Source organism: Eutrema salsugineum, unplaced genomic scaffold, assembly GCF_000478725.1.
Source record: "Eutrema salsugineum unplaced genomic scaffold, Eutsalg1_0 scaffold_8, whole genome shotgun sequence".
NCBI classification, from domain to species: Eukaryota; Viridiplantae; Streptophyta; class Magnoliopsida; order Brassicales; family Brassicaceae; genus Eutrema; species Eutrema salsugineum.
Genome location: NW_006256414.1, coordinates 1,013,662 through 1,144,624, shown reverse-complemented (window position 1 = coordinate 1,144,624; position 130,963 = coordinate 1,013,662). Strand labels below are relative to the sequence as shown.

At 35.3% G+C, this 130,963-nt stretch overlaps 18 protein-coding genes, 1 non-coding gene and 3 pseudogenes across 29 annotated transcripts; 6 read left to right on the top strand and 16 right to left on the bottom strand.

The window, feature by feature from the left end:
• Positions 1-5,596: 5,596 nt before the first annotated feature.
• On the bottom strand, positions 5,597-8,116 carry LOC112089952 (annotated as a pseudogene).
• A 10,787-nt stretch (positions 8,117-18,903) lies between these two features.
• LOC112082429 lies at positions 18,904-19,010 on the top strand. The gene has a single exon (XR_002897099.1). It is a non-coding gene; the product is annotated as a small nucleolar RNA R71 (small nucleolar RNA).
• Positions 19,011-22,790: 3,780 nt separating this feature from the next.
• Positions 22,791-24,046, bottom strand: LOC18010091 (annotated as a pseudogene).
• Positions 24,047-38,262: 14,216 nt separating this feature from the next.
• On the bottom strand, positions 38,263-39,692 carry LOC18010239. The gene is made up of 6 exons (XM_006391707.2): positions 39,678-39,692; positions 39,333-39,491; positions 39,094-39,246; positions 38,786-38,975; positions 38,466-38,504; positions 38,263-38,273 (listed from the first exon to the last, which is right to left on the bottom strand). The coding sequence occupies exons 1-6, from the start codon at positions 39,690-39,692 to the stop codon at positions 38,263-38,265; spliced, it is 567 nt and encodes a 188-aa protein (XP_006391769.2).
• Positions 39,693-43,067: 3,375 nt separating this feature from the next.
• Positions 43,068-44,400, bottom strand: LOC18010243. Of its 2 annotated transcripts, none has more exons than XM_006391705.2 (6): positions 44,270-44,400; positions 44,042-44,187; positions 43,803-43,949; positions 43,466-43,665; positions 43,331-43,377; positions 43,068-43,233 (listed from the first exon to the last, which is right to left on the bottom strand). In XM_006391705.2, the coding sequence occupies exons 1-5, from the start codon at positions 44,283-44,285 to the stop codon at positions 43,332-43,334; spliced, it is 555 nt and encodes a 184-aa protein (XP_006391767.1). In that variant the 5' UTR covers positions 44,286-44,400; the 3' UTR covers positions 43,068-43,233; position 43,331. The 2 variants fall into 2 exon arrangements, with proteins under 2 accessions (XP_006391767.1, XP_006391768.1); XM_006391706.2 differs by having other exon boundaries at positions 43,470-43,665.
• Positions 44,401-52,626: 8,226 nt separating this feature from the next.
• Positions 52,627-54,354, top strand: LOC18010233 (C2 domain-containing protein At1g63220). Its single transcript, XM_006391703.2, has 5 exons — positions 52,627-52,813; positions 53,366-53,431; positions 53,511-53,637; positions 53,731-53,845; positions 53,955-54,354. The coding sequence occupies exons 1-5, from the start codon at positions 52,747-52,749 to the stop codon at positions 54,021-54,023; spliced, it is 444 nt and encodes a 147-aa protein (XP_006391765.1). The 5' UTR covers positions 52,627-52,746; the 3' UTR covers positions 54,024-54,354.
• Positions 54,355-54,556: 202 nt separating this feature from the next.
• LOC18010237 lies at positions 54,557-57,361 on the bottom strand. The gene is made up of 7 exons (XM_006391702.2): positions 57,209-57,361; positions 56,622-56,741; positions 56,436-56,543; positions 56,247-56,363; positions 56,053-56,157; positions 55,898-55,964; positions 54,557-55,828 (listed from the first exon to the last, which is right to left on the bottom strand). Exons 1-7 carry the CDS (start codon positions 57,314-57,316, stop codon positions 54,795-54,797), a joined length of 1,659 nt encoding a protein of 552 aa, XP_006391764.1. The 5' UTR covers positions 57,317-57,361; the 3' UTR covers positions 54,557-54,794.
• Positions 57,362-58,634: 1,273 nt separating this feature from the next.
• On the bottom strand, positions 58,635-59,192 carry LOC18010187 (CLAVATA3/ESR (CLE)-related protein 14). The gene has a single exon (XM_006391701.2). The coding sequence runs from the start codon at positions 59,130-59,132 to the stop codon at positions 58,878-58,880; it is 255 nt and encodes an 84-aa protein (XP_006391763.1). The 5' UTR covers positions 59,133-59,192; the 3' UTR covers positions 58,635-58,877.
• Positions 59,193-61,113: 1,921 nt separating this feature from the next.
• Positions 61,114-64,054, bottom strand: LOC18010198 (probable N-acetyl-gamma-glutamyl-phosphate reductase, chloroplastic). 2 transcript variants are annotated; one of them, XM_024160092.1, is made up of 14 exons: positions 63,982-64,054; positions 63,732-63,802; positions 63,441-63,584; positions 62,984-63,091; positions 62,803-62,889; positions 62,674-62,724; positions 62,522-62,593; positions 62,314-62,433; positions 62,157-62,217; positions 61,984-62,064; positions 61,823-61,902; positions 61,658-61,747; positions 61,447-61,575; positions 61,114-61,357 (listed from the first exon to the last, which is right to left on the bottom strand). In XM_024160092.1, the coding sequence occupies exons 2-14, from the start codon at positions 63,786-63,788 to the stop codon at positions 61,250-61,252; spliced, it is 1,188 nt and encodes a 395-aa protein (XP_024015860.1). In that variant the 5' UTR covers positions 63,789-63,802; positions 63,982-64,054; the 3' UTR covers positions 61,114-61,249. The 2 variants fall into 2 exon arrangements, with proteins under 2 accessions (XP_024015860.1, XP_006391762.1); XM_006391700.2 differs by having other exon boundaries at positions 63,932-64,049.
• A 183-nt stretch (positions 64,055-64,237) lies between these two features.
• LOC18010200 (nucleolar protein NET1) lies at positions 64,238-68,917 on the bottom strand. The gene is given in 11 exon segments (XM_024160111.1): positions 64,238-64,608; positions 64,698-64,725; positions 64,809-65,369; positions 65,372-65,827; positions 65,996-66,307; positions 66,405-66,728; positions 66,825-67,136; positions 67,312-67,770; positions 67,880-68,381; positions 68,493-68,560; positions 68,703-68,917. Coding segments are annotated over 11 exon segments (3,273 nt in total). The 5' UTR covers positions 68,812-68,917; the 3' UTR covers positions 64,238-64,466.
• A 328-nt stretch (positions 68,918-69,245) lies between these two features.
• Positions 69,246-72,544, bottom strand: LOC18010186 (probable DEAD-box ATP-dependent RNA helicase 48). Of its 2 annotated transcripts, none has more exons than XM_024157512.1 (10): positions 71,505-72,544; positions 71,324-71,430; positions 71,168-71,226; positions 70,856-71,083; positions 70,559-70,765; positions 70,388-70,474; positions 70,209-70,304; positions 69,914-70,129; positions 69,645-69,827; positions 69,246-69,562 (listed from the first exon to the last, which is right to left on the bottom strand). In XM_024157512.1, exons 1-10 carry the CDS (start codon positions 72,491-72,493, stop codon positions 69,332-69,334), a joined length of 2,403 nt encoding a protein of 800 aa, XP_024013280.1. In that variant the 5' UTR covers positions 72,494-72,544; the 3' UTR covers positions 69,246-69,331. The 2 variants fall into 2 exon arrangements, with proteins under 2 accessions (XP_024013280.1, XP_006391759.1); XM_006391697.2 differs by having other exon boundaries at positions 71,168-71,223.
• A 6,488-nt stretch (positions 72,545-79,032) lies between these two features.
• On the bottom strand, positions 79,033-81,276 carry LOC18010180 (tetraspanin-10). 2 transcript variants are annotated; one of them, XR_002896503.1, is made up of 11 exons: positions 80,979-81,276; positions 80,575-80,687; positions 80,423-80,477; positions 80,286-80,341; positions 80,140-80,187; positions 80,014-80,062; positions 79,845-79,928; positions 79,702-79,769; positions 79,499-79,620; positions 79,326-79,401; positions 79,033-79,148 (listed from the first exon to the last, which is right to left on the bottom strand). XR_002896503.1 is itself a non-coding variant. In XM_006391696.2 (11 exons), the coding sequence occupies exons 1-11, from the start codon at positions 81,030-81,032 to the stop codon at positions 79,083-79,085; spliced, it is 795 nt and encodes a 264-aa protein (XP_006391758.1). In that variant the 5' UTR covers positions 81,033-81,276; the 3' UTR covers positions 79,033-79,082. The 2 variants fall into 2 exon arrangements, 1 of the variants encoding a protein (XP_006391758.1); XM_006391696.2 differs by having other exon boundaries at positions 79,495-79,620.
• Positions 81,277-81,625: 349 nt separating this feature from the next.
• LOC18010172 (ABC transporter I family member 1) lies at positions 81,626-82,960 on the bottom strand. Of its 3 annotated transcripts, none has more exons than XM_006391694.2 (2): positions 82,791-82,960; positions 81,626-82,395 (listed from the first exon to the last, which is right to left on the bottom strand). In XM_006391694.2, exon 2 carries the CDS (start codon positions 82,377-82,379, stop codon positions 81,690-81,692), a length of 690 nt encoding a protein of 229 aa, XP_006391756.1. In that variant the 5' UTR covers positions 82,380-82,395; positions 82,791-82,960; the 3' UTR covers positions 81,626-81,689. The 3 variants fall into 3 exon arrangements, with proteins under 3 accessions (XP_006391756.1, XP_024004176.1, XP_024004181.1); XM_024148408.1 differs by having other exon boundaries at positions 82,785-82,922; XM_024148413.1 differs by lacking the exon at positions 82,791-82,960 and adding an exon at positions 82,650-82,760.
• Positions 82,961-83,085: 125 nt separating this feature from the next.
• LOC18010174 (ribulose-phosphate 3-epimerase, cytoplasmic isoform) lies at positions 83,086-85,732 on the bottom strand. Its single transcript, XM_006391692.2, has 9 exons — positions 85,573-85,732; positions 84,739-84,900; positions 84,311-84,315; positions 84,151-84,213; positions 83,956-84,062; positions 83,771-83,868; positions 83,598-83,690; positions 83,462-83,503; positions 83,086-83,377 (listed from the first exon to the last, which is right to left on the bottom strand). Exons 2-9 carry the CDS (start codon positions 84,853-84,855, stop codon positions 83,222-83,224), a joined length of 681 nt encoding a protein of 226 aa, XP_006391754.1. The 5' UTR covers positions 84,856-84,900; positions 85,573-85,732; the 3' UTR covers positions 83,086-83,221.
• Positions 85,733-86,728: 996 nt separating this feature from the next.
• LOC18010175 (remorin) lies at positions 86,729-88,245 on the bottom strand. 2 transcript variants are annotated; one of them, XM_024149040.1, is made up of 5 exons: positions 88,205-88,245; positions 87,979-88,085; positions 87,793-87,880; positions 87,459-87,543; positions 86,729-87,030 (listed from the first exon to the last, which is right to left on the bottom strand). In XM_024149040.1, exons 2-5 carry the CDS (start codon positions 88,055-88,057, stop codon positions 86,827-86,829), a joined length of 456 nt encoding a protein of 151 aa, XP_024004808.1. In that variant the 5' UTR covers positions 88,058-88,085; positions 88,205-88,245; the 3' UTR covers positions 86,729-86,826. The 2 variants fall into 2 exon arrangements, with proteins under 2 accessions (XP_024004808.1, XP_006391752.1); XM_006391690.2 differs by having other exon boundaries at positions 87,459-87,540.
• A 1,854-nt stretch (positions 88,246-90,099) lies between these two features.
• On the top strand, positions 90,100-92,676 carry LOC112089948. Its single transcript, XM_024160820.1, has 3 exons — positions 90,100-90,396; positions 90,496-90,948; positions 91,039-92,676. The coding sequence occupies exons 1-3, from the start codon at positions 90,100-90,102 to the stop codon at positions 92,674-92,676; spliced, it is 2,388 nt and encodes a 795-aa protein (XP_024016588.1).
• On the bottom strand, positions 90,583-90,683 carry LOC112082396 (annotated as a pseudogene).
• Positions 92,677-104,026: 11,350 nt separating the features above from the next.
• Positions 104,027-108,530, top strand: LOC18010177 (myosin-11). Its single transcript, XM_006391689.2, has 8 exons — positions 104,027-104,290; positions 104,626-104,829; positions 104,947-105,069; positions 105,250-105,290; positions 105,404-105,512; positions 105,614-107,800; positions 107,882-108,013; positions 108,113-108,530. Exons 1-8 carry the CDS (start codon positions 104,213-104,215, stop codon positions 108,332-108,334), a joined length of 3,096 nt encoding a protein of 1,031 aa, XP_006391751.1. The 5' UTR covers positions 104,027-104,212; the 3' UTR covers positions 108,335-108,530.
• A 1,598-nt stretch (positions 108,531-110,128) lies between these two features.
• On the top strand, positions 110,129-111,865 carry LOC112081923 (pentatricopeptide repeat-containing protein At1g64100). Its single transcript, XM_024148984.1, is given in 3 exon segments — positions 110,129-110,326; positions 110,328-111,641; positions 111,842-111,865. Coding segments are annotated over 3 exon segments (1,536 nt in total).
• Positions 111,866-112,733: 868 nt separating this feature from the next.
• LOC18010142 lies at positions 112,734-113,442 on the bottom strand. Its single transcript, XM_006391688.2, has one exon. It carries the CDS (start codon positions 113,435-113,437, stop codon positions 112,898-112,900), a length of 540 nt encoding a protein of 179 aa, XP_006391750.2. The 5' UTR covers positions 113,438-113,442; the 3' UTR covers positions 112,734-112,897.
• A 7,541-nt stretch (positions 113,443-120,983) lies between these two features.
• On the top strand, positions 120,984-122,971 carry LOC18010139 (pentatricopeptide repeat-containing protein At1g63330). Of its 4 annotated transcripts, XM_024147974.1 has the most exons (3): positions 120,984-121,134; positions 121,186-121,556; positions 121,758-122,971. In XM_024147974.1, exons 1-3 carry the CDS (start codon positions 120,984-120,986, stop codon positions 122,889-122,891), a joined length of 1,656 nt encoding a protein of 551 aa, XP_024003742.1. In that variant the 3' UTR covers positions 122,892-122,971. The 4 variants fall into 4 exon arrangements, with proteins under 4 accessions (XP_024003742.1, XP_024003740.1, XP_006391749.1 ...); XM_024147972.1 differs by having other exon boundaries at positions 120,984-121,556; XM_024147975.1 differs by lacking the exons at positions 120,984-121,134; positions 121,186-121,556 and having other exon boundaries at positions 122,215-122,456; positions 122,538-122,971.
• A 545-nt stretch (positions 122,972-123,516) lies between these two features.
• Positions 123,517-124,713, bottom strand: LOC18010120 (protein LURP-one-related 4). Its single transcript, XM_006391686.1, has 3 exons — positions 124,489-124,713; positions 123,761-123,976; positions 123,517-123,651 (listed from the first exon to the last, which is right to left on the bottom strand). Exons 1-3 carry the CDS (start codon positions 124,711-124,713, stop codon positions 123,517-123,519), a joined length of 576 nt encoding a protein of 191 aa, XP_006391748.1.
• Positions 124,714-130,963: the final 6,250 nt, after the last annotated feature.

Here is a 130,963-nt window from a genome sequence, read left to right as displayed (position 1 = left end):
CGTATTCTTCATCGGTGAGTTATAGAAGGTTATTTTCTTGGCCCACTTCTTGATTCTTGGTTCTATATATATAATCAGCTTTACTTATAGTACTTCTGATTTCTGTTCACTGTATTCACCTAGTTCTGTCTTCTTCTTCATTGTTATCGATATCTGGTTCTCTCCATTTTGTAGATCTAGAGTAGTTAACTATTTTTATACGCATATCTAGTAAGTAGTAACTACATTGAATATCATCATTAGTAATCGTCTACTCTATTCGTCAAATGGATGCAATAAATAGCTACTCCATATTCAGTTAGTCTACATAACTACTATACACATATAACCAACTACTAATATAACTATCGATAGTTAACTACGTTACAACAATAATCAGTTTATAATAGCTAACTTTAGGATATTTTTCTTTGTAAGGATATGTGTTCTCTTCGACAATGTCAACCCACACCGTTCGCAAATAATATTCTGAACCAGATTCACGATGCACTCGTTGATGTCTTTGAAAGGGTTGCTAGAGAATCTGCAGAAGATGCTTGTTCATGTAAGGTTTTAAACCGAAAATTCAAGGAACCATCTGTCATCAAGGCGCTCAACCTATCTGCCTTCATTAAACGGCCCAGCTTAATGAAGCGCTACCCTGAAGTCTTTGAGTCAGAGAAACTAGACAACTACCAATAATCGACTTTGAGTAGTAGCTATCTAGTCGAAATAGACAATTATTAATTCTTACTTAAGTATTAGAATCAATTTTGAGTTGTATGGAGAAAATAGACAACTATTAATAATCGACTTTGAGTACTAGCTATTTAATCGAAATACATTACAAAGTAGTAAACGTCTCTGTGTCATTCAAACAAACCTTCATTTTAAACATAATCACCTACTAGTAGTCGTCTACTAGAAATATATGAACACAACAAACAAAAAATTTAGAATGAAAAGGACATCTATACTGAAGTGATAGATGACTAGTTGGTATATGTCTATTTATTTTCTACTTGGTGCAACTATAGAAAATATTTTCCATAATGTCTCATACTTTTGAAGTGAAAGGATGTTTGTCTCAGGGAGATGCAACTTTTTTATGAAAATAGTTGTCTACTATATAACCACATACTCTGAGAAAATGATTTTCTATGAAAATAGTTAACGATGGTCATATAATTACCATTGTGGCCCCTTCCAAGACACCTGCTGCAAAGTAGTCAACTAATTGCCGCATTCCTCACATTTTTCTGTGTCATTCAAACGAATTGGATCAACCACATTTCAACCACAAAGTAGTCAACTATGACTCATTATAAAAAAGGCTGACTATTTTACAAACACTACATAGTTGACTATGTTACCTTCATTTCTCCTCAGGATAAGATCTTTATTTTTTTTGGTTGACCATGTGGTCAGCGCATTAATGGGAGAAGTAGTTCTGAATTACCAGAACATACATGAGTAGGTATTAGGTGGAAAGGTGTTTCATAAAGGGATCTTCAAAAACTGGTTGTGCACCTCTCCCATAAGCTTCTAGTTTGCAATGTTGTTGTAAGAAGAAGTTGCTGATAACTTGTTATGTACTCCTCTTCTTTTTTTGTTGTAAACTTCATACTCATCGTGGTCGACAACAACCACCTACATTTTAAACATAGTCACCTATTAGTAGTTGTTTACTATAAATATATGAACACAACCAATAAAAGAATTAGAATTGAAAAGAACATCTATACTGAAGTGATAGTTGACTACTTGGTATATATCTATTTACCATCAACTTGGTGCAACCATAGAAAGTATCGTCCATAATGTCTCATAATTTTAGAATGAGAGGGTGTTCGTCTGAGGTGGATGCAATGTTTTTATGAAAATAGTCGTCTACTACATAACTGCATACTCTAAGTAAATATATTTTTTTTTATAAAAATAGTCAATTATGCCATAGAGTTACCTTAGATTTTAAATGATTTGAGAAAAAGGCACCGTGTATAAAAGAAGAGAGAAACAGAGAAGAAAATGATGAGAAGAATAACAGAGAGAAAGAGCAGAATAATGGAGAGAGAAAAGAAAAATTAACTTAGTCCTACATACACATTATAAAACGACAACAAATATTGATGTTGGTTAAAGTTCTCGCTGCTATTGTTCAAAGAAGCAAGTAAAGTCTCTCCGTCTTTCTAAGTTTTGTGGTCCCAAATCATGTCAGAAAAAGTTTTTTCCAGAATTAGAGAATAAGGGGTATTCAGTATTTTCCACCTACTTTTTGCTGTTGACTTGTGTTATGTAGTGAATTGACTGTTTTTTTATGGTAGACAATTAATTTGCTCACCAGAAACTATTATTGGTGCAAATCACCTTATAATATATACATCCAGAAACTATTATTGGTGCAAATCACCCTATAATAATATACATCAGTTATAGTTTATAAGAGTAAGTACGCTTATATGGTGTAAGCGAGAGAAACAAGCGTGTATGCACGCGTTAGAAAGCACACTACCGACCAGAATGACATATCCCTCTTCTTCTTTTTTGACGTCTTTGTATTTATGTTGAAGCTCAAAGGGCATATTACAAGTGGCCCAAATCATGGAGACAATACAAATTGAAATGAAGCCCAACAAAGTCTAGTAACACAAAAGGATAAGGATTACTATTCTAAAAACAGGTGTGCTACACACGGCAAGCAAAGACGGAGTCGAGGTTGATGGTGAGCAGATGCCGCCGATAACATCGGCGATACAAAGCTTCGCCGGAAAATCAAAGATTCGATGAAATCGAACCATTCCATCACGCCAAAGCTACTGCAGAACTTTGATTTGTCTCCACAGGTGCCAAAGAAAAGCTCTTTCTACAATGAAACCCTTGGTGGCTGAAATTCTTCTTGCCTCCATAAAATTTCTTCTGATCATCTCATACTCAAGACTTACCCTCAGCCTTTTAAAGCTCTTTAAGAGGGTATTAAGAGAGATCAACTCTCAGTCATGAAAGGATGATGCCAACTATGGAGTAGAATGCTTCACCACCTTCACCTATCCACCTCATAACAAGAGAAACTCAAATCTGTAGAAAAGAGCCAAAATCCGACAACAAAAAACCAATTGCTTGTCTTATAAAGCCAGTCATAACTAATTCTTCAATTAGGAAGAAATCTCTTGCTCCACTAAGGAGTAGCAAAGAAGTGTCTTCACTTAAAAGAAGAATATCGCAGATAGCAAAAGGAGATTCGAAGAACGAATAAATTTAATCTGGACATACCCGGAAGACAAGATCCGTTAAATGGAATTATTAGATCCGGACATCACCGGAAAATTTACAACAAAATGAGAGAAAAACTCTCTCTCTCAAAAATAGGGATGAGAGAAGAGAAAGAGGAAAAAAACTCTCGTTTACCCGTCGACGTATCCCTCTTTAACACATGAGAAATGCAAACAATTAGAATATCAGGTGTTTTTCTAATAAATAACATATCACTTACATAATATTAATGTAAATATCTGACAATAAACGATTTATTATTTTATTTATATATTTAACAAAAAAGTCATTGTCAATAACATTAAAGCACGACGAGTATCCATAATAACCTGACAAAAACCAACATATTATTTTATTTATATAAGACAAAAATTTCATTGTCAATAACACTAAAAGCACGACGACTATCCATAATAACTTGAGAAAAACAACCTAGTATTTAGTCATCTATGGATAAAGAAAGGAATCATTGGTTTGATGGTTTCCTGAGTGGAATCTTTTTTTTTAGGGCTTTAGAGCATGTTCAATAGGGTTTTTGGTTAATTAATTATACAATTTATGTTTTTTTTTTTTTTATACAATTTATGTTAAGAATTCTTGTTAAGAAACTTTTGTTTTCTTAGCTCCAATGATGGAACCCCATTAGGAGTTTAAAAAAAAAATCATAATTTTATTTATTGTAATTAAAGTTTATTTTTTTAATAAAACATACTTGACATAAAAATATTTTAAACACAACTTTCTAATATTCATATTATTTTTAATCAAATAGTTTATTATATTTAATTTTTAATATTAAATCTAATATTAATATATAATTTAAACATATACATAATGGAATTTGTTAAATAGATAATTTTATTTCATAAATTATGAAAAAGTAAAAAATAACAACATATAAATGATTTACTGACTTTATAAATCATGGGAGGTTTAAATAATTTTTTATCTTTCTCTCTATCCAATCAGAAATTGACACGTGGCTAATTGTTTTTGTTAAGAACCGAGTTTTAAGATACTTATTTAAAAACCGGTTCTTAATTATTTAGGTGATTTTAATTTTTTTAAATACAAAAGGTGCTAAGAACTCCTTTTTAGAACCCCCATTGAATATGTTCTTTTTCATTCAAAAAAACTGAGGGGGCTGGAACCAGAGGCAGGCCTACTAAGAAGAATGGGGGGGTCCAATGACACCCCTTAAATGCTTATATAAATATTTTGAATTGAAATATTGTTAAAATTCAGTAGCACAGCTGGTAAACAAGGATGTTTGAACCACTAAAACCTAGGTTCAATTTCTAAGACATGTTGATAAAAAAAACAATTTCATGCTAATAATTTGACACCCCTTAAAACATTTTCTGAGTCCGCCATTGGCTGGAACCAACTTACAAAAAATAAGAAATAACGACGAGAAATGGAAAGATACCAATAGGTATCCAAACAGGGGTTCGATATTGATTAGACTCATCTACCTTTTCAACTAGCATCCTGTTGATTTAAATGGTAAAATTAACTTGATGCATCACTTGTTCACTTTCTCTTTACCTCAATATATTCATGGAGCACTTGCTTCAGCTTAGAGCTTTCAAAATCCGACATATAACAATTTTCAGAAAAATAGATATCTGGCTTGTATAGTCCCTCAATGGATACCAAGAGAATGAAAAAAACAATGTGGTTTATGCTCTCGATAATCGTGATTATGGAGACTAGTGTTTATACTTAAGCTATTTTCGGCTATTCACATAGCAAATTATGTTATGGTGGAACAGATTATCCTCTTCATTGTTTATTAAATTTTTTATTTGAAACTTTAGTGCTATCTTCTCTCATGTAAGTTTTGGTATAGTAATGTTCTCATTGTGATTTTGTCAACAAAATATTAGCAAAAGCTAGATATTTGTATTACAGTCAGATTGATTCAGATAAAACCATTTTCCCAAACGGGTTTTGTATTACAGTTAACTGGTTTGGTCTTGATAAACATGCAACCTTTAGTTTTTGGAGTTGATATGTTTTTTCAAATAAATATACGGGTGGGTAATCTTTAAGAACATAGTTTCATAAAGATCATTCAAAGGTCTTGCTAAGATATTTGGTTTCAAAGCATTAGGAGATGACTAATGTAGATAAGTTAACCAAAAAAAACTCAAGAAGTGGTAGTTAATCTTCATCCACGTACATTTCGAAGAGCTATATTATATATATAGAAACAAACCGTAAATTTTTGAACATATAATATCTAAAACATAGACTATAAGGTGGATTGGAATATATTTACCTAGTTGGGGATACATAACATATTTAATCAAGGATGGTTAGTTGGGATACATAACATATATAATCAAGGATGGTTTTCATCACTGCTAATTTCTCGGATTATCTTTCCAAATCCATCATTTCCTCAATCAAGTCCAGCTGAGTTTAATTTGGATTTCTCAGTAGTATATTCCATTAAAGGTCTGTATACTATACACAAAAGCATATAATAGTCAAAATCTTCGTTATAATTCTTTATTATTACCTTGATAGATACTGTTCTGTTTCAAATACACCACACAAATATCATAAAAATCGGTGTCTTAACATTCCTTAACCACTTTGGTTAACAATAAACAAATGATTTATTGTTATCAATGATACACTTCGTTCTGGTTTGTCTTTCGGTGCTTTAACATTTGCATTATCAATCCATATTTTTGAGAATTTGCTTCCATTTTCTTATTTTTGCCCAGATTTCACCTTGTTTAATTTCTTTCTAATCCTAACTTTCTTACAGCCATTAGAAGTTTAAGACATGGGACCTAGACGAAAGCATGGAAAATATATAATGATGGATGTGGTAAGTTATTTGCATATCGAATGACAATAATCAAATAGTAGTTATAAGCAAAAAAATTATTACTAACACATAGTAGTTGTTTGCTGATACATAGGCACTCACGGATATACTATATATATATATATATACTTCTACGGAGCAATAATCAATGATTTACTTGCTATGTATACTACATATTTGACACATAAATCTCTAACTTTTTATTATTTTTTGAAGGATCTCCCTTCTGGGTATAAATATAATTTGGGGTGGAGAAAACCCAATAACAACAAAGATGTTTTGCTGGAGACTACTGATCCAGGAAATCAAGATGATATTTATTAATTTCTTACTTATCTAAAAATGATATAACCATCTTCAAAACTGCTTAAATAACACATTTTTATATGTAGGAAACTGTTGGACCATTGAATTCAACAGGCTTATCGCTGCTCATCTTTTTATCCACAAGAAAATTGGAGTACTTTTACCACTTTCTGCAAAGCACCTTTTTCCACATATTGATGAAAAAAATTCGAATGGATTTGAAAAACTACAAGGTGTGAAAAAATTACTGACAGAAGAGGGATTGGTTTTAGAAAAATAGTGTAAGTGTACTATAGGAAAAGATAAGAGCTCCACAAAAACTTGTGACAAAGTAAAGGTAAAATTATTTGCTTCGGTTAACAAGTTAATTTCTATATCATTTAATTATTAGTATATGTCATTGAATATTCAAGTTTTTTTTTTTGAAAAATTTCAGGATAAACACGTCATCGGGATCGTGAATTGGTCATTATAGAGGGAAATGAAGTTGATGAAAAAGAAATAATAGAACTGCTGAAAACAAAAGGTCTAATCGCAGCTCATATAAGATTAAGTCACAACTTCAAGTCTACTGATAAAGTGAGAAAATTTAAAATTCTGAACATAAAATAGGGTAAATTTTTTTTTTTTTAATATAATCATGTGTTTTTTTGGGTTTGAAACTAGGATGATATATACTTTGGACCGAATCTCACAGACGGAGTGGAAAACCACATAATTCTACTTACGGATATTGGATCAAAAAATGGAGTTCATTATTTTGACTGAGACATTTGTTGAGCAAGCGGATAAAATCTTCCTTAACCAGTTTAGTTAACATGATCTTTGATTTATCAGCAGTTTGTTTTTTCTTTTTTCATTTTACTTAACGGATCTAATCAGTTTTTTGTTTTTTTTTATATTTTTTATTTGATATTTATTACTCTACTAACCAAATTTATCTACTGATGTTTGCATCTTAGATTTATGTAGTGTGCATAAATTGTTCAGTTTTTTTTTAGATGCATTTAATTTCCATATCTAATCATGTAGTATGAAGTTTTTTCAACACCAAAATACATTACTTCATTTCAATGATATGAATAACATTCGTACAATAATCATTTGGATTCTGTTTTTATTTGTTAACAAAACTTTCTGTAAAAGTCAAGTATATAACATTTTCTCTCAAATAAGTAAAATAAATATTTTTAATACACTTACCCCTTTAAAATTTTCAAAGTCAACGTCTATGTCGATCAAGACAGCCACGGGTCCTTCATTAACCAATAGAATGAGCTGCTCTCCATCAACTTTGTTATTAAATCTTAGACTTTGAACGTACGTGTAAACTACAAAAAAAAAAAAAAAAGAATAGATTACTGTAAACATATTTTTGTAAAACAAGAAAAAAAAAAAGAAATTGTCGGTGCACAAAATGGGTTTTGACATCTTCCAAGTAGTGTTCTTTGCATTAGCTTCAGAAAATGGATCTTTACACTTGCAGTCTTCTTCCAAACGTATACCATTTGTCTTAAGAAACATTTTCAAATGCTCCAAGTTTTGAATTCCTCCTTTAGAATCTGTCTTATCGAAGAGACCTACCATGAGATGTAACACCGATAAAAGAAGAGGTGGATCGGCTGTATTTTCAATAAGAAGGCGAGCAGAAAGTTCTTTTCCACTAATTGTGGAACTATATTTCCTGCTATCCCTATTATTGCAGAAAAAGGTCATAGTCTAACTTAGTTTACAATCCTTTTGGTATGTGCAGGACAAATTGAAGCTAGAGTAGGCGAAGGAAGAAGTGGAAGACCTCATGTAGGAGATGGTTGAATTAAGGTATAATTTGACATATTGTTCACAAAGAATGAATGGACATGTGCCTACGATTTAAAGATTATATTAGTGCATCTCATGTTTCTTATATTAGTGGAATTTTGTAATCGAATTATAAATACATAGATTTTTTTTTAACCATTTTTATAATACATGGTTTTTTCCGTAATTTTCTTTCTTACCATTTCTTATAAATACATAGTTTATATCTGATATATATTAACGTACAATTTCATAAGATATTACTTACTATAGGCCCGGTCAATTGTAACGTTGTTAATTGTGGTTTAAAAGTAAGTTGACAATAATAATACTGACAAACAGAAATCAAAGCAGAAAAAAAAGAATAAAAAAAAATAGAAACGACAAACAGAAATGTTAAAAAAGAAAAAAGACAAACAGTAAGAAACTAAAGAATAATGAGAAACACACACTGGTGTGAAATATTGTTGGATCAATAACAAATAAATGAAAAGCACTGTGTAATTTTTAGATAAGTGATATTGTGGGGTCTTTACTCTTTTGGGCCAAACATTATTCTCGGATGATGAATCCGATTTCCAACCTCGTACTAGTCCCAAAGAATAGTGTTTTATTATTACCATTACCTACATGGTACTGGTCCCAGATATATAATAGTTAGTTGATAATTGCTCCAAAATAATTATTTTTACTTCAGTAATAAAATATTATATTATACAGAATACAGTAACCAAATTATATGGAATATCCGATCTGAAATTTATTTCATATCTTTCTGAATTTTATGCTCTTCGTTTCGTGACAGGTCATTCAAAAGATCTGTAGTAGTTAATAACTTAATACCAATGTAAGCGAGAAGTTGTTACTACTTACTACCCTAATCTTAAAACAATAAAAAGTGTTTATCCTACAATTATTGAGTATACCATCAAATCGGTAGACTGTGTAATAGTTTTCAGGCTAACATTCACAACAACAACAATTTTTTTTCTTTTTTTAGGAAAGTGTAACATCCTGATTTCTGGAATATACGAATCTTATAAAAATTGATTTGATTATCTATGTCATCAAAATGCACTTATTTTTTTGGGCAATAATTTCAGAATTAATAGTACTTAAGTTAGAGCAATTTCAGGATACGTTACTTATTATTGGGAAATAGTCTGTGGTACTATGTGAGTGAGGACAAAACACAGGAAAATATCACGTGGTGATTGCAGAGACAGTAGACAAGTCTTACGAGCCTCTGGAACTAACGCACCAGCCGTTGGAGAGTGATGGGCCCACAGGCCTAAAAAGACCAACCATCGGATAGTGGTGGACCAATAGACCTAAAAAGAAGGCGTTGGACTCGTTGGAAATGGCGGTTTGTGGGCCAACGGGCCTAAAGAGGATATGTTGGGCCTTAAAGTGAGAGCGTTGGACTCACTGGAAAAGACAATTGGAACGTGATGAATTGATACGACCAATCCATCTGATTCTCCAAAGGAAAGACGGATCGGAGTATCACACAACTGCTTTAATATGATGAACTGAGAGTAATAACTTAATAAATAAACGAACACCAAGTTATTCATAGTTACATTTATATATGAATACATGTAAAAAGAAAATATATACGCACATATTCATATAAAATATACCTATATATTAACTAAGGAAATAGATAAAAGAAAATCGTCTCTCCCTTTTTCCGATAAAAAACCCTAACTTTTTTTACGCTAGAAGCTTTACTTATGTGACACATCGTAAGCTTGGGATGTTACACATTGTTATAGCCTCTAGGCTATACTCTCTAGATATAGCTTAATCTCGTTACAAGTAACTAAGTGAGAATGAACGAGCATATCTACGAATACTTTTAGTCTTTTAGGAATAAAAAGCCTAAATCTCGTTTATGTTCGACATTAACTACACGCTGGATAAAATTTACCGTCCTTACAAGGTGGTGTTTTAGGAAACTTTTAAGATCGTGTTTAATGTCTCTGTTTATTCTACCTGATTTGCTATAGTTTTTAAGATTTAGACTTTGACCGTTACATTTTAGCCACTTAACTGATCGATTTGAACAAATCTCTGGTTTTGGCAGAGTTGAGTGACGATTTTGCATTTAATCCCTATTTAACTGTTGTTCGTTCATCTCGATAGGCTTTTGAGCTCGGTCCGATATCTCTTATGAGTCTTCTCTTTAGTTGATTTTGCTGAACTTTTTGACTATGCTAATTTTTGTCTCAGTAAATGAATTAAGCTCTATTTTAAATGGTGGGGTTGTTATTCCCACAATAAAATTTTGTTTTTGAGTTTTTTTTTTTCTCTAGAAAACGAGGATTATGATTGTAAATAGGGAGATTTGCTAGAATAATCCTTAATATAACTTTTATTACTAGAATAACCTACCACAGATTTAGGTTATTCTAGTAATTTTATTACCTAAATTACCTTTTTGAGCATATTGTAGGAAAAGCAATATTACAAAAATGCTATTATTAATTACTTTTCAGCTCAGCAAAAACGTCCATTTATTTACAAAAATGCCACTGTTTATGTCAATTTTGAATAAGTTTGTCATAATAAATCTGTCAGACTAATGATGGTAAAATTCTGGAAATTAAATAGATATAATTTTGTGTGGTAGACTTAATGCGAAACGGACTTAAATACATAAGTATGTCTTATGACTTCTGATATGCTCAAAGTTTAATCCCTAAGCTACTCTGCAAGAGCACAGATGTGCAGTTGTAGTATCTAGGGGTCGAACCACAGAGACAAGAAATCACTCAATAAACCTTGTGTAGATGGAGTTACGCTAAGCCGAAATATGCAGAACAAATATCTATGCGACAGAAATAAATAAAGCAGCGATGAAGACAGTTGTAAATTCGATGTGATAAAGGATATGTCTAGGGTGATTTTCAGGAGATCAATGAATGCAAATCAACTTAACAAGTCAGGGTTCAGTTATTAAGCACGGTTCTTGAACTCGAAACACAGAACTATAATTAACCAACTTCCGTTGTGAGAATTATCTAAGTTAAAATCCTAGAATCCCAAATTCTTTTGCAAATTCTACAGATTTAAACCAGCCTTAATTGCACAAGTTCGATATGTTCACAAAGCTCCTAAACCAAATTCCTTTGCGAATAGTTACTTTGCTCAACCTAGGTTCTTTCCAGTTATTCAATTACACTTCCGTGTCAATTAAGCAACCTAAGATCTAAGTTCTAGGTGACCAGTCCAGAATTAGCTTTAAGAACAACCTAAGGTGAAGAACAAATAGATATGAACCGTAACTAGCAAGTTAATCAAACATTCAAAGAAAACCCTAATTAACCCTAAACCTAACAGGTGATCTACTCAGACATGGTTATTGAAACAACAAACATGATGAATAGAAAGCAATAGAATAAATCGAAATAGATAAAAGGGTTCGAAATCTTCTCTCTAAACGAACAGAGTACAGACTTGTCTCCCCAAGCTCAGAAATCGCAAAAGCCGAAAACTCAGAGTATCTCTCTCTCAAAATCTAAGGTTCTCGTAAAAAGGGAATAAAAATCCTATATATATCTCTAAGACACGTCTTGGGCTTCCTTGAAAACGTTTGGGCCCAACTCCTTCTTCAAATAGGAAACAAAATCACCTTTTCCTTATTTCTCTGACAAGTGTCGAGCGTCACCCTTCATGGTGTCGAGCGTCACTAAAGCACAAAATCCATTCTTGACGAATTTGATCCTGATTAAGCTCCAAAGTGCTCCAAAGTCTCCAGTTAAGCTCCAAACGTACCTATGACCTGAAAAGACTCCAAAAGACTCGAAAGACACTAAAAAGACTCTATAAATAGGACTTATACCATGGTTAAAAACCATAAAAACCAATATCAACTCCCCCAGACTTAGCATTTGCTTGCCCTCAAGCAAACAGAACACCAAATAAGAGAAAGAAGTTTGAAAACACAGAGACTCAACCTTTCATTGGAACATAGCTTTGACCGATCACCCTGCAACTTAACTACTGCTTCATCATTCCAAATCGAACCACCATGTACTTCTCCGCAGACATTCACAGCTTTCCAGATTAAGTCCAAAATTTCACAACATTGTCCATAAACCCTCATCGCTGGATCTCACTGATGATTCCAATGCCCAGAACCTTCTAGATTCTTTCCCATTCTATACTCAAACAAATCAGCCATACAAACTTTGGTACTTTTTCTCTCCCCCAGACTTATTCTTTTCGCACATTCATCATCTCTTTTCTTCTCTTTTTCTTATGGCGCATACTTGATAAGGGTAAAGCTGCGAGTACTGATGGTGTTTGCCACCAAGTCCCCGAGTTGTCCCCTTACCTTGTATCAAAGGTTTTCAGCGAATAGTGGGGTCATGGGAAACATTCCTACCCCTCACTTCCTTCCTTTGTGTGATCATTCCAACTTAGAAGTGAAATAATGGGATCATTGGAAACATTCCTAGCCCTTCACTCCAAAGCGAAAATCATCTCAATCTTTTTGCCCTTTTTCTTTCTTTCTTAGCTCGTCACAAGGGAGAGAAATCACTTCATTAAATTTCACACAGGCTTTCATTGATCAAGTACGAATGAGGAATCAAGCTCTAAGGCATTAGTCACATCAGCGAGTTAAAAGTGAAGTTCAGTACTTAGCTCAGGTTAGTGGATTCTGTTGGAAACATGGACGCCTCTAGTCAACTGGTCAGCCTTTGGATTTTTCATTAGTCGGATCTAGACTGAATCTGCAGCGGTGGTCACTTAGGTGAAAGGTCAGCACAATAATTCCAGGAAAAACATCATAATCTCCAACAGGTTTTGACTCAAAAACGATTTGACACAACTGACTCTTAAGAAAAACAAACACAATGTCAGCAACTACCTCCCCCAGACTTGAATAGCACTGTCCCAGTGTTATCTAGTCCGAAGTTGGCGAAACAAAAGAAAGGAAACAGAGAAACGCAGGAAAAACAGAGAACTTACCTGGCTGCAATGATGGTGACGCGCGATACCAAAGATGGTGTCGCTCGACACCATAGTGCAGAGAGCAATCGTCGCGATCAGAGAGACATGAGTCCACCAAACAGGATAGAGAATCATCTATGTTAGCACTGTCAGATCACTCAGAGAAAAGTTAGTAGTAACAATACAACCCATAGATGCATAAATCCAACAAAGTCTCACAACAGGTGTAGCTGACACAACATACTCAAACAAACGAAAAGAAAAGATAAGAAAAACACAAGAAAAGAAAACAGAACCAGAATGACAAAGGAACTAGTCCTCATCTCTAGTAGTAGCATCATCAAAGGGCGTGGGTGAGCGAGATCGCGGGCGAGTAGGAAGGAGGAAAAAGGTGTGAGGGTGAGGGTTTTAAATAAACGTGGGAAAGAGAAAACTTACCTGTTTGTGAGTGACGGGCGACACCTAGGGTGGTGACGCGCGACACTTGCAAAGTGCGAATGGTATTTTCCTCGTGCCCGATCCGCTTCCGATTCCCCTCCGGTTCTGAAATTCCGGTTAAGCTAGGTCCTAATTTTTTTTTTTTTTTTCATAGAAAAACAAGTGACAAGCGACACCGAAGGTAGTGTCGCTCGACACCAGCCTCTGCTTCACCTAAAACACGAAAAGAAAAACGAAAATAACTGAAAGAAAAGACTTATTTACAGACTCACCAGTGGATTGCCTTCCACTAAGCGCTTGTTTAAAGTCATTAGCTTGACTTGATGGAGATTCAAGCAGGAGGTGCACCATCCAGAGGCACGATATGTCCATCCGGAATCTCAGCTTTGGCCCAGTAGTGCTTCACCCTTTGTCCATTGACTGTGAACTCTCTGCTACCATCTGGTGTGAGGAGGACGATGGCACCATAGGGGCGAAACTCTTTGACTATGAAAGGACCTGACCATCGAGAACGAAGTTTACCAGGAAACAATTGCAAACGAGAGTTATACAGAAGTACCTGATCATTCGGTTCGAATTGCCTGGAGAGGATTTTGGAATCGTGATACGCCTTGGTCCTCTCTTTGTATAACTTCGAATTCTCATAGGCATGGTACCTGATTTCGTCCAACTCATTCAGCTGTATCAGTCTCCTCTCTGCAGCAGACTTGATGTCGAAATTCATCAGCTTTATCGCCCAGGCTGCCTTGTGTTCGATCTCCACTGGAAGGTGACAGAGCTTTCCATAGAGCAGGTGGAAAGGTGTGGTGCCTAGAGGTGTTTTGAACGCTGTCCAGTACGCCCAGAGTGCATCGTCCAACTTCGCAGCCCAATCCTTTCGAGTTTTGCCCACTGTCTTCTCCAGAATCTCTTTGATCTGTCGATTCGAGACTTCGACCTGTCCACTCGTCTGAGGGTGATAAGGAGTGGCAACTCGATGATGAACTCCATGCTTCCTTAGGAGTTTTTCGAAAATCTTGTTAATAAAGTGAGAACCACCATCACTTATAACAATTCGAGGCACTCCAAATCGAGGAAAGATGATGGTCTTGAACATCTTAAGGACCACTGAAGAATTGTTGGTGGGACTGGTAATGGCTTCGACCCACTTTGAGACATAATCAACAGCAACCAGGATGTACTTGTTCCCATAAGAAGAGGGAAAAGGACCCATGAAATCGATACCCCAGCAGTCGAATACCTCAACCTCAAGGATGAAATTCTGTGGCATCTCATGTCTTTTGCTGATCTTTCCTCTCCTATGACAAACATCGCACTGCGAGATGAATGCATGTGCGTCGCGAAACATGGTAGGCCACCAAAAGCCTGCTTGAAGAACCTTAGACACTGTTTTGAATGTTGCAAAGTGTCCAGCATATTTGGATCCATGACAATGAAACATCACCTCTGGAACTTCTGACTCTGCAATGCATCTTCTGTAAATCCCATCAGAACAGTGCTTGTACAGATATGGCTCATCCCAGTGGTATCTTCGCAGCTCTCTCAGGAATTTTTTCTTTGCATAGCCCTTAAAGTTCTCAGGCTCAGCCTCTGCAGCGAGATAATTGGCAATATCAGCATACCAAGGACGTTGGGTAGCGGATACAGCAGCTGAACTGATCTCAGGAAGTCTGCTTCGAATTTGGGAGGTTTCTGTGTTCGCCTGAGCAAGGTGACGCGCGACACTAGTGGTGGTGTCGCTCGTCACTAACGTTCCTCCAATTCGAAAAACCTGCAATTCTTCGTCAAAACTGCTCTGGAACTTGGTTTCCACATAATACACATTCTCTTCTGGCAGGAAATCGTCTATGGGTACGTCGTCTTCAACCCTGATGCGTGAGAGATGATCTGCCACACCATTCTCAACCTCCTTCTTGTCCTTGACCTCAATATCGAATTCCTGAAGGAGTAATACCCATCGCAGCAACCTAGGCTTTGCATCCTTCTTCTGCATCAAGTATTTGACTGCAGAATGGTCTGTGTGCACAATCACCTTCGATCCCACAAGATAGGCCGAAATTTCTCAAAAGCAAAGACCACAGCCAACAGCTCTTTCTCAGTAGTAGCATAATTCCTTTGAGCATCATCTAGAGTTCGACTGGCATAGTAGATTGCATGAAGCTTTTTATCCTTCTTCTATCCTAGAACAGCACCAACAGCAAAATCACTAGCATCACACATCACCTCAAAAGGCAAATTCCAGTCAGGAGGCTGCACGATAGGGGCGCTTATCAAGGCATGCTTGATCTGTTCGAACGCAGCAAGGCACTCATCTGTAAACTCAAACTTAGCATCTTTGCAGAGCAGAGCAGTAAGAGGACGTGCAATTTTGCTGAAATCTTTGATGAAGCGACGATAGAAGCCTGCATGACCCAGAAAACTTCTAACCGATTTCGCAGAATCAGGTGGTGGCAAGCTCGTCATGACGTCGATCTTCGCACGATCCACTTCGATACCAGCTGCAGAAACCTTGTGCCCAAGCACAATCCCATCTCTGACCATAAAGTGACACTTTTCCCAGTTAAGGACCAAGTGTTTCTCTTCACAGCGAGCCAGAACCTTGCAGAGATTATCCAGACAGTCCTTAAAAGATGATCCGTAAACTGAGAAATCATCCATAAAGACCTCCATGAAATCCTCAATCATGTCAGTGAAGATGGACATCATACATCTCTGAAACGTCGCAGGAGCATTACAGAGTCCAAAGGGCATCCTGCGATATGTGAAAGTGCCGTATGGACATGTAAAGGTGGTCTTCTCCTGATCGTCTGGGTGGATAGGGATCTGGAAAAATCCTGAGTACCCATCGAGAAAGCAGTAGTAGGGATGGCTTGCAAGTCTCTCCAGCATTTGATCAATAAAGGGCAATGGGAAGTGATCTTTCCTGGTCGCTGCATTCAGCTTCCTGTAATCGATGCACATCCTGTGTCCATTCACTGTGCGCGTCGGAATCAGCTCATCCTGTCATTCTTTACAAATGTAACCCCTCCTTTCTTAGGAACCACGTGCACATGACTCACCCAAGCACTATCTGAAATTGGATAGATGATTCCAGCTTCCAGTAGCTTCATGATCTCCTTTTTGACGACGTCTTTCAGGTTAGGGTTCAGCCTGCGCTGGTGTTCAATCGACGACTTCGACTCATCCTCCAGGTGGATTCGGTGCATGCACAAGTCTGGTAAGATACCTGAAATATCATCAAGAGAATAGCCAAAAGTTTTGCGATGCTTGCGCAGCTTGCTCAGTAGTAAGGTAACCTCAGCATTGTTCAAAGAAGAATCGATAATGACTGGATAAGTAGAATTAGAGCCCAGGAATGCGTACCTTAGTCCTGCAGGGAGTTGTTTGAACTCAATCTTAGGAGCTTTCTCCTCACTCCAGTCGGATAACTGCTTCACCTTCGCAGGAGTCTCAAGCTGTTCAATCTGCGATGCTAGCTGCATCACATGCTCGCTGGAGTCCAATATCTTCGAGTAAGATGCTGAAATTTCGTCCAAGTGTTCAGCCTCAGAGGCAGATGTGGTCAGAGCTCTCTCAAGTGGGTCTGTAGGCAGCATCTCATGGAGAAACTCCTCAGCAAACTCTGTGAGAGTATCGACATAGAAGGTCTGACCATCGATTGTGGGCTTCTTCATCAGCTTGTCCATGTCAAAGTTCATCACCAGATCTCCAACATTCAGAGCAATCCTGCCTTTCCTGACATCGATGATAGCACCTGTTGTAGCTAGAAAAGGTCTCCCAAGGATAAGAGGATCTTTAGGCTCCTCTCCATACTCCAAAACCACAAAGTCAGTCGGTATCATGCAGTCTCCAACCTTGATTGGAACATCTTCTAGCACCCCTTCAGGTATCCTTGTCGAACGATCAGCTAGGATGAGGGAGATCCTTGTTGGCTTGAAATCAGTCATGCCGAGATTGACAGCTACCGAATAGGGCATGAGGTTGACACTTGAACCTATATCACACAGCGATCTCTTGAATCTCTCTGTGAAGATAGAGCAATCCAAGACAAAGCTTCCTGGATCAGACAACTTATCTCGAATTCGGTTCTGAATCACTGCACTGACTTGCTCAGATATCATCATCACCCCTTGTTCATGGCTGAGATTATTGGTTACCATTCGCTTCACATAATGTCTGATAACAGGAGTGATTTTTACAGCATCAACCAAAGGTATCTCAATCACAAGCTTTTCCATCAGAGCTTTGCATCGTGCATCATCAAGCTCTTGCTTGGACTTCCTAGGGCTCCTTGGGTAAGGAACTTTAGGTTTGTAGACTTTCTCCTCTGCAGATTTCGGATTCGGAATATCAACAGCTTTGCTCTGCAATTGGTGACGCGCGACACTAGTGGTGGTGTCGCTCGTCACCGGCTCTGCAATCTCAGGAATTGCTTCAGAAACTTCTAAGTCCACGACTTCAGGTGAAGGAGGCGTCTTCTTGGGCTCAGAACTCAGATTTTTACCACTCCTCAACATGATAGCACTGCAGTGATGCCTTGGATTGGTGTCAGTCTTCCCAGGAAGAAAACCCTCTTGCCTTTTAACAGAACCATTAGTTTGGGCTACCTGTGTATCGAGCTGCTTGACATGGGTGTTCAGAGCTTCGATTTTTCCATTCAGATCGAGGTAGAGAGCATCCATCTTCCCATTAAAGTCCACGGTGAGCTTCTGCTGACCTTCCAGAATCTGTTCCAGCATAGACTTCATCTCATTGTCAGGATTTTGAGGTTGAGATGAAGGAGTGCTGTAGTTTCTGGAAAAACTATTGTTGGAGAAAGGCTTCTGGTACTGAGGCTTAGGCGTGTAACCAGAGAAGTTCTGATTACTGTTGAAGATACTCCTCTGATTGTTTCCACTGTAATTTCCACTGTAGCTTCTGTTACCTTGCTGATTACCAAACCTCTGACCCTGAAATCCTGATCCACTGACAAAGTTGACATCCTCTTCCTCAGCTGCATCCTCAGGTTCGAAACTCTCCACCTCCTGTGCGAATCTGACCGATTTCTTACCCACTAAAGGCTGTGCACAGAATCGAGTTTAGCCTTCACTTCAGCGATCTGCGATCTATCCATGTTCCCAGCTTGCTTTTTTCGCTCAAGATCAGCATTCTTGGTGCTGTTGCTGGATGCCAAATTTTCGATGAGCTCAACAGCTTCTTCTGGGTATCTGGTGTTGAAGTTACCATTGCTTGCTGCATCAAGTGCCATCTGATACCTCCAGTCGATACCTCTGAAGAAGATACCCAGCAACTGCACATCGCTGAAGCCATGGTGAGGGCAGTCTCGCTGGTATGATTTGAATCGCACCCAAGAAGCTTTGAACGCTTCAGTAGGTTCCTGAGAGAAAGTCGAGATTTTCGTCCTCAACTCCTCAGACCTAGCATCGTCGAAGAAGTTGTGCAGGAAGGCGTTCCTGGTCTCTTCCCAAGTGGTGAGTGATCCTGGCTCCAACTGCTTCAACCAGTTAGCTGCTTCTCCAGCAAGAGAGTAAGGAAACAGCTTGCAGAGGAGGAAATCATTGGACACTCCATTGTATTTGATGCTGGTGACCAAGTCCTCAAACCTCTCGATGTGATCCATAGGGTGCTCATGAGAGTGGCCATGGAAAGGATGCTGACCCACAAGAGTGTAGTACACATGCTTCAGCTCAAAATCGTTTCTTTGAAACGCAGGAGCGCGAATCGCAGAACGATTTGCATAGAACTGCTCAGGCCTGTTGTAGTCTCCAAGTGTTCGTCCACGTCCAGCTGCAGGTGCAGGTTCCCTCGCATTCCGATCCTCTGGAACGTTCCTCTGATTTGGAACAATCACAGCATTCCCACGCGGTGCAGGTGGTGGATTCTGGTCAACAACATCCACTGGTAAAGGTGTTGGTGGAATGATGTTGCCATCTCCATCAATCCTTTGGCCTCTCGCATTGCACAGATGACCCTCTCGGTCTCTCCAGGTTCCATCATCATCACGAACAAGTCCATTGGCGTTTTCCATCATTGCCGGATCTCTTGCTTTCCTGTTCGTTCGCTCTAACTCAGCTAGCTGTTCGTTGCTCAAATTCACTAGCGGGATGTCCTTGTTGCTCCTGGTTCCACGAGTATGCATAAACCTGAAACACCAAAAACAAAGAGAGAAAACGAAAATAAGTAAACTAGGATATAAAAAGAAAGGTGTCGCGCGACACCACAAGTGGTATCGCTCGACACTAAGTCGAAAAACTTAGTTGAAACTCAAAAACTAGGTTCAATGGCGAAATCAAGTCCCCGGCAACGGCGCCAAAACTTGATATGCTCAAAGTTTAATCCCTAAGCTACTCTGCAAGAGCACAGATGTGCAGTTGTAGTATCTAGGGGTCGAACCACAGAGACAAGAAATCACTCAATAAACCTTGTGTAGATGGAGTTACGCTAAGCCGAAATATGCAGAACAAATATCTATGCGACAGAAATAAATAAAGCAGCGATGAAGACAGTTGTAAATTCGATGTGATAAAGGATAGGTCTAGGGTGATTTTCAGGAGATCAATGAATGCAAATCAACTTAACAAGTCAGGGTTCAGTTATTAAGCACGGTTCTTGAACTCGAAACACAGAACTATAATTAACCAACTTCCGTTGTGAAAATTATCTAAGTTAAAATCCTAGAATCCCAAATTCCTTTGCAAATTCTACAGATTTAAACCAGCCTTAATTGCACAAGTTCGATATGTTCACAAAGCTCTTAAACCAAATTCCTTTGCGAATAGTTACTTTGCTCAACCTAGGTTCTTTCCAGTTATTCAATTACACTTCCGTGTCAATTAAGCAACCTAAGATCTAAGTTCTAGGTGATCAGTCCAGAATTAGCTTTAAGAACAATCTAAGGTGAAGAACAAATAGATATGAACCCTAACTAGCAAGTTAATCAAACATTCAAAGAAAACCTTAATTAACCCTAAACCTAACAGGTGATCTACTCAGACATGGTTATTGAAACAACAAACATGATGAATAGAAAGCAATAGAATAAATCAAAATAGATAAAGGGGTTTGAAATCTTCTCTCTAAACGAACAGAGTACAGACTTGTCTCCCCAAGCTCAGAAATCGCAAAAGCCGAAAACTCAGAGTATCTCTCTCTCAAAATCTAAGGTTCTCGTAAAAAGGGAATAAAAATCCTATATATATCTCTAAGACACGTCTTGGGCTTCCTTGAAAACGTTTGGGCCCAACTCCTTCTTCAAATAGGAAACAAAATCGCCTTTTCCTTATTTCTCTGACAAGTGTCGAGCGTCACCCTTCATGGTGTCGAGCGTCACTAAAGCACAAAATCCATTCTTGACGAATTTGATCCTGATTAAGCTCCAAAGTGCTCCAAAGTCTCCAGTTAAGCTCCAAACGTACCTATGACCTGAAAAGACTCCAAAAGACTCGAAAGACACTAAAAAGACTCTATAAATAGGACTTATACCATGGTTAAAAACCATAAAAACCATGATATATCAACTTCACAAATTTATTTTGGAAAGTCAGATTTAATGACAATAGATCTTATTTACATAAAAATGTCTTATGGCGTAAGAGATATATTTTTGTTTGAAAGACTTATTTTCAATTGGTAGACTTAAATTTGTTTGATAGAGTTATTACATAAGTTTATCATATGTCACCACAAATTTATTGAAAGTATGACAGATTTTTAATTTCGTGATAAAAGTTTGTTATAGATTTATTTATTTTCTGCAAATTTACTTATCCATGTAGTGGTAAACTTTTGGTAATGATAATAATTTTTTTTAGTAAATTCAATAAGTCTATCTTAAAGCAGATTTATTTTGGCTTAAAATTTAATTACTATGATGACTTTTACATTGTGACAATTTTCCTCACGTTATAGTAAGCTTAATAAAATCTGCTAAATAAACTTATATTACTTGTTACAGTAGACTTATTTGTCAATATTAGCAGATTTTATTTGACATTGTGGCAAATGTTTTCATCTTTCTACTTGTAATAGCCATATTTGGACTAAGTAAAGCAACTTAAGATCATACTTAATTGGACTATTGTTCAAAGTTCTTAATCCTATCTACTACGTAATTGTATTTGAACAAACATTATCCAGAATCAGCCCTATAGTCAGCAGTCACTAGAACAGTTTGTTGTTTCTTAAGGAAAAAGAAAGCTTTGAAATATGGTTTAGGGGTTATAGAAATGAAAGGATGTGATTCTATTAACTCCAAAATAGTCCTTTTATTCACTCACGTCTCCTCTCTCTCCCATTATTAATTCAACATTCATCGTTAACATCCTCTGCATCAATACGTATGTTCAAGAACAAACATGATAGGAGAATGAAACTTTAGTTCTTCTGCATAATACAAAATTTTGTAGGAGATAATTTCCTTGGAAGGGGAAAAATGCAGATGTTTGTGATATATGGTTACATGCGTGAAGAGATGATGAAACGATAGTTAGCTATAATTTTATCGTCTAGAAGCTGCTGAGTTTTATTGATTGATATGTTTAATGATCGGTTGATAATGTACTAGTATCAACCGAAAATTTAATATTTAATTATTGAATTTTTCAGTCTTAGAACGCACAATTGGATTACATTTCTGAGAAATAACATTTTTTAATCAAATATATATTGAAAGATTCAATAATGAAGAGACACGACGATGGAAGTGGAGAAGAAACTCGACGGCGGAAGTGGAGACGAAAAAGATGACGGCAGCAGAGAAGACACCACCAGGATACACGGACGGGCTCCGGTAGAGAAAACAACACCACAAGAGGTGAAAATCGCTGACGGCAGCTAGTAACGGTCGGCTAAGTCAGGAGAAAATCGAGATGAGAGATATTTTGAAAAGAAGATATGGTGAGAGAGAGATTAAATCTTAGTTTATCTACTTACATAGAGAATATGTCTTCTGAGTTTCTAATCATAATATTATGAACTTTTACATTCTCAAATCTTTTAATAAAAAAAAAAAGAAATCTCTCAAATCTGGATTTGTTTATTATGCTCAAGAAAAGTTTCCATGTTGTAGTCTTAATCAAGAGTTCCTAATCATAGTTGAGTTTTAATTTAATGATAGTGAAACACAGAATAGTCTAGAACAACAAACATATCGTCAGAACTTGATACAACATACACCCCATGTGCGGTAACAAACAGAAGTCCCGTTAGATAACTAGACTTGGATCAATTATCACAAGATTGCTGGCATCTCACCACCCAGGTCTAAGGCATTAAGCTAGCTCCTCTGTCAATCTGAGGAAATCAAACAATAGAAAAGCAAGAAACATTCAACATAGCGAAAAGAAGCTCTGGTTTATCATATAGCTTGGTAATAAGACTCATCAAAGTAAAAAGAGATATTCATATAGATAGATATTTCGTACATACCTTGGTTTCTTGACACCCTCTTTCTCTGCAGTTTCAATGGAGTGAACTGCCGAAACAGAAAAGCGAAATCAAGGAAACAAAGATAGACCCATTTATAAACCTATGATTTTGATCCAAAAGTTGCATACTAGCCAAAACGAAAACAGAAGCAACCACTATGAAAAGTTGGAAAGAAGAGAATACCATTTTTCTCAGGTTTCAGATCGTAGGAGATGTACATTGGGTCCTCGTAAAAGAAATAGCAGACCTTAGCTTGGAAGAGTTTTGGCTCATCATCGGAAGGTTCCTTGCCTTGAAAGGTAATGAAATACATTATCGCAGGAGAACCAGTCGTGTGAAAATTGGCTCTGACAACCTTCACAAATTCAAACTTTGTGCCCTGTATTTATCAAACAAATGTAAAAAAAACAATGTGTAAGCACATATCTTATATTAGTGTGCGATATTAAAAGCAGAAGAAGCATAGGACAAGAGTTTCGACCATGGTTTCATTGTATCGCTCAAGTGATCCCCGAGACAGCCTGTCCATCAACTCTCTTGTGGTTTCCGGTGGCACTAGAACAAACCGACTGTTATCGTCGAGGTTAAGTGGTCGGTAGTTAAAAAATGCTGCGCAACTCCTCAAAATTGATGTCGAAACCCTAATAACAGACACAAGGTTCCCGAAGAACCGAGAAAAAATCAACAAAAAAAAAACCTTTTTTTTCCTAGCAAATTTCAAGAATAGGAGAACCTCGCTATCCAAGACTTGTTTTATGATGCGGCTTTCCTCTTGTTCCGGCGTGAGGTTAGGCTCTTCATTCTCACCGCGTCTTATATACGGAATATACGCATTCTCAGGCTCAGAACCAGCCTCGTATCGCAAATATGCAGGTACGTGCATAATAGTCCACTCTGAGACCGGAAAATCGAAATTAGGGTTTTGATCCATCGATCTGTACACTATTTTATGTGTACATAACATATCTGAGATTTAGGGTTGGATTCGTACCTGGTAAATCATCCGCTCTCGGCATCGCCTCCCTTGAGTATACGAACAAAAGCTCTAAAAAATTTAGGTTCTATATATAAGAAAATATTATAGTACAGCTAATTTCAACAAATACATTTGGAAAGAAAATGAATAATGATATTATTTGAACACATTAGATATTTCTTTGGGCTTGGCCATGGCGCCTTTGTGTTTATTTATTTCATTTCAGCCCTACATCTCATGTCAAATCCTTTGAGTTACTTAGGGTGGTTAAAAATAGTGTCTTACTAAAATTCATTCTCTCTTGATACACCAAGAAATTGTCTATATGAAAAAAATAAACTTAGGTCCTACATAAGAAAATTTTATAGTACAGCTAATTTGAACAAATACATTTGGATAGAAAATGGGTAATGATATTATTTGAACAGTTGAACATAATTTGGTTAATGTGTTATATATCCATAACCTTTGGATAACATAAATCGTAAGGTTAATATCTTTATGTGAGAGATTATGTTTTTGAGTAACCTTTTTCTCTCGAAAGTGAGGATGAGGGTTGTAATATTTCTGTACTCTTGATACGTAATTTCCATTATTTACTTCGGCATTTTGTTTTGTAGAATAAATAAAAGCTTCTGAGGAAACGATTGCAGTTCATTTGTTTAAATACAGTTCAAATTTCCTTAACTTTCTGATTTCTAGGACCAAGTGAAAGTTTTTTGACAATGAAAATGAAATCTTCCTCGGAGTTAGTTTATCCACTTTATATAGAGATTTATATAGAGAATTAATACTGTATGTCTTTTGAGTTACTGATCATAATTTAGAAAAAAAAAATATTATGTAATTTTTCCGATTCTGAAATCTTTTGATCAAACAAAAGTTAAACGGAAAAAATTCTCAAATCTAGATTTTTTTTTTTATGATGCTCAAGAAAAGTTTACATGTTGTAGTTTTAATTGTAATTAATCATAGAATTGTAATAATTAAATGATAGTGAAACACAGAATACTCTACAATAACAAATATATCAGAACTTGGGACAACATACACCCCAAGGTAACAAACAGGAGTCCCGTTAGATATTATAGCTAGCTCATCCTCTGTCAATCTGAGGATATCAAACAAATAAAAAAACAAGAAACATGCATCAAAAACCTATGGTTATCATATAACTTGGTAAAAAGAACTCATCAAAGTAAGAAGACATTTATATATATAGATAGATATTTCGTACAGACCTTGGTTTCTTGACACCCTCTTTCTCTGCAGTTTCAATGGAGTGAACTGCCAAAAACAGAAAATAATAAGTAGAGTCAATAAGTCAATATTACAACCAACAGAAAAGAGAAATCAAGGAAACAAAGATAGACACATCTACAAAAACTTAAAGATTGATCCAAAAGCTGCCTATATATTACCCAAAAAAGAAAAAAAAATTACTATTGAGAGTTGGGAAGAAAAGAATACCATTTTTCTCAGGTTTCAGATCGTAGGAGATGTACATAGGCTCATCATGGTAGAAATAGCAGACCCTAGCTTGGAAGGATTTTGGCTCTTCATCGGAAGGTAATGAAATACATTATTTGAGGACAACCAGTAGTGTGAAAATTGGCTTTGATAATCTTCACAAATTCATACTTTGTACCCTGCTTGGTTGTTGTTTAAAACAAATGTCAAAAACACCGTAAGCACATATCTTATATTAGTGTTCACGAATTAAAAAAAAAAAAAAAGCATAAAGAGAGTAGATTCGACCATAGTTTCATTGTATCGCTCAAAGGATCCACGAGACAGCCTGTCCATTAACTGTCTTGTGGTTTCTGGTGGCATGACAACCAACCGACTGTTATCGTCTAGATTAACCGGTCGGTAGTTAAAAACGCTGCGGAACTCCTCGAAATTGATTTCAATCTGCTATACTCTCTGTTTTATTAATGAAATGTTCGTTGACAAAAAAAAAAAAAAAATCTAGGCCTACTACTTTTTATATGTATTCATATATAAATGTATCTATGAATTACTTGGTGATCCTTTATTTATTAAGTTATTACTCTCAGGTTCATGTTAAAGCGGTGTGTCTCCTAAAAAAAAAGAAAGTTTGTTGTTGTTGTGAATGTTAGCGTTTCCTCAAAATTATTACACAGTCTACCGATTCGATGGTATACTCAATAATTGTAGGGAGAAACATTTTTATTGTTTTAACATTAGTGTAGTAAGTAGTAACAACTTCTTGCTTATAAAGTCTTTTAAGGTAGTTCAAAGCAAAGAGAAAAACATAATAAGAATTAAGAAGGAACAAAAAAAGTTATCATTCGTTTTATAAACTGAAATTCGTATAATCGTAGTTGCATCACATGCTGATTTATTGGTAACCTGCTGATTTATCATCCTTGCACTTCAAAAACTTGGTCAAGAAGCTGCATAAATTGTAATTCTGTTAGTAAAGATAGTAAAAATTAATAAACAAAAATTACTAGTAGATTTATATCAAACGAATATCTATACCTCGGGATACATGTATGCCACTATCAAAGATTGACTTCCTTTGGGTAGACTAATTAATCTAGCAAATTTTCCAAAGCCGCCATCATTACCCCATTTTGGTCCCCATGAATTCGGATACTCAAAATAATGAACTCCATATTTTGATCCAATATCCGCAAGTAGAATTATGTGGTTTTCTACTCCGTCTTTAAGCTTCGGTCCAAAGTATATATCATTCTAGTTTCAAACCTAAAAAAAAAACACACGATTATATTAAAAAAAATTACCCTATTTTATGTTAAGAATTTTAAATTTACTCACTTTATCATTAGGCTTGAATTTGTGACTTAATCTTATATGAGCTGCGATTGGACATTTTGTTTTCAGCAGTTGTATTATTTATTTTTCATCAACTTCATTTCCCTCTACAATGACCAATTCCCAAATCCCGAAGACGTGTTTATCCTGAAATTTTTCAGGAAAAAAACTTAAATATTCAATGATATATACTAATAATTAAATAATATAGAAATTAACTTGTTAACCGAAGCAAATAATTTTACATTTACTTTGTGACAAGCTTTAGTGGAGCTCTCATCTTTTCCTACAATATACTTACACTCTTTTTCTAAAATCAATCTCTCTTCTGTTAGAAAATTTTTCACACTTTTGTAGTTTTTCAAAAATCCATTCGAAAACTTTTCATCAATTTGTGTAAAAAAGTACTTTGCAGAAAGTAGTAAAAGTAATTCAACTTTCTCGTGGATAAAAAGATGAGCAGCAACAAACCTGTTGAACACAATCAACTAAGAAATTAATAAATATCACATTGGTTTCGAGTAATCCATTCCTTTTTCTTGTTGTTGTAGCCTAAACACACGAAAGCATGGACAAAGTCGATGAAGAACAGCTCATTATATTGGTTAGTGAAGGTCTTGTAGCTGTTTTGATCGACATAGACGGGGTAAGTGTATTAAAAATACCTATTTTACTTATTTGAGAGAAATTGTTGTATACTTGACTTTTACAGAAAACTTTGTTAACAAACAAAATCAGAATCTAAATGATTATTGTACAAATGTTATTCATATCATTGCAATGAGGTAATGTATTTTGGTGTTGGAAAAAACTTCATGCTACATGATTAGATGTGGAAATTAAATGCAACTGCAAAAAAAAAAAAAACTGAACAATTTATGCACACTACATAGATCTAAGATGCAAACACCAGTAGATAATTTTGGTTAGTAGTAATAAACATCAAGTAAAAAAAGATAAACAAAAACAAAACAAAAAACTGATTAGATCCATTAAGTGAAATGAAAAAAGAAAAAGACTGCTGATAAATCAAAGTTCCTATTAACCAAAATGGTTAAGGAAGATTTTACCGCTTGCTCAACAAAGGTCCCATTGCGATTTTTATAATATTTGTTTAGTGTATTTGAAACAGAACATCTATAAATGTAATAACTAAGAATTAAACAAAAATTTTGACTATTATAATCCGATAAATTAGCCGCGATGAAAACCATCCTTGATTAAATATGTTATGCATCCCAACTAATCATCCTTGATTACATATGTTATGTATCCCAACTAAGTAAATATATTCCAGTCCACCTTATAGTCTATGTTTTATATTTTTTATGTTCAAACCTTTACGGTTTGTTTCTATATATATAATACAGCTCTTCGAAATGTACGTGGATGAAGATTAACTACCACTTTTCCAAGACTAAAACAAAACATTTACTTGTTTTGTGATATTATTCAACTTATGTGATAGATATTTCTTACGTGTTTTTTTAACTTATCTACATTAGTCATCTCCTAATGCTTGAAACCAAATATCTTAGCAATACCCTTAAATGACCTTTATGAAACTACGTTCTTAAAGATTACCCACCCGTATGTTTATTTGAAGAAACATATCCAACTCCAAAAATTAAAGATTGCATGTTTATCAAGACCAAATCGATTACCTGTAATACAAAAACCGCTTGGGAAAATGGTTTCTTAGGGAATCAATCTGACTGTAATACAAATATCTAGCTTTTGCTAATATTTTGTTGACAAAATCACAATAACATTACTATACCAAAACTTACATGAGAGAAGATAGCACTAAAGTTAAGTTCCAAATACAAAATTTAATAAACAATGAAGAGAATATCTGTTCCACCATAACATAATTTGCTATGTGAATAGCAGAAAATAGCTTAAGTATAAACTCTAGTCTCCATAATCACGATTATCGAGAGCATAAACCACATTGTTTTTTTCATTCTCTTGGTATCCATTGAGAGACTATACAAGCCAGATATCTATATTTTTCTGAAAATTGTTATATGTCGAATTTTCAAAGCTCTAAGCTGATGCAAGTACTCAATGAATATTAGAATATATTGAGGTAAAGAGAACGTGGACAAGTGATGCATCAACTCAAGTTTACCATTTAAATCAACAGGATGCTAGTTGAAAAGGTAGATGAGTCCAATCAATATCGAACCCCTACATATTCACATGCAATCAACACATTTTATTTTATGTTTACACTTCTACATGATAATTTAAATATTATTCTGAGTTGAACTTCGAATGTACCTTGTAGACCATGTGTTACATATCTTGAACTATTATACTGATCATCATGTTTCATCTTGCGAGTGAACATGATCTGCATCTACATGTTATGATCACGTTAATAAGGATTAACTAGAATTAAACATAAATAGGCAACTTCACTCGTAGGAGATTCGATGCAGCAAGATAGTTGGTTTCTCGGTCTCTTGTTATTAACAATTCTTACAATCACTTTCCTTCTAAAGCTATCTGGGAAGCTCTTCGATCATGTACTGTACAATAAAACAAGATAGTTTCTGATGGAATTTCTGACGGTTTTGAGTTTATCAAAAATTTCTAGGATGTTCGACAAAAGTTTTATTTTTTTCTTAAATAACTCAGAAATTCGTCGCATAGCTCCAACTGAATTCCTTTTTTTTTTCTTTTCCTTTTTTTCTTTTTTCTTTTTTTAAATATGTCAGAAATGTCTATTTAAAGCCTTAGACAGGCTCCATACGTCCTCACCATGTACCATATGGGCATTCCCAACCTCTTCTCGCCTTTAAGCTTCGGAGATGAAAATCGGTGAAACTTGTTGTTTTTGCTCCTCGGTTTTAAAGAAAGCCCATCTTTTACTGCGCTATAACTTTACCGATGACTTTTGGCGGAATATCCTATCACGGCTATAAGCATGCAAGTATGCAACCTCAAGAGTTACTCTCTTGTAGTGAACTGCTCTCAAGTGTTCTTCCATCACACCCTTGGTATTCAAATGATATAGAAAACTGACAAATCATATGACATATAGTACTTATGAAGAATTGACGTTTACAATTGCATAATATTTGGAATTGAATGTTTAGCTTTTAAAACCTAGAGAGTGAAAACAAAGTCAGAGTATGATGACATCTTTATCTAACAGTGTATATTTTTACCATTATATAACTTATAAAAAAAGTATATATACTAGGGAATTTCATGAAATCCCCGTCAACAAAAAAGGAATATCAATAAATCCCTTTTTTTGTTTTGTTAATATCCGAAGAAGCTTTCTTCTTATACCTATGATAATACGACACTAAAAAGAAAGATAAAATTTAAATAATATATGAGTCAAGACAAGAAAACGGATAGGAAAGCATACACTTTTAGGTAATTTTCGCAAGGTTGAGATTTATGAAAGGCAAGTAGAACCATAGATACACACTTTCTTTTGGTTGATATAATAGAATAAAGCTCTAGAGTTATTCTTTCTTTGGACGAGCGCTCACGATGACTTCCACAAGGTCTTCAAGGTCTACAAGAAATTCGAGAATCATGGGCATGTGTATGGGTTAAGGCTGGTGGAGTCCAGTTTAATTCAGCTCTACTTCAGGCAGTACATGAAGACCAGCAAATCTGGATTCCTTCTCAAGCCTCATGTGTTCTCTACAAATGAATGGAAAAAATTAACATATAAAGTTCTAACAATTCTTGTAGATATTTCATATACCTTTGTTTATTGACATCTTGCTCGACAGTCTAAACCCACCACTATAAAAGAAATCCAAAAACTATAAATCTCTCAACAAAAAAGGCAAGGAAAAATAAATAAAAAGCCAACTTCACAAGCTAAACCTACATTCCTTGGTGAAGTAAACAAGAATATACAATAGTTGATCTGCTATGTCGTCTTTTACGTACGCTTTGGTTTTTGTGTTGCTAGATGACGCCCAAACGCGCGCGTCATGTAGGCATCGAGTAGACATCGATAGTAACGTGATCACGTCGTGGGAGACACAGCCTTTTGCTTTGTTTATGGTCATAAAAAGATTACTTTGAATTGGCATTAATGTGATTCGATAATATTATGTAAATAGTTACCCATTCCTGTAAATCCAGTTGGAGTGCAAACATGCTTATCATTTTGGACTAGCGTTTTTGATCTCCAGAAACGATCACATCAAATACAACAATATTCGTAGATAATTAACGTGATGCTATTGCTACATCAGGGGTTCAAACGCCAATTTCTTAACACTTTTTAAGAAGGGGTTTTTGCTAAAAATAACCCAAAACTTGATTTTGAATACAAAAATAGACCTCTGAAAAAACATTTGACAGATATAACCTATAGGGGTAGTGAAAAGACCATTTAATCCTGTATGAGTAAACAAAAAACGGATGTCCTAATTACCGTTTACTCCCTGACGAAGTCTACTAAAGTGAAAATGAAGTCTACTAGTAGACTTCATTTTATCTAAATGAAGTCTACTAAGTAATTAAATCTGTAAATTTAATTTAAAAATTTATAAAAAAAATTTTTGGTATCAAAATTACATTCATAAATTTCGTAATTGTAACCCAAATATACATAAATTATTTTTTCATATTGATAAATGGAAATTTATGTTTTTAAATGAAGTAGAAGAAAATCTATTATTTAGGTTTTAAAAGTTGTAGACTTCTATATTGAAGTCTGCTAAACCAAATAAAACCAAGATTTAATCCGAAATTGAGATTTAACCGAAATTGAACCACACCAAAAAAAAAAAAATTCTCTGTCATATAAAATGTATTTTACGAAAGAGAAAACATTGTTGAGAAACCCTAGCCGTTTCACTCAAGCTGTGTAACAGGCGATTTTTTTGCTGTCGCCGAATTCCTCTGGTATGCCAGAATTTTAGCTCGCCGGCGCAAAACGGTAACCCCTCACATGTCTTCTTTTCACCACCGATGAAAACTCTCTCAAGATCTGTTTTTTTTTGTAGATCTGCTTGCGGCCACAGTCGTTGGGTTTGTTCATAACCCAGATTCTCCCCAAAGAACAAACACAGGTAAATCCATTACCTAAGAACTTTAAGAACAATTACTCTTCTCACTTCTCTTCATCATCTTCTGCGTTTTCTGCTTTAGATCTGATTATTATTCTTACTTTTTTTGCCATCCTCTCATTCTATAGATCTCGATCTAGGTTGCTGAGCAAAACCCTATGCTCGAGGATCGAGAAACGCCATGAGCACTCCCATGGAGATTGCCGAGCAAAACCCTATGCTCGAGGATCCGATTAACCCTCTTAACAACGCTTCCATGGAGCTCTCTCACCAAAATTGCACTGATGCTACGATTATCCCCGAGCAAACTATCGTCGCTGAGCCACTCCCTGAAACCGACCCTGCTCCTCCTCCTCCTCCTCCTCCTCCTCCTTGCCTCCACGAGAGTAAATTTCTCGTATCTGGTTCAAACAATCCTCCTTCCTTTTGTTTTTCTCTTTGGTTTTCCCGTTGATTGTGTTGCGTAAAAGGGAACTATTACATTTTGTGTTTTACTCCTGCTCTTAATTTAGATAGGTCTCTGTGTGCAATTAATTTGTGGTTGTTTAGGATTGAAATCGATTGATAGATGATTGTGTTGTTTGATTCAATGTATGATGTAAATGAGTACTTGCAAGGGTAAGCTAAAGCTTTTGTTTTTTGAAGTGATACTAAGATGAGTGAAAGTTTGTGTGTGTTTTTGGTATTGCAGTATGATTCCACACAAAACAAAGCGTGGAGCTGCTGCACTTGACAGCTTGAAGGTATTTGAAGGTGTTCCTCCTCCATACGACAAGATCAAGAGGATGGTCATCCCCGATGCTCTCAAGTTCGTTCTTTTACTCTCTTTTTTTAATCTCCTTTTTTTGATTTCTTAACTTTCTAAACTCTGCATTATAATCATCGTTTTGTACTTCAGGGTCTTGAGGCTTCAAGCTGGTCACAAATACTGTCTGTTGGGCCGCCTTTCTTCTGAAGTCGGGTGGAACCATTATGACACCATCAAGGTACGTGTTCTCTTTACAAGTTTAGATTGATTCCTTGTACCAGTTTCCTATTGTATACTTGAGGTTTCGTAGAAAGATAGAAAGAAAGCTTTTTTAGCTACTAGAATTTGTTAAGTTTTGTTCACAGGAAGTAGTAACAGGCATACAAATCTTTAGCTACTGGCTAGGTTTTGTGGGTAATGAATGACGTTTGATAACTAATGTCGAATGAACAGGAGCTGGAGGCGAAGAGGAAGGAGAGATCTCAAGTGGTTTACGAGCGAAAGAAGAAACTTAACAAACTTAGAGTCAAGGCCGAGAAAGTCGCTGAAGAGAAACTCGGAGCACAGCTCGAAATTCTTGCACCTGTCAAGTATTGAGAGTTTCATGATGATTAGTTTGTCTTTGCTTGTTATGAGCCAACCTAATACTTTATTACGTTTATTTAGGCTTATTCAGAGTTCTGTTTGACAAAATATATGAAGTATACTTGGATTTTCCATCTTATTCCCTTTCTCCCTTGGTTTTTTAGATTTGGTGCTGATGTCTACACCACAGCTGGATTTTCAATTGTAATTTTTATGTGTATATATCAAATGTGATGCTTTTTTATGCAGAATGTCTTGTTAATATAATTAAGTTATTCTATATAGACACAAACATCATATAATCCAGAGTGATAATGCAAAGAAAAGTTCTACAAACTAATTCCAGATAAACATGTTTTAATTGCCTATAAAGTATGCCAAAAAATTTTTATTATGATAAGAATTATAAGTCTGAAATTTGAGCCATCCTCAGAAAAATAACCATATAAACCGTATTAGCAAACACTCATAGAGACTTTTTGTATCAAAGTAGACTTCACGATGAAGTCTACTTTGATAAGCTGAGTACCTTAAAAATCGAAAATTCTGATTCAACAAGAAATATTCAATGAAACGGAATAAAAAGCCCTAGGTAGTTCAATCACTAATTAATAAACAATTGTAAACAAAAAAATTTGAAATTTTTTTTATAGATTTGCTTAAATGGCGTTTTTACAAAAACGTATAAACGTAGACTTCTAGTGCAGACTTAGAACGTAGACTTCACTACGAAGTCTATTTTTATAAGCTAAGTATCTTAAAAATTGAAACTTCTGATTCCACCATGAATATCCAATGAAAAGAGATAAAATTCAATGGGTAGCTCAATCACCTAATAAGAGGCAATTCTGAACCAAAAAGTTTGAAAAATATTTTATACATTTGCTTAAAACGCGTTTTTAAAAAAACATTCGAAAGTAGACTTCTTATTTAGACTTCGAATGTAGACTGGAGAAGAAGTCTACTTTTTCATTGAGAAGTCTACTACTGAAGTCTACTAAAAAAAAGGTTATTTTTGCAATTGACCATTCCGTTGAATTTTCCTTCAGTAGACTTCAGTTGTAGACTTCAGGCAAAAAAGGTTACTTTTGCAATTGACCACCGCGTTGACTAACACAGTAGACTTCTATTGTAGACTTCATGTAAGAGTAGACTTCTCTGGCAGTCTACGTTTGAAGTCTACTTTATAAATAGAAGTCTACGGAACAAAAAAGGTTATTTTTGCAATTGAATTTTTTTAGTAGACTTCACAATGAAGTCTACTCAAAAAAATATTCATTCTAAGTTTGACCGAACACAATAAGTAGACTTCACATAGAAGTCTACTGTTTGTAGACTTCTTTGTGAAGTCTACTGAAGCTTTTTGAATTTTTTTTAATTTTTTAATTTTTGAAAAACATAAGTCAAATACAAAAATGACCTATACGTTTTTGGTCAAAATGCAAAAGTAACCTAAATGTAGACTTCGTGTGCAGACGTAAACAGTAGACTTCGGTTAGAAGTCTACATTAAAAAGTCAAAATACGGTCAACTACAAAAATAACTTCTTTTCTTTCGTAGACTTCTTAAGCCGTCAGATGAAGTCTACTATGATTTTTTTTGTTTTCAAAGGATATCGAGTAGACTTCTCGTGAGGTTTAAAGAAGTCTACTTTTTAAAAGTCAATTGCAAAAATAACCTTATGCTGACTAGTAGACTTCAGAATAGTTCACGAGAAGTCTACTTTCGCGATATGAAAACTGAAATATGGAGAAATTGAAGTGTGACGATTACCTTTAACAAAATTGAGCTCGGCTATAGTTCTTTTAAGCATCCAGAACTCAGGATTTCACCAAAAATAAGCAACCCAGATGTCAAGTAACCAGAAATCACCAAAAATGCATGACTTTTGGCATTGTAACTTAGCCTAGATGTTTTGGAGAAGAAATTATGAAAGAATGAGGAAGGTTATGAGTGAATGAGCTCAAATATTTACTTATTACAGCTTAAAAATTGGTTGAGAAGCATTTATCCCATTTTCATGGTTGTTCATGGTGGTTGAAGGTATTGAAGACGATGGCATTCTCGTAATTAAAAAGTCTTTAGAAAGTCCAAGAAGACTTTAGCCAATTAAAGAAAAATCGATTTATTAGATGTATAATGGCATTTTCGTTAATAGTTTAAGTGGAAAGGATAAAATTGTGAGAAAATGGCAAAAGTTGGAGAGAGAGAGAAAAAAGAGGTTAGTTTTGTGTTTGACTTTGAAATATGGGTTAAATCTGAAACTCTCCCTTTTAAGAAAGCGTTTCTTCTGCATATCTTTTATTTATACGATTAAAAAAAAACATTTTTTGTGTCCAAACATAATTTTTTTAATCTTCTACTATTCTGTTTTTGGATAATTAATATTTTTATTGTCAAACAAAAATATTAATTTCATTTCAATTTAGATTTACCAAACAAATCAATTTAGTGTAATATTAATAAAATAGTGTATTTTTAATTTTAATTTTAATAGAATCCGAAAATTTAAATTTTAATATAGATTTGAGATTTCCTTAAATATAGATTATATTATTTATCAAAAATTATTAAATAAATTATTATTATATATTTTTTAATAACAGAGATGAAAATGATTTATTATTGTATATTTTTATTAAATAACTGTAAAATTTTAAATATTTAAACTTAATAAATATTTAAAATATAAAAATAATATGAACGAACGGGTTTGAATTATGTTTTGATAATCGCGATCCTTTTTGGATTAATATAAGTAGGCATGTTATAATGATATTTTTATAATCGTGATACTTTTCAGATTAATATGAACAGACGGATTAAAATATTGTTTTTCTAATCGCGGTTATATATAATACTAAAAAAAAAAATTAATACATACAAAATATATCTAAACAAAAAAAAATTATCATTTATTAAAAAATTATATCTAAACAAAAACAAAAATACAATTATATTACATAACTAAAAAATAGTTCCCGTTCAAGCGCACAAGATATAATCTAGTTATTTCATTACAACAAAACTATATTGCCAAGTCACCCTGATAAGTAACTATGTTTTTAGATGAAAGTGAATGCAATACGTGGTATAAGTGATGTTGACATTAATAAGAATTAACCACAATTAGACATACACTTTAAATGGGTAACTTCATTCGTACGCGATTCCATGTAGCAAGATAATTAATTAGTTGTAGCCGAGGCTCAACATTTTCACCTCACAGCCATTGCTTCCCCGGTTTCTTTGTCGATTCTTACAATCACTTTCCTTCGAAGGCTACGTGTGACGCTCTTCGACAACGTGATAGCTTTCTTAATAACTCTTGGCGCACACACACTATAGTCTCCTTTTTGGACACTTTGTAATTCTTCTTAGGCCTCTATGCGACGCCGTATTCGTACCATAATAAGTCTTCTTTTTTTGGTCGCCCGTCTCACGTTAACTTTTTCTATTTTTTTTCCGTCTATCCCACGTTAACTTATAGTCTTATACTATCCAGAATATTTGGTAATATAGTAATAAAAAACGTATATTGACGAAAAAAAGTTTCTCATGATTAATCAGAATCAGGATTTTGATAACCTATCCCAGAATTTTTATATATATGAAAAAAAACCCTAAAGATTAGAGAAACCAAGTTGGATTCGTACCATCAAATTCTTCACCCATCGCTCTTCACGAATCAAATATCAAGCAGCGTCGTTGAAGAATCCTATTTTTGGGAAAGTGTCTCTTTAGATGCGTTCCCCTTTGTCTCTCTCGATTAAACTATTTCTAATTACATTAAATCTCTCTAAGCTTCTTGCTCTTTGCCTTTTCCCTCGTAGTTTTACCTAGACAATAATATCCCCCTTGGAATGTCATAATATATCTTTAGTTACGGTATTGTATCATAAAAAATATCATTAAATCCCACTTTTTGTTTTATTAATACCCCACGTTGTGTTTTTTTTATTATACCTATGATAAAATAAATAAATTAAAGACTACATATCGGGATACATATATTACTCTGTTGCATTAAGGGGCCCTTATTGAATCATAGATTTGGATTTATTTATAATGACTTTAGACTTGGTTGGGGTTTCATAATTTTAAGAGGTTATATATTTTCATAACAAGACATTAAGCAAAACCCACAAAAAACAAAAAAAACAAAAACCCCTTGTAGTGTTCACCACCATGAAATAAAAATGTTTGTGTTTAGACAAACCAAAAACAGCTTTCTCCAACTTGAAATAACAAAACCTAAACGACTAAACATATCTCACTAGAATGCTAAAAAGTACCTTCCACTCAGTGGTGGATGTAAAAGATTTATTTTTGAAAATGTCAGAATTCATCTTTTAACTGTAGAACTTGACCAATAAAATGGCTACAAATCTTTTTTTTTAGTCCCATAAACCATTATTTGAATGCCGTCAAAAGAAAAACAAGTAGATGATCTGATATTAAAATGACAAAGAAATTCTAAATAATATGCGAGAGTCAAGACAGGAAAATGGGTAAGAAAGCATACAATTTAAGTTAATTTTCGCAAGGTTGAGATTTAAGAAAGGCAAGTAGAATCATAGATACACAAATTTTCGTTGAAATAAAGAGTTGTTAAGCTCCAGTGTTGATTCTTTTGTTTGGACGAGCGCTCACGACTTCCACAAGGTCTTCAAGGCCTATATGAAATTCTACAATCATGAACATGTGTATGGGTTAAAGCTGGTGAAGTCGCAAACCATAAGTGTAATTTTTTCTGTACGTTAGGCTATACTTTTGGATTCACTGTTGAATACATTCTAATTTACTTTCACTGAGTAAAATAGGTTTAGCTTGTGAAGTTCGCTCTATATTTATTTTTTGCAGCTTGTTCTTCTGTTGAGAGATTTATAGTATTTGGATTAATGTTTTTGGTAGTGGAGTGCGTTGGGACTGCCGAGAGATGTCAATAAACAAAGGTAAATGAAATATCCATCTACAAGAGTTGTTAGAACTCTGTATTTCTTTTTCCCCATTGATTTGTAGAGAACACAAGAGGCTTTGAGAAGGAATCCAGATTTGCTGGTGCTCATGTCCATCCTGAAGTAGAGCACATAAGAAAATCAATTCAATATATTAACATCAACGTAAATCAATTTGTTATAGATGATATTTCATATAAAATACTTTTGACATCTTTTTCCGCAGTTAGAGAAGTAAACAATAAAATTAAAAGAGGCAAACATACCCCACCTATGGTTTTAGTCGACAAAAGATGGAGCTTTCATATACCTTTTTCCACATCTTCCTCCGAGCTTTCATCAGAGTGAACTGCCAAAACAATCCATAAATAATATAAGTGTCAAAAAGCACATAGAGTAACCATGTTTAATAGATTAAAACATCAACGTAAAGTAAATGATCCATCAAAGTAGAGACTGTTATAGGAGGGATTTTGTTCACAACCGTTTTCAGCAGAAAATAAAGATAAAGATAAACTTCACAAGTTATACACATCTTTAAACAAGAGAAAGAGACACAAATATAATGAATCACTTATGCTTTTTCTATGACACCAAGTAATCTTAGGAAGTTGGAAATGAAAGAAGTACCGTTTGGATCAGGTTTCGGCCTACAAAAGACGTATTCAGTCGGGTAAATAGAAGAGTAAAAGATCCTAGCTTGGAAGGTTTTTCTCTGGTGATCAAACGGATCCAACACGTAAAACGTGATGAGAAACATAAACCCACAACAAAAGTGATAATTGGCTTTCTCAACCTCCACAAATTCAAATGCCGTCTCCTGGAGGAAACATTCATAATGAATTAAAAAACGAAGAGCACAACATATCAAACGAAGAGCTCCTCATCAACGTCTATACAACAAATATACAAAAGCACATCAGGGATTAGGTTTTGACCTTTTCTTGATTGTAGCGCTTAAGAGATTCTTGAGAAACCCTCTTCATTAAATCACCGTCGTTTTCTGGCTCTTTAAGAAAATCATGATCATCCGGATCAACAAGATGGTAGTTGAATAGGCAGCGGAACATGGAGTAATCAATATCAAACCCCTAACACAAAACCCAATATTTCAATCGATTATTTATAAACTGAATGATGAAATTAGCCGTGCATCGTTAGGATTAAAAAAAAAAACCTCACTCTCGTAGATTTGTTTGTTCATCTCTGCAATTTCTTGCTCTACTGTGAGCTGAGGCTCATCTTTCTCGGTTTTTGTCATATAGTGATACTTCAAGCACTCAGGATCGTCAGGTGTGCATAGTAAAAATGCATCTTCGAGCCAGGATTTCCAGCACTAAGATGACAAATCCAAATCAGGCCGCTTTTATTGATCGATTTGAGTAACATACAAACCCTAGAGGTTAGAGAGAAACCTAATTGGATACATACCTCCGAATTGTTCACCCATGCCTCCTCAAGAATCAAAGATCGCTATGCGTTGAAGAACCTAATTTTTGGAGTAAATAAAGTTGAATCGTACCTTCAAATTATTCATATTAACCCATCGCTCGTCAGTCAGGAATCAAATATACCGCCTTGCGTTGATGAACGAAAACCCTAACTTCTTAAGTTTCCCATTTATTTCATTCAAGTCCCTTTAAGTTTCTTGATATATGCATTTTGGCCTACTAACTTTAGTCTTGCTAAGTTGCCCCAGCGAAATGAAAACACATATTCATGACATAAACAAGTATTTGCTCCAATTGTCTAAATTCAAACTCAAAATTTGTCTCCTTTTTTTGAAACCAAAGGAAAAAAAAAAAAAGAGACTAGTTCCCACCTTTTTTTCATTGTAGTCCTCAAGAGATTTCTGATAGAGACTCGTGTCCACAAATTCATGCCAATTGATATAAGTCGGACCCTACTTGAAAACGCAGCGGAAGGATTAGAAGTCATATCAAACCCCTGTTTCTCATACAACCATATCCTCAAATTTACAAATTTTAAGGCTAATTTGATTTCATCATCAAATCAAAACCATAAGATAAGAAAAAATCAAATACATCGCTTTGGTTGACTTGTGTGCACATTCTGGCAAATTCTTCTTCTGGTGTATACTAAGCCTTATCAGGATCGTAAGAAGGTGGCTCATAGTCATGATCATTAGGTTCCCACATCAAAATCGCAGGTTCGAGCCATTTAGTCCAGCTTGAGACATGTAATCGGGAATCGATTGGGCTAGATTCTATGTAAAACTTAAAATTTCATAGAAGCGAAATTTGAATCGTATTTTCGATGACTTCACCCATTGCTCTTCACGAATCAAAATTATCGCCTTTCGTTGATGAAAAGAAACCCTAGCTTTTTAAATTTTCATTTATTTCATGCAAGTCCCTTTAAGTATTTTGATCTTTGCCTCTTGGCCTTGCAGTTTTCGTAAAAAACAATTTCAAACATTTATCTTCTTTTTTATATATAAAATTAAGTTACATAAAAAACACAATCGTAAATAAAATAGTAAAATTATAAAACGATAAAACAAGGAAAAGCAAAGATCAATTAAATAGATTGAAAAACAAGAATATTGGAAAATCCGGAAAATTACTTCACAAATTTCACAAATCAATATTTAGAAAATTAGTACACAATGCAAATTTAAATCTTTACCAATTCTCATATTTTCTTGTTTTATGCCAAAATTTAACAAAATAGAGTAATCACCATTTTTAAAAAATAAGCACATCTTACATTACATGTAATGATCACATAACAAGTATTAACTAGGATTAAACATAAATGGGCAATTTCACTCGTTCAAGATTCGATGCAGCAAGATAATTAGTTGTAGCCTAAAATCTCACTTTTTTTTTCTTTTTTTCCCTCAGATTTTACCTTTTTATTTCTAACTTGTACTTTCGATTATTGTTACTTTTGAAAAGATGGCACATATAAAAATACTTTGAGAAAATATAATAGTTTCAGATACAATTAATTTTGTGATATTGAATAACAATAATCAGAGTAGACATAACAAAACAAATGTTACCAACACATTTGTTTGTTGATATACGGACACCTACATAACTTCATAATGTATAAATGACATACTCGTTATTTATGTTTTATATTTGTCACATTCAAATCTCTAACCTTTCTTTTTTTATTTGCTTGAAGGATCTCCATGATGGCTGCAGGATCTCCATGATGGCTGTAAGAACAATATGAATTGAAAGAATCCAAAAACAACAATCGTTTTGCTGGAGACAATTTATCAAGTAAGTCAAGGTGGGTATTGTTTTATCTATCACTCATATAACTATCTTCAAAACTTATTCATCAGTAGAATTTTGTGCGTAGGATATTGTTGAACTCTAGTGTTTAACAAACTTTTCGCACATCATTTCTATATCCACCAAATATTTGGAGTATTTTTATCACTTTTTGCCAAACATCTTTTCAAAAATAATTTTGATGAAAAAATTACTAATGAATTATTCAAAAAACTACTAGGAATGAAAATTTATCTAAAGGAAAATAGCATGGTTTTAGAAAGAGAGTGCAAATGCATTGTGGGAAAAGGTGAGAACAGCACAAATAGTATGTGACAAAGTAAAAGTAAAAAAAAATATGTAGTGAACAATTTATGCACATTACATAAATCTAAGATGCAAACACCAGTAAACAATGTTGGTTAGTAGAGTAATAAACGTCAAGTAAAGTATCAGGGTAATTTGTTTTACCATTTATGCATCGATATTCAATAGTATAAGCGATTCGTAGAAGACTAAATTGTTGATTATCTTTCACTAATCGTTTATCTGATTAATGATGTAGCCGAATGAGAGATATCTTACAGTTATGTATACTGATTTTAATAGACTTGGTAGTTTAATTAATGTTTATGCTTTAAGTAATGTTTGAAGTGAATCATACACTTATGATTATCTTATTATTTATGTTTGTGTGAAGATACATGTTGGACGATTGCAATGATTAGAAGATTGTCTGCACGTCTTGTAATTGAGGACAAATTAAATCCTCCGGTGCGTCTATCAGTTCTCCATGTGCTAGTGAGTCTCATTGATGTAGTAGACATTACAGTCAGACTTAAAAATCTAGAGCATCTACGCAAGTCTCTGGTGCGCCTATCAGCTCTTTTCTTTTTTTACTTGAGTGTTTTCTTTTCTTTTTTCAATCTATCGTCTCTCTTCTACTTACTAAATTTTCTAAGCTAAGGACAAATTGTTTTATGCTTTGGACGTTGTGGATGTATCTAAAATATATTAACCAAAAGGTTCAAGCGTCACAAAAAGAAGTTTCATTTTTAGGACGTAATATATTGATATTTAGAGAACAAATTCATGTTTGAAGGGGAAAAATGCTTTGCTGTTGAAACTATGAGCAAGATCAGGGAAATAAAATGGAATTTTGGTTTCATTCTCTATCTTTGGAAAGAGATGGTGAAGATTTTGTTCCATCGCCATATGTGAAATAGATCAAAAGATGGAAAAAAAAACTCCTCAATCATGGCTTAAGTGCAACATTGGTCTCCCATTGGACAGAAATGAAAGGCTTGGAGGAGCTTCATGGGTTTTGAGAAATACGCTTGGTAAGGTATTATTACATATTCACAGGTCCTTTTGCTCTGTTGACAATGTGTTGGAGGCTAAGTTACAGGGTTTTCTTTGGGCCATTGAAAGCATGACCAGTCTCAAAGTTACTCGAGTTATCTTTGCTTAGGATACTAATGAACTCATAAGTGCGGTCATCTGTACACCAGCATGGCCATTATTCCGTTATAAATCTGTAATATCGCCTCTTGTATGTCTATAGTTTGATTGCCTCTGATCTATCTTTAGTTAAAAGACATGAGATTGTAAATTGACTCTCTTTTTTTTTATCAATACAGACGAAAGAAGAAGGAGAATAGTAAACAACAGACCAAGCTAAAAGAGAGAGCTACACAACAACTCGTACAATAAGTTTAACAATTCGTACAATAAGTTTATTAGTCCATAGGAACAGCTTCCATAAGCAAACTCGATTCGATTTAATGAGATATCTTGGTTCTCACTCCTTTTAGCTCCTACTCCAATCTGTGAAGAGAACAAAATTAATGGAAAACCAACCATACAAGAATCTAACATCAAAATAAAGAACCTTGTAGATATATATATATATATTCCGTTATACCTTAGTTTCTTGACCACTTTCTTGTAGATATATATATATATATTCCACTGCCAAATACAATACGAATACTATAAACCTCAACAGAAAATAATATATCATCGTCCACAATGAATTCACAGAAACAAAAAAGCTTACACACTTCCTTGATTGGGTTTTGGCCTGCAGAAGACGAACTCAGTGAAGTCATCTTGAAAGTGGCGGCATACCCTTGCTTGGAAGGATTTTATGAGGTTATCATAAGGATCAATAACTTCAAACGTTATGAGAAATATAGCCCCAGCAAAAGAGGCATGAAAATTGGCTTTGACAACCTTGACAAACTCATATTTTGTCCCCTGTTTTGAAACAAAGAAAGAAAAAAAACACACACATTCATAAACAAGTGTTTGCTCCAATTGTCTAAATTCAAACTCAAAATTTGTCTCCTTGTTTTTAAACCAAAGGGAAAAAAAAACACGAGACTAGTTCTCACCTCTTTTTCATTGTAGTCCTCAAGAGATTTCTGAGAGAGGCTCTTGAGATAATCCCCATTGGTTTCCTCCACGAATTCAGAACAATCGAAATTAGCCTGATGGTAGTTGAAAACGCAGCGGAAGGAGGAGAAGTCGATATCAAAACCCTGTTTCACATACAACCAAACCCTTTAAATTCACAATTTGATTGATTTCATCTAATCAAAACCATAAGATAACAGAAGAACAAATATAATACATCGCTTTGATTGACTTGTGTGCACATTCTGGCAAGTTCTTCTTCTGGTGTGTACTTAGCCTTATCAGGATCGTAAGAAGGTGGCTCATAGTCATGATCATTAGGTTCCCAGATCAAAACCGCAGGTTCGAGCCGTTTAGTCCAGCCTGAGACATTGTAATCGGACTCGATCCGGCTAGATTCTATGTAAAAACTTCAAATTTCATAAAAGCGAAATCTGAATCGTACCTTCGACTTCACCCATTGCTCGTCACAAATCAAAATTATCGCCTTTCGTTGATGAACAGATGAAGAACCCTAACCCCTTTTTTTATTCTTTTCTTGTTCCGCTTTGGGAAAGTGAATTTGTTCCCCTTCTTCTAGAAATATCCACAAATATTTCCCCTTTATTTCACTCAAATCCCTTGAAGTTTCTCGATCTTTGTCTCTTGGCCTCGTAGTTTTTGTTAGACTTTTTTTTAAACACTTATCTTTATATATATAAAAATCAAGTTACATAAAAAACATAATAATAAATAAAATAGTAAAATTATAAAATGATAAACAAGAAAAAACAAAAATCAATTAAATAGATTGAAAAAAGTGTAAAAAATATATATATCATATATACATTATGGTCAAGCCCGATGAAAATCTAAATAACAGAAAATCAATATATAGCAAAACTTCACAAAATATCCTCAATGAATCCTACCCTTGACAAACTCACATTATTTTCCTTCTGATGTTAAACAAATATAAAATAACACACATTTAAAAATAACATATCGTATATTAGTGTACACAATGCAAATTTGAATCTTCACCAGTTTTCATATTTTCTTGTTTTATGTCAAAATTTAACAAAATAGAGTATTCAACATATTTTTAAAAAATAAGCGCATCTTATATTACATGTAATGATCACATTAATAAGGATTAACTAGATTTAAACATAAATAGGCAATTTCACTCGTATAAGATTCGATGCAGCAAGATAGTTAGCTTTAGCCCAAAATCTACCTTTTTTCTTTTCTTTTTTTCCTCAGATTTCACCTTGTTTTTTTTCTTCCTAATTCTTACTTTCGATTATTGTTACTTTTGAAAAGATGGCAAATAAAAAATACTTAAAGAAAATATAATAGTTTCAGATGCAATTAGTTATTTTGTGATATTGAATAACAATAATCAGAATAGACATAATAAAAATGAATGTTACCAACACATTTGTTTGTTGATATACACGCACCCACAAGTTCTTGATGTATAAATGACATACTTGTTATTTATGTTTTATATTTGTCACATTCAAATCTCTAACTTTTTTTGGTTAATTGTTTGAAAGATCTCCTTGATGGGTGTGAGTAAAATATGAATTGAAAGATCCAAAAACAACAATTGTTTTGCTGGAGACAATTTATCAAAGAAGTCATGGTAAGTTTTATTTCTTAGTTATCTATCATTCGTATAACTATCTTCAAAACTTATTCACCAACCAACAGAATTTTATGCATATGATATTGTTGGACCGTAGTGTTTAACAAACTTTTCACACCTAATCTCTATATCCACCAAAAATTCCGAGTGCTTTTATCACTTTCTGCTAGACATTTTTCAAAAATAATTTTGATGAAAAAATTACTAATAGATTTCTCAAAAACTACAAAGGATCAGAAAACTTTTCTATAGGAAAATAGTGTGGTTAAAGAAAGAGAGTGCAATGCATTGTGGAAAAAGATGAGACCAGCAGCACAAAGGCATGTGACAAAGTAAAAGTAAGATAATATGTTTTTGTTTACAAACAAAATCAGAATCCAAATGATTTTTTGTACAAATGTTATTCATTTCATTGAAAGGAGGTAATGTATTTCGGTGTTAAAAAGAACTTCATACTACATGATTAGATGTGGAAGGTAAATGCAACTACAAACAAAACTGAACAATTTATGCACACTACATAAATCTAATATGCAAACACCAGTAGATAATTTTGGTTAGTAGAGTAATAAAAGTAAAAAAGAGATAAACAAAAACAAACAAAAAAATTGATTAGATCCATTAAGTGAAATCAAAAAAAAAAAAAATACTGCTGATAAATCAAAAATCATGTCAACCAAAGTGGTTGGGATTTTATCCGCTTAAACCGGTTTACAGATTAAAATAGCAAAGATATAGATGAACCAAAGAATCTTGTCACATCATGGTTCTTTTGTGGTTTTGTATTTTGAGTTCATTGCAAATTATTGTGTTTGTGTGTGCAGGAAGATGGTGAGAGGCGTAGACTAGTGCCCTCTAAGTATAAGGTGGGTGAAGATGAAAGTAAAATGAGCACCAGAAGAAAATCAATATTCTTAAACATGAGCAATTTTAGAAAGGTAACTAGAATATGCTCAAAAAGGTCCCATAGTGATTTTTATAATATTTTTTTGGTGTATTTGAAATAGAACAGTATCAATAAAAGTCATAACAAAGAATTAAACAAAGATCTTGACTATTATATGCTTTTGTGTATAGTTTACAGATCCTTAATGGAATATACTAGACTTGATTGAGTAAGTTTATTCCCTTGCAAAACAAAACACAACACCCACACAAACCTTATAACTCCATGTTCTCTTTTGCTTGATCTGGCTCCACTTTTATTAGTGGCTCAGAACCCATTTCCATGTCAATCGAGAAGAAATCTTCTAGAAGATACTGTGGCTTCTTTTTATACCAATTTGGATTACCATTTCTTTTTGTGGCACCAACCAGTGTTATCATTATTTCAACATTCACAACCATGTATCCACGATTATGCTTATTTTTCCCATTGCTAGATTTGCAAATTGCTACCTTAATTAATCTCATTGATTACTTTGAAATCAATAATGATTACGACATGCTTACAGAGATATTTACCACCTGATTTCGGGCCATCATAAATGTATGTTGATTGATCATTATCTTCCCAACGCTTATCCCAACCCTCAAAGCATAGTAATGTTGCAGCAACCGGAAATCCTGTTTTCACACGCATTAACACTAACTCTAAAGTCTCATACGCAAAGACTCATACGCAAAGACTTTGTTTATCTTGGAGTGTTATGCATCTCCATTAAACTCCTTTGACATGTGGCAATTAAATACACTCTCTTCGGATTTTTCTCTAACTATTCCATATATCTTAGCGTACATTAATCCTTCATATAGAGTACTAGAAATGCAACAGTGTTATTCATCATTCTTAGCTTTGCAATATTTTGGATACTCCTTTTCATAAACATTTCAGCACAAGAACATCTAAGAGAGTGGGATAAACTCTTTGTCTAATCCGTGTAATACCCTACACCAACTGATCAAATCGCAGACTGCATATGCCCAACACATTAAATGTGTCATCTGGTTTCGAATAGGACCTGCAACCAGCTTCAATCTTCTTCTGTTTTCCTCCTTTACTATGTAGTCATTTCCAGGTCCTTGTGTTAACCAGTAAAGAAAAAAATATTCATAGGAATCAGACATGAAGTATGATTAAGGGAGAGGATGGGTTTCACGTACCAAACTGAACCTTTCAATACTTAAACACAGTCTTGCTTCATTTTCTATGATAAGTTCTGTCATGTTCTCTCTCACAGACCCTCATAATTTGGTTCGTTGTTTTTAAATTAAACCAAAGGAAAAAAAAAAACAAAAGACTAGTTCTTAACTCATTTTCATTGTAGTCCTCAAGAGATTTCTGAGAGAGGCTTTTGAGTAAATCCCCAGTGGTTTTCGGCTTATCCACGAATTCATGCCAATTGAGATAAGCCTGATGGTACTTGAAAACGCAGTGGAAGGATGAGAATTCTATATTAAAACCCTGTCTCACATACAACCAAACCCTCAAATTCACAAAATTTAAAGCTGATGTGATTTCATCTAACCAAAACCATAAGATAAGAGAAGAAAATTACATCTCTTTGGTTGACTTGTGTGCACATTCTGGCAAGTTCTTCTTCTGGAGTGTACTTAGCCTTATCAAGATCGTAGACAGGTGGCTCATAGTCAGAATGATCAGGTTCCCACATCAAATATAAACCGAAGGTTCGACCCATTTAAGTCCAGCCTGAGACGTCTAATCGAAATCGATCGGGCTAGATTTTACGTAAAACTTAAAATTTCATAGAAGCGAAACGGGCTGAATCGTACCTTCGAATTCGAATTCACCCATTGCTCGTCACGAATCAAAAATTTCTCCTTTCGTTGATGAATAAAAACCCTAACTTTTTAAATTTCCATTTATTTCATTCAAGTCCCTTTAAATTTCTTGATCTTTGCCTCTTGGGCTTGTAGTTTTGGTTTTCCTTAAGCTACCCCAGCGAAAAGACTTTTTTTTTTCTTTTGGTTTTGTCGATGTCAGGATGATTTTTAATGAAAAACTATAAGAACTAATGTTTTTTTTTTTTTAATCTGAGTTGTGAAAAACATTTAAAGAAAATAGTTCTTATTTTGTTTCTAAACTCAAGGTGATTTCAGATTCCAGGTACAAATCTAACTCTAAAATTGAAGGTTATGTACATAAAATAGTACCGATCATATCCCTAATATCGTTTTCCTGTCTGAGAATGGATTTATGTACTGGAACATGTAGCTTTCGCATTGAAGCGTGGTAAAGATTCTTTTGATGGTGAGCCAAAAAAACTTCCAAGCTAAGGTCCACTATTCCGATATTGACTCGAACATTCACATCTCCTGCGATCTGAAACCTGAGAAAAATGGTACTCTCTTATTTCCCCCATTTTGCAGACGTAAATTGTTTCTATCTCATAATAGGCATCTAATTAAGGTTTCTATTTACATTTTTGCCTCTTTTTCTTAGGAAGATGGGTCTGTCTGTTTTCTGTTATGATCAATTTGAAACTGGTTAATAATTAATATTGTGCGTACCTATCTGGATTGTTTTTGGCAGTTCACTCCATTGAGACTGTGGAGAAAGAAAGTGCCAAGAAACCAAAGTATATGAAATATCAATTTATCTACAAATGTCTTTTTACTTCATGGCTTTTTCACTTTGATGTAAATGTTTCTTGTGTTTCTTATTGATATGCTCAGGTTGACAGAAGAATATGGTACCATAAACAATTTAAGAAAAATATTAATATATATATATATATATTTTTTTTTTAATTTGGGGGGGGCAAAATATTTATGTATAACCTCAAAAAAATATTGGAGACCAATATAAATGTTTCATTGGACTGTGCCCAGATCCGGTTATGATAATTGACTGCCTTGTTCAATGTTTAGAGTAAATGATGATAGTAAAATCTTGAGCCAGTCCTGATGAGAAACAAGGACTCTTGAAATAATCGAATGATGCTTTTTTTTATCTACCTATGTCCTACTTAAATTTGTAGTAACCTAACCAGATCTCTAGTACTGTTTACTATTTGCTTCGTTCGTTTGTGTTGTTCAAACTTTAACTAGAGTTTAGTGTCTAGTGACTAAGTGAGTCTATCGATTATGATATGAGTGCACGGGGGATCATGTATTTTTATCATGTTTGAAGTCAAGGATCCGGATAGGGGCCCGGACCATAATGAAGCTGATTCTCATAATCGTTATCAACCCGATTTTTCATTATGGTCCCGGCCCCTATCTGAATTACGTTATTGTTGTGCAGCAAATTTCCAAACTAAACATTATAGTTTTGAAGCACATCCTTACAAAAATTAAAACGTCTTCATAATTTCCAAACTATTCTTTATCTTCATCATCATTTTAAAGATCTTCTTAAAACATTAAAACGTCTTCATAATTTCCAAACTACTTTTTATCTTCATCATCATTTTAAAGATCTTCATCCAACGTTGGATGAAGCATCACTGGTTGGTGATACTGCTAGTTTTTTTTTTTCCATGGCGAAAAAATAGGAAAAGAAATGAACACTTGTTTTGTTTTCCAATCTGAGTTGTTAAAGCAATTGATAGGGTTTAACTTAAATGAAGCCATTGGTTTTGTAATTGATGTATAAAACCTTCTTTTTTTTATCTCTAAAAAATAAAAATACATTAAGAGTTTAAAAGTTTAGTTGATTTTAAAAATCATGAGATTTGTCAAATTTTTAAGAGTTTTGTTGGATTTGTAAAATTTAGAGAGAGTTCTATGGATTTAAATAATCTATTAAGAATTTTTTAATATGACAGATTTTGAGAATCCAAGGGATATAGGTAGTATTTTGAGAATCATGATTTATGAATTAAATTATAAAGAATCATTATGCCAATAACACTAGATTATAACAGAATCATAAAATCATTAAAATGCAGACTTTTTGAATAACAATGGATTTTGATTAGATTATAAAAATCATCATATCAATAACAACTGATTTTTATAATCTCTAAATGAATAACAGAGGAATCTATTAAGAATATAAAAATCCACAAACTAATAAATATAGAATCTTAAACTCTAAAAATCTTTATAAATCAACTCTCCAATAACACCCCCTAGTACCGAGCCAAGCAAGGTATACGTAGGTGTAGGTATTCTTACGTACAGAAAAGAAGCCTTTTTCTTATATGAGGGTATCGAGAGGTTTCGTGGATGTCAAGCAATAAACTTACTTATATCTTTAAAACCCCGTCAGAGCGTTTTCTCCATCAAGTCCTTTGACGAAATGAAAACATTATTCTTAAGACAGTTGCAAGTGTCTATTTTAAAATTGTAATCACAATCTTTGTATTTAAACCGTAGAATGTTTTGATATGCCTTGATTTATATGACTACTAAACATGAACGTTCTGGAATCCATTGTAAAGTTTTTAAAATATGAGTTTTTGGCTAGTGGTCGAACGATCAAAACATTGAATTATCATGCTTGGATTTGTTTTAATAATAGTGATTTTGATGTGGTAAAAATTAGGATAGCTAACTCGCAACGGTCAAAAGACCATATGTTCGGGTTTGTTTTCTTTCTATTATGTAATTCACTTTAGTATTGATCCGAAAATATCGTGGATGTTGTGGATACACCTAATGTGTTATCAATGAGGCAGACTAAAATCTCGTAAGAGGTTTGGATTAAGGTTTGAGACAATGAGAGCTTTCTATCGCCACATTAATTCGAAACCAAATCTTGAACATGTTTGGGTGTTATTAAAAACTACAGGTAATGGATCGGTACGTTGATTCTTTGGTAGTTCATCTTAGGACAATGCTTAACTACCGGAAATTCCGGAACGGTACAAAGTCGGAAGTAGATGATCTTCTTCGGGCTGAGAAGGAGCAAAATCCGACAATGGTAGTTTACGGTTTGGGGGTTTCATATGAACATCCAGGAAGCTTCATATTGTCTTACATACGTTGCGCAAATCTGCACTATGAGTATATTGGTTTATACTCAGAGGGATTCAAGTTCAGGAAAAGGATGTTTGGGGATCTTGGAAAGCTTGTAGCTTATTTCAAGAGGCACATGGATGATGAGCCAGTGCTTTATTAATCAAAATTTTTATGAATGGTTATACTCGTTAACCTAGAGAACTTCTTTTGATCACTGATGGCTTGTTATGCAAGAAACCCATATGGGAGAAGTGGTTTGGTTTTGGAACTGAAGTTTACAGTGAAAAGTTATTTAAAATCCCAGGAGAAATGTTAAGAGACTAAGGTTGAATTGGCCAGCTCTGTTTATTTCAAGAGGCATATGAATGATGAGTCATGAGCCAATGCTTTATTAATCAAATTAGGTCTGGTACTATTGAATTATCTGAATTGTTTGACTTTTTAGCATAAGGAACTTCTTTGATTGATTGCTTTTTATGCCAGGAACCCATGTGGGAGAAGTTGTTTGTTTTTGAAACCTATGTACTTTATGCATCGTAAGGCTTGTGGTGGAGATTATCCAATACCAATTTTTCTCCTATACTCTACTTATTAATACATTAGTGATATTGGGAAAATTAAGAATATATACCCAAAAAAAGAATACATGCCTCTGAAAAATATGTAATATTTCATTAAGTTTCCTTTTTATGCATTTATTCTTATTCCAACAAAATCAATCTAATTTTAATAAAAGTATATAGATATCAAAATCACAGTAAATAACCGAACTATTTGTAGAGTTTTTGTTTGGTAACATTTCTTATTTTTACTGTAATATATACAGAACTACATATCTAACGGTCATTTAGAGATTCTATCATAACTGGTAGTAAATCAATGTCATTGTGCGTTTTTGTAATGAATTATATAATAGTTAGAGTATTGGGTTGTCATATGTTTCTATGTTGTTATTTATAGTATTCATCAAAAAAATATAACAAATTAAATTTAGACTAGAAAGAAAAACATTCATAATCAAATAAGCTCTGAAATAGATGAATGTCATAAGTCCTAAAAAGCATAACAAATATGAAGACTGTATCACATATCAAGAATGTCATAAGTTTTGAAAATATTTAAGTTTGACCCAATTTTGTAACTATTTCAACAACAACAAAGAAAAACTATTTTTATTTACTCTAATGAAGGAAATGAAAAGGGAAAAAAAGCTGGCAATGAGCGTTGGTTTTACGCGCCTACGCGCTACAGCTAAATCCCAAAATTTCAAATATATAATTCCACATTGTCGTGCAGAAACTGAAAGAGACTGATTTCTTAAAGATCCAACCAATCAGACAAAAGCCTTGCATCTCTCTATTGGGATCTGAATCTTCATTTTTTCTCTGAGAATTTTAAAAAAAAAATCAGAGGAGAAAAAAATGCCTCGTGGAACGCTTGAAGTTGTTCTTGTCAGCGCTAAAGGCCTTGAGGACACAGATTTTATGAGTAAGCTTTCGTAAAAACTGATTCTTTTGTGAAATCTTTAGAACCCGTTATAGTTTTCTTGATGGGTTTTGTCCCAAACGTGTTAAATCTGCGAATGTTGTATGCGCACGTGTTTGAATGTTTCGACGACCTTTTCTGGATCAAATATTCAATATTGTGAAATGGTGGCCCCAATCTGATGTTCTTGATGGAGATTTTTGTTTGTTGACTAGAAAAATCCGAACTTTCTGCGTCGAAAAATGCGAATCGATGTTATAAATCTTGATCTTGATCTTCTGCTAACCCGAAATAAACTTATTCTTATGATCTAGTCTAATTTGTGTTTATGGACATATAAATCTGGATTTTTTTTCAAGATTAAGATCAAAAATGTAAATTCTTGATCTTCTGCTAATCCGAAATAATTATATTCTTATGATCTAGCCTAAATGATGGTTATGGACATGTAAAATCTGTTTTTTTTTTTCTTTTTTTACAAGATGAAGATCAAAGATAGAAAATAGGTTGCATAGTTTGCATATTTCGTTGACTGATTGTGTGGCTTTTAAACAGATAACATGGATCCTTATGTGCTTCTCACTTGTCGGACTCAAGATCAGAAGAGCAATGTTGCACCAGGTAAGTTTTCAATCAAGATCAAGGTGCGAAAAGATTGATCTTTGTGCTCCAAGAGTTGAAAAATCATGAATTTTTGCAGGACAAGGCACAACTCCGGAGTGGAATGAGACATTTATCTTTAATGTCTCTGAAGGAACTACAGAGTTGAAAGCGAAAATCTTTGACAAAGATGTTGGCACAGAGGATGATGCGGTTGGTGAAGCAACGTAAGATCTTCAATAACATCTTCTTTCATAACCATAAAAGAATCTTGCTTGGTTTTAAAACCTGAGGAGATATGTTTTGAAACAATGCTGCAGTGTTCCATTGGAGCCGGTTTTCTTGGAAGGAGATATCCCACCAAGTGCATACAATGTGGTGAAAGATGAAGAGTTCAAAGGCGAGATCTGGATCGCACTATCCTTCAAACCCTCGGTATAAAACTACATAATGATATCTTGCATCGTTCTTGATTTGGTTTTTTTTCTTACATGTTAAGTAGACGCCTGAAGAACAATGTGTTTGTTTGGTGGGTGTTTTATAGGAGGACCGAAGCAGGGGTTTCGAAGAGGAGTCTTATGGAGGCTGGAAAAACTCTGAAGCATCATACTAAGAGAAGAAAACAATGTTTGATTTGAGTCTTGGGATAAAATATTGAGCTTTCCATTTGAAAGGGTGTGTCGTTTTAGAGAGTTTCTTCTTATAATTATTATTCTTGAGTTCAGATTGGATTTTATGATTCAAAACTCCTGAGATTCTGATTCTTTTGTCAAGAATTGTGTCACACTTGTTTTGGTATGGAGATTTTTCATTTCTTGAGTCTACAAGACTTGTTTTGGTGTTGTTTTCTGACTTTTCTGTGTTTATCTCCTGATTTGGGCTTGAATGAATCTTTATTAGGCTTCCCGGCTTAGTGCTCAGGTTGGGATTGTGCTCTGTTTTTCCTTTGTCGTCTCAAGCTCTGTTTTGTCATTAAGTTTGGTCATGTTCTCTATCTCAAATCATCTTAGAAGAAAAGCAGAGACATGTGAAGCTTATGAGAGTTTCTCAATATAAGGCCTGAAATGGTAATCTATAAAAGTTAGGAGTAAAATAGAGTAAACAAGTTCATTATTACATACTAAGAGGTCCAAGACAAAAAAACATATTATTTTTGGAAAAGCACAATAATCTTTACATACAAGAGTTAAACGAGGTCTTGTCTAAGCAAAAGAGCAATATACATACCATATACATAAAGACTGAAGATACAACATAACTGTTAGAGTCGTTTATGATCATAAGTTACAGTTATTAGGTACATACATATACACATACTAATTCTGCTTACAAAAAGGTCTTTGTACAGCTTAAACTATAGAGCTTGTGAAGCCACGATGCCTCGCTAGTTTCCTGCAACTGGCTGTTGCATAGTAGCACTCATGGACCTGCAACTAGGCAAGCTTGAACTTGCGACCTGTACGCATGGAGGATCAGGAGACTTCTTTTTCTTGGATTCAGGTTCTTCATTCAGTGAAATCTTGATGTTGGAGAAGCTAGGCAATCCAAAATCGGGTAAAGGTAGGTTGCTATCAGGACTACCTGCAGCTGTAAAGTGTTGCTCAATGTACCTGCGGATCACCGAGTCATCCTCAATGGGAAATGAACTTGTGATAGGTTCAAATGGGAAGTTTGGGCACGGTTCAGGCCAATCAACAAGTTTCTTCTCCATCTTTACACTCCAACTTCCCTTTTCTCCTTGTGTTCTTTTGCCTTTCCGGCCTTTATCAGTTTGTGCTTTACTGTCTTTCTTCTTGACGTTCTTAGACGAACATGGTTTTGGGCTCTTCTTCCGCTTTTTAGAGCCACTTGTGTTCTTTTCTTGCGGGATATCAGCGCAGGGGTTCAAACCAAGCTCAATGCCGTTGTTGAGATCATCTGCAGATGATCTAGCATTGGAATTGTCAAAGACAAGTACAGAATGTGAAGGGGCTTCTCTATATGGAAAGAAGACCGATGTTCTCGAATCATCAGCAGTTTCTTCCTGCGTAGCTTGAGCTTTAAGAGGCTCTTCAGTCTTGTCTCCTGACTCCTGAGTCACTTCAACAACCTTTGATGAGGCACTTACGTGCATCAAGTCACTTTGTTGGTCTCTGATCTCAATGTTTCTTGTTCCTATTTTTTCAGTCCTACTTTCATTCCAATCCTTCTCTAAAAAACTATCTTCGCACTCCAGGTTGATTTCAATACTAAATGATCCAGTCCAACCTGGGATCTCCCTCGTTTTCTCGACAGACTCAACCACAACGTCATGCAAGCTTTCCTCTTCAAAAGACTCGACTAAGTGAGATACAACCTGAGTCTCTTCGAAAGCATTTTCTTCTTTCGAGGTCTCAACGTCTAGATGTTTTTCTTCATTGTCACTACTCATATCCTCATCTGCATAGAGAAACGATGTTTTCAGATACGACAGATTTCACTTACCAACAAACTTCTTTATCTGCTTACCTTCAAGTAGACATTGTGTTATTGCTCGGGACTCCAATTTCTGCAATCTTTCAGGCAGTAACCGTAGCTACGATATTAAAGAAAAACATAAAATGTCCATCATTACATGTCAGCGACGAATCAAACATAAGAAAAGCGGAAACAAATTCACTTACAGGAGTAGAGGTAGTCATGTTAGAGAGATTCTCCACATTCTCTCTGGAACATCTGTCCTCGTTATATTCATTCTCTGAGTAATCTTCTTCATCCGTATCATATGTCTTGTAAAACACACATCATGGATAAAGTATCTATCAGCTACAACCTCTTTTTTCAAGATTCCAAACAAAAAAAAAACGAAATTTCTTACAATGTAATTGATCCCGGTTTCCTCTGAGGAAGCTTCAGATTCCATAGTGTTCTTCTGATAGTGAGGTACTTCTTCCTTTGAATGGGGTTTGAAACTAGTTGACATGTTCTCATGTATCTACAAAAGAAAACATCTTTCACTCCTGATAACAAAATGCCTAAAACTAATCGAAGAGAGCTCCGCTATTACCGTATATGGATTTCCAACATAAGAACCAGTCCTCAGGTCTGCTTTCCAATTATCCGGAGGCCATGAAGGCCTTTCTCTTGCGATCTCTTGATCTTGTAAGGCTTTTAGCTGCAACAAGAGAAGGCAACATTATATAACAGAGCAAAGAGCTTTAAAAAAACCGAACTTGGAAGTCTTGAATCATACATTTGCTTTCTTTCGCTCGATTCCGGATTGTCTTTTCTCTCGTATTTTATCCATTATAATGTACTCAAGAACTTGATCCTTTGTATAGAGCTTCTTACCCGTTCTCAAATGCGTGTAAGTCTACAAAATTATAACATTTGCAACTTTTCCATCAGCATGCATAAAACAATCCAAACAACAAACATACAAGGAGAGGTCGGAAATTTCTCAATTTGATAACGTATTTCTCATAAACTTTTCTCAATTTAAGGTCGAATGTTCTCAAAACTTTCTCAAATTGAGGTCGATTTGTTCATATCGATTAAGGGTTTTCATGATTCCTCTCAAGTTTGAAGTCAATTTTCTCAAATTGATGATGGGATTTCGTAAATTTTCACGATTTGAGGTCGATTTTTTAAAAATAAAGCTGAGTTTTTTTCCAAAAGTTTTCACAGAGAAGTTAAAGACCCATGTCTGCATTGTGAACCGAAAATAGAAACAAATTTCGCTTCAACAAACTAAGAAGCAGAGAGAACCGAAGAAGAAAGAACCAAAAACACAAGCGACAAGAGTCAAGATTTTTACAGTAGAGAGTTTTTAAGTGGTACCCTAGTTTGGCGACCGCGTTTCAGAACCGTAGAATGAGCAATCCAACCTACGGGAAGCCAGTCCGGCGTTTGGTCCGCCGTTAATGTTGGCGGAAGCTGACGCAACATTTCCGGTGAGAAGATTCGGCCTGAAACAGAGGTTTTTTTTTCCCGGTGATGAGGTTTTTGCTGTCACAGTGTGTGTCTGAGAGCGACACTAATAATATCGGTGACGTGGTATTCTTTAGGAGACACGTGACAGTAATCTCTGATAGCTTTGCATGTTTAGTCCTTATAAGATATTTATAATCCATAGTAACTCCAACCTTTTTCTTGGACTTCAAACTCCACAAGCTTTAAAATTAAGAAGAAACTTTTTTGAAAAAGTGACATACATTTATTATTGGAAAACAAAATTTTTGAAAATTAAAGCTGAATAATAAGTTTTACCGGCCAACTAAAACTATCCTTCATTTTCATATCAAATGATAATTTAGTTTATTACACAACTATTTTTAAAAAACTCCAAACTATGTATTTTTGCACTAATATGTAGAAAATCATTTATATTGAAAGAAAAATAAAATAAAGAAACATCAATATTAAAAAGCAGATGAACTATATGTTAGATCCGCATGCAAATTGATTTTGATATATCAACCATATTAATTACTTGTCAAAATTGGTTGTCTTCCTATTTTCATAAAACTTCCTCAATGTATAGGATAATTTTCTCAAACTGATGATGACGGAATAATAATTGACTAATTGTCTTGACTTCGTTTTCTAATTCTTTCACACTCGACTTTCCATAGAAGAGCAACAAACCTTGGCTCTATAAAAACTAAGTAATCAGTTTCATGTAAGGTTGTGAATGTGATCATGCTTATACTTTGAAATTGTCCCAACATTTTGAAAATAAATTGTTATTCTCTTGATTCTATGGTCAAACGACTCAAACTCATGGCCGTGCCTGCCTACACATTTTGTTGACTTTGACTCGTAAATTCATAATTATCTCGTATCATTACCAAAACGGAAATTGTTTTATATTATTAAAGGCGGCTTCTATAATTATTTTACTATTTTAAACTCTTGTCGACTTCTATAATTCTATTCTACCATTTGTTTAAATGTTTAATGGATGACCTATTTGTTATTCTCCTTATTGTGTTCATATATATTGACCGATCAATTTCTTAGGAAAGAAATTTCAAATTATTTATTAGACTAGTTTTATTTTTAAAACACCGTCTCCAAAGATTCATATTTCATTGTAAGAAAAGAAAAAGAAAAGAAAGCTGTGGAGATACGCGAACGATTTGAATTGGACAAAAGAAATTAAAAAATTACTAACTCTGTCTCTGTCAAGGCAGAAACAAAATATTAAAATACATGCATCGCTTATTTGGAATATACAAAACTAAAGTAAAATAGTCTATCTATATTCTTACTTTTCAATCTCAGCTCCCAGACACATTAATAAAACAACGGAATGATACATATTTTGCATCGTATATGTAATAAATTTGAATACAAAAACTAATACAAATCTCTCTATGCATATCTATCATACACTATGATGTCTCCACAAACACCAATTAAGATTTTGTTTTTTTATATAAAAAAAAAAAGAAAGAGAAAACTTCCTCAAATAAAAACCTAAATAAAATAAATAATAAGCAACATATCATTTGTTGTGAAGCGGGTTTGGACCAGCGGGAACTTTTCTAACGGAAACTCCGTAAATCTGATCGTACTTCTCGCCGGCGCTCACTTCCGATAACATTCTCTCGCCGTCAAATCTTAATCGCCGGAACTCTTCGTGGAACATCTCTGTCGCCGTCATACTAGGAAGCTTGCGGATGGCGGAGGAGAAATCAAGCCCGGCGAGAAACAAGACCATGACCATTAGAAACGATAATCTCTGGCTCCAAAGTTTCATTTTTCTTGTCCCGGAAGTTTTTTTTTCTTTTTTCTTTTTGGTTTCTCGACTAATCTTTTGCTTGATGTGGATGAGTCATATATATAAGCTATTAAGCTTAATATTTATATTAATTAAGAGATCTTGGCATGGACTTGTAAGAGAAGGAAACAAACAAAATTCATGTAAACTCATTAAATATTGGTAGTTTCATCTTGTTGAAAGACGAAACTAACATTTCCTTGACCTATAAGAAAAGTTTATCGTATACGTATTATGCAATCATTGTGTGAATAATTGAAGTAACAGCGAACGTAGCTAGACAAATAATATATAGATGAAATTGTGTATATATTTATATATATATATATATAAGCTTATAAATTACAGTTTTGGATGACCAGAGTATATTATTTTTTTTGTGGTTTATAATAACATTTGCCATATGATTTTAATTCCAGTCGTATGTGTCTACAAGTTGTTAACAATAACAAAATTTACAATTGTGGTTTTTGGAATATGTTTTTATACTGTGCACGTTATCCTTGTATATGCATGGCCAATTTTTACGAAATGTCAACTTAAAACTCATTGGAAAAAGTATTGATATAAGTTCAACTTAATCTCTACATTAATTTTCAGAGCAAATTTTATTAAGATTTAAAACTGAAGGTAAATGAGAGGTTTTTGCTTTCTTTCTTTATAATTTGGTTTTTACAGTCATCGTGGAGCGTACGTTATGTCGTTTGGATCATTGAGAAACAAAAATATTGACATTTTTACAAACAAGAATTGCATCTAAGGGTAATCATGTAATCTAGTGAATGGGTTCGAGTGCCCGCGTGGATCACTCCGGTTCGTCGATACCTTAGTCACACAGTTGACTTGCAAAATAATTGTTTTGTTTTGTTTGGCTCCTTAATATAATTGTTTATGAAACTTTGACATCAAGTTGTTTAGGCGTTAACATATAGAAATATCAGTTTAGGCACTATAATAATTGGGTTTAATTACGACCAATATGTCTTAACTGTTTATAAAAGGGAACAGAAAAGTCAGACGTCTATATATAATTTAAATATTGGATCAGCCTTATATATTTTAGAGAGATATAATACAAAAGTAATATACATTATCATTCAGAGTTTTGCTCATCTTTCTAACTTTTCTGAATGCATAATAGTTCTAGTTTTTATGATAAAGCATGTTGGGAAACTTCTTAAAAGAAAATTATCTGAGAATATTGTAAACTGTAATAAGAATTCTGTTAATAGTATAGCATGCAATATACTACTATTTGCGCATTTACAAAATTTAAATACATTTCAAACAGAGTTTTTTACTGTTCTTAGACTTTGTAAGAGCATTCGATCAGGACACGTTAGGGATATCTGACGGTGGTCATGCATCAACGACAATGACTCTTGATTACTTTTCTAAAATTTATATAATAAATTAACAGCTTTTCAACGAATATGTGATATACATACACACACGACTGTAATACAGTATTTATACAAAATTACAAATTAAAATTCCTATCAAAATAGTAAGGGACCCAAGAACTGTCAAAGTCTTGAATGAAGGAGTTGCTCCACGAACACATAATGTTAGAGGATTCAACAATTTTGTATTATGAATGGATTCCCTGAATCGAATCCCTGGAAGAGCTATCATAATCTTAGTTGTAATTAAGAATAATCATATAGGATTCATTTTTTTCTTTTAATTTCCTTATGTGTTTTCTCGTCCCCTAAGATGGCAACATGTGTCTAGTTCTCTAACCGAGTCGCTTGGGAAGATCCACTTCACGACAACGTTATCTTGCTTTTTTCTCTTATGAAAAACTTTGTTTATGTGATTAAACTAAACGATTATTGTTTATAGGAAACGTGTTTATTTCCAACTTATTTAGCAAACAACAAAACCGTTTTTCTTTAATGTTAACAAGAGAAACTTTAGTCTTTATAATGAATCATAAAACCATCTCTATGCTTTCCACTGTCTTCGTAACAGCCACATGGTGCTTAGATTGATCATGTGAAAATAAGAGTAGATTACAAACAACTTAAGACAGAAGAAATCTTCTAGACACAGAAGAAAATAAGTTTTTTTTTTAACCGTTTAAAAGGCTCTTCTTAAGGGAAAACCGGCTGGTTTAGGAGTCCCATTGTTTCAGGTAATCCCAACATTATGTTTAGATTCTGCAACGCTTGTCCCGAAGCTCCTTTCACAAGATTATCAATCTGCAACACAAAGCTTTTAATATACAAAATGTCGTTGCAGGAAAAGTTTAAAGATGAGTTTATCACAAAGGATGGTTATGCTTAATTACCACTGAGATTATGATAGCTCTTCCAGGGATTCGATCAGGAAATACATTCATAAGACAATAGTTGGATCCTCTAACATTGTGTGTCCGAGGAACAACTCCTTCATCCAACACTTTGACAAATTCTTCATCCTACAAAACGTTTTGGAAACATAATTAAGTAACCAAACATAGGAAATGGCTTATAAGTTATAACACAAAGAGTAATCATCACCTCATAAGACGTTCTTAATTGCTGATATAAGTCTTCTGTTCTAACCCCAGGAGCCATTTCTACATATATAGTCGATTGCATTCCACGGATCTAACGAAACAGCGAGACTCCATCAACGATTTAAGGTGAAAACTATAGAGAACATGCTTAAGAAATCATTTGTACCATTGGCATGAGATGCGGCGTAAAACTGACTGTTACTTTTGCTTGTGCAACATCAGATAATCCTTGTTCAATTTCAGGAACTGAAACACACAAGAGACAATGAATTCAAAACATAAAATTTCACTTTTTACTCATTGTGATCAATAAGTTTGTGAACATACCATGGCGATGCCGTGTGACACCATAAGAAGAAATTCCTTCAGCTATCTCAGAGTAAAGATTTGCCTCTTTAGCACCTCGTCCTGATGGAAGATTTCATATCAGTCAAGAAACTAAAAACAGTTCTCTATTGCATCATTGTTTATGAGTTAAGTCTGTAAAGTAAGATCAAAACCTGCTCCACTAACACCAGATTTTGCATCGATAATAACGTTTTCATGTTTGATGAGATTTGCCTGCACCAAAAATCAACACATTACCTAGAGTCGAACTGAAGACAAGACAATCTGACAAAACTGGAATTCCAAGAAAAGAAAAGACAAAAATAAAACCTTTATTAAAGGAACAAGAGGAAGTTGAATCGAAGTCGGGTAACAGCCTGGATTAGCCACAAGTCGGGCCTTTTTGATGTCCTCTCTTAGTAACTCTGTTAGACCATACACAACTTCTTTCTGAACCCAAGCAAGACATACAGTAAGTGTAACCATCATAAACACAATAGACCAACAATCAAAGGAATAACTATCAAGAGAAAATTACCTGTAACTCTACTGCCTTGTGTGGCTGACCATACCATTCTTCATATTCTGCGATGTTACGCAGCCGGAAGTCCTAAAAAGCATACTTTAAATAAGCATATCACCGGAATAAAAAGAGCAAAAAAAAAAAATACCATTTCTTCAGAGCATTACCGCTGAAAGATCAACGACTTTTAATGCAGTGGGTAGGCCCTTGATGATTTCCTGTGAAAAACAAAGACTCATCCCTCGTTGAACTATGAAAAGCATATTTGAAATGGAAGAATCAAAAAGTAAATGGACCTGAGTTGTTCCGTGAGGCAAACAGCAGAACACAGCATCCACAGTAGAAAAATCTGCATCCTTTACTGAGATCAATCTAGGTAGTTTCTGAGGACAGAAAAAAAAAAAGAAAGGTTTTTTTAGCCAGTGATCATTATACGCCACCACAAAGTATCATTGAACAGATAGAAAAGACATATACTTGAGCTCTCAGGTGAGGGAAAACGCTTTCCATTGACTGGCCAGCTTTTCTATCTGCAGTCATCAGAGTGACACGGAAATGCGGATGATTTGCAAGAAGCCTAACGATCTGCCATTCAATAAAAAGAAGGATTCCAAAAAAATGTTTGTTAAGATCAAAACTTACTTACTCATGCATTTGAATCAAAAACTTAGATACCTCACACATCAAATTTTTCCGTCTTTTTTTTTTTCAGTCTTTTTTACAAGTAATATTCTAGATTATAAAGGCTAAACTCACAAGTTTGCATATGTACAATGGTTAGGCTAAAACAAGGAGGCCAATACCCATAAAGCCACGAACTTGCAACAAGATGCATACCACTTAAAACTCTGATTCATTTTAAATTCAAAGAGATCACTGAAACTAGCAAAAAAGAAATTAGAATTTCAAACAGATGATTCAAGATTGCACAAACCTCAGCTCCAGTGTAGCCACTTGCACCAAGAAGACCAATACGAATATCCTTTTCAGAATTAACAGAGCTATTGGCTGAAACTCTGAAGCTCATTGAAGATGGCATCTTGACTCGTTTATCCGCTACCCGAATCTTCCTTTCCCCCTTTTCGAAACAAAGAAGATTCCATTTTTAAGTAGAAACACAGATTTGTATAATCATTATGAAAGCTGTAAACTTGCGTTTGTTTTTGTTAAAATTTCATCAATGTGGAAAAATGAGAAATTTGAAATAGAGATGTTAAGAACAAACCTTGAACCAGCATCCTTGTTCGAAGCAAATTGAACTAAAACTCAACGCACTACTCATTCTTGGATTGGATTCTGCAACAATCAAAAAGTTGGAATAACCAGGTAAAAAAGAAAACTAAATTCTTTTCTCTGATTAAGAAGAAATTGGCTTCTCGAATGAGAGAGACGGCTAATGGAATGAAGAGCAAATGAGTCAATTACGGTGGTACAAGTGAAAATTGCATAAACCCAGAACCAGACTCAACAAACACCTTAACTCTTTCGACGGAGACGACGACACGAAAACACGACAGAGTTTGTGTGAAGAAAAACCTAAAACGACCCGGTCGAACCGTCACCCGCATGCTTGACCGGTCTGGTTTATATATTTGGAGTTGTGATAAACTTATGAACTCGTTTAGTTTTTAATCTTTTTTTAACATCTAATTTATTGGAACTTGCAAAGAGATAAAAATTGAGTTTATCACATGTAAATCTACAAGAACCAATAACACAATCAAATTGAAGAAGTGAATTACACTATGCTTTTCTTTCGATACATTCAAAAAGATGTCAAGGTTCGCACGATTTAAATTTTAAAGATTTAACATTTTAGTTGTTGCAACCGTATAACTCTTATGCTGATCAACATAAAATGTCAGAGAAGAAGCAAAAACCGTGATTTTGACAAAGATTTCACCCATTTTTTTTTCAGGTTTCTGTCAACATTGAACCAAGAAGGATCATCGATAAAGCTTTAGACGGCTTGGCTATCTGGGACACAATCTACCGCAAGGCCTTCATCGTCGGATATATCTGGTTGCGACTGAGAAGCTCTCAGTAAAGCTTTCTTGTAACTGCTTGATCTTCTCAGGATATCTTGTAGGCTCCCTGAGAATCTGTTCACAAAACGGGCATACAAGTTTATGACTATATATAGTGTTGTGTAAGCTAAGTTTGAAGAAACTATTGCTAACCGATCAGTTACCTGTTTGTTCCTCCAGACAGATTGTTTCCTGCTGAGATCAACAATCGAAATTAGCATATCAGGTAGAGAGAAAAAGAGAGTATGTGATTTAAGGTATATTCGGGTCCATACCTTGCTTTCTAGACATAGAAGTCACATCACTGTCATCGTCTGATGACATATCCGAAGGTGTTTTGGTGGAGACATCTGAAGTTTTAAAAGGTGTTTTCGCTGAGACATCTGAAGTTTTTAACTCATCGTCTGACGAATTACACAACTCAGCATCCTTGAAGAAGTTCGTCTTAACTGTGAGTGATTCGGAGCTTTTCTTCACAGCTTCCTTCTTGCTGTTGACATCGACTTTCACGGATCCACTGCGATCATTCTTAACCCTTGAATGCAACTGACTAGTACCTGAACTAGCTGGTTGGACTCTACCTTTTTTCTCTTTCGGTTTCATTGAGCTCAATGAGCCATCAATGGAACCGTCTGGATGCAAATTAAGCCTCTTCTTCTCCTTTTTAGATTTAGCTCCATTAGTCACTTGGTCTTCTTGCTTCTTACCCCCACCAACAGTATCGTCCTTTTGGCTAGAATCAAAATTGTCTCCTATATCAGCCTTCTCTTTCGAACATGCTGGAGAGCTACTACTCTCGGTATTATCGGCAGCCACAGTACTCTGTTTCAATGCAAAGCATCGCTCTCGGTATCTTTCCTAGCTGGCGTGAGAAATGCATCTGTGTCTTCCGGGTTGTTGTTGGGAGGAGTCTTCTCCAGAGAAGCATTGTCTTTGGAATCCACAACCTTCAAAGAGTGTTTCTTCTTCGATTTCTTGCTTGATTTCTTCTCAATTTTGCCCAGATTTTCCTCAGTGTCGTTCGTTTCTTGCAAAGAATCTAATACATTTCTGATAACATTATCAGGCTCTTCATCTACAACTTCGACAGGTTCAACATTTTCACCAGAAGCGACCGTAGTATCTTCTTTAGAAAGGGTCTTGGCTTTTTTGGACTTTTTCTTCTTAGTAGACTTCACAGATTTAGTCTCACCAGCATCTATGTCAACATTATTGGTCTGTATAGTTTCTGCAGCACTTGGTATAGCATTACCGCTTCCCACATTTTCATCAATCTTCTCACCCATCTCAATTTCTACACATCAATTATATCATATAAGTTGATAGAAACACTGCCTATGAATTCTTAGAAAATAGCAATACTCAACCAAGAAAATAACAAATAACTTTATGAGTTGATAGTAGAAACTCTTAGAGATCTGATTGTAGAGGAAAACTAAATTCAGTAAAGAACTGAAATTACCTTTCTGGTTTGCTTCTGCAAAAGGATCGCCAAGTTTTCCACTTCTTGAGATCGGAAGAGATTCAAAAGTAGCATCAACATGATCTACATTTTCAGGAACTCCGTTTCTCTCATTCACAATATTTCCTGAAGTTGTAGGAGCAGCAATATTGATATCATCTTTTGAGCTCTTCTTTCGCCTCTTTTTCTTCTCTGTATCTGTTCTGGTTGTCAATCCACTGTTAGCGTCCACATGATTTGCCGTCGCTAGATTATCAGTTCCAATATTATCTCTTCTCACATCTTCGACAGTTTTCTCAACCATCTCATTTGCTGCACAGAATCAGCAAAAACGTTATGATTTTATAATAGAAAGTCTCTGAGATCTGATTGTAGAGGAAAACTAAATTCAGTAAAGAACTGAAATTACCTTTCTGTCTTGCTTCTGGAAAAGGATTCCCAAGATTTCCGTTTCTAGAGATTGGAAGAGATTCAGAAGTGGCATCAACACGGTCTACATTTCCAGGAACTTTATTTATCTCATTCACAATATCCCCTGAAATTGTAGTAGCAACAGAAGATTGATTGATGTCATCTTTTGAGCTCTTCTTTCGCCTCTTTTTCTTCTCTGTATCTGTTCTGGTTGTCAACCCACTGTTAGCGTCCAGATAATTTTCCGGGTGGCTCGCTAGATTATCAGCTTCATTGTTATCTCTTCTCACATCTTCGACAGATTTCTCAACCATCTTATTTTCTACACAGAATCAGTAAAAACGTTATGAGTTGATATTATAAAGTCTCTGAGATCTGATTGTGGAGGAAAACTAAGGTCAATAAAAACTGAAATTACCTTCCTGTCTTGCTTCTGCAGAAGGATTGCCGAGATTTCCTCTACTTGAGATTGGAAGAGATTCGGAAGTAGCATCAACACGATCTACAGTTCCAGGAACTCCGTTTATCTCATTCACAGTATCTCTTGAAGTTGTAGTAGCAACAGAAGAAGATTGATTGATGTCATCTTTTGAGCTCTTCTTTCGCCTTTTTTTCTTCTCTTTCTGTAGATTGGAAACGTCCAAAGGATTTGCACGGTCGCTTGCTATATTAACAGTTTCAACTGTATCTCTTCCCACACCTTCGGTAGATTTCTCACCCATCTCATTTTCTACACAGAAATCAGCAATAACATTATGACTTGATAATAAAAACTCCCCCGAGAACTGAAAGCAGAGGATAACTAGATTCAATAAAGAACTGACCAAAGTTAATGAATAAACACTCTCCAATAAGATCTGATAACAAGAATCGCTATATTCCATATATTTAAAAACAAAGCTTACCTTTTCCTATTGCTCCCATAAGAGTATCAACTAGCTTTTCTCCCGGTGAAGATTCAGAAGCAACAACTCCAACCTGAACTTTTCCACCTAAGTCATGACTCTCATCAACATCAAGTCTTGAAGCAGCTGTAGCAGCAGCAAGCTGATTAAGATCAGTTGAGGGTTTCTTCTGGCTTTTGTTTCCACCCATACTTTTCAGTTTCCTCTTCTTAGTTGTCTTCTCAGATACTTCAGTTTCAACACCTTTCTCCAGAGTCAGATTCATTGTACACCCATCTAAACGTAAAGAGTCATTTACAATCTCCTTCTCTTTCTCAAACAGCTCATGGTTGGAACAATTTTGGCCGGCATCCTTCTCCTTTTCTGTATCTGGTCTGGTTGTCAACCCGCTGCTAGCGTCCAAATGATTTTCCGCGTGGTTCGCCAGATTATCAGCTTCAATTTTATCTCTCTCATTTTCTACACATAATCATTGATGACATTATGAGTTTCAATTACAAAACTGGTGCTCACTCTCCAATAAGATCTGATAACAAGAGTAACTATATTCCATATGATTAAAACATACCTTTTCTATTTGCTCCCGTAAGAACATCATCTAGTGTTTCTCTTGGTAAAACTGCACAAGATTCAGAAGCAACAACGTCAACCTGAACTTCTCCACCTAACTCATGACTCCCATCAACATCACATCTTAGAGCAGTCGAAGCAGCAGCAACGGATTGATTGAGATCAACTGAGGGTTTCTTTCGACTTTTCTCCCCATCCAAACTCTTCAGCTTTCTCTTCTTTGATGTCTTCTCAACTACTTCAGTTTCAAAATCTTCTTCAAGAGTCAGACTCTTTGGATACCCATCTAAAAGTACAGAATCTTCTGCAATCTCCTTCTTTTTCTCGACCAACTCGTGGTTTGAGCAATTTTGGTCGGCATCCATTATAGTAAGCAGCTCACCCTTGTCAACAGTTAAGGTGGCATCAACATACATGTACCAGCTTCTATTGATTCCTTCAAAAGCTTTACTCAAAATCATACAATCTGGCAAGCGGTAGAAGCGATTTCGACGTTTAACCTGATTTAAGTAAGAGAAAGACCACTCCTTAGTTGTTGCTAAATGCTAACAAAAACGGAAGAAGAAGAAGAAGAAGAAAACATGTATGAAACTCTGCAGCAAAAGCCGTACCTTAACAGCAGAAATATTGATTTCTCCAACTTTTGGATGACATTGTTCATGCTGCTTACATAGTTTCTCTACATATACAAAGCCACAATAATCAGAAACGCAGTAACAATGTAGCCGGATATAACACCAATATTTTAGAATCCGATTCAATAGAGTATGAAGACAAAATCTACTAATTTTGGGAGAGAGAGAAGTGGATTTTTTTCTCACTTTTGAAATCGGAGATGGTTTCATGGATGTTAACGAGAACCGCGAGATTAGTGTCAAGGTCGGTCTCCACAAACACGCAGCGAATCTCCGGCGGGTAAGCTTCCGCCATTATCCAGGTTCAATTTGGCGGTGACGACGAAGATGAGGAAGCAGACGGGCGCGAAGAAGATGAAGAGTCCTGGTTATATCGAAAAGGCGTTTAGGGTTTTTAGATTAAGAGGTCGCTATCTCCAACGTTATATAATTGTTAATAAATCATAAAATCTCCTCCATTTTTTTACCTGCATTTATTGAGAGAAGTTGAATTATTTTTTTTACACTTCTTTTTCTTTTAACGAAGAAACTAGTAATAATTTAGTTTATAATTCCATTATACAGTGATAAAGTGCTAATTGTCGTCTAATAGTCTCTAGTGTTGCATGCTTGAGCAAGTCATCATTACTGAATAATCCAAACACTTTGGTAATTATGTCCATGGAGACGATAGTAGTAATGATGAAGTTATTTAATAAAAATCATAATTAAGAGATTGAAGATATAACAAACATTTATAAATTTTGGTGCCACATGTAGAACAAAAAGATACATCTTTCATAATTTGATACATTTCTCTTCATCGCGGTTCGGGTTTATTTTCGTATTGGAATACCAGAGATACCTTTGAGACCCATCTTAACCGCGGTTCTGCGGAACAAAGGAGGAGGTTTCTCTAACCCAATAGAATAGCAAAACCGGTTAGCTAACTCAGCCAGCGTGGTTTTATCTCTACCGGTTTCTCGAACTGAGTTGTAATAACCGAGCCAAGCATGGTACGCTGCTTCTTTAATGCTTGTATCAATCTTAGCCATTGACTGATCAACCTGGCCACAAAACATTTAGTCCTCAATGTCAGTCACTTGACAGTCTCCGGTTAAGGGGTATCAAAGTTAAATTCAAACAAACCTCAAGTTTAGCTCTTGAATCAAGATCAGGAACTGGAATTGGTTCAAGAGGCAAATCTTTAAGCTCATCAAGAAAATATCTCTCCCATGGAGCAATCAAAAGCAATCCTTTGCCTTCTTTGCCTTCTCTTCCAGTTCTACCAAGTCGATGTATATACTGTTCTCTATCACTCGGTATACCAACCTATCAACAACATAAATACCTTAGTTCAAATTCATCCAAATATCGATAAGAGTTTGTTCTTGATATAAATAAAAATCTCGCTTTACCTGAATAACCAGAGAAACATCTGGATAGTTCATTCCACGAGCAGAGACATCGGACGTGACAAGAATCAGTCTTTTCGATTCTTTAAACTCGTCTGAAACACGTGTTCTATGAAGCTGAGGTTTTCTAGCGTGAATCTCCCTAACGTTTAGTTTCATTTCGCGGAGCAGAGTGTACATCAGTGATGTTACCATACCGGTTGAACAGAAGACTATTATCTGAGAGAATGAAATCGAATGGGTGAGAGAATTCTTAAGGTAAGAAAAAAAAAAGTGTTTCTTTACGAGTTTTGTTTACCTTATAATCGGACGTGTTGCTGATGTGCTCTTTCAATAGATGAGGAACTAAGTGGAAATGAGATTCGTGTGGAGCTACAATACAAGATTGTTTCACCTGAGAGACCAAAGCAAGAAACTCAATAACCAGATTCAAGAATCAAGCTCTTAAGACAGAAATAAAGAGTTTTTAAGTTTTACCTTATCATGGGTCTCTACACAACCTAGACCAATTGTGTCGATATATGAGTGATCTCTTTTCAAAACAAGCTGAGATACTCGCCGGACCTGCATTAAACCGACTTTAACCCATTTGTTTTTCTTGCATTGGATTTCATTAGTTTTAGAGCTAGTTTTATGTAGCAATTATACCTCTTTTGGAATGGTTGCGGAAAAGAGAAGAGATTGTCTTTGACGAGGCAAACAATCTATGATCTTTTCAACATCCCTCCTGAATCCTAAGTCTAGCAAGAGATCAGCCTCGTCGACTATAAACAATTTAAGCGCCATCAAACGCGACGTTAAGTTAGATTTATTCTCTATATGATCCAGAAGTCTTCCCGGAGTTGCAACTAGTATCTGCAACAAAGTGCGGAAGAAAAGAAGATTATCAACAACGAGTAGCTAATATAACATTTGTAAAAATCAAGAATCATGAGTGATCAAAACCTGGCATGGGTCGGATTCTAGGCGTTGCTGATCAAGTTTGAAGCGGGTACCTCCAATCAGAGTCTGAACACCGATTCCTTCATGGTATTTGAGCAGAGCCTTGCCTTCTGCAGCGAGCTGGCTTGCAAGTTCTCTTGTAGGACAGAGGATAAGAGCGAATATTGGAGGAACTCTGTGAACACTATTACTGTTGTTCATAGCTTTCAGAACTGTTTCAATTGCAGGAAGCTACTTTTCAATTTATACAGCGTTATCTAAAGAAACAACAAAAGCTAATGCCCATCATACTGGAGCAAGGGGATTATAAAATACCAAAAAGGCCATGCTTTTTCCCGTCCCGGTTTTGGCTTTGACTAACGCATCTTTACCTGCTTTACACAAAAGATAATCTTTTGTCAAATGCTAATTCTTTGAGCCAAGAGAAGAAAATAAAAACAAAGATAAGGAACGAACAAAAAGTATACATACCGTCGAGGCATTCAGAGAGAGTAGCATCTTGAACCCTAGTCATCTTAACAATGCCAGAAGCAGAAAGCGCCTTTAGAGTCAACGGAGATATACTAGACTCATCAAACCTGTTAAAAAAAAGCTCATCAAGAGATCCAAACTTGATAACTTAAAAGCCTTAAAAGACAGTGTGTTACTATACCTTTTTCCACTGTAAATCGAGTCACGAGGCTCTAGATTCTCCTCCAATGCATTTTCCACTGATTTTCTTTTACTGAGATCTTCTCTTACTGTACTGATATCCAGCGGAGAATAAAGCTCTTCATCGGTGACATTTCTTTGCACTCTTTTAGTCAATTTGATATCATGGTTTCCTAAAGACGCACTGCTTCCCTTTCTCCTCAAATCCATCCAACCTTTCATCTTCTCATTGCCTTCGTTTTCTTCCTCGGAATCTTCTTCAGATGAGCTATCATTCTTCCTGAACTTTCTTCGACCAAACAAACCTTTGTTCCTTATAACTCCATTAACATTACTCGAGCTCTTCACTTTCTCCTTCTTACCAGCAAAACTAGGAGAAAAAGGACTCAAAGTATCTAACTTCCTCGCATCAAAGTCATCTCCTTCATCACAAGAACTCTCATTTCTCTTAAATCTACCTCTACTCATACTCGAAAAACCCCTACTTCTACGATCGAAAACCCTACTATTACCCAATGAAACATGATTCCCATAAACCAATCTCCTCACATCAATTGGCGAATTAGAAGAAGAATCAATCGAATTTGAACCTGACCCTTGATCCGATTTCTTAACCGGGCCATCGTCTTCGTTCCACAAATCCTCCGCTCCAGCCTTCATAAACCGATCAGCCAAGGATTTGATGTGTTCTTGCGGGCTCATCGGTCCGTGACTCTGGCTCGACCTCGCCGTTTTTTCGCCGGAATCGGGGTTTCCCAACATTTTAGCTCGGATTTCGGACCGGATTCGAGCCTCGTAGAGCTGTTTCTCTTGGTCCAAGAGCTTGTTCTCTTTCTCTCTGGCTTTCTTCTCGTGCATACGTTTCCATTGCCACTTGTTGAGACCTCCAGGGAAGGTTCTCGGACCACCACCCATGTTTCGAGAGAAGATTCGGCTCCACAAGGACCCTGTGAATGATCGTGATCGTTCCCGGAGAATAAACGAGTACATTTCCGGTGACTCTAAAAACTCAGAAGAAAAAACCAGAGGAAATGCCTTCTCCCTGAGCCTGAGGTTTTAGGGTTTAAGGTTACTAAGAGCAACTTCAATGGGAGAAACCCATGAGGTCTTCACAACAATATTAAATTAGTTTATATGAAAAAAGTTTGTTTAGAAATCCATTCTAGAGATTTCGTTTTTGATCTGTGCAATAGAGACTGATATAGGTTTCTAAAAAAAAAGAATTATTTACCAAATTAAAATAAATCATAATTGTTTAAAAAACTTATTTGATTAAAATTTAACCAAACATGGATTTAAATTTATAGAAACTAAACATACAAATTAACATAAAACATTTATAGAAACTAAATATACAAATGACCAAATTTCTGCCATATATGCTCCATTAAATCTTCTTGCAATTGTTCATGTACTTTATTGGAACAAACTCTCCTCCGAGTATCCAACATATTTTCAACATTTGTTGCCATAGTTGTCGAGTACGAGCGATCTATCGGTGAACTGCTAGTTCTCTCCCCTAGTTGAAATTCTTCTACTGCATTATAATGAGTGCGTGCATCTCGTTCGTCTTCAACAATCATATTATGGAGTATGATGCAAGCTCTCATAATTTTATCTATTTTATCTTTATCCCAGAAAAGAGCCGGATTCCTAACAATAGCAAATCGAGATTGCAATACACCAAAAGCACGCTTAACATCTTTTCGGGCAGCCTCTTGACGTTCTGCAAATGCAGATGCTTTTTTGCTTTGGGGAAGTGGAATTGATTGGATGAATGTCGCCCATTTTGGATAGATACCATCGGTGAGATAGTATGCTAGACCGTATTCCCATTCATTTACAGAAAAATTCACTTGCGGTGCTTTTCCTTTTAAGATATCATCAAACACGGGTGAGCGATTTAGGACATTAATATCATTTAATGTACTTGGAGGTCCAAAAAATGCATGCCATATCCAAAGATCATATGAAGCTACCGCCTCTAAAACGATCGTTGGTTTTCCTGATCCACGGGAGTATTGCCCTTTCCAAGCGGTTGGACAGTTCTTCCACTCCCAATGCATACAGTCGATGCTTCCTATCATCCCGGGAAATCCGCGTTCATCTGCAACATCAAGTAAGCGTTGAAGATCTTCCTGTGTTGGTCTTCGTAGGTACTCATCTCCGAACAAATGGATTATTGCTTCAACAAAATTTTCTAAACATGACCGAGCAGTTGTTTCACCGAGTCTGAGGTACTCGTCTACAGAATCAGCAGCACCACCGTATGCCAAGAGACGAATTGCTGCCGTACATTTTTGTAGAGCAGAGAGTCCAGGTCTTCCCAAAGCATCTTTCTTTTGTTGGAAGAAACGAAATTCACCGGAAAGTTTTCCGACGATATGCAAAAACAGAGACTTGTTCATCCGGAAACGGCGTCTGAATAAATTTGCAGCTTACGTTGCTCTCTCGCTGAAATAATCGTTCCATAACCGAAGATGCCCTTCTTCACGATCTCTTTCCACGTACGCTCTTTTTGTCTTAGTTTTCTTTGGTTCCTGGTGCTCGCCATATTGTGTAAACACACTTTCATACGCTTGCTCATAGTATTGCTCATACGCTTGCTCATAGTATTGCTCAAAATATTGCTCAAAATAATCACGATTTGTACCATCATTTTGGTTATTTGAAGGAGAAGCCATTTGTGTTTTTTTTTTTGTTGTGATTGTGAGAAAGAGGTAGAGAAGGAGATGTAAACCGCTGGGAAAAAATATAGAGAGTACGCAAGAGAGAAAATGGTATCTGTCAATATATATAGACAACGATTACAACATACATGTAAGATATTTTGAACATTATTTTGAATTTAACATTGAACACAACATATGTGGTGTATAACTAAAGTAATGGTAAACGACATACATAGGACTGACAAAAGATTCCCCCTCATCTTCTTTATTTGTGGAGTCCTACTCATCCTGAGTCAAATTTCTGCTCCACCACAACCTGTGACACAGAGTGCCAAAAGGAACAAAAACCCAAACATAATCTCAATAATAATGAAAACACATTGACGTTAACAAAGTTAAAAGAACAGGAACATAAAACATATTGAAAAGATGAACACAAAGTCATTAACCTCTTCCAATATAGAGGCCAAGAGTAGAAACTAGATAATGGTACACAAAGTAATGGTACACAAAAGAACATATGGAAACTACTTATAGAAACTAGTTAATGAAAAGACATATCTCCTAAAACAACAAACACCACAAATTGTCTAGAATAGCTGTTGGATAAGCGTCTTCTTCAGGTCTTCCTCGTATTCGGCCAATGTATCCTTCCTGGCAATAAGACTGTCTATAAGAGCAATCTTCGAGAGCCTCTCTTTGAGGGCCATCTCCTTTTCCCTAAAAACCCACATACCCCCAAACTCAACCGCAGACTTTGCTTCACTCGTTGGCCTCTTTCCTTTTGCTTTCGCCGCCTTCACACCAGGTGGCCTCTTGCTACCTTGACTGTTCAGCCCACTTTTGGTCATTTCACAACTGTTTTCATGCGTGTTCCAAGTTGAATTTCTTCTTCTGATCACTGAAGTAGATCTGGTGAGCCATTTTTAAGATGTCGTTGTCATTCATTCCACTGCTCTTTTCCCTCGTTGCTGCCTCAAACGCCCCACAGAACTTTCACACAAGATCATTGATCTTGTGCCACCTTTGCTTGCATTGGCCGGCTTCGCGCGGTGCACTCATCGATGGGTTCATATTGTCTGCGTAGTAAATGGCTATCCTCTTCCAAAATGTTCCGGACTTCTGCTCGTTACTGACAATAGGGTCTTTGCTTGTGTTAAGCCAAGCGCTTATAAGAAGCACATCCTCATTGGGCGCCCAAGTCCTCCTATCCACTTGGTGACCAGTTGTATCACCAACGTTAGTTGCTAACGAACACTGAGTGCTGAATAAGGGTTCTTGGTCGATAGAGTGAAAACCATCATTCAGTGATGGTTCGTGTTGACTTGTCAACAAGTCAACAAAGTTAGAGGGCTGCGAGAAATGATCCATATGAACAAGAGGAGAGAACAATGAAAGAGCTCAAGGAAAGCGATGAAAGGAATGAGGAGAATAATACAGATGAATAAAAAGAACTGGATGAGAGATGATGTATTTGGGTTTGAAGAGTAATGAGGAATGGAAGAGAGATGATGTATTTGGTTTGGAAGAGTAATGAGGAATGGGAGATTTGGTTAAACGCAGTAATGACGAATTTAAGAAGCTACAATTACTTTAACAGCTATAGGGTTTACTAGATTTTGTACCGTTTGCTTTAATGAGAAAAATGAATACACTTAACATCTACACACGTCATATCTAATCCTCAAACCCAACAAACTTAAAGAGCGACAAGACGTAAACCTAATTCTGCATTTATTCATACCTAACATCTACGCAAATCACTTAACAGCAGTAATTACAACGAGAAGAGAAAAAACGTAAACTTACGGTTTCATTATGATGAAGCAGGATTCCATCTTGTTGCAGCACCGATTCGTTAAGCTCTAACCATTTGATTGTGTAAACTTCCAGTTTGATTTTGACCCTACGCTGCATTTAAACACATGTTAGAGATGACCAAACTGAACAAAAAATAAGTAAACTTAAATATGCAAAGGAATAGTTACTTATCTGGTTTAGGCCACCGAACAAATGCTTGATAAGCCTTCATATACTCACTGATATCAGATTAATAACCTAAAACAGAAAGGACACCTCTACTAGAAACAAATAAACGATGTATATGAAGTGAACAGAAGATAGCAATAGATGGGATGAAATAAAGAAGTCATTACAACAACATTCATGAAAAGAACAAATAGATGGCCCTAAACTCTAAACCCTTAATGTTACATCAGCCTATTCTACATCCGCCTATTCTACATCCCATCGCATAACGACACAAGAGATGACAGTAAAAATTATTAAAAACAGGATTAGAAGCAGATCAGAACCTCGATTAGCCAGTGAATCTTTCACTCCAGCCACTTCACTTTGAATGTAGCCTATGAACTCCTCGATCTCAGTGATGGTGTTATTCATTCCGGTAATGCGGTCTTCCAAGGCATAGAGACGATCCTCATATGACTGCAAGAGGGCTGTTCTGTTGGAACTTTCCATCATGGAACTCATCCTTGAACTCTGCTGGTCGATGTTGCGCTGAAGAATCGTCAGCTGCTCCTCAATGGCATCATCCCACCATTTGGAAATGTGATCCGGATTTTTCTGCATACAAGAAACCCTAATCTCCTCTCTTTATCGGTTGAATTTTTCAGCGATTTGTCTCTTTCGCCTTCACTTTCGCAGACAAGTTTCGAACCGTGATGCCCCCGTCTGAGAACCGCGACCCGTCGGAGAAGCTGCCGGAGACAAATCGATTTGGCCTCGAGTTCGTCGGAGAAATGAGAGAAAAGGGTCGAGAGGAAATGAAAACTTTCGAAACTCGGGCAAAATGAAAACCTTTTGCAAAAAAAAAATTTTCTCTCCAAGTTTGAAAACGAATGCACTCATGACACGTGTCCACAGAAACGCGTAAAAACGTCCCCAATTAGAAGACGTCTCTGCCAAATTAGAAACGACCCATCATTAAAAAATATTAAGTTTCTGCTAAATTCCACCTAAATACAGCGTTAATCATGCTCTAATCGAGAGCCCTTCATTGACAATATATCCGGTTCTGTTTAAAATATATATTTCGGTATGTAATTGAACCGGTAAATTGTCGGAAAACAAAACTTGAACCGGTAAGTCCACAAAAGAAAAAACCAATGTTTTTAAACCTGACCCTGATCTGCGGTCGGACCAGTATATCCGGTGATTCATTGAGAATCTAGTTCGGATTTAATGTGAATATCCGCTGCATAAAAATTTGCTAAAAACTGGCAAAAACCCGATAAACTCGATGAACAAATTTAAAAAGTTTGATTTTAAAAGATCTTTATATAATATTATTTTTTGACATACTGATTAACATTCTTGTTTTTTTAGATATATAATATTGACTAAATTATGTAATTTAAAAAAAAAAAAATTGATGAAGATTTCACTATATCGTTAAAAGAAATCGGAAAAAATGATGATAAAGATAATCAAAGATTGGTTGAGATGATTCGTTTCTTACTTCACTTTCGTCATTAGTTAAAATTTTCTTTTGATTAACTTTGAATTAACTTTATGATTATCGTTATTCATATTAGACATCTACATTCCTATTACAGTATTAATTTTTTTGTTTTTATTTTTATTTTTGCTGTTAATTTGTCGCCAATTATTTTATGAAGTTGTGCTAATAATTATCATTTTATTAATTTTTTAACTACATTTTCAATATATATATATATTACTATTCATTTATTTAATCTGCTGACTTGGAATGCATTTCGGTGGTCGGGTTTAAGAACATTGGAAAAAACTCAATTTTTGTTGTAAATAGGTTATTAAAATAAAAAAGAAATTGATGTCTTATTCCAAAGATAATGAGAGATATACAGTAAAAACTCTATAAAGTAATAACGTTGGGACTCCTAATTTTTATTAATTTATAGAGTTATTAATTTATAAAGTGATTAATTGGGTTAAAATTTAAATTTAGGACCAACAAAATTTATTAATTAATCAAATTTATTAATTTTTCGAATATTAATTTATAAAATTTCTATTGTATATAGTATTACAAAGACCTAATTATCATCACAAGTTTCCGATGGGACAAATACAATATTTGTTATGGGCTTTATAATGGCATCTATATTAATATTCATTATATTCCCTTTGATGACCATTATAAGGCCCATAACAAATATTGTATTTGTTTCATATCGGAAACTTATGGTGATAACTAGGTCTTTGTAATACTATATATACTTCTTATTATAACGTGAATAAGTTATCAAAAGAGAGAAAAAATTGGTGTGTCTTATTTCAGAAATAATAAATAGTATATATAGGATTACAAAGACCTAGTTATCACCGTAAGTTTTTGATGTGAGACAAATACAATATTTGTCATATATCTTATAATAGTCATTTATATTAATATTCATAACAATTTTGCTATTCTGTCATTTCTCGAAGTCTCATTTCAAGTTTCGAACCGATAAATACCATATGCTGGAAAAAAAAAATACTATATTTCGATGTCAATTCCGAGTTGATTATGGTCGATTTATGCAATTGAACCGGTAAAATCCAATTTTGGTTGTACATTTGTCCATTAGCCTATCAAATCCCATTTTTGAAGATAAAAGGCCAGATTTTGATAGCAAATATCATTTCTTTAGTAGTTTTTTAACTTCACTGTCATGATGTGTCTATTAATGAAGAATAAAAACTAAACTTTTGTAGAAATCCCATCAATTTTTTTCCTCTGTTTTAACTCCTTGTGTTTCAATTCGTTGATTACATGAGTAAAAAGAATGAAGAGAAGTGGTTGCTTTTGTTCCTCTTTAACCATTCTCTTGAAAGCAATCACCAACATAGAGTGAGGTTCTTCTGCAATTTCAGAGAATCCAGTGTATGAGTTTTTTTTTTTCAAAGGGCTTCACTTTCTAAGCTTTGGATTGGTTACTAGCAGCATTCCTTCTCGCGCAGCACCCGACAAAGTAAACCATTGACTGTTTGTGATTCAACAAAGAAACAAATCAGTTCTCACAAGAAACTACATCTCAAAGATTCCAACAATTCAAGAACCGCAATAGTCGGAAACAAAAATGTTTTAGGATTGTTGTGGTGCATAAAACACTTAAAACGGACAAAACTTTACAAATCTTGTGTGTTAATAACTTTCTTACCAAGACAACGAACAGAACCACATTGAATATCGCAACCAGTCTCCACTCGGTTTTCATGTACTGAGCTACTCCAGCTCTGAGTTTAATAATCAAAAGAACAGAATAATTAGTTTCAAATTCAAATGAATGACATAATTGTAAAGAAGTAGGGAAGTTGATTTAGCTCTACTTGCAAGAATCACAATTGTAGCACTTGATGGTCCTCAAATTCTTGTAAAGCTTACAATCTTTGTTAGAACTTATCGAATGAAAGCTCAAGTCATAGTAAGAAGCATTCACCGCAGGATAACCACACCTATGCAAGAAAGAAAAAAGACAGTAAATTCAACAGAAATAGAAAGCATCAACAAATAACAAGAAGAGACATTATATATACTCAGATGGTGGTCGACAGCATCCAGCTTCTATTGGGGTTAATTCTGCGGATTTCAACTGTTTAATGGTCTGAAATAACAAAAAGAAAATCAACAACATTTTAAAGATTTTGATCAGGGCTGTATATTGGGTAATATAAGGCACCTTGTATTTCTTGGAAAGCTTCCTACATTGCTCAGATTTAACAAGACAACTCTTTAGTCTTTTCCAGTTATTGGTGTTGTTAAGCTGAAACATCGACGAGAGTTAGACGAAATTTGGAAGAAAGCATTCTTGTTTGAATAATACTTTCGTGCAATATGAATTATGATACCTCTTTTAGAAACCATGAGCTGTAATCATTCAGCTTATACTCCTTGTACCTAATTTTGAGGCAGAAAGTTTCAAGATTTCTACATTGGAATATGTATGTGACCATGGAGGAATAGTTTACACTTACCTTAAACCAGGGTTACTATGTCCAGACCCGTTGTTTGTTATAATGAACCTGTAAAAGCCCAAAAGAAAAGAGAACAAGAAATGAGAATTCTTCAACGATTCAAAAGCTAAGATCTCTTGAATAACCTTTAGGACAATGAGACTTACGCTAACACGGTAAAAACAAGAATCGCAATCAAAACAATCAGGAGCACGGCAAGATACTTCAAAGGAGAATCATGATTGTTAAGGAAGATCCAAAAACAAAATAAACAGCAAAACAGAACATGGTGAGTGAAGGATACAATCCAAAGAAGCGCCACACTTCTCTTGCACGCACCAAGAAACCCGATTATGGATCTGACAAAACACACGAAATATCAGAGAACATTTCATGAACAATAAGCAAGAAATAGAAGACATAGTTTAGAACCATTGTTATGTAGTGTAAACTCACATCAAGAAAATGAAACCACCAAGTGCTAAGACTGGAAATGTAAGTGACCTTCTGCATCCATCATTGTGTGTACTCATCCACACACCAAATATAATCACTGCCACAGCCAATAGCTTCACCACAGAATTGTAATAGACAAGACATTACTATAAAGTTGCAGAAACAAACAAACATTAAAAGGTAGAAACTTTCACATTATTATTCTTACAACTCAAGCAGTTGAATTTCACTAAGAATCTTCGTTAGAAAGAACCATAACCTAAGTTGTACGGAAACCAAGAATCTAGTTCCACAAAGCAAATCAATTGAAGAGAATCAAAGGAGGATCAAGCGCGGCTGTGAGAAATAGAAACTAAGTGAAGAAGAAGGAAAAGAAGAAGAAGAAGAAGAAGATTCAAGCTCACCATTGTAAGAAGATTGACCCATCTGATAACGAAAGTGCTTGTGCCCATACCCATTTTTTCAAACTTCTTGATTTTAGAAAACCTTCCAAAGAAAGAGAGAAAACAAAAAATGAATTAAAGAAAGATGCAAACTTTTTGGTTCAGCTGCGAAAGATTGCAAGAAAACAAATGGGTCAGTGAGAATTTAAACTTCTCGTGGGTCTATAATCGAAAAGAAGAAGAACGAAAATGAATGGAGGGTATTTTCGTCAATATGATAAAAACAGCTCATGCTTAGTTTCAGTTATCGATGATGGGGTTTAAGAACAGACACGCCACGACATAGGAATAAAGAACAAATAAGAGATAGAGAGAGAGAAGTGAGGTCAATGTCCCAAACGTATACGTTTGACTCGTGCCAATTCCTAAGATCGACTGCGATTTGGTGTTTCCTTCTTTTCAGAAAGTTTTGTTTCGAATTTCTAAATCTGCAGCGATTATTAAATTAGAATGCATATTACTTTTTCAGAACAGAGATTTATAGATTCTCTAGATTTATTGGTTGTCTTAACTATCACCAACGGTAATTTGAGTTTGTTCATTTTTAGAATATTTATGAATTGTGTAGATTTACATTTTCTACGGAAAAGAACAAAACTTTCATTCAATAAACATTCCATTACACAAGTTACAAAATAAAACAATCTCAGATACAAACTCTCTTTGATTCTACTAAGAAATGTCTGCACGATCAAGCATATCAATCAAAGTCATTTTCCTAGGAAATCTAGGAGGAAGCCTCAAGATCATAGCATCTTCAATCTCAATAGGAAGATGAGTCGCAACGATGACAATCCCTCCTTTTTTCCTATGCTCTGCAATTATAAACTCAAGCAACCTAACTCCTTCATCATCCAAAGCAACAGATGGTTCGTCCAAAAGCCAAATGGGTCTATCGATAGCGAGCAGCCTCGCAAGTTGCAACCTTTTCCTCTGACCCATCGACAACATTCTCGATTTCTCCTTCACCAATCTCCCTAAACCCATTAGCTCCAAAGCTGGTTGAGCTTTACCAATCTTGTTCTCTAGGAGCTCAAACCATTGGACATTGTCAAGAACCGTGAACCTCTCTTTGATGGCGTCTTTCAAAGAGATCCAGTTGAGCTGGAGTTTGTATTGTTGGAAGATCCCTGATTGTGTAATGTCGTGACCGTTCCAAAGGATTTCACCTGCAGAGGGTTTTGAGAATCCGGCTAGCATTCTCAAGAACGTTGATTTACCTGATCCGTTGGTTCCGGTTAAGACGAGGGCACCACCGTCGTGGAGAGAAACGTTCACGTGTCTTAGAATCTGCTGTGCGTTTCTCATACAAGAGACGTTTTGAAGAAGAAGACGAGGGATTTGAGGCTTCCGCAGAGACATTTTTTGGGACCAAGATCTGAAGAAGCAAAGAGCAGCCCGTTAAGAGGGGAAATGAGCAAATCAATGAAACAAAAGAGTTATGAAATGTGAATATTAAGAGCAGAGAACATCAAAAAGCTTCATACAAAAACCTGGATTTTGAGAAAGAACATGAACTATTCATCGAAACAAACATTTGTTGGCATAAGTAAGAACCGTTTTGGGTCAGTGGTGAATCTTCAATGACAAAAAGACACAATTTTTTAACTTGGACTACTTCAAAAAGCATACCTTTAAGAGAATGAGTAAATCTATGAACAAAAGGCATATGAAATGTTAAGATTTAGTTCAGAAACAGGGCTGATCAATTATATCGAGCAATAAATCCATTTTAAGAAAACACAGAGACTGAAGAAAGTATCGAACCAAAACCTGGAGGAGGGAGATGAGTCTGATCTGTTTCGGAAAACGCGACAGCGACAGCGACAACGACAACGACAGTAGGAAGAAGATGATGAGAAGAGTCGACGGCGATTTTTCTTTTTTCTCTTGTCGACGGCGATTTAGGTTTGATTTTTTATCTATTATTTTTCCTTTCCTTTTTTTTTGTTAATACGTTTTCCTTCTTTTGATCAGTCGAAAACCAAATAAAAAAAAAAAAAAATCTCTATTATCAAATGGTTTACTCAAAATAGTATGTCTTAATTTGATTATTGGATGCTTAAAATTATGAAGTCTTTATTTCATTCATCTAATTCTCTTCATAGATTCATGTTTTCGTTTCCATCACAAACACAATCACAATTAATGCTCGTAAGAGAGTAGTATTATCTTAAAAACCAGTGCCTTGTTGGGTGCATAACTCAAGTGGTGGCTTGAGCTTTCTCAACACTGGCTCTCAAAAGGGATATAACGTCCCCTGGCTCCGGAGCTCCAAACACTGAACTTCCGGCGACAATACAATTGGCCCCGGCTGCAGCCGCTGCGTCGATCGTCGAAGGGCCTAAACCACCGTCGACCTGATACAGGAGATATAAGGACTCAGTTTTAAGGACATATCAAACACTAAGTGTACTTTAGGATTGAGAGAGACCCTTAAGTACCTCAATATCAAGTGTTGGGTACTTGTTCCTTAATGCCCGGACCTATCCCAAGAACATCATTAAAGGTTTCAATAAGCAAAAATGGCATTAGTAACAAATTTTTTAAAATAAGAGTTAAAGAACCCAACAACATAACCTTGTCCATCATGTTGGGCATGAACTTCTGGCCTCCAAATCCAGGCTCCACTGTCATCACAAGAACCATTTCAACCGGAGTTGTCCCTTCAATCTGTGTCATACATAAGTAAACAAGCATGTTAACCACGATCGATTCGTACTCTGGAACATGCAGAAGATTATTTATCATACCAGAGGATAGACTTCTTCAATAGGTGTTCCAGGCTTTAGAGCCACACCTGGCCTCATCCCAGCAGACTTAATCTTCCTCACAAGTTCTTGCCAATTCTCTGAGATAAGAGATAATACAAGTAATCAAGATCTTAAGATGAGACATATTGAAGGATGGTGAGGCGGAGAGAGGGAGGTAGCTATACCTTTGGCGACCTCAACGTGGAATGTGAAACCAGAAGCCCCAGCTTTGCCCATCTGTTCCACGTAATCCATCGGGTTCGTCACCATTAGGTGGCAGTCAAGATATGCACTGTGATGAAAGGTAACGATAAAGTTTTCACTTAAGAACATACATTATGTCAAATATTGAATTCAAGGGAAGAAATTGTGGCGTTTACTTTGTGTGCTTTCTCAAACTCTCGATGACAGGAGCACCAATCGTTAGATTCGGAACAAAATGCCTGCCCAAGTTACACATAGTTATACTGGTTATCCTGAAACAAAATTCTCCTACCGGCCATATGCTAATAATCACACAGCTAAGGCAGTAGAATTTACCCGTCCTGCAAATGAAATAACAGGGTAATAAGGAGTATGAAACAAGCTAAGGTTCCGAAGCATAAGTCCAGAACAACAAATATCATACTAAGAGCAGATATAAGGTTAGAATTTGGACAAGGTTGTCACATTTAACACCAGATGGAGTTTAAACCATGTCTGGTGTGTTTCCAATAACATATAAGTCCAGAACAAGAAAAAATCAGCTTGTCGTTTCAAACTAAGTGCAGATACAAGATTAGAATATCCACAAGGCTGTCAAAATCAACACCAGATGAAGTTTGAACCTTGTCTGGTCTGTTTTCAATAACATATTAGGAAACTTAACTCAAGACTTATCGATTTCAGAAGATTAGTAACCAATCTTGAAGTTTGTCATATTGAAGCTTTTTAAATCACCAAGTAATTAGGAGAAAGTAAGGTTGTACCATAATGTCCATGTGAAGCCAGTTGGCTCCCAAATCGATCATCCGCTTGGCCTCTGCCGCTAGATTTGCAAAGTCAGAAGACAGCATCGACGGAGCGATTTTCGGCGACACCCCCATCTTCCCTGATTTCGACTACGGTAGAGGATGAGCAAATCTAAATATCTGAACAAAAAAAGCTTCGATTGATCACAATGTACACAAAAAGCTTCTACGACAACACGAAGTTCGAGAAAGAGCAGACATTATTCATCGGTAGGTATGTATCTACGAGATAGATGAAGTGAGAAACAAAGAATTGTTGGCCTAAGGAAGAGTCATTTTTGATCAGTGGTAAACTCTTCAAGAACAAAAAACACAAACTTTCTACTTGGGTTACCCAAAAAAGCATATCTTTAAGCGAAAATCGACTCACGACAAATGTCTCTATGCATCTGTATCCATAGAGAATTCTACGAAATTTCAAGTTTTCAAACTAACAAAACTGATCAAATTTTTTAGATTCACCAGGCTTTGATCCTAGAGCTGACTTTGGTGTATAGATCGTCCCCTTGATTAAGCAATGAAGATCCAATGGAAAAAACAAAAAACAAAACAAAAAAATGAGGAAACATTTATTATCATTTGGATTAGAAGACTAAATCCAAAGACTAAATATTTTCGAGAAACATGATGTGCAATCTAAGACGAATTCCATGAACCCAATATCCCAAAAGCTCGAATTGAAGAAGATAAAAACCCATATTCCTAACCGATGAAATCACAAACTGAACTCAATCAACGAAGTGAGAGAGAAACGTGATTATACGAGAGAAATAAACTTGGGGAAACAAAAACCTGAAAATCGGGCCAGGAGAGCGGAGTGAAGAAGAAGAAGATGCAATTCCGAGAAACCGACGAATGGAAATCGATGGGTGAGCACTGAGCACGGCAACGTCGACTTTTGCAGAGAAGACGATCTCTATGGGATCAAATTTGTTAACCGACCGAATCAACCGGTTGCTCCAGGTTCTACCAAATCGATTATTTTATTAAACCGGATACTCTCCCACGGACCATCTAGCTAATAAAACTGTTCCAACCCGGTTTACTGCTTTTTTCTAAAATACAAAACCAAAATACATGTTCATACCGGTCTTCTTTTGTTTGCCGAGTAGCCATGAGAAGAATCTAATGGTCTCTAACTCACTTGGCTTATCTGATTGATTAAGCACTGTCCTGCATGCCCTGGAAGAATTATTCTTGATGATCATCATGACCAGTGGCGGATCTAGAAAAAAATTAAGTTGGGGGCAAAATTTTTATTTTATCACTAAATTAAATATATTTAACTAAATTTACTCAAACATTTAAGAAAAAATAAAAAAGAGTAGAAAACACTTGACCCTACTAATGTACTACATCCGCCCCATAATAGCCGTGAGAACCAATAATCTATAATTGGTCTCTGACTCACTTGGCTTATATATATGTTTTATGTAAAGAAGGTGTTTCACTGGTGTTGTAAATCCATGCCGGTCTTCAACAACCTCCTTCGTCTGTCTATTGAGAGTGACAAGCAAAAAGGCTGGCAAATAGTGCCACTTCTGCTCAAGAGCTCTCCAAATTTACAAACTATAGTCATCAAGGTATTAATTTGTGTACAGAACTCTCTTTGGACCAATTTACATGTCAAATTGATCTGGTTGGTTTAATGCTTTTCAGGGTCTTACGCACAAGGTTACAAATAGATGTGGTGACGCGTGCCGTTGCATCCCTAATAAGAGGAAGAAGATGATGAAGGAAGAGAATTTGTCTCGTTTATGGACCTGTCAAGTGAAGGTTCTTGAGATTTCAGGGTATAGAGGAACGTGTAAAGATCTGGAAGTTGGTCTTCAACGAGTGATCTAAAAAACCTTCGCAGATTTTCGCCAAGGTGTCAGATGCACTTCTTGCATGAGTCATATATTATATACACGTAAAACGATAGATACATCGATTCTTGAAAGTTCACACCTTACACATAGATTTCTATTATTCGTTGGATAATATATACATTTCCCTTATTAGTTAACTTAATGATGATGACCCATGAGAAGATGACAAATGGGTCTAGAAACATCCAAATATTTTGGGTTTAGGTGGATAGGCACCTGGAGTTGCAATTATTTTCTCACTCATTTTTGTCAGTTTGATAGATTCTTGCCCCTTTTGTTTCTCTATTTTTTCTCTTTTCGCTTCTGCTATCTTCTCAATTTCCGGTATTTTTTTCTTGAGTCTCTTTGAATATTCAGCTCTCTCCACCTCTAAATTTTCCTGATATAAAAAGAATATATGTAAAAACAAACTTAAGTTATCGTGATAAGAAAAAAATTGGTATTTCGGTGTAGATGTAGCTGTAAAAACTAGATGATTTTGACATAGATTATATATGTCTAATTATTAATAATCGAATATTTAAAGAATTCGTCGTACTTATGATTAGAGGAGAGACAGGAGACTATGTTTTGGGGTTAAAACACATCAAATATTGTCTGATTTATTGAATTTTGATATAAGCTTTTTTGTCAAATAAATTTTGAAATCAAACAAATTTTGAAATAAGCTAATCTACCAAGTTTAAGAAAAAAATTATAGTACACAACTTTCTTAGGGTTTTTATTTCACAATAAACGTTTATGAATAGCTAAAAGATGTTGAAACAAAAATTGAATGGCTAAAATTCTCTATATATAATAATATACCTCCATTTTTTTTAAATCTAACTCTAGAGCTGTTTTCATGTTATTCTCCCATGTTTCAACGGCGCAAAGTTCTCTGTAAGCCCTGCTTAAATTGATAAATAGTGAAAGAACAAAATCTTGATATTACATTAGTATTATGAAATGTAAAAACTGGTAATCTCGCGAGTAAAAAAAAAAAAAAAAAAAAAGTACAGTAATCTGTAATCTCGCACGTATGCAAAATTTATTTTGAATGCAAAACAGTGTATTTATGGTTCTAGCTTCTAAGTTCTTACCTCGTTAATAACTCTTTATGGACTATATATATATAATATATTTATTTGGTAAATCTTACTTGGTTTGAGCTTTTGCCTTCTCGTTCGCTTCCCATGCGTTTATCAACGCAAGACTCTTCTCCTTCTCTATGTCAATATAGTTTTCGTCTACAAACAAAAAAATATTATAAAATCAAAAAACCTGAAAAAAAAATATAATTTAGAAAAATTTAGAAACGATAAATAGATATTAAATATAAACATACTTTGACTTGAAGCAGAATACTGGATACTATTTTGCTCGTATAATGGAGAATCTTTCTTGACTTGATTATCTTGTCCCATTGTAGGGTTTCTCTTCTCGTTCTTCTTCCTTTTCACATTTTATGAGAGTTTTACAAAAATTAAAAAAATAAAATTAAAACCTATTTGTAAAAACAATTTACTTAAATAATCTGAGAGGACAAAAAGAAAGAAAGATACTCATACTACCTTTTGAGTTAGGTGTGAGTGTTCTATGTCCGAATCCCATCGATATATACATCCCAATATATATATATATAGAATTAACATGTATACATATTATATAATATGTCTGTCAACGATATTTTTACTCCAAGAAAACAATTAACTGTTTGGATCATGGTAGGTAAGATTCGATTACGTAATGTACAACCATAAACAGGTACTTAAAGGAAGCTCCAAGTATTGAGTTAATAATTTAATTAGTACTGTATAAGAATTCCAGTTTTGTATGTGGGTAATGGGTATACGTAAAATGCGTTTTACCAAAAATATAAATATAGAATATAAGGGGAAATTAAATATATAAATTTCAAATATAATACAAATTAAATCTCAGATAATGGAAGGTAAGGTAGATGAATGTTCTGTGGAGGAAAGTAAGAATGATCTGAGAAAGAGGATTCCTATTTCCAGGAAAAGTCATAAGACAAGGTTAGGGGGTGCATTTTGGATCCTTAGAGACTCAACATGAGATTGTTACATGATATATCATGGTTTTTATGGTTTTTAACCATGGTATAGGTCTTATTTATAGAGTCTTTTTAGTGTCTTTCGAGTCTTTTGGAGTCTTTTTAGGTCATAGGTACGTTTGGAGCTTAACTGGAGACTTTGGAGCACTTTGGAGCTTAATCAGGATCAAATTCGTCAAGAATGGATTTTGTGCTTTAGTGACGCTCGACACCATGGAGAGTGACACTCGACACTTGTCAGAGAAATAAGGAAAAGGCGATTTTGTTTCCTATTTGAAGAAGGAGTTGGGCCTAAACGTTTTCAAGGAAGCCCAAGACGTGTCTTAGAGATATATATAGGATTTTTATTCCCTTTTTACGATCACCTTAGATTTCCTGAGAGAGAACTTTTGTTTTTGAGAGCTTTTGGGGAGACAAGTCTGAAACTCTGTTCCGGAGAGAGAAGATTTCGAATCCCTGTTTATTAATCTATTTACTGTTTTCTGCAATCTATTCATTCATGTTTATTGCTTCAATCTTCATGTCTGAGTAGTTTGTTTGTTAGGTTTAGGGTTCTCATAAAGGTTTTCTCTGGATGTTTAATTAATTGATTTAATTAGGGTTCATAATCTATTTAGTTCTTCACCATAGGTTGTTCTTAAAGCTAATTCTGGACTGGCCACCTAGAACTTAGATCTTAGTTTAATTGATTGACACGGAAGTGTAATTGAATAACTGGAAAGAACCTAGGGTGAGCAAAATAGCTATTCGCAAAGGAATTTGGTTTAGATACTTGGTGAACATATCGAACTTGTGCATTAAAGCTGGTTTAAATCTTTAGGGTTTGCAAAGGAATTTGGAATTCTAGGATTTTAACTTAGATAATTCTCATAACGGAAGTTGGTTAATTATAATTCTGTGATTCGAGTTCAAGAACCGTGCTTAACCCTGAACCCTGATTAATCGATTGTTCAGCATTCATTGATCTCCTGAGAAACGCCCTAAGCCTAGTCTCCATCCATCTGAATCTTACAAACCGTTTTTTATTGCTGCTTAATCTAATTCTGTTGCATTGCTATTTATTTACAATATTTCTGCTTAGCGTAATTCGATCTCTATAAGGTTTATTGAGTGATTTCTTGTCTCTGTGGTTCGACCCCTACATACTACAACTGCACATCTGTGCTCTTGCAGAGTAGCTTAGGGATTAAACTTTGAGCAGATCAAGTTTTGGCGCCGTTGCCGGGGACTTGATTTTCGCCATTAAACCTTAGTTCTTGAGTTTCAACTAAGTTTTTCTTAGTGTCGAGCAACACCAGCACTGGTGTCGCGCGACACCCGTTGTTTTTCTTAATTTTATTTTTACTTTGTTACTTACATTGCTCTTTCTCTTTGTCTCAGAAATTAGCAAAGATGGAGAACGGATTGGCATTGGTTCGTGATGATGCTGGAGTCTGGAGAGACCAAGATGGTCATGTGTGTAATGAGAGAGGTCAGCGACTTGATGGAGAGGGTAACATCATCAGGACGCTGGGTGACTACAACAGGCCTGAGCAATTCTATGCAAATCGGTCCGCGATTCGCGCTCCTGCGTTTCAGAGGAACGATTTTGAGCTCAAGCCTGTGTATTACACTCTTGTGGGTCAGCATCCTTTCCATGGTCTTTCTCATGAGCACCCGATGGATCATATCGAGAGGTTTGAGGACTTGGTCACCAGCATCAAATACAATGGAGTGTCCAATGACTACCTCTTCTGCAAACTGTTTCCTTATTCTCTTGCTGGAGAAGCAGCTAATTGGCTGAAGCAGTTGGAGCCAGGATCACTGACTACCTGGGAAGAGACCAGGAACGCCTTCCTGCACAACTTCTATGACGATGCCAGGTCTGAAGAGTTGAGACTCAAAATTTCAACGTTTTCTCAGGGACCAGCTGAAGCATTCAAGGCTGCTTGGGTGAGATTCAAGTCATATCAGAGAGACTGTCCACATCATGGTTTCAGTGATGTTCAGCTGCTAGGTACTTTCTTCAGAGGTGTTGATTGGAGATATCAGATGGCTCTTGATGCTGCAAGCAATGGAAATTTCAACACCAGATATCCTGAAGATGCTGTTGTGCTTATTGAGAACTTGGCATCTAGCAATAGTACCAAGAATGCAGACTATCAGCGAAAGAAGCAGGGTGGAAACATGGATGGATCGCAGATTGCTGAGGTGAAGGCTAAGCTTGACTCTGTGCATAGTCTTCTTGTGGGTAAGAAATCTGTCAGATACACTGCAGGAGTTCAGAATTTCGGACCAGATGAAGCTTTTGAGGAAGAGGATGTTAACTTCATCAATTGAGCTGGATTTCAGGGTCAGAGATTTGGTTCTGGGCAAGGGAACACAAATTACAATGGAAATAATCAGAGGAGTACCTTCACAGGTAATCAAAACTCTTCTGGTTACAGCTCCAAACCTCAGTACCAGATATCCTACTCCAACAACAGGTTTTCAAGGAACTATGGTTCTCCTCCTACTCAAACTCCAGATAATGAGGTGAAGTCTATGCTGGAACAGATCTTGGAAGGTCAGCAGAAGATGACTGTGGATTTCAATGGGAAGATTGATGCTCTGTATCTGGATCTGAATGGAAAAATTGAAGTTCTGAACACTCATGTCAAGAAGCTTGATACTCAGGTTGCTCAGACTGCAGAGTCTGTAAAAAGGCAAGAAGGATTCCTTCCTGGGAAGACTGATACCAATCCTAGGCATTACTGCAGTGCCATCTCGTTAAGAAGTGGTAAAAAGTTGACTCCTGTGCTGAAAAAGGGTGTTTCTGAGGATGAAATCGTGGAGTTGGACGAATCTGAAGAAAATTTCGAAGTTGCAGAGCCGGTGTCGAACGACACCACAACCAGTGTCGCGCGTCACCAATTGCAGAGCAAAGCTGATATTGCTCAAAGTCCGAAATCTGCTGAAGAAAGAGTCTACAAACCTAAGGTTCCTTACCCAAGGAGTCCTAGGAAGTCCAAGCAGGAGATAGATGATGCCAGATGCAAGGCTTTGATGGAGAAACTTGTGATTGAGATTCCTTTGGTTGATGCTGTGAAGATTGCTCCTACTCTCAGACACTATGTGAAGAAGATGATGACTAATAATGTGAGTCATGAGGAAGGAGTGATGATGATCTCTGAACAGGTCAGTGCTGTGATTCAGAATAAGATTCCAGAGAAACTCTCAGAGCCAGGAAGCTTTGTTTTGGACTGCTCTATCTTCTCTGAGAGATTCAAGAGATCGCTGTGTGATCTTGGTTCGAGTGTCAACCTAATGCCATACTCTGTAGCTGTTAGCCTTGGGATGACTGACTTCAAGCCAACTAAGATCTCTCTAATCCTAGCAGATCGGTCTAAAAGAATCCCAAAAGGTGTCTTGGAGGATGTTCCGATTAAAGTTGGTGATTGCATAATTCCTACAGATTTCGTGGTTCTAGAATATGGAGAAGAACCCAAAGATCCTCTTATCCTGGGAAGATCGTTTTTAGCTACAGCTGGAGCAGTAATTGATGTCATGCACGGTACCCTTGATCTCCACCTGGGAGATACCATCATGACTTTCAAGATGGAGAAGCTAAAGGATCCCACCATAGATGGTCAGACATTCCAAGTCAGTGCAATACCTGAAGTGATAGTTGGAGATCAGAACGTGTTTGATGCTGAGAAGGTGAGAGATCAACCTGAGTTCACAAAAACGTCTACAGATGCAGTGACTGTTGTTGATCAGGAAGCTCCAAACATCTCACTCAATTCATCTCCAGCAAAGCAAAGAGCTCTTGGTTCTTCAATTGATGATATTGCAGGGAATAGGTCAAGGCCATCCAAACACAGATCTCACCCTGGTGCTATTCCTACATTCCTTGGACGACCTCATGCGCACAACGCTTACACACCACCATGGATGAGACGAATTTCACAGAGGCACTCTTTGCCACTGTCTGATCCACCAGATGCATAGTCTATCCATAGTCAAGCTAATGACTTAAAACAAGCGCTTGGTGGAAGGCAATCCACTGGTAAGTCTGTACATATGTCTTTTTGTTTCAGCTGATTTTCGTTTTTCGTTTTCGTGTTTTTAGGTGAAGCAGAGCCTGGTGTCGAGCGACACCACAATCGGTGTCGCTTGTCACTTGCTTTTCTGCAAAAAAAAAAAAAAAAAAAATTAGGAAATCAGGTAACCGGAGTCAAACCAGAAATTCGGATGGATCTGCTGCAATTTGGTACGAGGAGAACAAGTGTCGCACGACACCATCATCAGTGTCGCGCGACACCATCATTGCAGCCAGGTAAGTTCTCCGTTTTTCCTGTGTTCTGTTTCTTCTCTTTTGTCACCAACTTCGGATTTGATTACACTGGGGACAGTGTTATTCAAGTCTGGGGGAGGTAGTTGCTGACATTGTGTTTGTTTTTCTTAGAGTCAGTTGTGTCAAAACGTTTTTGAGTCAAAACCTGTTGGAGATCATGATGCTTTTCCTGGAATTATTGTGCTGACCTTTCACCTAAGTGACCACTGCTGCAGATTCAGTCTAGATCCGACTAATGAAAAATCCAAAGGCTGACCAGCTGACTAGAGGCGTCCAAGTTTCCAACAGAATCCACTAACCTGAGCTAAGTTCTGAACTTCACTTTTAACTCGTTGATGTGACTTATGCCTTAGAGCTTGATTCCTTGTTCGTACTTGATCAATGAGAGCCTGTGTGGTATTTAATGTTGGTGTTTCTCTCCCTGTGACGAGCTAAGAAAAAGAAGAAAGAAATAAAAAAGGGCAAAAAGATTGAGATGATTTTCGCTTAGGAGTGAAGGGCTAGGAATGTTTCCAATGATCCCATTATTTTACTTCTAAGTTGGAATGATCACACAAAGGAAGGAAGTGAGGGGTAGGAATGTTTCCCATGACCCCATTATTCGCTGAAAACCTTTGATACAAGGTAAGGGGACAACTCGGGGACTTGATGGCAAACACCATCAGTACTCGCAGCTTTACCCTTATCGAGTATATGCCATAAAAAGAAGAAAAGAAAAAGATGATGAATATGCGAAAAGAATAAGTCTGGGGGAGAGAAAAAGTACCAAAGTTTGTATGGCTGATTTGTTTGAGTACAGAATGGGAAAGAGTCTAGAAGGTTCTTGGCATTGGAATCATCAGTGAGATCCAGCGATGAGGGTTTATGGACAATGTTGTGAAATTTTGGACTTAATCTGGAAAGCTGTGAATGTCTGCGGAGAAGTACATGGTGGTTCGATTTGGAATGATGAAGCAGTAGTTGAGTTGCAGGGTAATTGGTCAAAAGCGATGTTCCAATAAAAGGTTGAGTCTCTGTGTTTTCAAACCTCTTTCTCTTATTTGGTGTTCTGTTTTCTTGAGGGCAAGCAAATGCTAAGTCTGGGGGAGTTGATATATCATGGTTTTTATGGTTTTTAACCATGGTATAGGTCTTATTTATAGAGTCTTTTTAGTGTCTTTCGAGTCTTTTGGAGTCTTTTTAGGTCATAGGTACGTTTGGAGCTTAACTGGAGACTTTGGAGCACTTTGGAGCTTAATCAGGATCAAATTCGTCAAGAATGGATTTTGTGCTTTAGTGACGCTCGACACCATGGAGAGTGACGCTCGACACTTGTCAGAGAAATAAGGAAAAGGCGATTTTGTTTCCTATTTGAAGAAGGAGTTGGGCCTAAACGATTTCAAGGAAGCCCAAGACGTGTCTTAGAGATATATATAGGATTTTTATTCCCTTTTTACGATCACCTTAGATTTCCTGAGAGAGAAATTTTGTTTTTGAGAGCTTTTGGGGAGACAAGTCTGAAACTCTGTTCCGGAGAGAGAAGATTTCGAACCCCTGTTTATTAATCTATTTACTGTTTTCTGCAATCTATTCATTCATGTTTATTGCTTCAATCTTCATGTCTGAGTATTTTGTTTGTTAGGTTTAGGGTTCTCATAAAGGTTTTCTCTGGATGTTTAATTAATTGATTTAGTTAGGGTTCATAATCTATTTAGTTCTTCACCATAGGTTGTTCTTAAAGCTAATTCTGGACTGGCCACCTAGAACTTAGATCTTAGGTTAATTGATTGACACGGAAGTGTAATTGAATAACTGGAAAGAACCTAGGGTGAGCAAAGTAGCTATTCGCAAAAAAATTTGGTTTAGATACTTTGTGAACATATCGAACTTGTGCATTAAAGCTGGTTTAAATCTTTAGGGTTTGCAAAGGAATTTGGAATTCTAGGATTTTAACTTAGATAATTCTCACAACGGAAGTTGGTTAATTATAATTCTGTGATTCGAATTCAAGAATCGTGCTTAACCCTGAACCCTGATTAATCGATTGTTCAGCATTCATTGATCTCCTGAGAAACGCCCTAAGCCTAATCTCCATCCATCTGAATCTTACAAACCGTTTTTATTGCTGCTTAGTCTAATTCGGTTGCATTGCTATTTATTTACAATATTTCTGCTTAGCGTAATTCGATCTCTATAAGGTTTATTGAGTGATCTCTTATCTCTGTGGTTCGACCCCTACATACTACAACTGCACATCTGTGCTCTTGCGGAGTAGCTTAGGGATTAAACTTTGAGCAGATCATTACATAGCCGGCGAGCTTTTCGTAACATGAAATCGATGGCAAATACAAGCTTTATAAGCCTTGTATGGAAAATGGAGAATATGCATAGTCACAAAATAAGAAGTGTGATATTTGCATAGAAGCATCAACTTTAATAAAAAAACAGATTGAGAGACCCATGAAGGTCTCTCCATTGCACATGCTCTCAGATTCAGTTATTGCAATGAACAGGCCAACAACATCATGACCATCTTCGTATAAAGGTTCTGATATTTAGCTATCATAGAACACAAAGCAAATAGAGGAGTTCATCTCATCGCTCTAAGTGTGACAGGCCAACTGTCCAAGACCGGAATCAATCCGATATGGCTTCAAGGCCCTCTCTTTGATATTAGCCTAATGGGTCAGTGATAGCTAGGTTCCTTGTGGGTAAGGTTTTGTAAGTTTGATCTTCCCATTTATAATATAAAACCAGATTGATAAAAGACGGCTGGAAAGGAAGATGAACTATAATCGATTTATAAAATAAAAATACTCCCATCCCATCTAGTAAACTTGTAAGTGTTACGATGAAGAAAAAATATATAATTTAATATCCGTGGTACTAATTAATGACATAAAACGTTGACAGAGAATACTAATAAATGGTGAAATAGCTATATATGATCTATGTGCGAAAGGGTTAACAGTTTATGTTTTATACTATCGATACAAATATTTTCTACATCAGCAACAGTTTTACATGATATTCTTGATGGAATTATTCGTATCAATTTATTTGATGTGTTTTCTTTTCTTTTTTAACCGTCTCTCCTTGTGTCTTTTTCGTTTATCAAATTATTAGACCAAAGTGAAAAGTGCCCACGTTTCTTCTTTTATTTTCATATGATGAGATTTGCACATCTTTAGTTTTCCAAGATGCCAAGGCGCTATGATAAAGGTTGTACATTCTGAAAACAAAAACTGCCAAAGCATCAAAAAGAAAATAAAAGAAACTGACTTTCATGTGACCAGCGAAGACACTAGAATAGACACTAGAAATCTTTACTCTATGGTGGGCGTATTTTTGGAATATACGTATACTATATATATACAATTATCACCTATTTGAGTAATGTGAAAAATATATACAAAATATATATACATTAGTAACCCCCATTAGTACGTTGATGACTTGATGGATCACACGAGCTTACAAAGCGAAAAAGTCTCTCTCATACTTTTTTTTTTTTTTAATCCTTTAAAAAAAAAAAGTCTCTCTCATACCCCCATTTTTTTTTTTTTTTTTAAAAAAGTCTCTCTCATACGATCACATGTTGAAAGGGAGATTAAAATATACTTATCTTATTTCTCAAGCTATCACCAAAAAGATATAATATATTGAGGTCTTTATTTATATATATATATATATTTTTTTTTTTTTTTGCGAAAAGGGTTTTATTCTTTATATATATTTTTAAAGAGATTTGAGGTCTTTAATATTGGCTTTTCCTTTTTTAATCTTTTTTTCATGCATTTCATACAATTATAGTCGGCAGTCTGACAGAGATACAGATAGATCCTAATCAAAATTTATCAAATAAGACTTCTCAATCGGATAACAAAATGGTTCCAAATTCAGGAATTACGGATATCCAAATTTTACTGAAAATCTTAAATATGATTATATGGAATGAAAACCTTAAATATGAGTATATGGGATGAAAACCTTAGATATGATTATATGGATAAAATGCTGTTCAAAAGAAAATCGTATGAATTAAGTACCGAAACACGAAAATTTAGTTTATCTGGTCTCTCTCTCTTTTTTGGTAACATTCTCTCTCGATTTTAGTTTTTTTTCCTTCTTCATTGTTAAATACTGAAAAGCACACATGCGTGATGCGTGATCGATCACTTAATCATGCATTAGCAATTTAGCAAACAAAAAAGATCATGTAATCATAAACTTAAAAAGAGTCTAATGACATAACAAGTTTTGGTACGTGACATATAAAGATAATGATTTAGTATAGATCTCATCAAACCAAAAAGGAAAATAATGATGGCCATTTAATGGAGGGTAAAGGGTATCTATTAGTTGAGAATCAAGAATTACTGTAAAGAAATGATGATTAGTTAGGTGTTTAGGACTATTCTCACGTCTATAATGTTTGTTTTTTAACCACTGAAAAAAAAATTATTCCAAATATTCAATCTACAATACAGATTAATTAAGGTATTACCAGATAATGAGAAGTGAAACATGCAGTTCCACGCACACCAATAAAGCTTATGGTATCGAATCAACAATCAAAGAATTGTCCCAAAAATAAAATAAAAAAACATAACACAATCCAATAGGATGTAGAAAAGAAAGAAAAAAAAGAAAAACAAACAGCACCAAATGTGCCTCATTGGCTTCAGCTTAATATCCACATTTTGGCGTAATAAAAATACATCCACATCTTTTTTGGTGCTTATTTCCTAGTTGATTGGTGCCTCTCTCCAAATATATACCAAAAAAAAACAATTTCTTTAAGTAAACAATTATAAAATTAACTATTAACTTTTTTTGTCTGTTTTCTGGTTATAAATGAAGTATCTATTGATTAAATAATCATATGATAAATCAACTAATTATTACAGTGGTGCATGATGAATCATATGCATTCAAAAAAGCCATTACAAATACTTCGTCAGTGTTACATTTACTAGCTCATTAACACATGTGAAGCATAATCTATATACGTTAATTACTTTGAATAATCAATTAAAGGTCAAATTTTAGAATCTTTTGTCTCATTCCAAATATATATATTTAAAAAAAAAACTCAGATATTTTGATAAACTTGTTCATAAATGGTATTTTGTGATCCGTTTTGTGTAATAATGTTTCTGGGACCTATTCACACAGCCTGCTATTTTTAAAAAAATATATTTGGTTAATTAAAATGTTTAATTTTGGGAATGTGACCCCATCGCACATGTGCTTCGTGTTCTTCTTATATATATTTTTTTTCTTTTAAACATAATCAGATCTGACTAAAATCATCTGTTATCTGGGATGTCATCTTGGATAACAGTATAGTGCATTTTTTCAGTTACATTTGGCTTATTTTTTATTTTTTTTGTACAAAAATTGGTTTGCTATTGGTTCAGCAATCTAATTTGCAAATTGGATTTTTTGTATTTAAACAATCTTCATCATTTGAAATTAATTAATGAAAAAAAACTCTTTTCTGAATACATATGTTGTAGATATGGATCTAAAGTCGTGAAATAATGGAAAACTAAAACGAAACTACATACAATATAATTTTTATAAATTAATATTTTATAAATTAATATTTCGATAAATTAATACATTTCTTAAATTTTAAATTAATTTTTTAGACTAATTTTTATATTGATAAATTAATAATTCTATAAATTAATAAAATATTGCAGTTTCGCCATTATAAATTTGTAGAAATTTTTCTGTATATGAATTTAGAAATATTCACTTTGAGGTGGCCAAATGGTGATAACTAATATGTCTAATGGCAAATAATTTTGTTTCTTTATTGGCAGCGGCTAGCTACCAATATTAGGTTATCGGTTAATCAGGATCGATGGATCGAATCGTTGTTCAGTTATAGTTATGAACTCCCTTAATAGATTCATAGACATTTCTCTTAAATCCTCATATATACTTGACACAAATTTGTTTGGTTAAAATTCAGCTGACTTTGACTCGTAAAACGAACGAGCAAAAATTGATCCAGAAAATAGTTTAACCCAATTGCTTTGGTTATATTTTATATATGAGTGTGTCTGTATTTACATTATCATATAAATATGTAGAAAATGCGGAGAATTATCTAAATATTGTTTCGAAACCGATTAATTTGTTAGGACCATGCATGAACCCTTTATTTCACTAGGAGCATGGGTCTTTGACTCAACACTTTTCAATCTGCATTGTTATCATTATAGTAGTAATAAAATCTTTCTTTTCTTTATTGCTTTTTGCAGAAGAATATTAAATGTTATTAAATTCCTAATTACTAAGCAAAAAAATAATAATTTGAAAAGAGAAAACAAACAAAAAAGGGTGTGACGTCAACTAAACTTATGAACTAGGATGTCAGATTAAAATTAGGGAGAGAGAGAGCGCGAGACAGAGAGATGTTTGTACTTTGCATAAAGAAGTTAGGTTGGGGGTTGAGACAGCTTACGTGACTTTATTTAACCCTAAAATGGAAATACTAGGACAAAAAACAAATATTTATAATAAATTGTAGCAAAATGTAATGTATTTGTAAAGTGTTGCACACATATTAATTTATCAAAAATTTAGATTATTTACATACATATTAAATACACAAATGTAAATTTCATTTTTATTATATATTTAAAAGATTAAAACAATATATTTATTATTATCAGTATAATTTTTTCACCTTTCTTCCCTTGTTATCCTATTCCTGTTACAATTTACAAATGCAGACATAATTAAATTTTTTTTTTAAATGCAGACATAATTATTGAATATTGTTTGTGAGCATCATCAATTTTTAAGCAAGAGAAGAAAAAAAATGATGTATGAGTAGGCACGCATGAGTGGCACGTGTGAAGTTCTGTCTAAAGAACAACTAAAGCAGTTGGTAAATTTCATTTCAAAGCCAAGTAAGCTCCTCAGAACAAACAAAGTGTTAAAGAACCATTACTTTTTGTACCATCGAAGGACCATATTGCAACTATATTAGCCTTTTCACTAATAATAAACATGTACATAGTAATTATAAAATCACACCAATAATAAACGTGTACATATGCATAGTAATTATAAGAGAAGAATGTAGTTTAATGGTTTCTATTCACAAAAATTCTACGTAGTATATATTCCATTTTTACTTGCTAGCCAACAATCTCATTTATTTATTTTTATCGTAGTTCCTCGGTAATTATATATTTCTATTTTATATTTGTCATGCATCAGTATGAAATGCATATACAAAATCGATTATATTAATAATATTATGTATTGTTTGGTAAATAATGGGGGTTGTACCTGTGGCGTATCCGCGTATATAAGTTAGGCGGATACGTATTATTGTCGTTAGTGTTATTTCATACACACTCGACCAAACCATTTTTTTTCGGTTTTAACCAAACCATCTCGTTACAAGACTACCCAATTTGGTTTTATATAAGTGTTTTGCGTGTAATGTTCGCATGTATGGTATATACTATATAGTATATATATACAGATACATACATTGATACATATAAATATAAGAACAATTCTTGGATTTACTTTTAAGGATGAATTCATTCATTCACCTTATTTCATTTTGCATTTTACTCAACAAGAATCTACCATATAATAAAATCAATTAAGATAATTTATCAAAATAACATATTTTAAATATTTTTTTTAATGGAAAAAACTAAATCCTAATTTAAAAATAGTGAACTCAAGCATAAATTTAAATTTATGTAGAATTATTTTTAATAAAAATATATTTTTATATAATTATTTGTTTTATTTTCTAAATTTTAAATAAAGAAAAATTAAACGCTAAATTGGAAATAGTAAACTCAAACATAATATTAAATTTTATTTATATTTATTTTTAATAAATATATATTTTTACATAATATTTTATTTTCAGAATTTTAAACCCTAATTCCTAAATTCTAATCTTTAAATCTTAAATTCTACTAATTTTTATACTCTAAATCATAATCTATAAACTTAAAAAAAAAACTAAACTCTAAATTTTAATTTTATATACATTATTTATTTTTTATATATTTTTAAATAAACTATTTGATTAAGTATTTTGATTTTTTAATTTTAATCTTATATTTTATTTTAAAACAATATTTTATAGCAAATTTTCATTGGATAAAATGAGCGGAGGTGAATGAATGAATTTACCTTTAAAAATGAATCTAAATTTTTTCCTAAATATAATGTGCATGCGTATGTACATATATACGTCACGTTTAATTTTTATGGTCATTACCTGAGAAAATGGAAAAGCAAGAGCAATTAACAGAATTTATTTTGTATAAATTATAATGTATCATATGACTAATGAACATATATGTAACATATACATATATATATATATCTAGTAATTTAGCTAGCTCAACTCATGATGGTTAAAATAATTTTAAAAAATTCAAAATTTCGTGGTGATAGATTTTTTTTTGAGTAGTCTGTAGTTTGAGCCAAATGAAATCAATTACAGAAAATGGAAATACTTGATTCTATATATATAAGTTATCGAGAACGGGAACATATCATACGCCATACGGTATTCCTTTTAGACCATGACTCATTTTGAGTCTCTCATCAAAACATATTATTATTTTGATAAAGTTTAATTTTTTTAACAAAATTTATTTTTTAAAAAATAAATCAATAAGAATGAGACAAATAGACTCAAGAATCTCTCATAAATCTCTGAAAAACTCTCAAATGAGGGACTCATTTCATCTCTCTTCTCTTTTTATTATTATTTTTTATTTACTCTTAGTATATCATTTGTAAAAATATTATACATATTATTGGTAATTAGATTATACAATAACACACATAGGATACCTTTTCATTCCCAGGATCTCGATGGACCTACCTCTGGGTAATAATAAAAATAATAAAGTCATAATTTGTTTGTTTTCCTTTTTAAATTTAAGCTAACAAAATATACAGCTTGCTTAGCTATACCCGCGATAGAAATTATAAATATATAATTTTAAAATGTAATATTTGTTTGCAAAAGTGGACAGTACAACACAAATTCATTCATTGTTTTGATGTCCCAAAACTTCGATGAATTCGCATGTTCCATGTCTGAGAAATTTTTTTTCGTAATTCTTATTTCAGGACTTATTGACTTGTAGATGGATCGGCCAGGGTATCCCCACACACGTCTAAATTGAGGATTTTAAATTGAATCTAGCTAGGTCAGTCGAAATTTTCAAACATTGGTGGGAAAAATATTTCACTTAATAACGCGTAACGCTAGTGCATCAACGTAATATGACGATGTAATGTAACTATTTGTGTTCTATAAGTTGTTGCAGCAAAGTAGAAAGAGAAAATACACTGTTATATCTCTGAAAATTCATATATTAATTGATACTCAATATGATATCTAATGTAAGTTTCCACATTTTTCTTTGATGTAAAGGATAAGGCCATTTATTGATTCGTTGATGAAAAAACCTTAGCCTAAGCAATATATTTTTTCTTTTGGTTAAAACATCATTTTCTCCCCTATGTTTTTAAGCAAATGTTTTGAAAAAATTAAGATAAATTTCCGATAATTATAGAAATAATTTTTAGTCAAAGTTGACCGTTGGATCTTTAGTTTATCGGGACCAGGCCTGGTAAGTTGTATCCCATTCAATACAACTACCATAATACCCATAGAAGGTCGGGTATTGCTTACATATGTAGGAGGACAGACATGTAGTTTCTTATTGCGTATGGATTACTGTTCCCTTGTCCCAAAACAAACAGCTTTTTATTACTCCAAATCTGTCGGTTTATTTTTTAAAATAATAATTAATACATATAGCGTCTCCTTTTTCAGATAGATTCAATATCGAGTACGATATTAATACATGATTAGTTTTCATATTTTAATTTCATTTCTTTAAAGTTTTCACTTTCTTTTCTTCTGTCTCAATTTTCCTCTTCCATTTTCCAGCTAGCTAACCATATTTTGTAGTTATTTCTTCTTCTGCTAACCTCTTTTGTAGTTAGTTTGTATGGTTCCAGATTAAACAAAAAAACGTAAATCTGGTAACTCTTATTTTTTGTTTTTGAAAATAAGATAGATATATGAGTAGGTTTAGAATAAATGTATGATCGTATTATTTGTAGATCACCAGACTAACTATGCAATGTTTATACTGTTTAACCAAATGACACAGAATTCATAAAATCACTGTATATTTAAGCTTTTTCACTGTATAGTTTTTTTTTTCAATTTTACTTTCTTACGAATTCAATAACTGGTTATGTATTTCTTCAGATTGGTTATACAAAACAAATATTAAGAGGGTTACAACTTGCAACCAACAATTTTTTATAAACGTATATATATATTTTAAACATATAATATATATGGTGGTTCTAAATTTTTGTTCTGTTGGATTCGATTGATAACTTTATAATATACCACAGCAATTCAGTTTATAGTACATCACAAATATATTAATTGATAATAGCAGTACCATTTAATACTTTTATTTTTGTGATTGATAATCGTTAAAACAGTATATGATTTTACCGTTGCGTAAAAAAAATTACTAGTCGAACCCGTTGATGTATGTAAAAGTTGAATTTTCTTCTTCAATCTACTCAATCTTAATTACTGATACTTAAGTCATAAAAGCACAATATTTAACACTAATAATAAATTATGGATCTATATACTTTTGCTAACTCCTAAATAATAAAAACGTACAGATCTTTCTATACAAATACAAGAAAATAATAATGAATTTAAAACCAAACAAAAAATATAGCTGATTAAAGAAATGTAATTCTGTAAAGCTAATTAATTATAAGAAAAACGTATCGTACTTTGATTATTGTTAATGTTAATTGTTTATTTATCTTTTTTTCCCCTCTAATTGTTTATTTATCTAATCTCTCTTTTTAGATCTGTACTTCCTTTTTTGGTCCCATTTATATAAAATCCACCGCTCGAGCTTAACGTTCGCGTCTTCTTCTTCTTCTTTCTTTGCTTTCTCTCTGAGTCAAACTCGTTCCGTTCCACTGAGCCAACTCGCGCGGAGGATTAGATTTTGAAAAAATCGCTTCTTGATTGATCATTTCCTCTACATTTGACTAAAGGAGTGTTGTAATGGCTGTTTCCCGGCGCAATGATGAGTGAGTAACTAACTCTGTTTCGCCGGCGATCAATACTCGGAGACGGAGATGTTTAGATCAGGTAGATGGCGTAGCGAGAAGAACAGGATCAAAGTCGTCTTCAGGTTGAAGTTTCATGCGACTCAGGTACTGATCATCGTTTTTTCTGCCAAAATATCTTCTTTTTTTGGATTTTCCTGAAACTGATTTCATTTTGAAATATGAACAGTGAAATCCATCTTTCTTGTTGGTTATGTGTAGTTTTACTTTTGATTGATAGAATCGTTGCTTTTGATTTTTTTTTTTTTTTTGGATTTTCCAGAAACTGATCTCAATTTAAAATCTGAACAGTGAAATCCGTTTTTTTCTGCTTAGCTAAGAATTATTTAATTTGGATTTACTTTTTTTTTCTGCATAAGTTTAATCATCATTTTGATTTGAGGCACTGAAGTTTTTTTTTTTTTTTTTTGGTTACTACCAAGGCTTCTGAGTTCAATACAGAGGGATTAACTCTGTCTCTTGTTCCCGGAGATGTTGGGAAACCAACGGCGAGGTCAGAGAAAGCTGTGGTGAGCGACGGGCAATGCCGGTGGGAAATTCCGGTTTACGAGACTGTGAAATTTCTTAAGGATGCGAAAACCGACAAGGTTAATCAGAGAATTTATCATCTCATTGTGTCAACGACGGTGAGGATATTAAAAAAAAAAAACAAATTACAAATCGCAGACATTGATCGATGAAGATCTGATTTTCTTATAGCTCGTTTTTTTTTTTTTTTTGTGATTTTGTGTGTGTGTGTGCAGGGACCTACAAGAGCTGGTTTGGTTGGAGAAACTTCGATTGATTTTGCTGATTATGCTGATGCAATCAAAACGTGTAACGTCTGTCTTCCATTACAGAACTCAAACTCAAAAGCATTGTTGCATGTTAGCTTTCTTCTCTCTTCTCATTGATGTTTTGTCTTGACAGAATTTAAGTCTGTTTGCATCTTAAAAGCTCATAAGATCTCTGCTTTCTTTCTTTCTTTTTTTTCTTAAAGTTTGAAACATGTTAGTCTCATTAATGATTTGTGACACTAAGTTCAAAATTTCTTTTTCTTTTTTCAGGTATCAATACAAAGACAATTAGAATTTGATGATCCTCAAAGGTGCAGAAAACTGGACTCACTTTTTTGTTGTTTTTTTTTCTCTCTATTGGTTGTTGCAAGTTTTTGTTTTGGTTCTTGATGGAAATAGCTTTTCTATATCTGAGTTCTTGCAGAGAGGTGGATGAATGCGAGAATCTTGGGAAATTGTCACAGGGTCAAGATTTGAAGTCACATTTGAGCCTACCTGATGCAGATGAAACTCATAAAAGGGATTCTCATGAGGTATTAAGATTATCCATCTAATGTGATGTCTTTTCTTTTTGTTTGGTGTATGCAAGGGAGTTAGATTTTCTCTAACTTCTATTGTCTATGCTCTCTTATAGGAAGGGCCCTTTGGTAAAGCTGCCCGGTTTGCAGAACTGAGACGAAGAGCATCGATTGAATCTGACAGTACAATGTCAAGCTCTGGAAGTGTCTGTGAGCCTAACACTCCTGAAGAAATTGCCAAGTCTTTGACTCGTTTGAGACTCCCTCCTTATAAGCATCTTCCTTCAGCTAAAAACTTGTTTGAAGAGCCTCGTGTATCAGAATCCGAGTGGTCTGGAAGTTCTGATGATCATGGAATCAGCACTGATGACTCGACCAATGATACAACCGCGAGGGACATAAAGTCTTCGGATGAGGAGGAGATAGACAAGCTTAAAAACGAGCTTGCTGGTTTGACAAGGCAAGCAGATCTTTCGGAGCTGGAGCTGCAAAGCTTGCGGAAGCAAATCGTTAAAGAGACCAAAAGGAGTCAAGATCTCCTTAAAGAAGTGAATAGCTTGAAGCAGGAGAGAGATTCGTTGAAGGAAGATTCACATAAAGTCTCTGAAAAGCAGAGAGGAGAGACTAAAATGAGGAACAGGTTACAGTTTGAAGGAAGGGATCCATGGGTTCTTTTGGAGGAAACAAGAGAGGAACTTGATTATGAGAAGGATCGGAATTTCAATCTCCGGTTACAGCTCCAGAAGACACAGGAATCAAACTCAGAGCTGATTCTTGCTGTTCAAGATCTTGAAGCAATGCTGGAGGAAAAGAGTAAAGAAGTAGCTGATCTTTCTTCTAGACCAAGAACCTGTGATGACATTCAAGAATCAAGAAAAGGGTCATGTAGAAATGAGAGAGATGAAGATGAGGATCAAAAGGCACTTGAGGACCTCGTGAAGGGACACAAGGATGCGAAAGATACACACGTCTTGGAGCAGAAGATCACAGATCTCTGTAGTGAGATTGAGATTTATAAACGTGATAAAGATGAGCTTGAGATACAGATGGAACAGATTGCTCTGGATTATGAGATACTAAAACAGGAAAATCATGATATCTCATACAAGCTGGAGCAGAGCCAGCTGCAAGAACAGTTGAAGATGCAATACGAATGTTCATCTTCGCTTGTGAATGTGACCGAGCTTGAAAACCAAGTGGAGAGCCTGGAAGCTGAGCTCAAGAAGCAATCCGAAGAGTTTTCCGAGTCTTTGTCCCGGATCAAAGAGCTTGAAACACAAATGGAGAACTTGGAAGAAGAGATGGAGAAACAGGCTCAGGTGTTTGAGGCAGATATTGATGCTGTCACACGAGGTAAAGTGGAGCAAGAGCAAAGAGCTATCCAAGCGGAAGAAGCCCTGAGGAAGACGAGGTGGAAAAATGCTAGTGTAGCTGGAAAACTACAGGATGAATTCAAGAGACTCTCTGAGCAGATGGATTCAATGTTTTCATCAAATGAGAAAATGGCTTTGAAAGCAATGACAGAAGCTAACGAGCTACGTATGCAGAAACGTCAACTAGAAGAAATGCTCAAGAACGCTAACGATGAGCTCCGAGCAAACCAAGCCGAGTACGAGGCAAAGCTCCACGAGCTATCTGAAAAGCTGAGTTTCAAAACAAGTCAGCTGGAGAATCTCGATGAGAAATCCATTGATATAGAGAATCACAAGAGGCGTGAAGAAAACGTTACCGCAAAATTAAAACAAGAGATCAAAATCCTGAAAGATGAGATTGAGAAGGTGAAAAAGGACAAAGACAACCTCATTTTTCAGGCAGAGAAACTAAGAGTTGAGTTGGAAGAGACGAGAAAGTCAGCTATGGAAGCTGAAGCTTCATTACAGAGAGAGAACACGAAGAGAAACGATTTAGAGAGCAAGATGGCATCGATGAGGAAAGAATCAGAGTCTCTGGCAGAGGAGTTGAAAGCAATGAAGCTTCTCAAGGATGAAAAAGAAGCAGAAGTTACATACTTACAATCAGAACTAGAAACTGTAAGAGCCAAATATGATGATCTAAAGCATTCTTTATCAGAGAATGATTTGGAGATGGAGAAGAACAAGAAGCAAGTGGCACAAGTGAAAGGTGAGTTGAAGAAGAAAGAAGAAGCAATGAGTAATCTTGAGAAGAAGCTAAAGGAAAGCAGAACCACAATTAACAACTTAACGAAAACCGGACAAAGAAACAACAACAAAGGAAGTCCAGTAGGAGCTCATGCCGGAACTAAAGAAGTTGGTGTTATGAAAGACAAAATAAAACTTCTCGAGGTATATTAAACATGCATCTAAACATTCGGTATTTGTTACAGAATTCATATGCTCATGAACCCTTTTTTTCTTGTGATTCAGGGACAAATCAAACTGAAGGAAACCGCTCTTGAAGCTTCATCAAATATGTTCGTCGAAAAAGAAAGGAATTTGAAGAACAGAATCGAGGAACTGGAAACCAAACTCGACGGACTCAATCAGGATACCAAAGAGGTTAAACAAAGATAATCAAATGATCAAATCTGCAACTCAACAACATTAGAAATTTTTTTTAACTTATTATTATTTTTCTTTTGTTTCACAATGAAACAGATCAGTGACAATGAGCCTCTAAATGGGAAAGAAAACGAAGAAATCCGAGTTCTAATAGCGGAAGTAGCATCTTTGAGAGAGTGTAATGAATCGATGGAGATGGAGCTGAAGGATATGCAAGAGAGATACTCAGAGATAAGTTTAAGATTTGCAGAAGTCGAAGGGGAGAGACAACAGCTTGTTATGACAATACGTAATCTTAAAAACGCCAAGAGGAGCTAAACCGGTGTAATCAGAACCGGTTATCAGATAAAAAGAAGGAAGATACGCCAAGAGACAACAACTTGTGCCCACATATCTTCTCTGTTTCGTATGTAAAGTGTTTTTTTTTGAATTTTACATATATAATTTCTATTTGTTGTCTTCAAAATTTTCTGAAAAAAAAAGGGAAAAGCGAGCTTAAATTTGTTATCGATAACTTGAATGTTGACAAAGCCATCCAATCAAGGAATGGTACTTGTTTTCTCAAGCGACACCAAAATACTCTTTTCTTACTTGGCTTGCAGTTCTTAATCGCAAGGATCGTATGAGGCAATGGTTGAAGTGATGTGTAAGGCTAATAAAGTGTAAGAACTGGTTTTTTTTTCCAGCCTCAGCCTCAGTCTCAATGGACTCAAGTCTAATGTTGTAACTACACAACAATGATTTGGGGTATCTGTAAAAACAACTTAACGACAAAAAGATGAAAGACGACACTAATTCAGGCACGCCTTAGAAATGGTGAAGAGGCAGCAGCTGAACTCATAGAGGAAATGAGGAGTTGAAGGTTTAGTAACCATGTTTGGTAGTTTAAAAAATAAATGAACAAAAATTGCGCTAATTATAACCAATATATTATTTTTGTAAATGATTGGATATTAGAAGGAAAAAGAGGATTTGAGAATGTACGACGAGATAACCAAGAAGTCTATAGTTCCTGATGTATACAGTTATAATGCTTTGATCAATGGCTATTGTCTGCTAGTTGATATAAAGAAGGCCGAACAGGTCCTTGCGCTGATGGTTAGCAAATGTTGCCTCCCAAATGTGGTCACATATAACTTAATCATAGACGGATTCTTTCAATGTAAGATGGTAGAACATGAAACGAACCACTTTCATGACATGCTTGAAAGAGGATGAGTTGCTGATACCATTATGTACCATATCCTTATCCAAGACTTTTTCTTAGCTGACGATATCAATAATATCTATAAGGTTTTCAAACAGATGGTTTCTAATAAAATGCCTCATAATATGATGATATACACCATTTTGCTACACAGACTATTCACTAGGGGGAAGTTGGAGGAAGCATCAGACTTATTCTCGGATCTGAAGAAGAGTGGTATAGACCTCAACATTGTCGTCTATAGCATCATGATTGAAGGGTGGTGCAAAGATAATAAAGTGGCAGAAGCGTAGGAGTTATTTCGTAGGCTCAATGCAGAAGGAGTGCAATCTGATGTGTTGACTTACACAACCATGATTTGGGGTCTGTGTAAGCACAACATGACGCAGGAAGTTGATAATTTGTTCAAGAAGATGAAATTAAAGAAGAGGGACCTCTGCCCAATAACGGCACATATAATAAGCTGATAACATGTCGCATGTTGTTTTTTTTTGTGGTTCAATGTATTGATAATCACCAATTACCATAGGAATCAGAGAAATGGGGTAAAGGTTTTAATATCTTGTAAAACCGGTTTAAAAGACTGTATTTAGTACTGATTGATGGCAAGGTTCTTCCAACGTAGCGGATTATTATGTTTAGTGTTTACCCGTCAAAGAGCCAATCCAATTGAACCGGAAACTGTATCAATTCATCTGAACCGGTAATTTCATTTCAATCTGCTGTGAAGCGGGAAGTACTCCTTTAGCTTTACAGGATGGTTTGGGTCTGGTTTAATTTTTTCTGGTTTTACTTCGGTTAAGAAGAGGAAAGTATCAAATTGAACGGAAGTTTGGACTGGCTAACAACACTTACACTCGTAATTTCAGCTGTTGAGAAGAAATCTCAAATCAGGCGGAACAAAAATGTTGGCTAGGGTTTGGAGATAGAGATCGGAATCTTCTGCTGCTAGATTGATCAGCACGAGATCGATTCATCAACCTCGCGTCGCCAAGAAAAGTACAATTAGAAAGCGTCTTCCTTATTTGTCAGTCCATTGCAGAGATGGCGAAGCAACTTTTGGAGGAGAGAGTTTGAAATTGAGAAGTGGGTCTCATTTTATTCGAAACCTTAGATGATGCGATTGTTTTGTTTGATGAAATGGTTCAATCTCGTCCCATCCCTTCCGCAATTGATTTCAACAAAGTAATGGGTGTCCTCCTGAAGTTGAATCGGCCCGACGTTGTGATTTCTCTCTATCGGAAGATGGAAATGCGGCGGATTCCATTTGATATGTACAGCTTCAATATTCTGATAAAATGTTTCTGCAGCTGCTCCAAGCTTTCCTTTGCTTTGTCTACGTTTGGAAAGCTCACCAAACTTGGTTTCCAGCCTGATGTTGTTACCTTTAGCACGCTGCTCCACGGGTTATGTCTCGAAGATATGATCTGTGAAGCCTTAGCGTTATTTGATCTAATGGTTGAAACGAGATATGCACTCAATGTCATAACGTTCAACACAGTGGTGAATGGTCTTTGCCGCGATGGTCGAGTTCTTCAAGCAGTAGCTCTGGCTGATCGGATGGTGGTAGAACATGGTCATCAACCTACCGAAGTTACTTACGGAACAATTGTAAACGAATTGTGTAAAATGGGCGACACTGTCTCAGCATTGAATCTGCTTAGGAAGGTGGAGAAAAGCCGCATCAAACCCCATGTTGTAATCTACAATGCCATCATTGATCGTCTTTGCGAAGATGGACGTCTTGTTGATGCTCAAAATCTTTTTATTGAAATGCGCGAGAAAGGAATTTATCCCAATGTAGTTACCTACAACTGCATGATAGACGCTTTTTGTAACAATGGTAGATGGAGTGATGCTGAACGATTGCTGCGTGATATGATTAAAAGGGAAATCAGTCCTGATGTTGTAACTTTCAATTCATTAATCAGTGCATTTGTCAAAGAAGTGAAGTTCTCTGAGGCTGAAGATTTATACGAGGAGATGCTCCACAGAGGTATAGTCCCTAGTACTATCACCTATTCTTCAATGATTGATGGATTCTGCAAGCAAAACCGCTTAGATGAGGCGAAGCAGATGTTTGATTCGATGACTAGCAAGGGCTGTTCGCCAAACGTAGTGACTTATAATACACTCATTAATGGCTACTGTAAAGCTAAAAAGTTTGACGATGGACTGGAGCTTTACTGCGAGATGTATCGAAGAGGAATAGCTGCTACTGCAATTACTTTCAACACTTTGATTCACGGGTTCTGTCATGTGGGTGATTATAATGGCGCCGTAGACATTTTCCAAGAAATGATTGCTAGTGGTGTGGCTCCTGATACCACCACTTTCCACGGCATGCTTGCCGGTTTATGTAGTAAGAAGAATCTACGAGAGGCATTGGCAATGTTGGAGGATCTGCGAAAGAGTGTGGTATGTCCTCAGACTCTGTTTTGTTGTCCAGTTTATTTTACTTTTTATTTGGGTTTCGTTGAAGAATGTAAACATACTTATAGAGGCCCTTGGCTGTAGTTTCTTCGGTAGAATCCAGGAAAGTTTGCTACTAAATACCTATGTTGATTTTAAGATAAAGATTTAACCTTTCTGGTTGTTTTGGTGTGTTTGCTTTGCAGGATCACCAATTGGAGGATGAATGAAAGAATACAAGATCATTCACATTTCTATCCTTAGCAGCAGAGCTTCTATTTTGTTTCTTATGTTCCATAAATTCGCTGTGCTTGTTAGCTTTTACATTTACCATGTTATTTATGTATTATTACTGCGATAATGGAATATGTTATGTGATGGCCAATTTTAAGAAATTTTGTTGGATATGCTTTCTTAAATCATTTCTTTAGTTCATCGTGATATACACTTTGCTCTGATGTCTCTGTTGAAGATTGTTACTGTCTTTGTTTGGGGTCTGCTGCTGAATCTGTAGGTGGGTGCTTTCTCCTTGTTTATATCAATTTATCTCTTTCCTTATTGGCCTCAATGGATGAGGAAATCAATTTCTACCTGAGAACGAATAAGCAAGTAAAAGATGGGAAGTAAAGCAGAAGAGCCAATGTAGCATCTTTGCGACATTGTTATAGATATTTGTAAGAAAACTTACTGTATCATTTGGTACACAGATTACTTATTCCCAGAGAGTTCTCTCCAAGAACACTCTCTCTGCATTTTACCTCATAACTCTACAAACCCTTTCCCATTAGTAAGTAACTGTATTTATACTATCTATTACAATACATATCAGCCTCTGAACCAGACTTATTACACATAGAAGTTCTTCTCTATGATCATTCTATTCAACTATCTCTGTATTTCAGGTGTAATGCAGGTCAGTTTGTGGCAAGAAAGCTTATGCTCAACTTAGTTTCTGGTTTCCAGCATATTGAGCAATTGGTTAACTCGAAATATCTAAGAGGATCGACCACAATCTGCTTCGGAAACAAAGTTTCAAGATTTAAGAGCAGGTAATTTCTTTAAGGTGGTTAATCATTTTATTTAAACTGAGAATAAGAGTTATAAATATCAAACATGTTTAATGATAAGCGCAAGCAAGCAAAAACAACAACCTCGAAGAGAAAGTAAAGTGCTTTGGCATGCACCACTTCTCTAATTATTTAAAGAAGACAACAGAAATTAATGCAGAAGCCAAAATGCTTTTGTCCTTGAAGATATACCAATCAGTCTGTATGTTCAGATTCTCGACGATCATCACTTCGAGCATGAGACTTTCCCTTCTTTCCCTTTGTCCCCCTCGCTTTTGTCTTCATCGAAGGTTTCTCCACATCGCCTGAGATGTCAAGATGAACGCCTGGATCATGAGTCTCGTACTTGGCGCCAATCATTATAGAGTTGTTCACACCTTGAAAGTTGCTGTTAACGTATGTGGTCAGGAGATCAAGCTCGTGGCCGCCATTTCTGTAGTTGTTGTTGTTGTCTCCATGATTATCGTCAAGCTCGGTCTTCATGGTGGCTCCTAGGTTGGAACCAGAAAGCGTGATGACTCTGACACCATCCTCCTCCTTGTCCTCTTCTTCATAGTGGCTTGGTCCTGCTTTCTCTGCTCCTCCCATGTGGGTTAACGAGGAGATCATGTTCTTAAGCTCGTGTTCGAAATGTTGTTGTCGCTTGTGCTTCTCTGCTTCGTCTCTCGACTCGCTTAGCTTCATTCTTGATCTCAAGAAGAAGATATGGGAAGGCAAGTAAATGCAAATATACATCCCTCTAAATATGTTATATATCAGAGCAAAAGCATTGTCTTGTGTTGCAATTAAAGAATTGGATGGAATGACTTTCGAGTGAGTTCAAGAATAACTTTTTGGAGAATTGGCAAAAGATGTTTTAAGTATCAAGATAGGTCTTGCCGTTTAAAGAATTGGATCAAAACCTGTATTTTCTTGAGATTTCTTCAATGGTCTTTTTTCTTAATGTGTCCTCTCCTTTTTTTTTTTCCTTTTTTTAACTAATTTTGTTGTTGTAATTTCGATTGTTGTCACTGGAGATAGCACGTTTTGAATTTTATTGTTTGATATAACTTGATCTACAAATTGCTTTACTTCTTAAGTTCTAAGGTGGAAAAATAAATCAATAAGAATAGTAGATTCTATAAACCAATTTCGTTAAAATGAAACTGACAATTCAACTTTGATGACAGGGTTTCTTAGAAATATTTTATTATTAGCGGCTAAGGATAATTGTTACTACTTACTAACCCAGCATTACACTCTCTAGTTATTTTACTCTAATCAAATTTGAATCATCTCTTGTTGATGGTTGTCTCTCTACTCTGTAAAAGAAAACTCTTTGCTTTATATTCAAAATAAAAAATTACCAATAATAAAGATCAAATTGTTGTGAAAACTTAGAAACTTTATTAATCACTGGAATGTATATATAGAGTACATAGGGAATCTAGGTTAAGTACAATGCCCTGATGGGCCTAATGGGCCGGTATAAGAGTCCATATATGATATGTGTTATAACACTCCCCCTTGGATGAGTGAACCGGGTCAGCTACTCAATCGGGATCTCGATAATGCGCTGGGGAATGTTGCCTCATTAAAACCTTACCAGGAAAAACCCAGTTGGACAAAACCATGGTGAAGGAAAAAGAGTACAACACGCATTACTCCCCCTGATTGTAGCATCACTGCAGATCTCTAAGTCTATACATTCCTATCTGTTTGACGAGCTTCCGGTGTGTTTAAGTAGGCAATGATTTGGTGAAGAGGTCAGCTGAATTCTCACTGGATCGGACCTGCTGAACGCTGAGAGTGCCGTCCTTCTGCCAGTCTGAGGTTGAGAAGAACTTCGGTAGAATGTGCTTCGTCCGATCTCCTTTGATATATCCTTCCTTGAGCTGAGCTATGCATGCCGCGTTGTCTTCATACATCACCGTGGGCTGTGTGTCTTCGTCCATACCACAATCTCTGCGGATGTGCTGAGTCATGGAGCGCAGCCAGACGCATTCCCTACTAGCCTCATGAATGGCTAGGATTTCAGCATGGTTTGATGAAGTGGCAGTGAGTGTCTGCTTCATTGATCTCCAAGAGATGGCTGTTCCTCCATGCGTAAAAACGTAGCCAGTTTGAGACTTGGCAGTGTGCGGATCTGATAGATATCCTGCATCGGCGAAGCCGACTAACCCATCTTTATTTTGGTTAGTATAGAAGAGTCCTAAGTCTTGAGTACCTCGAAGGTATCTTAGGATATGTTTTATACCGTTCCAGTGCCTCTGAGTTGGAGATGAACTATATCGAGCGAGGAGGTTCACGGCGAAACATATGTCTGGTCTAGTGTGACTAGCCAGGTACATTAACGCTCCTACAGCACTGAGGTATGGCTTTTCAGGACCAAGGATTTCTTCATCATCCTTTTTGGGACCAAGAGGGTCATCACTTAAGCTTCTAACTACCATTGGGCTGGTCAATGGGTGAGCTTGGTCCATATTAAATCGCTTGAGTACCTTTTCGATATAAGCCGATTGATGCACAAGGATTCCTCCTTTGATGTACTCAAGTTGTAATCCCAAACAGTACTTTGTTTTGCCTAGGTCTTTCATTTCGAATTCTGCTTTTAAGCAGTCGACTGTTTGGGAGATCTCACCAGATGTTCCGAGGATGTTTAGATCATCCACGTATACTGCTATGATTACAAATCCTTTGTTTGAGTACTTCTTGATGAAGATGCATGGACTGATGGGGTCATTTTTGTAGCCTTCTTTGATGAGGTAATCGCTGAGGCGGTTGTACCACATACGCCCACTTTGTTTCAGTCCATACAAGGATTTGTTCAGCCTGATGCAGTATTGATCTCGAGATGCATTTTTGTCTTTTAGTTCAATGCCATCTGGGAGTCTCATATATATTTCGTTGTCCAGGGGCCCATAGAGATATGCGGTTACAACATCCATTAACCGCAGATCAAGATTTTCTCTTATGGCCAGACTTATGAGGAATCGGAATGTTGTTGCATCCACCACTGGAGAATAAGTCTCCTCATAATCGATTCCGGGTCTCTGTGAGAATCCTTGTGCTACAAGCCGTGCTTTGTATCGAACGACTTCACCGAGTTCGTTCCTTTTGCGCACAAAGACCCATTTGTGGCCCACTGGCTTGATGTGTGATGGGGTCCGGATGATCGGACCGAACACGTTTCTGAGTTTGAGACTCTTTAACTCCACGTTTATGGCTTCTTTCCATTTTAGCCAATCTGTTCGATGTGTACACTGTGTTATTGACGTGAGTTCTAGATCCTCTTGCGTGAGCGCAACATCAAGTGCTACTTTGTATGCAAAGAGTGCATTTAAGTCGACTTCTTTTCGATTCCATTGTATTCCGGACATATTTTAATTGATGGAGATCTCATTGTTATCTTCTGAACCTGGAGATTCGGCGTCCCGAACTTCCATTGAGGGTTCATTAGATTGAGTCTCAGCCGCGGCTATGTCTGATATTGCAGGAATCCCGGTTTCGGTTATTGCACCTTTCTTTGATTTCCGGGGATTCTTATCTTTGGAACCGAGAGGTCTGCCCCGTTTGAGACGTTGTGCAGACTCTGTAGCAACTTGGATCTGTCCCGTTGGGACAGCTATTCGTACTGGTGCATTACAAGCTGGGATGTACGATTTGGTTACTTTGGTCGGGTCAGCAAAGGAATCTGGCAATTGATTAGCTAGCTTTTGATAATGAATAATCTTTTGGATCTCTGAATCACATTCTAGAGTCCGAGGATCTTGCCAATTTAATGATGTTTGATTCCATGAAAGATCTTTGACCAGCTTGTTTGTCTCACCACCTAAAGAGGGATATACCGATTCATCGAATTGGCAATCCGCATATCTGGCCTTGAAGAGATCTCCAGTGGTTGGCTCGAGATATCTTATGATGGTGGGAGAGTCAAAACCAACATATATTCCCATCCTTCTTTGAGGTCCCATTTTGGTTCGATGTGGTGGAGCAATGAGTACATATACTGAACACCCAAATGTTTTGAGATGGGAGATGTCTGGCTCATGACCCGAGAGTAGTCGGGATGGGGAATATTTGTGTTCACTAGATGGCCGGATGCGTATGAGTTCAGCAGCATGTAATACTGCATGTCCCCATGCTGAGGCCGGGAGCTTTGATCTCATGAGTAATGGTCGGGCTATCCATTGAATGCGTTTAATGAATGATTCAGCCAATCCATTTTGAGTATGGACATGTGCTACAGGATGTTCCACGGTTACCCCCATGGCCATACAGTAGTCATTAAACGCTTGTGAGGTAAATTCACCAGCATTGTCAAGGCGGATAGTCTTTAGTGGGAAGTCAGGGAAATGGGCCCGCAATTTTATGATTTGGGCCAAGAACCTAGCAAAGGCTTGGTTCCGAGAGGACAAGAGACAAACATGTGACCAACGGGTCGATGCGTCTATAAGGACCATGAAGTACCGGAATGGTCCGGAAGATGGATGTATAGGTCCACAGATATCGCCCTGGATTCTTTCTAGGAAATGAAGTGTTTGTTTAGAGATTTTAACTGGTGAAGGCCGAGTGATCAATTTGCCTTGAGAACAAGCTGTGCACATGAGGTGTTGAGGATAAGCTCGGTTTTCTTTGAGGGTATGCCCTTGAGAGTTTTGAATTAGTTTACGCATCATATTTGCACCGGGATGACCGAGCCGGTCATGCCAAATAGTATAATCAGTAAACCGGGCTTTGAGAGTGGTATTAGCTTCAATCATACTGACTTTAGCATGGTAAAGTCCAGTAGAGAGCGCGGGTATAGTTTCGAGGATTTGTTTATGGCCGTCTACGGTTTTAGTGACTAGGAGGGATTCTTTGTTCCCTTGACCTTGGGTTTCTATGTGGAAACCATTCTGTCTTATATCCTTGAAGCTCAGAAGATTTCTCTTCGAACTAGGAGAATATAGAGCATCTGGTATTTCAAGTTGTGTGCCATTTGATAGCAACACATAGGCATGGCCATATCCTTCGATAAGGTTTGAGGGACCCGCGATGGTGCTAATATTTGCGGTTTGATAGGTTAGGTTTATGAAGTAACTTTTGTTTCTTAAGATAGTGTGGCTGGATCCACTATCTACGACTATGGTTTCCATTTGCTGGTGTGATTCATTATGAATAGAAGATAGAATTCAGTATTGAGGAATTCAGAAAATGTGATAAATCATAAAGTAAAGCAGTGTCTGAGAATAAAGGCAAATGGAAAAAAAATGAAACAAATCCCAAAATGAAAAAAATAAAGAACAAAATCAAATTGTATCAGAGTTTCAGATGATTGAATTAATCGAGGAGATCAGCTGTTTCATAGTCCATGGGGTCGGTCTGCTCGTTTGTGGTGTTCTCATCATCAAGGAGGTCGTCACCTTCCAGGTTAGCAGCATCGACTGGCTGAGTCATGTTGGCTTCAGCAGGAGCTTTTCCGTACTTCTGGTATAGATCGCAGTGGATCTTGGGGGTGCGACATTGCTTTGTTGGGTGGTTGAACATCCCACATCTGGTACAAGCAGAGTGATCGGGGTTGGTGTGGCGGGTCGGCTTGGTGATGCCTCGACCACGACCAGGACCATAACTGAGGTTAGGTCGGTTACCACGACCATGTCCACGTCCACGTCTTCCACGTCCATGTCCTCGGCCATTACCACGTCCATTTCCACGTCCACGGCGGTGATCTGAGGATCTATCGGGTTGAACATGGTAGGACTCTTGACGAGAAGCTGGGACAGGAGCCGATCCCGGGGGCCTCATAGCGCTGTTCCTCATAAGCAGCTGGTTATTCTTCTCAGCGAGGAGAAGACAGGACAACAAGTCTTCGTACAATGTGTGTTTCATTGCACGGAATTGTTGTTGGAGCACAACATTCTCTGTGCTGAATGTGGATAATGTTTTCTCGAGGAGATCATTATCTGTCACATCCTCGCCACAGAGTTTCCGGATGGCAACAATACGAAAGAGTTCGTTGTTGTAATCATCTACGGATTTGTAGTCCTGGAACCGAAGGTTCTTCCAGTCGAAATCTGCCTGAGGCAACTGGACCATTTTCTGATGGTCATATCGCTTTTTCAGCGCTTGCCACAATTCAAGTGGATTCTCAAGAGTGAGATATTGCTGCTTAAGGCTCGGGGCCAGATGATGGCGTATGTGACATATCGCCTGAGACTGTCCCTTACGGGATGCGGTGTTACCGTCGGTAATACACGCATCGAGTTCTTTCGATGCAAGGAACAAGCGCATGTCTAGGGCCCACTCGAGGTAGTTATCCCCGGAGACGTGAAGGGCCTCGAATTCACATTTCTGAATGTTTGACATCTGAAACATGAGATTGATTTTGTTAGGGATTGTTTTGAGAAAATTTTGAATGCTGATGATGAAACTTTCTATTTTGAGAATATTTCTATTTTAGGAAAGTTTCTAAATTTGGAAAGTTTCTAATTTGGGTAATTTTCTAAATGAGGAAAGTTTCTATGTCGGGAAAATTTCTATATGAGGAAAGTTTTTATATGAGGAAACTTTCTATTAGAGGGAACTTTCTCGGAAATAGTAAATTTTAAAGGGTATGGTTTTAGTTACCCCGAACATGATGTCGGTTTAATAGCTGTGATTTAATCGGTTAAAGCCGAATATAATTTCGGTTAATGAGAACCAGGTTTAGCCGGTTTTAGGCGGTTTAGGAGGAACCCTAGGGGAGCCGAATATGATTAGGGTTTTATCTAGGGTTTTAACGGTTTGGAAAACATATTTTGGATGTGATTTCGAGATCTATAGGATCTGTGGTCGATGGTTTTAATAATTTCACAAGGACAACAAAGAAATCACGTGAAAAGGACTAGGGTTTAAGCATTATGACTTACGATTTTGAAGATTACAAAATCGTGAATCAAGCTTAGGATTTAGGGTTGATTTTCTTAGTTTATTCAATCAAGTGTTTCAAGCAAGAGAATCAACAATCAAAATAAGCTGCAACAAGCTTATTAAACATGAAGAAAATCGAATAGGTTTATGCCATAAACATGGCCAAAAACGGTTGTTAGGTTTTTGTAGATTAGGGTTTTATAAAATGAGTTTAAAACCTTTGAACATGCATAAACTTGTAATTTAAACAATCAATCAACAAGTTATCAATCAATCATCAGAGTATCAAACACTTTCAATCAATTAGAGATCGATTTTTTTTTTTTTTTTTTTATTTATAGGGTTTTGAAGTGTTTAAACAACAGGTTCTATGGCTCTCAGTTTTAAAAGATACCTTTTCCACCTTTGGATTTCTGACAGGCTAATGAAACTGGGAGCTAATAGATCTCAGTTAGCCGCTACAAATTCTAAGGATTGATCACCAAAACTGGAGAAGCTGCTGGTTGAAGAAGGAAAAACTCGGATCTGGTTTTTTTTTTTTTTTTTTTTTTCGGTTGATCATCGTGTACTGTAAGTGTGCGTGAGGGCGCGTCCGACGTTGGATCGACAAACGGTTTTCACCAGTAGATTCGTCTCGTCGAGGGCTTCGATTTGATATGTAGATCGTCTTCTGGTTCCTCACGGTTTGGAAGATATGCGTCTTTTAAGTTTCGACTTGCTTTTAGGGTTTTGGTGGTGGCCGGATTTATTAGGGTTTTTCGCTCAGAGAGTCTTATCGTGCTGATAACGTGTTGTGAAAACTTAGAAACTTTATTAATCACTGGAATGTATATATAGAGTACATAGGAAATCTAGGTTAAGTACAATGCCTTGATGGGCCTAATGGGCCGGTATAAGAGTCCATATATGATATGTGTTATAACACAAATCAGTTTTTTTGGTGACATATATGGAACCAAAAGCAGAGTAAAGATTTTCACAAATTTCTCCACAATTCTTTGATTTCATTATATTGCTTTAGTTAATAATCACCAAAGTAATTAGAGAAATGGACGAATCTTATTTCTTGCTTGTCGGTTCGAGACTTACTGATTAAAGAAGATTAATGACGATGGTAATTACAAAGTGAATACAACACACCCTAACAATTTATTAATTCATTTTGGTTTACTTCGACGATTAACTTTTATCACCAAATAAAACTTGTTTGGTTAAGAAAATGGTTCCCTTGGCCACTTTAATCGTTATTAAACCGGCTTGGCTCTAAGTTCTAAACCGGAACTCCTCCGGTTTTCATTTCTCGCTCTGGATTGTTGATAAATCTCCGTGTAAAGGTTTTGCAATTTGCAGAACGATAGATTAGCTCCTGAAGCGACTGAGATTGAGAAGGAAGGAACCCAAATCGATTAAGATGCAGAAACTGGTTTCGAGTGTACTTGCATCGACGGCGAAGAGATTTATTTACCGGAAACTTTTGGGGAAAGGTAATCCTGGAATTTCTCCTTCTTCGTTTTCTCTTTGCGGTTTTCGTTGCTGGGTACGAGCTTTCTCTGGTGATAGTTGTGGTTACAGAGAGAAGATTAGAAATGGGTTTCTGCAGGATTTTAAGTTAGACGATGCAATTGGTTTGTTTGGTGAGATGGTAAAGTCTCGTCCTTTTCCTTCCATTGTTGAGTTCAGTAAATTGTTGAGTGCCATCGCTAAGATGAAGAGATACGATGTTGTCATCTCTCTGGGCGAGCAAATGGAGATGCTGAGGATTCGACATGATCTCTATACATACAATATTTTGATAAACTGTTTCTGCCGCACCTCTGAGCTCCCTCTTGCTTTAGCTATTCTTGGGAAGATGACGAAACTCGGGCATGAGCCCAGCATTGTCACACTTTCCACGCTGCTCAATGGATACTGCCATGGGAATAGGATTTCAGATGCAGTCTCTCTGCTTGATCAAATGGTGGAAATGGGATATCAACCTAATACCGTCACATTCAACACTCTGATTCAAGGACTTTTTCTCAACAACAAAGCTTCTGAAGCTGTGGCTTTAGTTGACAGAATGGCTGCGAAAGGATGTCAACCAGATCTGCTTACTTATGGTGCGGTGATAAATGGAGTGTGTAAGAGAGGCAATATGGATTTGGCTTTAGATCTCCTCAAGAAGATAGAGAAAGGTAAAATTCAGCCAAATATTGTGATCTACAACACAATCATCGATGGTCTTTGCAAATACAGAGATGTGAATGATGCACTCGACCTATTCAACGAAATGGAGAACAAAGGAGTTACACCGGATGTTTTTACCTACAGCTCTCTCATAAATTGCCTTTGTAATTACGGAAGATGGAGTGATGCCTCTCGACTACTAAGTGATATGATTGAGAGGAAAATCAACCCTGATGTAGTCACCTTCAATGCGTTGATTGATGCGTTTGTGAAAGAGGGAAAACTTTTGGAGGCTGAGGAATTATACAAGGAGATGATCAGAAGGTCTATAGATCCTGATACTATCACTTGCAGTTCATTAATCAACGGGTTTTGTATGCACGATCGTCTAGATGAGGCGGAACGTATGTTTGAGTTCATGGTTAGCAAGGGTTCTCTCCCAAACGTAGTGACTTATACTACTCTTATAAATGGATTATGCAAGTCTAAGAGAGTAGAAGATGGTATGGAACTCTTCAGGGAGATGTCTCAAAGAGGAATTGTTGGTAACACAGTCACTTACAACACCCTTATCCAAGGGTACTTCCAAGCTGGCGATTGTGATAACGCCCAAGAAATATTCAAACATATGGTTTCTAGTGGCGTGCCTCGTGATATTGTGACATACAGCAATTTGCTACATGGGCTTTGTAATAATGGGAAGCTAGAGAAAGCATTGGTCATATTTCAGGATATGCAGAAGAGTGAAATCGAACTTAATATTGTTACATATAACATCATCATTGAAGGAATGTGCAAGGCTGGTAAGGTGGAAGATGCGTGGGATTTGTTTTGCAACCTCAACCTTAAAGGTGTGAAGCCTGATGTTGTAACCTACAATACAATGATCTCAGGATTTTGTAGGAAAGGCTTAAAGCAGGATGCATATGCCTTGTTCAGTAAAATGAAAGGAGAAGGGTCTCTCCCAAATAGCGGTACATATAATAAGTTGATCAGGGCATGCCTTAGAGATGGTGAAAAGGCTGCATCCGCCGAACTCATCAAGGAAATGAGGAGTTGCGGGTTCGTTGGAGATGCTTCAACCTTTGGCTTAGTCACTAATATGTCATATGATGGGAGATTGGACAAAAGCTTCCTCGATATGCTTTCTTAAAACAGTTTCATCATCTTGGAGAGAATAGCTGTGAGAGTGAATTAACGTATTTGCTCTTATTCTAATGGCAAGTTGTTGTGATGTCTGCTCTTTATAAAAATATGACTCATTCTGCTTGAAACACTTGTTTTCTTGTTTACGCAAGAATAGTGCTCAAAATCAACGAAGCTTTTCATGAAAATTTCAGACTTCAAATTATGTTTGCTATTTGTAAGTTCCAATCATTCATCCTTTTTGTTGTAACTAGGTTAATCGTTTGATCGTTATTTTTCCTTTGTAATACAAAAGTACTTTGTGATATTTAATGGAAATACTCTTGTCTGGTTTTGGATTTGATCGCTTAGTTGAACAGAGTGAATTGCTTTTTTTTTTGTTTAGTTAAAACTTGCAAGGTTATATGTAACTGAGTTAAGTTGCTAATATTTTGTTCCTTTTGTTTACTTGCCAATCGAGGAAATTATCTACTTGTATGGTCAAAAAAGTGAACAAAGCTCTATAAACAAGCAAAAAATAAGGGCTCGCGAAAAATAACAAAAACGAAATATTTACATCTCTCACAACACAATCAACGTTGGAAAATTTTCTATCTTGTGTATAATTTTTTTCTATAATATTCAAACAAAAGTTAGACTACTCCCTTAATTAAACCATATACAGTGACAAGTGTCACAACGAGTGAGTGATCGACACGTGGTTTCACCTCCAAAGTTAATACATCTTCTCCAAGTGTAATCCCATTTGATGATTGTTTTGGCTTTACCTATAAAATTAGTTTGTCTATTTAACAATATACTCTTTGACCAAAAAAAAAAAAAAAAACTATATACTCTTTCAATTTCAAATAGTGATTCATAAATTTATAAATTTACCTGTGCAATGATATCTCCATTGGTGTCTATGATCTGAAAAGCAAATTTGGGATCAAATCTTAAAATCCAAAAGACTTCACTGGTCTCATCTCGAACTTCCCAATCTCCATCTCTAATTGAAGACCTTTTGATTCTGACAAAAGGTTTCACTTCCTCAGTGCTTGATAAACTCCCACCTTCTCTATACACATACCAACTCCCAAAGAACCATAATTTCTGCAAATATTATTTAAAACGAAATACAATTATAAAACATATAAGATTTATTCATATCGTGTGCCCAACTTTTTTTACATGTGAGCTTCATAGACTAAAACATTCATTTCCACGGCGGAATATTGAATTAACTTAAGAGTCATTTAATTATGGACGTCTTTTATCTATACTTTCTCGACGTATTTTTGTTTTGAGCTAGTTATACTTCAACTAGCTCTTGTAAATAATTCTAAAGAGTAGCATATATGATCGTTAAAGAGCATTGCATTGAATTACAGTTAATTTGCCTCCAACTTCAACTAATTTCTTAACATCTTACCCAAAAAAAAACTTCAACTAACTTTTTACTTTTTAGTTTAAATTTTTGGAAATGTATAGAGAACATCAGCTAACTTGTTCGTTTCATTATTATTAGAAATGATTCATTAGTTCGGGAACTTAAACCGGTAATTATCAAGGAAAATGAAGAAGAATCGGATCGAACTGGAATACGGGATTGAATTTTTAATTACCTTTTTGCGGATGGTGAAAAGAATGTTGCCATGGAGATCCATGATGTGGACTTCATTGGTAGCTTTGTCGTAGTTTTCGACCCGGTAAGTAATCTCTCCGTTGGAATTGTAAACCGTTAAACCGTTAGTTTGGTAAACCAGAGATTTCATCCAAACCGTGAAAGTCTCTCTCTCCGTACTCATGTACGGTGAAGAGATGGCTGCTTGAGGAAAAACCCTAGCCATGGCAGAGAGATAGAGAGAAGATAGATTGAATATGTCGAGGTATCTTCAATAATATATGAAATTGAAGTTGAAATTGAAGTTGAACTTTGAAGAAGTCTCTTATACACCTCAGTGGTTTATATTCTATATGATATAAATTATAATATTAATAAGCCTTCTTTTTCTTATCGCTATTAAAAAATAACGAGGATCACTTTGAATTTGTATTATTTTCTCCCAATGCCTGATTCATGTACGGTGACTAATTATTTAATGTTGGACATCATGATTAGTATATATTTTACATATATGACTTTTGTTATATATAAAAATCGGAATTTTCTTATGTACAATGGTTTTTTTCTTACATATATGTTTACAGCGTTTTTAAGTAAAAAAGAGGGGATATTGTATATTTTACTATTTTTATATACTTATTTATTACTTTATGCAAATGTGGAAGTATTGGAATATATATACAATCTATAACAGTTCACTTATTACCTTACAAAACGAACTTAATATTAAAATGGCACTAACTTTTGCTTTTGAAAAACATAGCACTAACTTTTAATGTTTGAAATTAGGAATTAGGTCTAAATTCTGTTTGAGCGACAAATGTCAATTGAAATATAAATTAAATTTTTGTTTACTTAAAAAGGCGCTTTTAATTGTTTCTAAAAAAGAATAAAAAATTTATATTTCTGTTAATCTCACATCCTCCCACCGCTACCTCTCTTTTTCAGTTATGCTGTGTTTAAGAAAATTATTTATGTGGAATATACATACATTTAATTGTTGTGATGTCATACAAAAAAGTATAATACATTAAATTAAATAAGACAAAAGATATATTTACAAAATACGAACACCGCATTTCACAAATATTATATGTTGGTAGTGGACTTATCTGCCCGAGGTCCTTTAATTTTTTTCAATATGCGAGATTTAGGAAATTTATCTCTCTCGTTACAAGAAGAGTTTTCTTTGAACGCTAAATAATAAAAGTTTTTCACATACATTTAGTATTAGAAGTGTATGCTACCGGACGCAACCACTAGAAAATTTTCTGAAAATTTAGAATTAGAAGTGTATGTTATACAGTAAATATTTACGTCTTGCGAAAATAATTGCGACGATCCACTAGAAATGTGCTTCCAATCGGAGCTGTCTCTCGCTATGGATTTTCTCTTTTTATTACTATACAATGAAACAAACTCGTCTCTTTGTTTTACACTATCTGCTTCGTCTTTATTTTTAAATTTTTATTTCCTTCAAGCTTCCCCTAAAGAAACAGATGATACATAACTGAAGAGATCGTTACATGATCCACCATGTTTACATAAGATGATCGCACAATTTCCAAATTAGCTTTGCACACGACATAGAAATGGTTACAACTTACAAACTAAGTTATCAATATGATGAGTAGAGCATGAGTAAGATCGATGGCACCCAAAAATATTCTTCTTAATTTTTATCATTGGAATCGATACAGCCCATAAACATAATTTCTAGTAAATAAGTAACCAGTCTTTCTTTAAAATACACACAAAGTCAGTACGTACTCATTTTAATTATCTGAATTATCCTCCAATTTTGGAAATTAAATAATGTCTATCCTTTTGTAATTAGTGGGTCACACGTTTTCATTTCAGGCCACAAACTAAACCCTTTAAAACGTTTAATTTATATTTGGACCACAAAATTGAATACTTAGTAGTTAGTACGTACGTGAATTACTAATTTATTTATCACATACGGTTAAAGAAAAGATAACGCACTCATATCATTCTATAACATTTTTTCTCCTCTTATCATTCTATAACATTTATTAGCTTTCTGGAGAAGAAAATCAAATAGGATAATGCGCGACCGTATAATTTATTAGAGGCTAAACAATTAGAAAAAGGATCCACATTTATATATATACTTATTCTGTTTGGGACCCTATTGTTTTGATATCCTTACAAATTGAAACATTTACAAACCTTATAATAAATTTGAGATCCTAAGTTTGGGCATGTTTTGTCTCTTCCGACTTGATAATTCATACATAATGATGAAAATAGTTCTATCAACTTTGTTCTTAAAAGCTAAAGTGATCTACCGTGTAGAAATTATTATTTTGTTTGTCGGGAGTATGACAATTGTATTCAATCTTGTTTCATCGTACAATTTGTCGGGTTAAAGTTAATATGATATACATTTTCTAAATGTTTCATTTTTTTCCTCAGACCTAAATGTTTCATCTATTAAATTAGGAAGATAGAGTTAATATGATACACTTCCTAAATTACTATTGTAATCTTCTTGAAGTTCTTAGACAAGGGTAAAAACCTGAGAGGTTCAACTTCTCAATAATTTGATTTTTTGTGATTTCTATTAAATTTTCATCCATTCAGTTCTTTGTTAGCTTTTTGTCATTTTCTTTGGAACTTGCAATTTCTCTTTATTTTTATTTTTGCTTGTGATTTCTGTTCATTTCGTCTTTTTCAGTTTCTTCTTAATTTGGTAATTTTCTTTCGAGCTTGCAAAAATCGTGAAATGTCTTAGTTTTTTATTCCCTCCGTTTCACAAAGAGTGTCGTTTTAAGGTTTTATTTTTGTTTCACAAAAAATGTCGTTTTATATTTTCAATGCAGAATTTTAAACAATATTCCAGTTTTAACCATATTGATTTAATGTATTAATTAGAGAAAAAAATTATTTAATACATTAATAAAGGGTAAAATAGTATTTTTAATAGTTTTCTTAATAAATGTGAAAAATGTCAGAATGACACTCTTTGTGAAACGGAGGGAGTATATTACGTCAGTGTTCGGACTTCATGGATTGTGTATTACTAGGTGAATACCCGCACGTAACGTGCAGAATTTTCTTTTTAAAATTTTCAATTTTTTTTGTTATATTTTTATAAAAATTAATATAATCATCACTTATTATTTACTTACTTGTTAATATTTATTCTAAAATTTTTTAAAATATTAATTTAAAATATATATTGAATATTATTTAATATTTTAAAATTATATTAAAAATAATACATATCATTCAATATTTTTAATTAGTTAACAAATATTAATTAATAGTCAATTAATAAAAAAAATTAAAATTAATATAACCATCATTTTATTTGTTACTTGTTATATTTTATTATAAATAATCTTAAAAATGAATTTTAACATCTTGAATATTATTAAATAATCAACAGTTATATAAAAATTATATATATATCCATCAATATTTTTAATTAGTTATAACATAAATTTTTGTTTAACATTAATATAAATGTTAGTTAATATAATCTTTTCATATTCTTTAAGTGCTTATATAAATGTTAATTAATACAAACTTTTCATATTCTTTAAATACTTTAAAATTTAATATTAAAATTTATTATTTAAAATTTAGTTGACAGGTGTCAACTTCTCCAATACTGATGTGTCAAGCATATGGAGAAAGTTGATTGTCTTTTATATATAAGATTACGTTCAGTTGACTCCTTTTTATATGGCATTTGTTTTTGGAAATTCTATAAACTCGTCAGTTTAGTTTCTGGTAGAGCTTTGTCTACCTCAAAGTTTGATTATCAATAAAATCCATTGATGATTTTAGAAGAAAAAAAGCTTTAAGTTTCCCAAAAACTCAACGGTCTGCTCTCTCGAAAATAACAACGGGCCTTATAAGAGACTCATTGTGGGGGGTTCTCTACTTAAAGGCCTTGTGATTCTAGTAACCCCAACGATCTTTGTTGGCTTTGGTGACTTAATTTGCACAATTACATTTGGAATGAATTCGGCACTTACTTTGATATTTGCATGTATAAAATGTGTAATGTAATGCTAAATTGAATATTGTATATAGTCTAGTAATTTCTACTAATATTACCATCTGGCATTTTATAGATTCAAATCCGTATAATTTATATTATTACAAAAATTAACGTTTCATAATCATTTTTAAGTACATACAACACATGTACTATACATATTGATCATACACGACATTATAATTTATTGGATAATTAATTAAGCTAAGGGCTTCAGTTCAAGTTTTTGGACTTACGGATTTAGAAATAGTAGTAACCTACGAGAAAACAAATTTAGGACGGTTTTGTTATGGTTTTAGCTTGGGTTCGGTTCAAAAAGTATCCTTATTTTTCAGAAAGCAGTTTGGATTTGGTTTCAGATTTTGGAGTAAAAGCATTTTACGTGTTATAAAATTCATATTTTTTTTAAACAGGTCATGTGTGGTTTGATTAAAATGATTTTGATTCGGTTGACTTGGTTTACCTTGTTTTTCTTTGGCATCGTAGGATTATGGTGGGACTATCTGAGTGTAGAGAACAGAGAGAAGATCCTAAGAACATTGTTAGCAAAAGAGAAAGTGGATGAAAACTTGGATTACAAGGAATTAGCGATGATGACTGATGATGCACAGGCAGCGATCTCAGGTTTGATCTTTTTGTCTTTCTTTAGAAACCCATTTCTTAAATTGGTAGTAAGATAAAATGATCTGGACCGTTGATTTGTGTGGAGTTTGTCGATAAAACCAAAGGAGAAGATAATGGTCAACTACACATTATCTGGGCAAAGCTTTTATTCTTTTGGGCTCAAGTCCATACGTGTGTTTACAAGAGTGTGCAAGAGAAACTGATGTTGGGCTAGGGTATAAGGCCCACATGATTACTCAAAGCTATATATAAAACTTTTTTGGAGTTGCAGACTTTGAGAGAGAGCAGAGATAATTAATGAGAGAAGGAGAAGAGAAACAGAGATACACGGTTAAGGGTTTTTTCAGGCTTTCGTCTTCATCTTCTGGGTTAAGGCATCTGTGGTTGAAACTGAGGTGAATTAGTTTCTGGTCTTTCTTCTTTGTGGTACCTGAAACAAAGGAAAGAAGAGAGATACGTGAGTTTAACGGTGAAGTAACAAACTCATTATTGTAAACACTTGATCGATTATAGTGGACCGTTGAGAGTACCGTCTCTCCCCAGACGTACCGAAAGGGAACTGGGTTACCAAATTTTCTTGTGTCTTGCTTGAAAACAACAAACAAACTAAGTATCAAGGTTAATTGATCTAAGTAGTTCAGGTTAAGAGCTAAGACTAGAGGTTGAAATCAATATTAAAACCTCACAAGTGGTATCAGAGCACCAGGTTTAAGCGGAGGATACGGTTTCAGTTTCTGATCTGCGATTGGTGTTGTTTCGGGAAAGTCCAAGTTATTCAATCAAGTGATAACATCTACAAAGTCTGAATCATGGAACCATCTTTTGGTAAAATTAAGGTGGAGAAGTTTGATGGTAAAGGAGATTTTGGTATGTGGAAATTCAAGATGCTTATGGCTCTTGAAAATCTAGGGTTAGATTCTGCAATTAGTGAGGAAGAAACTAGCGCAGCATCTGACAAAGGAAAAGGAAAAGAAGATGAGACAGATGCTAAGGCAACTCCATCTCCGGTTGATCCAAAGAAGAAGGAGACAGACAAAAAGGCAAAGAACTTGATATGTTCCAGCCTTAGTAATCTGGTCTTGCGGAAGGTTATGAAGCAAACAACAGCTCTAGGTGTGTGGAAAGCTCTAGAAAAGGATTACCAGACAAAGACCTTACCAAATCGCATTTATCTGAAGCAGAGATTTGCCAGTTTTAAGATGGAAGAGCACAAAAGCATAGAGGAGAATCTTGACGTGTTTCTTAGACTGGTGGACGATTTGGAGAGCTTGAGTATAACTATAAGTGATGAAGATCAGGCAATTCAGGTGTTGTCTAGCTTACCTAAGCAGTTTGATTCACTAGTTCATACTCTCAAATACGGCAACGGGAAAGAGACACTTACTATGAATGAAGTTACCGCTTCAGCATATGCCAAGGAAATCGAGCTAAAAGAGAGTGGACTTCTAGGAAAACCAAAGTCAAGTGCAGATGCTTTGGTTGCAAGTAGAGGGAGGTCTGAAAAGAGGACTACAGGTCAGAGTAAAGGTAGATCCAAGAGCAGAGATTCAAGGTCGAAGTCTAGACCAAAGAATCAACCAAAAGCTAGAGAATGTTGGATATGTGGGAAAGAAGGACACTACAAGAAAGAGTGCCCTGAAAGAAAGTATGGGAAACAAGACTCTGCAAATGTAGTACATGAAAGAGAGGAACCTATGATCTTAACAGCAAGCGTCCAAGACACTATGGATGAATGGGTCATGGATTCTGGGTGTACTTTCCACATTACACCTGATAGAGATGTCTTGTATGACTTCAAAGAAGTTGATGGCGGAAA

Coding starts and splice junctions, on each gene's coding strand:
- LOC18010139 (XM_006391687.2), top strand. CDS start 120,984: ATGCAGAAACTGGTTTCGAGTGTACTTGCATCGACGGCGAAGAGATTT.
- LOC18010233 (XM_006391703.2), top strand. CDS start 52,747: ATGCCTCGTGGAACGCTTGAAGTTGTTCTTGTCAGCGCTAAAGGCCTT. Junction 53,432..53,510: donor GAAGAGCAATGTTGCACCAG/GTAAGTTTTCAA, acceptor GAATTTTTGCAG/GACAAGGCACAACTCCGGAG. Junction 53,638..53,730: donor GATGCGGTTGGTGAAGCAAC/GTAAGATCTTCA, acceptor ACAATGCTGCAG/TGTTCCATTGGAGCCGGTTT.
- LOC18010198 (XM_024160092.1), bottom strand. CDS start 63,788: ATGAGTAGTGCGTTGAGTTTTAGTTCAATTTGCTTCGAACAAGGATGC. Junction 62,890..62,983: donor TCCCTCACCTGAGAGCTCAA/GTATATGTCTTT, acceptor TTCTGTCCTCAG/AAACTACCTAGATTGATCTC. Junction 61,358..61,446: donor GAGCTATCATAATCTCAGTG/GTAATTAAGCAT, acceptor TTTGTGTTGCAG/ATTGATAATCTTGTGAAAGG.
- LOC18010142 (XM_006391688.2), bottom strand. CDS start 113,437: ATGTATATTTGCATTTACTTGCCTTCCCATATCTTCTTCTTGAGATCA.
- LOC18010187 (XM_006391701.2), bottom strand. CDS start 59,132: ATGAAACTTTGGAGCCAGAGATTATCGTTTCTAATGGTCATGGTCTTG.
- LOC18010174 (XM_006391692.2), bottom strand. CDS start 84,855: ATGGGGGTGTCGCCGAAAATCGCTCCGTCGATGCTGTCTTCTGACTTT. Junction 84,063..84,150: donor AGTTTGAGAAAGCACACAAA/GTAAACGCCACA, acceptor CTTTCATCACAG/TGCATATCTTGACTGCCACC. Junction 83,378..83,461: donor ACCCAACACTTGATATTGAG/GTACTTAAGGGT, acceptor CTCCTGTATCAG/GTCGACGGTGGTTTAGGCCC.
- LOC18010177 (XM_006391689.2), top strand. CDS start 104,213: ATGTTTAGATCAGGTAGATGGCGTAGCGAGAAGAACAGGATCAAAGTC. Junction 104,291..104,625: donor TGAAGTTTCATGCGACTCAG/GTACTGATCATC, acceptor GTTACTACCAAG/GCTTCTGAGTTCAATACAGA. Junction 105,291..105,403: donor GAATTTGATGATCCTCAAAG/GTGCAGAAAACT, acceptor GAGTTCTTGCAG/AGAGGTGGATGAATGCGAGA.
- LOC18010180 (XM_006391696.2), bottom strand. CDS start 81,032: ATGGGTATGGGCACAAGCACTTTCGTTATCAGATGGGTCAATCTTCTT. Junction 80,342..80,422: donor GTGTGGCGCTTCTTTGGATT/GTATCCTTCACT, acceptor TCTCCTTTGAAG/TATCTTGCCGTGCTCCTGAT. Junction 79,149..79,325: donor TGGTTCTGTTCGTTGTCTTG/GTAAGAAAGTTA, acceptor AATCACAAACAG/TCAATGGTTTACTTTGTCGG.
- LOC18010120 (XM_006391686.1), bottom strand. CDS start 124,713: ATGGCTAGGGTTTTTCCTCAAGCAGCCATCTCTTCACCGTACATGAGT. Junction 123,977..124,488: donor TTTTCACCATCCGCAAAAAG/GTAATTAAAAAT, acceptor TAATATTTGCAG/AAATTATGGTTCTTTGGGAG. Junction 123,652..123,760: donor ATGGAGATATCATTGCACAG/GTAAATTTATAA, acceptor CTAATTTTATAG/GTAAAGCCAAAACAATCATC.
- LOC18010243 (XM_006391706.2), bottom strand. Junction 43,950..44,041: donor CACAAGTCAATCAAAGCGAT/GTATTATATTTG, acceptor TATGTGAAACAG/GGTTTTGATATCGACTTCTC. Junction 43,234..43,330: donor AAAGTGGTCAAGAAACTAAG/GTATAACGGAAT, acceptor TTCTCTTCACAG/ATTGGAGTAGGAGCTAAAAG.
- LOC18010237 (XM_006391702.2), bottom strand. CDS start 57,316: ATGTTGCGTCAGCTTCCGCCAACATTAACGGCGGACCAAACGCCGGAC. Junction 56,364..56,435: donor ATGTTGGAAATCCATATACG/GTAATAGCGGAG, acceptor TTTCTTTTGTAG/ATACATGAGAACATGTCAAC. Junction 56,158..56,246: donor AAACCGGGATCAATTACATT/GTAAGAAATTTC, acceptor GTGTTTTACAAG/ACATATGATACGGATGAAGA.
- LOC18010175 (XM_024149040.1), bottom strand. CDS start 88,057: ATGGGACAAGATAATCAAGTCAAGAAAGATTCTCCATTATACGAGCAA. Junction 87,881..87,978: donor GTATTCTGCTTCAAGTCAAA/GTATGTTTATAT, acceptor TTTTGTTTGTAG/ACGAAAACTATATTGACATA. Junction 87,544..87,792: donor AAGGCAAAAGCTCAAACCAA/GTAAGATTTACC, acceptor TATCAATTTAAG/CAGGGCTTACAGAGAACTTT.
- LOC18010186 (XM_024157512.1), bottom strand. CDS start 72,493: ATGTACTCGTTTATTCTCCGGGAACGATCACGATCATTCACAGGGTCC. Junction 70,766..70,855: donor TAGAATCCGACCCATGCCAG/GTTTTGATCACT, acceptor ACTTTGTTGCAG/ATACTAGTTGCAACTCCGGG. Junction 70,130..70,208: donor GCAACACGTCCGATTATAAG/GTAAACAAAACT, acceptor TCATTCTCTCAG/ATAATAGTCTTCTGTTCAAC.
- LOC112089948 (XM_024160820.1), top strand. CDS start 90,100: ATGGAGAACGGATTGGCATTGGTTCGTGATGATGCTGGAGTCTGGAGA. Junction 90,397..90,495: donor TCGAGAGGTTTGAGGACTTG/GTCACCAGCATC, acceptor TGGCTGAAGCAG/TTGGAGCCAGGATCACTGAC. Junction 90,949..91,038: donor TTCTTGTGGGTAAGAAATCT/GTCAGATACACT, acceptor GCTGGATTTCAG/GGTCAGAGATTTGGTTCTGG.
- LOC18010172 (XM_006391694.2), bottom strand. CDS start 82,379: ATGTCTCTGCGGAAGCCTCAAATCCCTCGTCTTCTTCTTCAAAACGTC.
- LOC18010239 (XM_006391707.2), bottom strand. Junction 39,247..39,332: donor AACAAATCTACGAGAGTGAG/GTTTTTTTTTTT, acceptor GTTTTGTGTTAG/GGGTTTGATATTGATTACTC. Junction 38,976..39,093: donor AGCGCTACAATCAAGAAAAG/GTCAAAACCTAA, acceptor TGTTTCCTCCAG/GAGACGGCATTTGAATTTGT.